The sequence below is a fragment of the Rosa rugosa genome, chromosome 6 (assembly GCF_958449725.1).
Source record: "Rosa rugosa chromosome 6, drRosRugo1.1, whole genome shotgun sequence".
Lineage (NCBI taxonomy): Eukaryota > Viridiplantae > Streptophyta > Magnoliopsida > Rosales > Rosaceae > Rosa > Rosa rugosa.
Window position 1 is genome coordinate 5,901,963 of NC_084825.1, and position 140,886 is coordinate 6,042,848.

The following is a 140,886-nucleotide window of genomic DNA, read 5'->3' on the forward strand; positions in this document are numbered from 1 at the left end:
TAGTTTGAAAGCCCAATACTGCTGCATATATATAGTTCCGTAGCTTTGACAGAGAATCCACCCTTCTTCATCCCCTTTGAAACTGCTAGCATTAGATCACCATTCTCATTACGGAGGACTGCTCCCAATCCCCGCAAACCAAGCTCATTATTTATTGCACCATCTACATTCAGTTTCAGAAAAGGAAAAGAAGGTCACGTCCATCTAACCTGAGCGGTAGGTCTAATAACATGACAGTTATCTAGTTCAGTAATTACCTTCGTATTTTCCGACATTTAACGAGATAGAAAGTAAAAGAGATTTTAGATAAAAGAATATGCCCTCTCACATTTTGATTCACCAAGTGGCAGTGCAGCCCTTACCCAAAGATTCACCCTTTAAACAACACGGTGTCGGTTCACTTGCCTCTTTGAATTTGTATCTGTTCGCTCCTCCTTTCACTCCTCACAGCCGCCGGCCTCTCTCTCTCTCTCTCTCAATCTCTGAAACATGTTGGCGGCAAACCCACCCAAATGCCCCTTCTTTCTCACTCACTCCCTCCCCCTCTCCTCCTCTCCCTCGCCGTCCTTCAAAATCACCTGCTCTGCGGCGGCGGCGGAGGAGAGGAGCGAGATTCGGCTGGGACTGCCCAGCAAAGGCCGCATGGCCGCCGACACTCTCGATCTCCTCAAGGACTGCCAGTTGTCCGTCAAGCACGTCAATCCTCGCCAGTACGTTGCTAAAATCCCTGAGGTGATTCCCTCCCCTCACTCTATCTTCACCATTTTTTTTATTCTTCTTTCTTTTGCATGTAAATTCAATTTTTTTTTTTTTTTTTGGGGATTGGTGCAGCTGTCTAATTTGGAAGTGTGGTTTCAAAGGCCTAAGGACATTGTGAGGAAGTTGCTGTCTGGGGATTTGGACCTTGGCATTGCTGGTCTTGACACCGTCAGTGAATATGGACAGGTATTAACCATGCATTATCTACTTTTCTTTCGATTTATGCTAGTTTTAGTTTTAGGGAGTAGAGTTATATATCTGTGATGAAATTTTAACTGAAGAATTTAGGCAGTGTTTCAATTCTGATGTAGTTAAACCCTCATTTCTTGGTACGTAGCTTGGACCTATTATTGCTTGGAAGGGAAAGTACGGAGGAGTTAAGAGTATATTTGTGCTTTGATTCTGGATTTGTTTATGTTTTATAATGACTTGCAATTATGTTGTCTGTTTTTTTTTTTTTGAAAATCAATTGTTGTTACCTGTGGTTGTTATCCCCAAATTACTGTGATGAAGTACATTAATATTTATGATGTGGTTACTGGAACTCGCCTTCATGTGTTGGAGATCTTTCATTCTGCATGTTTTATCACAAAGACGACGTGTAGTCATGTTGTCCATTTATTTCAAATTTTTAGCTATTTCTTTTGTTTGTTATCTAAAATATCTGTAAAAAAACTGCATCAATATATAGTGCTTATCAGATGGATTTCTTGTCAAAGCAACTCATCTAAATACTCTTTCAGGGGAGTGAAGATCTTATCATTGTTCATGATGCTCTTGGGTATGGGGAGTGCCACTTATCCCTTGCAGTGAGTTTTTTATTTTTCCTTTTTATATTTATTTATTTATTTATTTTTAACATATAGCCAACTCTATCTCACTTGTCTTATACTCATTTTACCATCGGTAGTCTTCATATATGCTTTGTTTTTTCAGATACCAAAATATGGGATTTTTGAGAACATTAATTCACTGAATGAGCTAGCACAAATGCCTCAATGGACTAGAGAGAAACCTCTGCGAGTTGCTACTGGCTTCACCTATGTAAGCAATGTGTTGGAGATTACTTCATTGCATTTTTTTTTCCGCTTTTGTCGTCTGGAACAATTGTCTGTATCTTTCTGGCAATAAGGATTCTATTTCAATTTTAATTTCTCCTTTTCCTTTCATTGCAGTTGGGTCCCAAATTTGTGAAAGAAAATGGACTGGACCATGTGAGTTTTTCCACAGCTGATGGAGCACTTGAGGCAGCTCCTGCGGTAAGAATATGGTTTTGTTGGGATTTGATACCAGGAGCATCATTCTTTGCCCTTCTATGTGGTTGTATTGCTCAGTTAACATGATGCATTTTGCCCGGCATGGAGTTAAGTTGTAGTAATTTTAGTGGTGCTTATTATAATAAAATACTATCTTAATATTCCTTTAGAGAAAAACATAGGCTATCAATTTTTCAATGTCTAGTTTTATTTCTTAGACTATTTTGCTTCAAATAAGTTTGTGTATCAACATAATTGTCTTATTGGAAATTGCACTAGTTCAGAAAGTTAGGGAGGCACCACTAAAATGACTCTGCAGTTTGCTAGTTGATAATGGGAACGGTGTTCAACTTTTTGTATAATGTTTGATGTGGTGCTGTTGGCCATCGCATTTGATGGTAGGGGGTTTACTTTAATCGGTGAAAGTCAAAGATGATTAAATACTATATGTCTCTCTCATATGCAGATGGGGATAGCTGATGCAATTTTGGACCTTGTGAGTAGTGGGATAACACTGAAAGAAAACAATTTGAAAGAGATCGAGGGAGGAGTTGTGTTGCAAAGTCAAGTAAGCTTTCTGGGTTATGGCTTATCTTGCATGTTTTCTTATAGTTCTTAAAATGCTTACTAGAAGGAGCTGGTTCTGCATCCTGCTTTCTTTTCCAATCTTTTCTTATATGGGAATTAAATTATCTATAGGCAGTTCTTGTTGCAAGCAAGAGATCCTTGCTCAAAATGAAGAGTGCACTTGAAACGACACATGAGATTCTGGAAAGATTGGAGGCGCATCTAAAGGCAGAGGGTCAGTATACGGTGCGTATATTATCATTCAAAACTGTATATGTTTGTACCTTAAGGGGTTTGTTGTTTTCTCACTCATTTATCACAGGTGGTTGCAAATATGAGGGGAAATAGTGCACAAGAAGTGGCTGAGCGAGTCCTTAGCCAGCCATCATTAGCTGGTTTGCAGGTGTGGTTGGAATTTTATTTAGCTTTGCTTTACTGATGAACCTTAATTTCAAGTTGCAGTTCCTTGAAAGGAAAAGTTTAAGATGTAGTTTTTTTTTTCAAACGAATAGATTCCAGTTGCAGTATGACAATAGTAACTTGTCTTCTCTTGGTCACGTACTGATCATTTCCCAACAACGTACATCGTTGCTCTGGCAGGGACCCACTATAAGTACAGTGTATTGCAAACGTGATGGGCAAATAAAAGCAGATTACTACGCCATCGTCATATGTGTGCCAAAAAAGGCCCTCTACAAGTCTGTACAACAACTGAGATCGGTGAGCCATGATCTTTCATTTAGTAATTTTCAGTGTTATAGAAGCTGATTTGGCTTCACATCTCAATTTTTGTGAGAGTGCTTGCTCTGCTTTCCCTCACCTTCACATTCAAGCAGCTAAATTCGTGTGGCTTCTATATCTCTGTGTAAGGCATAAAAAATAAATATCATGGGTTGGCAAGTTGACTGTTCAATGTGAGGTGTAGTTTCTTCATCATTATTTGTAAAATATCATAGGAAATATGAACTTTTTTTCTTTCTTTCTGAATTGGTTAGAGCTTCTCTAGTTTGCTTGTTCTCTACACAACTGAATGTGCAAGACCAATTAGAATTTGTCATTTGTTCTTCCAAGGGTCTTAAAGGAGTCTGAATGTGTTTTGTAGTTTAATTAGCAGACATGACGGCTATATAAGCATGAAAGTTTTAAGCATTTAAAATGAAAATTGGTCTGAACTGGTCAATAGTTTTAAATTAGTCAGTGGTTTAACATTCCTGGCATAATTGCTCAAAATTTGAACTGATGGCTGATGCCCTTCCTTGAGGATACACAAGCCTGTCTTTTGAACACTAACATTTTGAAGTTTCTCTGCCTAGCTTTTAGCTGCATGTTCAAATTGTGCATGCCTTACATAGGACTTACCTGATTTTATGATAAAGGCATTTGTTTCCTTCGATGCTGGGGTTTAATTTCCATGCAATAATTTGTGCAGATTGGAGGCAGTGGGGTTCTATATTCCCCTTTGACTTACATTTTTGATGAAGAAACTCCAAGATGGCGTGAACTTCTCTCAAAACTTGGCCTCTAATTGTCTGTGGTGTACGTATGCCCTCGGAGACTTTGTTGCATATTTTGTAGCTATATCAATGCTAAAGATTTTGTTGAGCACATCTTTGATACCTGCAAATGGTTAAAAGTAGAAAGGATGCACTGCATGAAGATTTTATTTGAAAAGTCGGATCTTTGTACTCTACTATATGAGTTGAAACATGACATTGTTGTCAGACTGGTCATGTGAGACATGTTTTGTATGTCGTAAGCAATTTTTCTCTATTCTTCTGTTTGGTTATAATGTTATAGAGCTGAAATCTGCCTGAAGTTTGGTTAAATTGGTTTCATGATGCACGATCTTGTACCGTAGAACAAGAGTTGAAGTTTTGATTGGCAGTAAACCAATCACTTTTAGATTATAATTTTGAAACTAGTTTGATAATCATGAAGCCACTGCGAGAATGTGAGCTCATCTATGATGGGTATCTTGGTGATGGTTCTGAGCATGACTTAGTGTCACATAGCAGTGGTTTTCTGAATGTGTGAAAATCAGAAAAATGAGTGGGTGTCTATTAATCTTAGCAAGAAAGTCCATATTAGCACCTGACTTCTAAGATAGCGACCAGCAACTAGCAATTCAATCCTCCTCTATTGTTTAGTTGACTTTGGACAAAATCGACTGCGTAATAGGCAGCCTCTTAAAGAGCTACAATCCTAAACTAGAAAAGGGATGGTCCTGAACGACAACGTGCGTCGTAAATAGAATATGAACACGAAAAACATAAGCTTTTCTTGACTGGTCTCTTTGTAGCGTTTGACTCTCATCACCTTTCCAAAGCTAGCCGGCTGTCTTTTCAATTTGTTTTTTCTTTTCTTTTCTTGTTTGGTAATATAGGTAATCTAATCTTGTTCATATATAACCATAGCTGATATCTCGATTTCATCCTTACTTGCCCATATAATCATATAATATCATCTTCTAGACCCTTAATCCTAAATGTTCAAACGTGATTATAGTAAAATAAAGGAATAATTAAACTGGTGTTCCCTTTGATGTTATAGTATTCTGCTTCTCAATCACAAAGCAAGATTTTCTAATATTTTATCTGAATATTCTTTTCTTGAGAAAGTATAATTTCACCAAATAGTCTTCACCCATATAAACCTTATCAAATTAATATCCACAAAACTTAAAATTTTCAGTATTGAATTGGATTTTATGAAATTCAACCGCATTTAACAAGAACTAGTCTCAAGTCACATCGCACCTCGCTCATTGAAACTGTAAATTAAAAGGCAATGTTTAGTTAGTTTGAGAATGACATTGGCTTTTACCTTGGAATAATGGTGAACGGTAAGGTGAAAACATCCCATAATAGGAGGATTAGAAGGTGCAAGAGGAAAGTAGAAGTAGTAGACCATATAACATCTGAACAAAAGTAGGGAAGTGCACCTAGTGCAGTTTTGTCCCACCAAGTTACGTGAAGTTTTAATACTCTGAAAGTCGTCGCGTATATGATGTTAGCTCAAATTTAAATTAGTTAAATTCCTTTTTCAAAAATATTAAAAAAGAGGTCATGTTCAAACTCTGTTAGCAGTTGTTGTTGTCTATAAAAGGAGAGAACATGAAGAAATAGAGCCTTAGAGACTCTGACAAAAATATGGCGGCAACTTTGTTTCGGGCGGTGGCGGTCGCCGTAATATTATTGCTGCAGTTTCTGACGGTGGTTCTGTGCAGCTTTCCGGCGACTCTGACTCTTGAGAGAGCTTTTCCGACGAATCACAACGTGCAGCTGAGTCAACTCAGAGCCCGAGACCGAGTCAGGCATGGCAGGATGTTGAGTGGTGTCGTCGAGTTCCCTATCGGAGGCACCTTCAATCCATACTTAGTCGGGTATCATTTCATTTCTATCTTCTTCAAGATATTTCTCTCCTTTTTTGTTTGTTTGTTTGTTTGTGTGATTGCTTTTCTTGCAAGTGTCGCACAAAATTGTAGTTAGGATTTGTGGGCAATAGTTGAGCAGTCCACGTCTTACTTTTGAATAAGTCATTGATCAAAAATCAATATTTTTATACTACTTAAAATATATAAATGATGTATGTTATGAACAACTTTCTAATAATTTAAGCTTTGTTGAATGGCGGCAATTAAACAAACAATGAAAGGTCAAATACCTTTGTGAAATATGTTTTCTTTATTTCTTGGTTTTACGTCTCCTTTGTATATATATATAATATTGCTTTGAAAAACTTCTATGAGTCTTCTAAAACGTTTCTAGTTCTTGTCTGTACCGCAATTCCGCACCTGGTAGATGAGGGCTAGTTGAATGATTTCCTTTCCTTACAGGGGAGAGGTTTTTCTTTCTTGTATAGGCTTGCTTAAAGCGAGCATCCCTTTGAACCTAATGGTTTGCACATTGCTTAGACTCGTTATCCTGGATTTTCTTGCCGGATTTCTTATTTAAGTGTCTGCAGACTCTAGCCTTTTGGTTGTTGATCTAATGATATCAACTTCTATTTTTTTTTTTATATTTTAAATAATATTGCTTTGGAGTAATTATATATTCATATGGAGAGTAATGCTGTAATGCTAAAAGGATCATTTTTTCTTTTTACTGCATAAGCTGATCACAGAGTTGTGTCAGCTAGTGGGTCAATTAGCAAACTGATGATAATAATTGGTATGATAAGTTTACACCGATTGATTGTCATTGCAGAAGTTGATTAGTATTTGCAACTGGGGGATCTGTATTAGTTCAGTATTGGTATTGGCTAATGTCTTTCAGTAATATCAATCATTTTGTTCAATTGTCACGCTTCTCATTTTTGATTTTGCTATATATGTTTTCTTGGAACTCATGATAACTTGATCATACATAGGCTATATTTTACAAGCGTCAAACTGGGAACTCCTGCAACAGAATTTTATGTGCAGATTGATACTGGAAGTGATGCTTTGTGGGTTGGTTGCAATTCCTGTTCCGGTTGCCCCCAATCCTCCGGACTTAAAGTAAACACACATGTTTTTTAATCCCAGATGACTTGGAATTGATATTATGTCCAGCTTCTTTTATGTGATATCACCTGGTTTTCATACAGATTCAGCTCCATACTTTTGATCCTCAGAGCTCACCGACTGCTTCGGTGGTCTCCTGTTCTGATAAAATATGTACACTTGGACTCGATACACAAGATTCTAGCTGTGATTCACAAAATAAGAGGTGTTCTTACACATTCCAATACGGAGATGGAAGTGGGACATCAGGCTATTATGTATCAGACTTATTACATTTTGATACAGCAGCTGGTAATCAGTCTGCGACATCAAACTCTTCAGCCTCCATTGTCTTTGGGTGAGACATATGTATCTTTCGCTACAATTTTTATAGCAGCTCCAACTGCAACAGCAGATCCAGATTTTAATTTGCAACTTTTAAATATACTTCAAGACTAAAATCTACGTAGCTGCTTTGAATATGATACATCTTTCACTACAATTAAGCACAATTGTTTTTAAACACCCTTGAACTGTGTATTATAAAACTGCAGGTGTAGCACGTCAGCAAGCGGGGTGTTGCAGAAAACAGATAGAGCAGTCGATGGGATTTTCGGATTCGGGCAGCAAGAAATGTCTGTCATCTCACAGCTGTCTTCACAGGGAATAGCTCCAAAAGCATTTTCTCATTGCTTTAAAGGAGATGACACTGGCGGGGGTATAATGGTTCTTGGTGAGATCGTGGAACCTAACATTGTTTATACCCCACTTGTCCAAAATCAGTAAGTATAGCTAACACCTTATATTTTAAAATGATCTACTCATGTTGCCAAAATATTATTGTGTGAATTGAATAGAGGGGGTGAATCATATAATCTCTGCTTCTGAAACTTACTAGCATCCCCAAAATTTCAGGCCTCATTATAACTTAAATCTGGAAAGCATTAGTGTTGGTGGTCAAACATTACCAATTGACCAATCAGTCTTTGCAACATCAAGCAACCAAGGAACGATAGTTGATTCTGGGACAACTTTGGCATACCTTGCACAAGATGCCTATGATCCTTTTGTCAATGCAGTAAATTTCTGTCAAAATTATTTCCAGAGTTTAAGTTGATGATTTGGAATTCTAGCACTTCTTGCAATGACCATATTTCTAGTACATTAAGCTCCTTTTAATTTTCGTCACTTTGCAGATTACAAGTGCCGTTTCACAATCTGTGACTCCTGTTTCTTCCCAGGGAGAACAATGTTACATAGTCACCTCCAGGTTCATATTTAATCATTCTATCTCAGATTATCTATCTTTTGAGTGCTGCTATTTCCGCCGAACTGTAATTCTTAATGTATACTTCTTTTCAGCATCACTGATACATTTCCCCAAGTTAGTTTGAACTTCGCCGGTAATGCATCCATGATACTAAGACCTCAGGACTACCTGTTGCAGCAGAATTCTGCAGTGAGTGTCTTGCTTCTTCTTTCAACTGATAAAAACTTGTTTATATGTTTTCATTTGTTCAAAAGTTGTGGTTTGCAACTCCTTTTGTTTGCACAGTTTGCTTCTATGTATTTTTATGGATCTGTTTCCTGACTTTTTTGCATTTTCTATCTCTTCTCTTGTCCTTGTCTTTGGCTACTGGTTTTTGTTGCAAAGTTTGAATCATCTGAATGTGTATCACAGATCTAACTAAATAAAATAAATTAGGATTTCTTCTATACTTGTGCAACATATATAGTTGGGTTTTCAAATCTTGGATCCTGAACTGAAAACAGAGATTGTCATTTTTTATTTGTATTACAGGGTGATGCTCAAGGATGGTGCATTGGCATTCAGAAAAGTGATGGTCAAGATATAACTGTATTGGGAGGTATGGAAAATGATCACAACTTTTGTTCAGTCAAGTTTGTTGAAATACCACACTCTTATTGTTGGCAGCTTAAACTTTTGATGACCAAGACACTTACAAAATTTCTTATGCAGATCCAACTTATTTTTAATGCTTACATTTGTAGTTCAGAAACGATTAAATTGTCCATTGTAGTACTTCTTTATGAAAAGACTTGCATTTTGATCATAGGTTAAAATTTAGGAACTTACATTCTAGGTTTTTATGTGGCATCTTCATCTGCTTATTTATTTATGCTAGTTTTTATTTTATAATTTATATTATTGTTTCCATTCAGATAACATTAATTGTATCATCCTTTTCTGCAGACCTCGTCCTAAAAGACAAGATCATTGTCTATGACTTGGCTAATCAACGTATTGGATGGGTTCAATACAACTGTAAGTTGCGATTATTTGTTTTCTATGCATGAATTTCAATACACAATTCCCCCAAACGTGAAATATACATTCTGGAACTATAAAACATAAGCAAGCAGAAATTGGTTAAGGTTATGGTACTTGTTTTTGAACTTCCATTCATCTAACTTATAAATTGAGTAGGGTGAAGGTTTGTGTATTGCTCATTTTAGATGCTACTATGACAAAATGCTATGCCTTCCCTGGATCTTTCTTTCTGAATTCTAATTGTATGTATATATTTTCATCAGGTTCAATGTCAGTCAGCGTCTCTTCAAATACTAGCACCGGAACTGCATCTGTTAATGGAGGGTCCATAGATGTCAACGATAACAGCAGTAGTTCATTGAGGAATGACCCTTTCAAATTGATACCGATAAGCATGATGTTCGCTTTCCTTGTTCACATATATATCAATCATTGACACTTTGCTATTCCTGTAGCACATATAGTCATTGTGTGGCATGCATGATTTGGATTGGGTTCCTGCACATATATCGCAATAAGCCTCAGATTACTATTTCTTCTTCAATACTTCGATTGTATACGCGAGACCTCACATTAGAACTTTTACAGCAGTTGGCAGTTTGTGCTGCATGCTCACTGTGTAGCAGAGTTGGCCGTTTGATCTGCCTTTTAGGTTAGAATTGTTGTTCTTTCATCAGGTACATAGAATTACAATTTTCATTGGGGTTTATTGCCCACATTGTAAATGACATTCAGAAAGTTATTTGTTTCATATACTGCAGATTCAGATTTGTTAAAGCACATGGTACATTACAGTATACACATAGTTATTTACTTATTTTTGAATGACAAATTCAGAAAATATTTTTTTTTGTTCCTTTTCGTGAAGAATAATCCATCCTCCTATTGGGTTTTTGATCATTTTTTGTATCGGACCAACAGTATTCTTATTCTTTATTTAGATTTTTTTTTTATGAGCATATTAGCTCAGTTTACACCTAATACAAAAGACTAAATAATCAAGCTAGCCGCATCTTATATTATGCAATAGGGTCCTCTAGGTAGAAGCAATTAGTGCTGAAAAATTCCTCTTGCATAACGCATAACAACTCCAATATAGAAAGAAAAACGCGTACATAACACCTGAACAAATGTTCAAAGTACTCTTTCTAGTGCAGTTTGTCAAACATGGTAATGTGAAGACCGGGTGTGAAAGTCATGGGAGCCGAAATGCCGGCAAAGAAAATCAAATTGAAAATAACATAGGGTAACGTCATTCCCATATGACTCGAGAAATGGCGGCAACTTTTGGGGCTTCTGATGGTGACCGCCGTAGTTCTGCCATGTTGCAGTGGTTCTGTGCAGCTTTCCATTGACACTGACTCTGGAGAGAGCTTTTCCATCAACACACAAAGTCCTACTGGATCAGCTCAGACCTTGAGACACTCAGACACGGGTCTTCTAGATCTTTCTTTAGTTAAGTACCTTCCCTGACAACACAAGGAAAGAAATCCTAGCTCAATTTGGAATGTTTTATTCCGAAATCTATGGGGAAACCAGCATGTATTAAATCCCAGATAGTGTTAGTCTATATACTGGTGCACTACTTCTCTAAACCAAAATATGGTGGTCTCCATCGATATATTTTCATTATAATGAGCCTGAATTTGGGACGGTAAGCATACGGTTGATTGCGTCTTAGAGAAGGTGAAGGTGGAAGTTCCAACGATATTGTGTTCTATTTGTTTGGAGAAGATTATGGTTGGTTTTGAAGCAACGGGTATGCCATGCTCACATCTTTATCATGGAGATTGCATTGTGGACTGGTTGCAGAAAAACAGGTTTTGCCCACTGTGTCACTTCGCCAAAACTACTTATCGAGTATATGGAGAAAAATATGGAGAAAAAGAGGAGTTGATTTATAATTCAGTTAGTGAAAGATAGAATATTTATTTTATTATATCAATAACTAAAAATTACAACAACTAGTTTTTTCTAGTTGAACTCATGATCTCTCACTTACCAAAAAAAAAAAAACTTATGTCACTAGATCAAATGGTACTCAGTAATTTATATATTATTTTGGTTTGTTTTCCGTATGTTAATCAAGTTCCTTGTCTTATATCTATCATAGCTTTGGTGATGCAGGTTGTAGTAATTGTACTCTTTTTTTTCTCATTATCGGATTCCACCTACGATAAGAATTTGTGTTGATCCTTGGTCAGAGATGAGCTTCGACTGTCAGTACTGGTTTCATTTCTATGTCTATTGGGTAAGATTTCTAATGACTTGTGAGATCAAGTTAGATACTTGTAAATAGGGGCATAGGGTGTACTAGTATTTAGTCTTCAGATCACCATACAGAGAGAGAGAGAGAGAGAGAGAGAGAGAGAGAGAGTGAGGTTAATGTGGATGTTAAAGATCAACGTTTTCTAGATTAAAAGATTCTCAGATTTTAATGTGGATGCAGGTGTGATTCATATTCAGTCCAGTTGCAAGACATAAGCACATGCAAGGCTTAATTTTGTTGTTTTGCTTCATTCATTCAACAAGGTTTTAGGTAGCAATAGAACTGCATTGCCTTCTGTTCCACTTTTACATTTATGCTTCTGACATGTAGCTGACAAATAGCTGACATTTTCCTCATGTAGCTGACAAATAACTCCAATACCTACCTATATATAAGTTCATAACAAGAAAAGTAATGCTATACTAAATAGTGGGCGGTCCTGAAAGTGACTGAAGAGTGGTACCATGGCAAAGGGGTTGCAAGAGAAAATCTATGGTGTCGGCTGCCATCCGCCTCTCAGTGTGTGGCTCACATCATTGTGAGAGAGCTGCTGTATGCGGGCAGTTGTGTCTACGAGTTTCTCGGGTTGCATTTGCAACAACTCCCTCCCTCAAGCCCTCTATAATAGACTTTCAGTTGCTACCATTTTAAATTAATGGCCAGGTTTAGTATAGCTTCTACCAGCCGTATGGCCCGTTGCTTCTCCTGCTGCTTCAATCTACTTGCAATGGATTCAGGATCAAGCCCTTGTGTAATTTGTACTTCGCTTTGCTCAGCCCGAACCTCTTGTAGCAGTGCATCAACCTCTCTTACAAAGTCTACCCTCAATAGAGCGTCATCTACTTCAAGCGGTGGCCGAAGAGGTCCCTCATGCTGATGGAGAAAAAGGATTATCAAATAAGGAAGTAAACAATAAACAATGTCAGTAAGAATGACAAGAATAATAACAGATAATAATAAAAATTACAGAAATTTGCTGACAACATCATCAATCTGAGAATCGTAAAATTTTATGTGGCTATGATTAGAAACGCTACATGTGAGATTGTTCACTTGCAATCTGAAGTGTAAACTGTTTGTCCATTAGTTTTCTGCCAAAATTTACTAATAAGTAATACCAACTTCAGTATTGTCTCATTCCTTTCCCTTCCCTAGAAAGAATGATATCATGAATTTGACATTTGGACGCCCCATGTAAAGATAGATGGGACTTAATCAACTGATGTTCTTTAGATCTGCTTAAAAAACCAACAAAATGCAACCCCCACCATTTTGATATAGATATAAGAATAACCCAAGAAAATAACCTTTACAAGCTAGGATTTCGTAACGATTCAATACTGAAACCCAAGGGCAGAAATTCAAAGCTGTAGAAAAGTAGTGATCTGAAAACAACTTGATTATAAGCCTGGAATCAGCATAATTACAGCATACCTTATCAATGTCAAATCCTTCTGGAACTAAAATGCTAAATGGATCCTCGCGTGGAAATGCATCGATCATGCGCTTTTTACATTCCTTCTGCCACCCTTCATCATCAAAACCATCATGCATATTTAAAAGATCGTTGAGAAGTCGCATGGCAGGTGAGGCCTCCTGTTTCAAAATCTCAGCCTGAAATGTTGATAAATATTAGAAAGGGTATAAAGGCTAATCTAAACTGATTCTGCAAGATGTTCAGGCTGAAACTAACTATTAAATGTAATCACAACAGCTTAAACTTCCCAACTGCTGGTTCCAAAATTGGTGAAATCATTAAGTCCAAGGTTAGAACTAGGAAGAGAGCAACTCATACCTCAATCCTTCTGTATAGCAAATCAAGACTTCTAATAACATCCTTTTCATCCTGTAAAAATGTCACCAATAGCCAAAATCATTATTCTGGAGAGAAAGAGTACTACCTAATTGATTTCTAATATCAGATTCTTACAGATCTCCAACTATAAGCAAAGATTGCTAGTTTATTGACTTATAACTAGGTTATGAAAGAAGCAAATTCTTTCAAAGCCCTTTCAAATACCTTTGAAAAAGGAAAATATTGAATTTTGTTGACCAAAGTTCTTATATTACATATCATTGCATATTCCTGATACTTAAAAGTATAGAATATAAAGGTTGCTATGACCTGTCTTAACATTAGATTCATTAAGTGGGAAATCTTAAAGCCATCTCACCACCAACTTACATCCCGTCGAGCGAGGTCAAGGCGATTCCATATGACCATCAAAACAAGTTCAGTCAGTTCCCCTTTCTCACCAGCTTCCTCAATTTTCTGCATACATATAATAAACATAAATGAACTCAATCTCACAAGGAACTGAAGGTAGTATGTCCTCATAAAGACTAAGCCACTAGCCAATTACTGCATAATGGATTCCTGATGTTACCTCTTCCACTTCTTCAGCCGCTCTAATAAAGCTGGAAATCAATTTCCGAGCTTTCCGAACATCTTCTTCTGGATAATCCTTCAATCTCATGCCGATCTCACGGTACTCTTCAATCTTTCTCTCCTCCTCTTCGTCTTCCTCTTGACGTCTTCGATGAAACTCCTTAGTTTTCTCCCTTTGTTGCGATTGCCATTCCTGATTCAGAAAAAACTTTACTTCCAGTTCCAGCTTCCAAAAGTAGAATCAATTTCTGTGGATGACAATACACTTACATCATCGTAGTACTCTTTCGGAAGACCTTCTAATAGTGGCTCTTCCTTTTTCATGCTCCTCCTCAAGACTGCCATTACAGGACCCAGAAAGCATACTTCAGGAAAAAACTAAAGAATTCTAAAACCAAGAGATATTGAGTACTAAAAGGTTATAAGGTATATGTACCTGTGCCAGGTGCATATGTGGGTCTTAAAGGCGAGAACCAAAGACTTGGATTGGTTGAAGACGATGGAATAAGTGAAAATGGAAGTGATGTGCTAGTAAGCAGGAACACCCTCGCCTCCATTTCTGTTGTGTTGTATTACTCAGGCTATAGTTTATATGAAAATACACATAAACTTTAGCTACTTATTCGCTTACCATATCTACAAACAAGAAAAGAAGCAAAAGTGTTGTTAAACTAAACACTAGATAATGACAGACACATCACTTAAACTACACGAACTGAAGAAAAGAAACTACTAGTAAACAAGTAATAGACTGACCAACAAACCACATAAGCATCAATGAAGACAGAATCCCCAAACATGTTTGACATCAAAACACAACTTCCATCTAAGTTGGGCTATTGGTTTCAAATTGAAAATCAAGTCCCAGACCAAAAGCAACAGTAAAGCTTGGACCTTTACCATAACAAACAAATCAAGACGCAAACTTAGGAAGTAATTGGAGGAAGCAAGAACAGTACCTTCAATTCTATCAAGTTTCTGAGAGACTGAGAGTCTGAGACCGCTGCTGCTGCTGCTGCTCGCAGGAGAAGAAGCGAAAAGGATAAAAAGGACCTTCTTGAATGTAAATTTCAAACAAGTGGAAGGACAATTTCGGTACTTAAAAAAGTTTCACTAACTCTTCCGCTCCTTGTTTGTTAAACCCTCAAAAGCTCACATCTTTAATCGGTTCTTCTTCTCTTGTTGTTCATCAGCTCAACCTCTCTCAGTCTCTGATCCCATATTATATTGTAAGTATGTGTTTAAATTATTGTTCAATTTTGTTATTTTGGGTTTTGTATTGGGTACAAATTGGGGTTTATTTTAGGGTTTATCTGGGGTTTAGCTGGGGTTTAGCTGGGTTGAATTATTAGTTAACCAAAGTGGAATGTGGGTGTTGTTCAATCTCTGGTTAGTTTGTTTGCTTGATTTTCTGGGTTTAGTGGATTCCTTGTCCATTGCTCTCTACATTTGTTTTTCTGTTAATGAATTCCTTATAGGGTGTTTTTAAATGAAGTATTACATTAAATCTGGGCTGGGGGCAGGGCTGATCTGGGGTGTTACCAAGGGAGTTTAATCTAAGAAGGGCTTCAAGAGGTTAGGTTGTAAAAGAGGAGAATGTTAAGGTTTTGGTTTGAAGGATTGTTTGAATTAGGGTATTCTGGGATGGGTTTCATGTAAAGTTTTGGTCTTGATTTCAGAATGTTTATGATGTTGGAGGTGCTCTTGAAGTCTATATCGTTTCTTCTGAAAAAAAAAAAAAACGAAAAGAAAAAACCTTTCAGCCACAGAGCATTGAGTTTAATTTGACTGTTTCTCCAGCTTCACCTTCTTTACTCCCAAATAGTGAAAGCATCGCAATAGACATAAGTTACATAGTATATGAAGATAGGCTATGTAATTGCTGATTGTGTATTGACAGTTGTTTACTTTGTTCCCCTAACTCTTCTTGGAAAAAAAAAATATATATGTCAATTTTTTAACGGTTCATCAACGTCTTATCTGGTGCAGTGTCAAGCACAGCACACTTAATCAGCCTCTTATCCAATACAATACAATTCAATGAGGTGCAGACTCTGCAGTAATATGTAGAATACCGTCCAACCTACCAAACTAGGACCCTGTGTTTTCTTGGTGGCTATGAAGTTTGTAAGTTTCTTTCTCAATATTTTATATACATAAGCATTAATCTTGTGTGTGTGTGTGTGTGTATTCTAATACGTGTTCCGTTGGATTGCTTTTATTTTGTTTTGATATTCTGTTACTATATCTTTTTTGCAGACATGTTTGAGCAAAGGTGGTGGTTATCATTTCCCACCTTGTCACATACTCGATATATGTGGTTTTAGGATTTTATTGGATTGCCCATTAGACCTTTCAGCTCTCACAATCTTCTCTCCTATTCCTTCTGCTTCAAAAGCTAGTTCTGTAGATAAACCGAATCCCAAATGCTCAAATCGTAGTGGCCCTTTAGATTTGGAAGAACCCTTGGTTCGAAAGAGACAAAAGGTCGAAAGGCCCCTTGATGCCGATGATTTAATATATGCAGAGCCCTGGTACAAAACTGTCAGGAACTTGCACCTATGGAATACCTCTTTTATTGATGTGGTATTGATATCAAGTCCGATGGGTATGCTAGGGTTACCATTTCTTACTCGAATAAAGGGTTTCTCTGCTAAGGTATGGTGTAACATTATAAGACGTAGAGTCATACTCTTTATTTGGTGTATTAGTGAATTAGTTCTTAACTTCAAATTTAGCTTCTTCCAAGGATTTCAATCTGATTTGCTTAGTTTTGCTGTTTTTAAAATGCTCAGATATACGTGACTGAAGCCGCAGCAAGACTTGGACAGCTTATGATGGAGGATCTTGTTTCAATGCACATGGAAATCAGGCAGCTTTTTGGACCTGAAGAGTCATGTATTCCTCAGTGGATGAAGTGGGAAGAGCTTAAGCTTCTACCATCTTCCTTGAGAGATGTAGCTTTAGGCAAAGACGGAGGAGAGCTGGGTAGTTGGATGCCCTTATACAGGTACTTAATGTTGCACCGCATACTTAATCTTGTTTGTTTTATGAGTATTTCTTGGTTGGGTGAGCTGTTGGACATGTTTATGTCCTCATTATGACTTTCTGTTATGGACTTGATATTGTTCATATTCCACTGGTGGTACATTAATTACAATTTCCCACTTCTGAAACAATGGATTTGGCTTAGGACTCATAATCTTAACGAGATTATATTTCTTTTTTCTTTCTATATTCATGCTGTGTTATAATTTTTGCTTCTACCGCTTCCAATTCTGGGGCATGAAGTATAATATAATAAGGGAAAACAAGAGCAATGCACCCCGAACTATTGACCAGATTTTTATTTTGGGGTATGAACAGAAAAACATTAAGACTTCCATATTTTCGTGCCTCTCGAAGTTTTGAAAATATCTAACTGTTTCACCCATCCATCTATAAGAAGTCTGTTAAACTTTAACTTGTGTCATGCACATGATTCTGATTTTTAGCATTGTTTTCCATCTCTTCCCCTGTTTCCCGCGTTTTCATTTCTTCCTTTTCTCTCTTTTTGAATGGATGAACGCACCCTCACAGGCCATTCAATCCTTAAGTTTAAGATTTGGGCCCCAAAATGTAACTCAGTCAATAGTTCAGGTGGCTTTGCTAAAGTTTTCCGTAAAACCAATATAACTTAGATAGGTGTATGGGATAAACAGCTTGGAATTGCTGCTTAAGCTTTTCACTCCAATACTTTTGGTCCTCATTTAATTTCTGAAATTCCTAGATAGCAAGTTTCTCTATTTGAAAATGATAATAAAGAGTACTTCTCAGTGCAGCAGATGTGAAGGATTGCATGCAGAAGGCTCAGAGACTTAAATATGCAGAGGAAACCTGCTACAACAGTACATTGATTATAAAGGCATTCAGTTCGGGTTTGGAAATAGGCGCTTGTAATTGGACAATAAATGGTCCAAAAGGAGGAATTGCATTCATATCTAGTTCCATCTTCGGTTCTGCTCATGCAATGAATTTTGATTATATTGCTCTTCAAGGGAATGATACTGTAATATATTCGGATTTTTCTTCCTTGGATGCTACAGAAGATATTGAGAATGATCACAGTAACTTCGTTCCAACTACACATGCTTTTTCATCTCTCAGGTATGATGGTTTAATTAGTGTGGATCATATTTTTTTACTAATCCTATGATTTTCCCTTTGTTCTTAATTGGAATAAAGATTTTAGTTTTCCTCATGTCATAATCAAAAGCTGAAAATCAGAGCTTTCCACTTTTGGAATTGATGTGTAGAAATGAAGAAAATGATGAACAAGAGTTGGCCAAGTTGGTACTTCATGATGATAATATGGAGGAAAATCAGAAACTAGCTTTTTTGTCCTCCCATGTCATTGATTCTGTAAAAGCTGGGGGTTCGGTCCTTATTCCAGTTGGTCGACTTGGAATTGTTCTGCAGCTGTTAGAACAAATATCAGCTTCACTGGATGTTTCGGATCTGAAGGTAGATAATATATTTTATAAATATTTTTTTTAAAATTGTTTCTATTCAATTGGGCCTGATTGGGGAATGTGGATTTACTTTATTTTAGTTCTTAGTGTTTCCACACCCCTTCTAGACTCCCCAAAAAAATGAGGGACTTAATATAATGCGGCATTTTAAAATTGTCTTTCCTGTTACAGGTTCCTATTTATATTATTTCTTCTGTAGGTGAAGAATTATTGGCTTTCACCAACATTATACCTGAATGGCTATGCAAACAGCGGCAAGAAAAGGTACAAGTATAGGGCTTATTGTTCTTTCTACTTTGTTTGGAGTTTTCATTTTTAATTGCCAACTCGAGGCGTTGCAATCATTCTTTGCATTGGTCCTACAGCTGTTTTCTGGTCAGCCATTGTTTGGACATGTCGAGCTTATAAATGAGGGGAAGCTTCATGTGTTTCCAGCCATCCATTCACCTAAATTATTGTGAGTTCTGTATTTTCGTTTCTCATTTTAAGATATTTCTTCTTGGTGATTAGTGTACTGTTCAGAACCTGCTTATTTACCATCTTAGTTTTAATGGGATTGTGTTTGGTACTTGAGGGCATTGAGTCACTGACAGCACAAAAGTTTTATTGATTTATGTTTGGTCCGAGATGTTTGTATTTCTAAGTCTGGTTGTTTAAATTTGTGTTTTGTACAAAGAAGAAAAAAAAAAAATGAATGAAAAAAGGAGGATATTACTAAAACTGCATGTTTTCTTTTATGAGCCAACTTTGACTTAAAACCTTACCTGTGTTATGGACAAAGATTTCGGAGGAAAAAGGAGTTATGTTCACTCTGTTGTGTTTTCTTTTTCATTTTCATCAATGACCCAAAGATGGAAAGTTAGGGAGAGTAATTATCTTCTATTCTTTTCTTTTCTTCATTGGTACCAGACATGGGAATTTGTCTGCTTCTCACAGCCCAAAGGTTGTTGCTCACTTAGTATGAGATTTGAAACGATTAGAAGGGGACAGAAAAATGGGAGGGAGCAGTATGTTTTATTGTGCCATAGATATTATTTGGAAGTTAATTCATATTGAAAAAAGAAAACGAAAAAGGCGTACTTGTATATTGTGAGAAAGATGCACAATTAAATGGCATTTAGTGGTAATTTTGGGTTTTTAAGCAAGTTGTGTTGGGATTATTTCATCTATGTTCTCCCCAGAAATTGACCCTTGTGACAGAATGAATTGGCAGGAGCCATGCATAGTTTTCTCTCCTCACTGGAGTCTGCGGCTTGGTCCTGCTGTTCATTTCCTGCAGCGCTGGTGTGGGGATCAGAACTCTCTACTCATTCTTGAGGTACTAATATATACTTCCACTGGATTTTGAAGTGCACATGTGCATTTAAAGAGTTCAAAGAAATCGTCAGAAGCATTTCACCTTGTGTCTGTATTTGTAGAATGAATTGGATGTTGAGCTGGCTCTCTTGCCTTTCAAGCCAATGGCAATGAAGGTTCTTCAGTGCTCATTTCTTTCTGGGATAAGGTAGGATGTATCTTCCTTTCTGACACTGAATTCATTTTGCTTGATACATAATAATCTAATGTGACAATCCTTGACAAAACACCACTATAAGCACCAAGCCACATGCTTTAGACGGACACAACTTGGTTCCACTGAAGATTTGCATGTTGTATCGAATTTTCCAACACATTTTTAGAGTTCAAACAAATTGGAAATTCAGTTTTAATATCAACAGATACTTTTTGGTGGCCTTCCAGCTCCAAATTTGTGGTACTTGTGAGAGCTGTTGGCATGTTTGAAAATGGGTACCTTGGCTTTGGTGGTATTTTTCTGTCTTTTTCCAGCCAGAAGGCATATGAGTTGTCATCTTTTTGTTTCCATCTTGAATGTGCTTTTGTATAGAAGTTATCTGGTTTATAACATCTTCTGACTTAGCATACAAGATTACAAGTTAGTAAGCAACTACTTTGAGACTTGCAACTTGTGGTTTCCACTTCAGAACTCTATCGGAACCTTGATCTCCTTTTTGTAGGTTGCAGAAAGTTCAACCATTGCTGAACATATTGCAACCAAAAGTTCTCCTGGTGGTTCCCTTTTCCTTCTCTTGATGAGCTTTTCTTGATTTATAAGATTCGTTTTTTTTTTTTTTTTTGGCAAATGATGTATAAGATTTTGACTATTTAATAAGTCTTCTGTTTTCTTCTCAAATAGTTCCCCAAGGATTTGAAGCTGATTAACTCTTCAAAATCAACTGCATTCTCAATCTTCCAGTACTGCCCTGATGAAACATTATGTATCCCAAGCTTGAAGGACAAGTCGGAACTGGAGATTGCAACAGACTTGGCTTTCCACTTTGATTGGAGAAATTTGAAACAGGGAAATATTAGTATGACAAGGTTGAAGGGAGAGCTTTCCAGACAGCATGGCAAACAACGGTTGATACCTGGATATGTGCAGGAGTCCTCAGAGATCAGACAACTGGTACACTGGGGTTCACCTGATTTGGATAGGCTTATGACAGTGTTGTCAGGCAGGGGCATCAAGGGTACTCTCCGAAAAGCAACTAGAGGTTCTGAATCAGAAAATGTTACTTCTGCAGTACTTGTAAATGATCCTAGCCAAGCACTTATAGAAGTCAAAGAAACTAGCACAGTTATTACTGCTACTTGTGAAAATTTAGCTTCCATAATTTTTGAAGCTATAGGAAGTGTTCTAGATGGCATTTAGATGAAGGGAATTTCTCTTTGTTTCATACAATTCTTTATTAGACTGCACAGCTGACTCTTTTCCCTTCTGTGCATAGTAGACTGTACACAGGAGAGGCATTGGCATACAGCAAAGTTTCTCAGTGGCAATGATAGAAACAGGGACACAAAAATGGCATGGAAACACGAACAGAAATCTATTGTTCAATGGCATTGCCCATGTCTCAAAGATCAATTCATATACAAAACCAATGTATCAAAGCACACCATAAAGGACCAAATATTATCTTCTCATGGAGTAATGGGTGTGCTTTACCAATTATATTCAAAGCATGACAATCTTGGAGAGCTGCCAGACATTCACAAATTCTACTTTTTGTTTTCTTTGGGTCAAATTCACAATTTCTACTAGTATTGCCATTTGGTTTAATGGTTACCAAATCAGTCGAATGTTGTTCGGTACTGACTTGGTTACCAGAATTCTTCTAGTTGAAATGAATTGGTGGGTTCAATATTATGAGATCAACCACGTTTTTAGAGAGAAGTTATGTGACTGATAGTCTAGCTAATTGGGGCCATGTGAATTGATGATTGATGGAGCTTCTGGGTTTAGGACTGTTAATTCTTCTTGATTGTTTGTTGCTTGGGGTTTTCTTCTGCCCTCAATTTACCCAAAAGAAGAAAAAAGAAGCAAAAAATGTATAAAAGCAATTTGAAATTACTTACATATCAGAGGTACTCCAAACTCCAAAGTATAAAGCCAAAGTAAATTCTAGTTTAGGTACTCCAATGTTTTCTTTATGGTAAAATTAAATCAGAGGTCCTAGTTGAATGAAATGGGTGCTTATGGGAACAATGAATCAGAATCTTTGTCCAAGCAGGGTCAGCAGGAAGTTTTTGTACTCTCCTGATGTGTCATCTATAACATCATCTTCGAGGCTGGTTTTGGACAGTTTGGAATACTCCTCTCTGATTTTGATCATGTCAATCTCTGCTCTGCTTACAATGGCTCTATTCAGAGAATCTTCATCCGTCCCAAGCCCAACCACAGAATCTTTGATGACCTGGTAAAGGTTCAAGTAACAATGTGGAACTCATGTCAGATCATTTGCTAACAGTGAGACATCAATTCTCTACATATCTGCTTGGTATTTGCTGGACCAGAAAATGGAATAGGAGACAATATTCTTCCTTACAATGAGGATTTGAACATGATTGAAAAAGGGGAAAATATGCAATGGTCCAGAGGAGATACAAAGCCTATTGGAAGTGAGGTTCAATATTGGAGATCAAAATGGCCAATGATTTTCTCTACTACACTGTCCATTGTTTTATTACCAATAATTCATAAAAAAAATTGATCCACATCGTCCTTTTCCCATCCTTTTCATAGAATCGCGATTCATTTTCAACCAATCCAAATTCCTCAGATGTTAAAACATTGAAAGATGGATTAGATGCATTTCACCAATGCATGCCCTAGGTTGTAAAACAAAAACTATTCTAGGGACTAATGAATCTCAATTATTCTTTACACAGCAAGAAAGAGCAAGCAACATTGTCCCACATTCAAGTTATAGCTGTATTGCACAGCAAAGTAAATTGAAAGGTTACCAAACAAAAGAGAAGGATTGAGGGAGAAAATCAGAAACCAGTAATAGAGTATTCCATCATTTGGATAGACTTAATAAGTATGAGATCAAAATATGCCTATATCTACATAGTATTCCCATTAATCCAACCAAACACCACCTTTATTCTTTAATTGGGGTCTAATAAAGGCCGGCCATTCCAGTTTGAACTTTGAAGCTATGTCAAATTAAGAAAAATTAACAATATAATATGTTGATGCGTTAGGGAATGAAATTACCTGTGCAAAATGTTTCTCGGGTGTATCTATGCAAGTAATTACCAAGGTCAAGAGAGATTCCAGATCACCACTGCCACAACTTTTAATGTTCTGTCAGCAAAACAAAGGGAACGTTTTGTTGTAGTCTTTTTCTCCATATAAAAAAATAATAATTATAAATAAAAGTAAAAACTAAAAAAAGGGAACTTCAGGAAAAATCACAAGTGTTTTTTTACTAGTAAACTGTAGGCTTCAATACCTCGTCAATCGAAGTTCCATAGTTTTGCTTGTAACACTCAAAGGTTTCTCTGAGCTGAAATATATTCCTTGTGCTGAGTATGGAAACAACATGATTGTGATCTAATTGCTTTGCCTTGATCGCTTCATATAGCTTCGATGCCTCTGAACTGGCAATGCCTGAATCCACTACCTGTCTGTCATACCTGTAGGAGCTCACTAAACCCACTAGAAGCTGTGGGCAACCCACATTATGAGTCAGTAGGATGCAACAATATAAACCCGTAAGAGATGAGCAGTGCAAATTCCCAATTTTGTGGTTCCATTGAAAGACACAACTTATCCATGGTAATGAAAAGTGGTCGTAGAGGTATATGTGATTTATGCCAACATGCAAGACAAAAGAGAGAATAGAGATGTATGCATCTATAGTATGATACTGTTTTCCTTTTTTCCCTCTTATTGACTACATTAATACTAATTCAGACAGTCAAGGTTTTACCACTTTTATAATCTACATACTTAGGGACGGTCATTACTATGTTAATGACTTTGGCACTATAGAGCCAAACTAACTCACTGACACACAACGCCCCCAATCTTTTCCATTATTTTCATTACCTAATAGCTTTTGCAAGGATAAGCACTCTTTTCCATTATTTTCATCAACTAATAGCTCTCTTATCCTTGCAAAATGCTCCTCTTTCTACCTCACAAAAGAATCATGACAGTAGGAATCCCATAATGGGAGTTTCTCAGACCACCAAAGAACCACTTTCGGCCATGTTAACTCTAGTAATTGCTAGAGTGCCAACTGCCAAGCAGGAACAGATACCACAGGTTTTAGCGAATGGCATGCAAGTGATTCGTGCATAATTCTAATTTACCAAGTATATGAATCTAATGTTTCCTAGCTAGTCAAATATGCTTTCACCTTTCTGAGGGGGAGGGAAAGAGTGGATGCAATGTCCTCCTCAAGTGAGCATTCAAAGAGTGAACCATAGACCTGCCTCACTGCCATCAAGTGTTGAGGAGATGATGCACATGCTATCTCAACTAGCACTTTCAGGTGTTTTATTCCTTTCTTCTTCTTCATTAGTACATCTCTTGCCACTTTAGCATCCCTTTCAGGAGGATCATATGTCCACAAAATTACTGCATCCTGTTACACATCATTACTTATGTTGTTACGTACGTATAAACAAATGGAAGGGGTAACACTTTTATGCATGTCTGTTTCCATTGAAGACAGTGACTAATGGTTTTCATTTTTGTAAACACCTCATTACCAATACCTTCCTCTTTAAAATTCTAAACATCCCACAGAAGTGTGTTGTTATAAAATATTAAAATTTTGGACCAAAACAAAAGAATTCATGTTAGTGAATCAACAATACCATGCACTCCTTAGGTACTTAATGGCTTCTGAAACATTTCTTTCATTGTTTAAATCAAGGCTACGGATGATAGTGACATGAAGTACGCCATGTAAGAGTCTGTTGCATTAACTGGAACTTTTGGAATGGGAACATGTAGATGTAGACTATAATGTGATTGAACAAAAAACAGGTGATGAAGGATAACAATGATAAATTTTAGAATTTGAACTCTGATTTAATGAGCTACATTGCCTACATCCTTTTTGTACTGACACTGTCGGACAAGTAATTATTCTGTGAGCAATCAACTAGGCTGATGTTGTGACTAAGAGTCCGAACAATTTCAGCAATAGCAGTAGTAAGGTAGAGAATGAAACCTCTCAATGTTTGAATGCGTATTAATATATTAATTTTCGTTGGCTCTTTTACTTTCCAAACAACTTTAAGCAAGTGATTGCAACTGAGAAAACTCACAGAACACACAAATGCTAAGTGAAGTGCACATAGTTAGTTAACTATTTATAATATATATTGATTATCCACTCAAGTGACTCAACAGTAGTTTATGTTTTGGTAGTTTATTCATCAAGTAGAATAATTAGAAAGTTGTAGTATCATAAATAAGTATATAACAGAAGAACAATAACAAAAAACAGGAGATTGAAATATAGCTTGCATTCACATTCTTTAACAAACCCTTTTCTTTGCCAAGTCTTTTATGAACCAGAATAATTAGAAAGTGGGTAGTATCGTACAATAAAGAGGAAAAATAAGAGACAACAACAAGGAATGTGTTTTCCATGCTTATGCAAGACATTTAATATGGCCTTTGAATGAACGACTCAAATGATAAGGTTGACAAATCACATTAAAAGTTGGAATTTTTTTCTTCTGGGCCGTATATGAATTATAAGAAATGGGAAGCGTAAGGGGTTGTAGAAAATTACTCTGAAATCTCCAGAGAGTTCAGATTGGAGAGCATCAATGAGGGACTTATTGTAAAGCTGTTGATAAGTGTCTCTGATTTTTCTCCTTTGGCTTGCATTCCTATGTCCAAGTATCCATATCACAGCCTCCTCGTCCGTTCCAAATCCTATACTCATTAAGAGAAACACTTATAATTAAAAAAAGAAAGGTGATTGATCAAAGAATGGCAGCAGCGAATTCATTGATCACACTAATGATTCATGAACATAATTTCAAGACAGAATGTCAAAACTCAGAGATTATAAGAGATTATCATATGTAAATCAGATCATTTGAAGCATGAACAAATCAAAGCAACCGATTGAAAATCAGAAAGACAATCTGGAAACTCTTAGACCAAACACATTAACAGACATTGCATGAAAAATTCAAGACACATTCTTTTGGATCAGAAGAAGAAGAAGAGAAGGACCTTCAAAGGCTTTATTGAGTCTCTCACAGTCTTCTTCTGGAGAAGGAACAGCTTCTGGTACTCTGAGACTGCTCATTTCGGCAGCTCTTCTCTGAAAATGAACAGCAATGGTGACGATGATGAGTTGCAGAGTGTGGCAATATCAGTTTCTCCCTCCTTAATTGTCACCCTGAAACTTCGCTCCAGTCAAACTCTTGTAATCACTATCTTTTCAAATTTATAAACATACCCCCTCACTTATTCATATTTTTCTTTAAAACCCCTTCTTTTACATTTTTAGTGAGAGAGTAATCAGTGTATTGATATGCACTTGCACAAACAAGAATACACGGCAAGATAATATCTAAGTATATTTTTTGTTATTAAAAAATATCAACAAATGGATTCTGAATCTGTTAGTTTACTTGCATTGCCCGTGCATAGAAAACTTTTTCCTTTTTAAGTTTACCTCTTTTGGCTAGAGAGGTGGGTATTAATGTCTAAATTTTTTTTTTTAACATATTAATGTCTAAATTGAGTTGAGCATGAGTAAACAGAGATTTATATGTTACCTAGAGGGTTTGCTCTGCTAGGGTTGGGAGAGTGCCGCCTCCGGCCTCTCTGTACCTTCCTCCATCATCGATGGAGTGCTGTTCCGGTACCGCTCTCGGTGTCGGTTATCTCGCGCACGGCTCCTGTCGTGCCCACTATCAGGTCGTGGTTCGCATCTCGCCCTGTGACCGTTTCTTCACACCAGATCTTCTCTGACCGAGCCGCCGTTCAAAGGGGAGATGCCATGGCTACGCTGCCATCTCGGATCGGGTCTGCACCGAGAGTCGGGAGTCTTCGACTAACTCGAGCACGACTCAAGTCGCCGACTTGCGGCTTTGGTTTGGTGGCGGTGTGGCTAAGTGAGGGAATCTGCCAGGTTTCGACCTCGTTTCCTGGTGCGCTAGAGCTGCAATTGGAGCGGAGTAGAGATTGTACTCTGGGTGGGATTCGCGTTCCGGTTGGTGGTATTAGTGGCGGAGATCGGCGTCGAGTTGGTGGGGCTGGGATGCTCCTTCTCCTACAAAGGGCGGTGGAGCAGAGATTGAGGCCATGGTCAGGGAAGGGATGGGTGCCAAGAGAGATTTTGGGTGCCCAAAGCAGGTTGTGGATTTGGGCCTTTGCTCTGGTGGACGGCCCAAGTAGGGTTTTGGGTTGGGTCTTCATTATTGGGGCTTTGCAACTGGTGTATGAGCCCATTGCTGTTCGGGTTCGCATTTGGGATCCAGGAGACTTTCTATGGACCCTAAATTGTTATGAACTTTGGATCTGCTTCTTTGGATACTTAGGTAGGAGATTGCTCTCTATTCGGTGTATTTTTTTTGCATGGAGTAGGCAAGGTCGGTCACACTACCGCCGGTTACCTTAATAGAAGGTTACCCTCTATTCGACGTATATCTTTGCGTGGAAGTATGGTCGACCATACTATTGGTACCGTTTTAATTACATAGCTCGGATTATGTCAGGTGCTTCATCAAATGCTTAATTGCATCCCTTAATACCCTTGTTAGGTTTTATTTCAGATGCATTGTTGCGTCTAATATTGTTCTTGTTATTTTATATTTTTATGTAGTTTCTACATCTATAAGTTGTAATTTTTCTTATGATTATTATTAATAAAGTGGTTGACTAATTCTCTCAAAAAAAAAAAAAACAGAGATTTATAATATAATAACTATGTAAGAGAAAAAATTATAGATATTTTTATATGGGACCTGAAAAATTATTGAATGTATGGTTAACTGTGGAAGATAAACAACAAAAAATAACTAGGTTAACTTTATATCAAGTCCTCGGTGTTTGCCGAAATACGAAATATAGCCTCTTATTTATTTGTGGTTTTGACTTACGTACCCACAAACTTCCTTATTTTCTATTGCTCACATAAGGTGTTTTTTTTTTTTTTTTTTTTTTTTTGATAAGAAACTTACAAACAGGTTAAATTATTGCTCACATAAGGTTAAGATGTTAACTCATATGGGCGATTGCATTTGAATTTCGTTACAATCATGAAAGCATCAGTTTTGAGAGCATTAACTTATTTGAATATAAAGCCAAGTAATGAACGTGTTTACCAAAGAAATTGATCGGGATATGCAACGTATTATGAGTCGGTTTCATGACTTCGTCAATAGCCTGATAAAAGGTAATTAAATACCATTTGATTTCGTTTTAAGATATCGAAATTTGGCTTGTCAATCGATTCTCAATTTCTAGTAGTTCAATCAAATAAAATAAATAAATAAATAAAGTTTAAAATGAGATATGTGGTTACATTACATTTTTTAATGTGAGTGCATCTTAACTCTGGCTAAAATAATGCCAATGTACGTACGTGCACCACATCTTTGGCTAAATGATTTCGTTCTCACTCTATTTTTGATTTAAATTGTCATTTTGCACCATTTTCATCAATTCAGTATATTTTTTTATCTCATATAAAGAAGATTTTAATTATTCTCAAACATGAAAGTTTTTAATTAATAGTCTCTCTTGCAAAAGAACCCAAAAATAATTATATACCACTTAATTTTGGCATAACGCGAGCTTCAATTTACAGAGTAAAGTATTGTGTAGGATAGACACGTCTGACTGACCAATCATAAAATTTTAACACTAAAATAATGCTGAGAGTTATCCAAAAACTCTAAAATATTTTTCTTATTTAATATATTAAAATTTTAATTGATTGATTGAACATGCAAATGGACTAAACTAGCAAAGAAGCTATGGACAAACATATAGACAGTATGGAAACACATTTTAAAACTACCACATGTTCCATGCATGATTAGTTTATATATCAATAATAGAACTAATAATATAGGGAAGATATTCCCAGATTGATATTCTCTTGCATTATGACGACCATGTGTCCTACATATACTATAAAATGGTATGCTTCTAGATTAATGAAATTAAGGCATGTGGGTGAGTGAGATTTTGTGCCACACAACTGAGCGATGGAGCTTTTCTTTCTTTCGGGTCACATTTATCACACTACGCAAGTATGGATTTTTCAAATACACTGCCTTTCCATTATTTCCCCCCAGAAATAGAAAACAATATTCCTCCCATCACATGTTCTCTTATTCTTTTTTGTTTTCTTGTATTCACACGTTTAGAGCGAGCTATGCTATCAATCAACTCTTCATGTTAGCTTCTTACTTACTTTGGAGATCGATTAGATGAAGAGAAGTTGGTGATTTTATTCTGTGCAATTACTGGAGTACGTTTGGAGATGCTCATTATACAATGACATGAATTATCTAGATTTATTAACAGTGGTGGACGTGATTCACAATTCCCCTACGGAATTCAACAACATAAAGTTTCATTATGGCATAGTGCATATATAGGTTATCTGAGTAAAACAATAAGAGAAAAATTCAGTCACCGTCCCCAAACTATGCTGTCAAGGCCAATTTGATACCCGAACTCTCAAAATCAATGTGATACCCAAAGATATATTTTGACATCAACGTGATGCTTCCGTCCAAAATTTGTGACCGTTCCGTTAAAAATGATCACGTTGTCATACATGTGACAGATTTTTAAGGGCAAAGTCGTACTTTTACACCAATTTATATATATATATATATATATATATATATATATATATATATATTAAAAAAATGTATGTTTTTCATCTTCAACTTAAACCGAAGAACAAGAACCCCCAAAATTTCAATTCACTCTCTCTCTCTCAAAATTAAACTGAATAAGCCCCAAAATTTCATTCTCAAATCGGAAACCAAAATCAACCATGGCAAGTTCCGTAAGCAGCTTCGAAGATTTCGAATTCTTGCAATTCGAAGACTCCGATCAAGACTCTCTCTAGGAATTCTTCGACCTCTCCGTCGCCGACTCCGACGACAACCTCCCCACCTCAACTCCGACGTTGAACCACCACAAAACTCCGAGCTCATTGGGCCCAACACTTCATTCGACTCCCCAATCGCTTCGCCCATCGCCGACCTGATCCGAGCCCACACCCGCCGTCGTCAGACCCCTCTCGTTCGCCTTCTCGATCTACCTTTCCTGAGCCCTCTCAATTTCAATGACCGCCGTGGCAATGATGATGATGACGTCGGCGATGAGCGACAAGTTTTGGCTGGAGAGGATGAGGAAATTGGGAAGAGGACATTTGCTCAAAGATTGCAAGGAGGTTTCCGGATTGGGCTTTCTCATGTGAAGGTGAGAGATTGAGCTTCAAGCGGTATAATATATTGGTTTTGTGAAAGATTTTTGGAATTTGGTTGATGCTATAAAGAAAAAAGGGTTATGTATGTGAGAGGTTTAATCGTGTTTGTTGTATTTGTTTTGTACAATGTAGCTCATGGATTGTGATGTTCTTGATGACTATAAGCTATTGATTGTTGATTAGTTCTTGTATTGATTTGAACTTTGTTGGTTTTGATACAGAAAAAGAGGGATTTTTGGTGCTTAATTGGGGATTTTGAGATAATGTTGAGGAAGAGGACCAGGTCAACTCAAAAGGATCAAGATCAACACCAAATGGAGCATATGCCAATTTCTAATGCTCGGTCTGAGTCACATTTCCGGTCTGATGTTCTTGGACCGAATCCGAAAAGGAATTTTTTTTTCATTGTCCGTAGTCTGTTTGTGGGGTTGAGTCTTATAGGTTTAACAAATTTTGATTCAGTTAGGAGCCCAACTTCGCCTCTAGATTTTAGGGTGTTTTCGAATCTAGGCAGCCCCTTTAGGTCCCTAAGACCACCTCTTCATGGGCATAAGAGGAGCTAGGGTAGTAGTAAAGTAGGCTTAAGCATCATCGACTCTCCTGATGGGCTGATGATGATGATGATGTCAAGTTTTCTGGGAAAGTTCCCAGATCATCAGAGAAGAAGATGAAGAAGAAGGAAAAAGAATAAGAAAAAAAAAATGAATTAACAAAAGAAAAGGGTACATTGGTCTTTTTCTTTGTTTTTGGTCTTCATGTGCTTGTCACGTCACTTTTTTAATGGAACCGTCACAAATTTTGGACGGAAGCATCACGTTGATGTCAAAATATGTCTTTGGATATCACATTGATACTTTTGAGAGTTCGGGTATCAAATTGGCCTTGGCATCATAGTTTGCGGACGGTGACTGAATTTTTCTCAAAAAATAATAAAACATAACTTCTTTTGATAGCCCATTTATTTCAAACAATAGCCTAGCTATTTTTACAATGTACAATCAAGGACAAATAAATGACTGTATGATCTATAGTCTTTTGATCTCTTGATGTTTATTGTAAACAGGGGTTCAGGCTCTATGTCATCCATTGTGTTTCATTAAATAAAACTTGAGCCTCGCAGCAGTTTTTTTTTTTTTTTTTTTTTTTTTTTTTATAGAAGAAATGACCATATGAATGATATGATCTATAAATTTTCATCAAAAACTTTCTCATTTCAAGTTTTGATACCACATATAGTGTTTTTTCTCGTTGGTCGATATCAGAGTCTTTTTTGTTTTTTGTCAAAGGATATCAGTGTCGGTGACTGGATGCCGTAGCATATAATGATAAGAAGTAACAAAATAATTTCAATCCAGGCTGGCTAGCTACCAAATCGATTAGATGTATTAAGGAGGCTAGGGACAAAGAAGATAAGGCAAAGTGGCAAACCCCCCTGTTCCAACACGTACATGACTCACTGTCAATCAATGTGATATGACCATGAGATATCTTCACCCACATGCAAAATGAAGATGAAGCAATAATTAACTAAGAATTATTCATTTTAGCTTTGTATATATTGAAACACATGTTCCATACGTAGTTTGCATATATGGAAATATATTATCCCTACATATGAATTCTTCACATGCTTTGCAGCATTATGACCTTGTCCTTGAATTCACATCTCTCCCTCTATTTCTTCTTCTCGAGATAATGTCAATTTGTTAGAATTTAAATGAAATGTATGTATCTATCATTCTGAATAAATATTTAAAGCATGATTATTAACTATCAAGTTAGGTAAAAAAAAAACAAAAAAAACACTCACAAACCTTCAAAAAATTACTCGATCAAAATCTAAGTGATAGACTGTGATTTCACCTAAACGCGAAAGGCATTATAAAAGAACATAGAGATAACCATGTCTACTTTCTTCTTCTTGCATCCTTTGGTTTTAAAACCATCAACAATCTTAATAAAATGGATCTAGATATACCTCATTTTTGAAATACATTGTGCACAAGTGCACAACTTATGAGTATTTCTTTGTAGTGCTATAATTTGCACGTGCCATTTTAGGATTTTGTTTATTTATTTATTTTATTGTTTAAAAATGTTTTTGAGTAGAAAGATTGCAGTAAGCCCGTAAATACAGCCTTGAGTTCACAACTTTTACTCTTTTTGTTTTGCTATGCGTTATCACTCGTATAAGTACGTGCATTTATTTTAGTCGTGCTCACAGAGGCCACTCATTATGTGGAATTTTGCTTTTTAAGTAATTAAGTGAACAATTTGTCATTTAAAAGAAAAGCTATGTGATGGTAACGATCGAATTAATAAGAGGAAAAGAGAAACGAAAAATATCTCTTTAATGGGGGTAACATAAATTGTTTGTGGGTGGCGAAAATTAGAAATTGCAGAAAACCTTGGGAATACATAGTAAAACACACCTAGAATATATGGACTCGTTTGCAAGAAACGCTGGATTGAATAAAATTAATTAATACAGGTCAAAATCCATAAATACTGTTCTTTGCCGTTCCGCTGGTGAAGTTACTAATTTACCCCTTAACCTTTGGACTGGAACATATATAATCAGCATGGGGGAGAAGATCTCTCTACACGTTGGCTTGAACAAACAATGGCTCTCACTGATGAGTTGAAGACTCTCAACAACGCTTTCTCAGGTCCCCCATTTCAAATCTTCAATCTTCACCTGTTCATCATCTTCCATCTTCGTTTATTAGCTACTGCCCATTTTGATTCCTTTTCTTGTCTGCAATCTTCTTAATTTGTGAATTTGGTCTAACATTTTATGAATATACATACGTATTTCTCCAGTTTTTATTTGGTCCAATGTTCAAATAAAATTATAGATTTTTTTTACTAGATGATATTGACCTGAAGTTGTATAGGGAAGGAATGTTTTGCTGGGGATGGGTTTCTTTAGAAAATTAGTGGGGAAATTTCTCTATCTACTGATTTGGATTTTAGTCATAACGTAGTTGATGTTGATGAGTAATGAACTAATGCAGGGCTTGGAGTTGATGAGAAGTCATTGATATCAATATTGGGAAACTCGCATCCTGAGGAGAGGAAATCTTTCAGGAAAGGAACTCCCCATCTTTTCAAAGAGGATGAACGCCTCTTTGAGAGATGGAACGATGACCGTGTCAGACTTCTCAAGCATGAATTCATGCGCTTTAAGGTACATTTCTTGTCCCATGTTTCATTTTCATTCACTTATCTTACTTTCGTGACACATTTTTATTTCGATTTTCGTATGCTTACTCAAATTGATGTCAAATGATAACACACACATATTCAAGGTCCTATGATATTAGCCGGTGAATCAGGTTCGTTGATAGAGGCCCGTGAAACATTTCTGATACTCTAGATATATCCTTGATTGATATCCTAATAATCTGAGATGCGACATTGTCGAATGAAATGACCATCCATCTTCAAATTCTATGTGGATTTTGATAGACAGGGTGCTGATGAGTTCCTTCATATGAACTTTTTCAGAATGCTGTGGTGTTATGGGCTATGCATCCATGGGAAAGAGATGCTCGCTTGGTGAAGGAGGCTTTGAAGAAGGGGCCAGAAGTCTATGGTGTCATTGTAGAGATTGCATGCACTAGATCCTCAGAAGAGCTATTAGGAGCTAGAAAGGCCTACCATTCCCTCTTTGACCACTCCATTGAAGAAGATGTTGCCTACCACATTGATGGCCCTGAAAGCAAGGTAATAACCATCTTCCTAATATACTTAGATAGGACAGTGCCTATTTTGCAGTTGTGATTTGCAATGGTACAACTCGAGATTACAGAAATATAGGACCTAGGATAAAACTATAAAATATTTACCAACATCATCTTTCATAGAGATGAGATTTCAAAAACGTAGTGATACTTTTGCTTCTACCAAATATGTAGGGAATTGGATAATGTAATGCTAATAGACTGGACATTTTATCATTTACCTTTGTAGTGTCAGAAACTGTTCTTCCAAACCTATTACAGAAATGGCAATGCTGTTCCTACTCCCCTTTCATTATCATGTTGCATCAAAAGTAATAAAATATTGAAGTTGAAGTGAAGAATGACAAAATCAGTGTGAGAATAGCAGTTTTCATGTAGAAAAACCATTTTCCAACACTTTCCAGTGATTGCAATTGTGTTGTTTGAATTCCTCCAGCAGATATCCATGGCATTGCAAGATGGAAGCCTTGTAGTGCTTCCCTTTCTGAACTCACTTTATATGATATATGACATGAACATGTGAAGGCTTTTAACTAGTGTTTTTCTTTTCCCTGTGGCATTTTGCTTTTACAGCTCTTGGTTGCACTTGTTAGTGCCTATAGGTATGAAGGAGCAAAGGTTAAAGATGACACCGCAAAATCTGAGGCCCAAACACTCTCTCATGCCATTAAGAATGCAGATAAGACAAACCCCATCGAAGATGATGAGGTGATTAGGATACTATCAACAAGGAGCAAGGCCCATCTCCAGGAAGTATATAAACACTACAAGGAGATTTCTGGCCAGAACATCGATGAGGTATGTATTCGAAAGTACAAAATGAACTCGAGTGGCAAAACATTTCAAACTGGCTGAACTTCTAATCTTTAAACAGCCCGGCCCCTTGCATTCATTTAAAGAGATAAATGTTGAGCTTATAGGCATTGATTCCTAATGAGTGCTTTGTTTAGGATCTTGATGCTGCTTTGAGGTTAAAAGAGACGGTGCAATGCCTATGTACTCCTCAGACATATTTCAGCAAGGTAAGGCAAAACTGCAATCAAATTACAGAGAGAGCATTTAAACATTTTCTCTTCTGGCATGTTATGTCATCAGATGTCACATGTTGTCAGCCATTTATTAGGTGGAATCATCTCTGGATGTTTAGTTCAGATATATTTTCGGCTTTCCATGCATAACATGCTGGATTTCTGGCCATTGCGGATGACATTGTTTAATTATTTTCCTCAGGTGCTGGAATTGGCATTGAGGAATGATGTGGATAAGAACACCAAAAAGGGACTGACTAGAGTAATTGTGACCCGAGCTGACACAGATATGAAAGAGATCAAAGAGGATTACAAGAACCAATATGGAGTTTCTCTATCCAATAAAATTGAAGAGACAGCTAATGGGAACTATAAGGATTTCTTGCTTACCCTGGCTGCAAGGACCTAGAATTTGGGATTACTTGAAATGGTATCAAGAGGTTTTACTCTTTTTCATTGTTGGTCATGGATGCCTGCTAGTGTTCTTTTTTTGTATCATTATTACTTGTTTTAGCATCAAGAGAAACTTCAATAAATCAATTCATCAGCGAGTGATTTTACCATTTAATAAAGAGATCCGTCACGACTAAATGTAAATCCCATATAAGCAACATTCTGATAAACTATTTTCCCTCACGACTCCAGTTTCCTTTTTCTGTCGTCTCCCCAAACAAGTTAGGAAAAGGAGCGATACCTTCCTTCCCCCTAAATTGCTTTTATATTTCTGCTAGTGGGCAATACTGCCCCCACCGCCACTAATTTGGACGACTTGCTCTTTCAAACAGAAGCAAGGAGACGACTTACATTCAAAACAGAAGCAAGGAGACGACGCACTTGTTTGTTTGCTACTCTTCCTTTCTCTGTCGTCTTCCCAAGCAACTTAGGAAAGGAGCGACACCTTCCTTCCCCTAAATTACTTTTATATTTCTGCTAGTGGGCAGTAGTACTGCCCCCACCGCCACTTAATTTGGACGACTTACTCTTTCAAACAGAAGCAAGGAGACGACTTACTTTTAAACAAAAGCAAGGAGACGACGCACTTGTTTGTTTGCAACTCTTGCTTGGCTTTCATACTTGCAAGCTCTTCATACTGATCCTCAATTTCCCTAAAGAAACTTTGAACCATGGTAGCGGAGGTCTTCCTCGGTGCATTCCTTGAGTTACTGCTCGACAGGTTAACTCCTCATCACGATTTGCTCAACTTGGCGCGCCTGCATGGCGTCGACAAGAAACTCAAGAAATGGAGTGCAGCGCTGTCTGCAATCGGAGCGGTGCTGCAGGACGCGGAGGACAAGCAACTGACGAGCGAGGCTGTGAAGCTATGGCTGGATGAACTCAAACACTTGGCTTTTGACATGGATGACATCTTGGACACCTTTTCCACCGAGCTGTTGCGGCGCAACGTGATGAATCAGCAACATGCGTGGCTTACAAGTAAGGTACGGGGCCTAATTTCTAGAGCTAAGTTCAATTTCAATATGAATTCGGAGATCGAGGAGATTAGTGATAGGTTGGTAGAGATATCTGAAAGAAAGGACTTGCTTGGGTTGAATTATGTTGTGAATAAATGTAGTCGGGTGTGGCAAAGGCCGCCGAGTTCATGTGTGTTAGATGGGCCTGTGGTTGGTAGGGATGATGATAAAAGGAAGATTGTTGAGGTGTTATTGAGGGATGATCAGCCTGGTAGTGTCAATTTCCATGTGGTTGCCATTGTGGGTATGCCGGGACTTGGGAAGACTACAATTGCAGGTCATATCTTCAATGATGATGCAATGGAACGGTTTAGTCCCAAAGTATGGGTATCTGTGTCTGATAATTTCAATCTTGTGAGAGTGACAAAGGCAATTCTGGAATCAGTTACATCTGCACACTGTGATTTGGAGGAGTTCAATCAAATTCAGGAGAGTCTGAGCAAGGCATTGGCAAGTAAAAGATTTTTGATTGTTTTAGATGATGTCTGGAACACATGTGACTATGATCTATGGGCAAAGCTGCAGTCTGCCTTTCGTGGCGGAGCATTGGGAAGTAAGGTAATTGTGACAACTCGTGACTCACAAGTTGCTAAGATGATGAGATCCATTGAAGTTCATAACTTGGGGTGCATGTCAGATGATGATTGCTGGGAAGTATTTGGGCAACATGCATTCTTGAATGTTGAGAATGGGAGACTACAAAGCTTTGAGTTGTTTCGGGAGAAAGTTGTAGCAAAATGTGGTGGGTTGCCCTTGGCTGCAAGAGTCCTTGGTGGTCTTTTAGGCTGTAAAGAGATAGACGAATGGGAAGAAATATTGAACAGTAAATTATGGAGTCTATGTGATAACAGTGGCATTCTCCCAGTATTAAAATTGAGCTATCACTATCTCTCTTCAAATTTGAAAAGGTGCTTTGCCTATTGCTCAATACTTCCAAATGACTATGAATTTGGGGAGAGGCAGTTGATCCTTCTATGGATGGCAGAGGGTCTCGTTCAGCAGTCACATGAATGTAAACAACTGGAAGATTTAGGGAGTAACTATTTTCGGGAGCTATTGTCCAGGTCATTGTTTCAAAGGTCCAGTAAAAACCATTCACAATTTGTTATGCATGACCTTGTTGGTGATTTGTCACGGTGGGCTGCAGGAGACATGTGTTTCAGATTGGAGGATAAGCTGGATGTTAGATGTTCTTCAAAGGTTCGCCATTCCTCTTACATTCCTGGTCAATTTGATGGTGTTCAAAAATTCAAAGAATTTTTTGAAGTCAGGCATTTGCGGACTTTCTTACCACTTTCAGTTTCAGGTCGATCAAATTATCTAACTCGTAATGTTACTTTTGATCTATTACCAAAGTTGAAGTACTTGAGGGCACTCTCTTTTAATGGCTATCAAATAACTGAGTTACCCAATTCTATTGGTAAGCTGAAGCATCTGCGGTACCTTGATCTTTCTCACACACAGATAACAACTTTGCCAGAATCAACCAGCAATCTGTACAACTTACAGACGTTGATATTAGAAAATTGTGCTTGTTTGAAGGCACTGCCTGCAGACATGAGGAATCTAACTGATCTGCGGCACCTTAACAATTCAGATGTACCTTCATTGGAAGAAATGCCTGTGAAACTAGGTAGATTGACTAATCTTCAAACACTGAGTACTTTTGTGCTGGGCAAAGGTAGCAAGTCAGGAATAAGTGAGATAGGTCCTTTATTGTGTCTCCAAGGGACATTGTGCCTCTCAAGATTGGAGAATGTGACTGATGTTGATGATGCAAGGAGGGCTGACTTGACTAGCAAGGAAGGGATTGATTCATTGCAACTAGAATGGAGAGAATCAGGAGAAAGGGAATCAGATGTTTTTGAAATGTTAAAACCTCATAGGAAGCTCAAAGTGCTCACTGTAAAAGGTTATGGAGGTCTTACATTTTCAACATGGACTGGACACCCTTCATTCTCTTATATGACGCATGTAAAGTTGGAACATTGTAAAAATTGTCGATTCTTGCCTCCACTTGGACAGTTGTCTTCTCTGAAAGAACTTTGTATAAAAGGAATGTCTACAGTGGAAAGCGTGGGTCTTGAGTTTTATGGAGAGAGTAGCCTGCCTTTTCCTGTATTGGAGACCCTGGAGTTCAAGGATATGCAGAAATGGAGGGAGTGGCTTCCTCGGGTGCAAGATCAAGGAATTGAAGTTTTCCCTTGCTTGAAAATGGTTTGTATCTCTGGATGCTGTTGGAATTAAGTGGACTTAACATTATCTAAAAGCATTAAGTAAATAGAACAATTGATCTAGCTAAATAAATAACAAAAAATATGTGATTATAACTCTAATTCCAGTCACCTATCGAGATGTATATCTCTTGATAGGAGTAGGACTCTCATTGTTAATAACCTGATTAACATGAAGTGTTTGTGATAAGTTTAAGTCTCCTAAACTGATAAACATGAAGTAAAACAAGGACTCCTTATGGGATGAGTCCGAGGATAAGTTTTGGCCAATATATAAGGAGGAGAAAGTCCCTATGTTCAACACTGCATTTTGCATACATTCTCAGCCCCATTCTGAAGCATCTGGTGTTGAAACATAGAAGACTTTCTTCCATTGTGCAGCTGCTCGTTCGTGATCTCAGAAGATGTCTGCCTCGATGAATGCTCTTGGACAAGCTGTGACTGCAGGGATTGAAAGTGTCAATCCAGGTGATTACTCCTACCGGGACTAGGAAAGCTTCTGGTGTGCTGCATAATTGTTTTGCTCTTGTGCAGGTTGTGTGTGTTATGTGGTTTGTGATATGATCTTGTGTGCATCATGTATTCTTACAAATGGTATCAGAGCTTAGGAATTTCATAAAACACATATCATGCGTTTTTGTTTGTTTTAGAAAAAACATACTGTGAAAATTATTTTCTGGAAAATAAAATATATTTTCTATGTGTGATAAAGCAGGCCTTAAGTGTAGTTAACCCGGTTTTAGTACTAATCCAATTCATTAAGTAAATAGGCCCAAACCCGAGTCCATAATTAATATATTAGTTAAAGAATATTACCGTTAGAATATAATGGTCACTTTTTCTTTAGGGATCGGATTGAGATAGGGCTCACTGAGATTGAATTCTCAGTTTTGGGGATTCAAGACCCCGTTTAGAATTTTTTGGATCTTCAGAAAAAAAAAAAAAAGGGTTAAAATTGCTGCTTGTATCTTGTTTTTCAATTTTGCTTCCGCTAAACGATTGTTGCAGCGCTGTAGCAGAGGCCAAGGTATGTTTTCTGAGAAATCAGAACTTGCGTTTCAATTTCTGCATTATGGAAAGGGTTGTCATATGGATTACTGTTTAGCATATGGAAAGGGTTGTCATATTGCATATAAATATCATGTGTGGAATGTGGATTAAATCTGCGATTGTTGATAAATGTATGGATGTGATGTTTCTGATGCACAAATATGTCTATGCTTGATATCCTTGATAATCTTGTCTTCAGTTGAATATGATTTTGAAACTAACAAGAATTCAGTACAAATCTCCCAATATGTAATTTTTGGAATCTTGTTATGTTCTCGTATATGCAGAATATAGTTAATAAACTGTGAAAAATTAGGCAAAACACATTATTAACTTTTGATTTGTGAATTTCTGGTTACAGTTTGATCATGTTGCACAAAGCAATCCATCATTTTTCAGAGAAATTCTTAAAGATTAAACAAATTAACACTTGTGTTGCTATTTTTTAAAATTACACTTATATTTTGTTCTTCCAAAGAAGATGTTCACTGTGTAATCTTGATTATGGTACAGCATCATGTATAAACACAAATACCTATATTGATTTTTTGAAACTTTTCTTATCTAAAGGTATGACTGTTTCAACTAATAACTGGTATATGTAGGATATAGCATGATGATTTAGAACCTTAAGAATGTTAAGTTTTATGCCACAAAGGCATTACTTGATATTACTGCAGTTTATGGGGTTATTGTTTGTGATTGTGTTTCTGTGATGTTTGCCTACTTTTGAACCTATGAATGAAACACATAAAATTAAAATACAGTCTTAACACACAGAAAATGAAATACTGCAGTAACTTACACGTTTTTTATTTTTCTTTTGTCTAGGACCTCTTGTTGTGACCTTAGGTCAGGTTGAGATGCTTAATGGGTGGAACTATAAGAAGTGGAGAAATCAGGTGGAATTTTATCTGTCCATGCATCAAAACATGGATCTTTGCCTCATAGAGGATCAGCCTTCTGAACTAGATTCTGAAAGTACCAATGAGGATAGGAGGCATTATAAGGAGTGGTATAGCAGCAACAGGAAAGCCAAAAATGTAATTAGGTGCACTATGTCAGACACAGTAAAAGGGTCTATAGTGGAGCCCGAGTTAGCCATGGACTTTCTGGAAGAAATTGCAGACAAATATAGAGAGAGTGACAAGGCTGAAGCAGCTAGGTTGTCTAGGAAGTTCAATGAACTAAGTTTCTCTGGGAAGGGCAGTGTGAGGGAGCACATTATGCAGCTAATTGACATTAACTCTAGGCTTAGAGACCTAGACATGGGAGTTAAAGATGAACAGGTGGTGCATGTGGCACTTCATTCTCTGCCAAACACCTACAGCAACCTGAGAACTTCATATAATGCTTTAGAGACCAAATGGAACCTGAACAAGCTAATCTCGATCTGTGTGGATGAGGAGGAAAGAATTAAGAGAGAGGGAGTACCAACCACTACAGTTAATCTGGTTGAGAAACCAAAGTGGAAAAAGCAGAATAAACTTAAGCCTAAGAAGACCACCATCACTAAAGTAGCTGGGAAACCTGCAGAAGCTAGAGCTGGAAAAGTCTTTAAATATAAGTGCTATTTCTGTAAAAAGATAGGGCACATGAAGAGGGACTGCAGTGGCCTTAAAGCTTGGATGATCAAGAAGGGTGAGTCATTTCCTAATTCAGTCTTTTCTCTAGAAGTTAATTTTATAAATGTAGATTCACACACTTATTGGTTAGATTCAGGCTCACCTATTCATATTACCACCTCACTGCAGGGTATAACAAAGAGGAGGGCACCAAGGAAAAGTGAGCAGCAGGTCTGTGTGGGAAATGGAACAAGGGTAGCAGTTAAGGCTATTGGAACTCTGAAGATCGATTTAGGATTAGGCAAATTTATTTTTCTGGACAATGTTTATTATATTCCTTCTTTAAAAAGGAATCTTATTTCAGTAGGTCTTTTAGTTAGTATTGGATGCAAACTCATTATTGATTTTAGTGGAATAAAATTATTTCAGGGTTCTGAATACATTGGTTGTGGAATGTTTTCAAATAATTATTTGAGATTGGATTGTTCTGTTATTAAGCAGGAAATTCTATTGATTGAGAACAATGAAAACATGAATGCAGATAACAACATTACAGGTACTAAAAGAACTCTATTCAATAATAAGTCTGCAAAGCTATGGCACAGGAGACTAGGCCATATATCTAAAGAAAGACTTAAAACACTTGAGAAAAATAAGATTTTGCCTGCATTGGATTATACAGACTTGAATGATTGCATTGAATGTTTTAAAGGAAAATTGACTAACTGCAGAAAGAAAAAGGCCTTAAGAAGTCAAAATCTCTTAGAACTCATTCATACAGATATATGTGGTCCATTCAAATATAAAACACTCTGTGGAAATTTTTATTTCATCACATTTATAGACGACTTCTCTAGATACTGCTATATTTACTTGTTGTCAGAAAAATCACAAGCTCTTGATGCATTCAAAATATACAAAACTGAAGTTGAATTGCAACTTGAAAAGAAAATTAAAGTAGTGAGATCTGATAGAGGAGGAGAGTTCTATGGTAGACATACTGAAGCAGGCCAGCAAAAGGGACCTTTTGCACTTTATTTACAAGAAAATGGCATTAAGGCTCAGTATACAACTCCCTACAACCCTCAACAAAATGGAACAGCAGAAAGAAAAAATAGAACCTTGTTAAACATGGTGAGGAGTATGATGTGTACTTCAGGTCTGCCAAAATATTTATGGGGTGAGGCTCTTAAGACTGCAAATTACATTTGCAATAGATCACCTAGTAAATCTGTAGAAAAGACACCTTATGAGCTTTGGTGTGGAAAACAGCCAAGTTTGCATCACTGTCATGTTTGGGGATGCAAAGCTGAGGCTAAAACACCTAATGCCTTAACACAGAAGTTAGATCCAAAAACAGTGAGTTGCTATTTCATAGGATATTGTGAAAAATCCAAGGGATATAAATTTTATTCAGCTCATCATACAACCAGGACTTTTGAAACAAATCAAGCAAAGTTCTTAGATGAAGTGGTCTGTAATACAAGTTTTGAAGATTTATCTTCAGAATTTGAAGAAATTATAGATATGAGACTTTAGAAAATTTTTTACCCTTAATACGTGAAGATGAAATGCAAACTGTTAGTTCAGAAAATGAAGTTGAAAATCAAAATTCAGTAGAACCAGTAGCCTTAGATGATCAAGCACCTGATATGGCTCAAAATATGCAATTAGAAAATGTTAACCCTCAGCTTAGGAGATCCCAGAGAGAAAGAAGACCAGTTTATGGAAAGGATAGTGATTATGCAGTTTACTTGCAAGAAATTGATGTCCTTGCAGAAGACAATGATCCATTGAGTTTTAAACATGCATTAGAAAGCAGTGAAGTTGAAGAATGGCAGAAAGCTATGGAAGCTGAGATTTCATCCATGAGTCAAAACAAAGTATGGGAGCTAGTTAAACCTGATCCAAACCAGAAAGCCATAGGATGCAAATGGGTGTTCAAGACAAAAAGGGATGTTAATGGTAACATAGAGAGGCATAAAGCTAGATTAGTAGCCAAGGGTTTCACACAAAAGGAAGGCATAGACTATACTGAAACTTTTTCTCCTGTATCCACAAAAGATTCATTTAGAATTATAATGGCTTTAGTGGCACATTATAATATGGAATTGCACCAAATGGATGTTAAAACAGCATTTTTAAATGGGGAATTAGATGAAGTCATTTATATGAAGCAGCCTGAGGGTTTTGTGAAATCAGGAAAAGAAAACCATGTATGCAGACTAAAGAAATCCATTTATGGACTTAAACAAGCTTCTAGGCAATGGTATAAGAAGTTTGACTCTGTGATTTCATCATTTGGTTTTACAGAAAATATAGTTGATGAATGTGTGTACATGAAAACAGTTGGAAATAATTTTATTTTTCTCATACTGTATGTGGATGATATTCTTTTGGCTAGCAGCAACATTAAGTTGCTTAAAGACACCAAAACTTTTCTGTCAAATAATTTTGACATGAAAGATTTAGGAGAAGCCTCTTATGTTCTGGGAATTGAAATCAAGAGAGACAGAGCACATGGTTTATTAGGCTTATCTCAACAAAACTACATTTTAAAAGTTTTAAAGAGATTTGGGATGGAAACTTGTGCATCAGGTGAAGCTCCTATGACAAAAGGAGACAAACTGTCAAAGAATAAAAATTCCAAAAATGGGGGGAAGATGTCTAATATGGATAGCAAGCCTTATGCTAGACTAATAGGCAGCCTCATGTATGCACAGGTCTGTACTCGACCTGATTTAGCTTTTGCAGTTGGAATTTTATCTAGATTTCAATCAAACCCTACTCAAGAACATTGGACTGCAGGAAAAAAGGTACTTAGATACTTGCAGAGGACCAAATCTCACATGTTGGTATATAGGCAAGTCAAACAGTTGGAACTAGTTGGCTATACTGACTCAGACTTTGCAGGAAATTATCCAGATTCAAAGAAATCAACATCTGGTTATGTGTTCATGCTTGCAGGAGGGGCTGTGGCATGGAAAACCATGAAACAGTCATTAGTCTCTACCTCCACTATGCAGGCTGAATTCATAGCCATTTATGAAGGAATGTGTGAAGGGTTATGGATTAAAAACTTTTTAATGCAGACCAATGTTTTAAGTTCGATTGTGTCAGATGCACTTAAGATTTACTGTGATAATGAAGCTGCAGTATTTTTTGGCAAGAACAGTAAGAGATCCAACAACTCCAAGCATATTGATTTGAAGTACTATAGTGTGAGAGAGAGAGTGAAGCATGGTGAAGTCACTGTTTTGAATATTGACACAGAATCTCAACTTGCAGATCCATTTACCAAGGCTTTATCAGTTGTGAATTTTAAGAGACATACTGAGAACATGGGAGTATTACCTGATTTGAGAGCTTGAGTTCAGTGGGAGTGTTGAGTCATTTTTTGAATTTTTATTTCTGTGTAGTAATTCCATCACAGGTTTTTTTTGAATTTTCAGATACTTGTATTTTGCATCTGCAATTTATCAATAAAATTGAGGTATTCCAGAAAGAAACTATTTCATTGATAGTTAACTTGTGTGAGGCATTTATTTTAGTTATTTCATTTTGAATATATGTGTGTTATCAAGTGAACTGCTATGCTTGCATAGACTTACAGTTACAGAAGGACAACTACAAGTTCACTGGTGTTTAGAGGTTGTTGTCAAGATTTTGTTTTATCAAAATCATTATGATGGACTGTGAGCAGAATGGCATTACAGGTAGATATACTTGCCATATAGCTCTCTTGTTATCACTTAGAGCTCATGTGAATACAGTAGCTGATGTTAGTGATTTTTAACCAATGTGTTTGTTCCAAACTTAGTTGGTTCTGAATTCTGCATTAGTTTATGTACTTGACCGAGCTGAATGAGATATGAGTTTTTACATGTTTCAAGTGCACACTTCAGTTGTTGTTTGATTCAAGTTATTAGTTGAATTGTTCTGCAAATAGACAATGTTAGTCCAAGTGGGAGAATGTTGGAATTAAGTGGACTTAACATTATCTAAAAGCATTAAGTAAATAGAACAATTGATCTAGCTAAATAAATAACAAGAAATATGTGATTATAACTCTAATTCCAGTCACCTATCGAGATGTATATCTCTTGATAGGAGTAGGACTCTCATTGTTAATAACCTGATTAACATGAAGTGTTTGTGATAAGTTTAAGTCTCCTAAACTGATAAACATGAAGTAAAACAAGGACTCCTTATGGGATGAGTCCGAGGATAAGTTTTGGCCAATATATAAGGAGGAGAAAGTCCCTATGTTCAACACTGCATTTTGCATACATTCTCAGCCCCATTCTGAAGCATCTGGTGTTGAAACATAGAAGACTTTCTTCCATTGTGCAGCTGCTCGTTCGTGATCTCAGAAGATGTCTGCCTCGATGAATGCTCTTGGACAAGCTGTGACTGCAGGGATTGAAAGTGTCAATCCAGGTGATTACTCCTACCGGGACTAGGAAAGCTTCTGGTGTGCTGCATAATTGTTTTGCTCTTGTGCAGGTTGTGTGTGTTATGTGGTTTGTGATATGATCTTGTGTGCATCATGTATTCTTACAGATGCCCCATACTGGAGGGGAGATTACCTGAAAACCTTGATCTATTATCGAAGCTTGCCATTGATGGATGTGGGCAATTGGTGGTTTCAATTACCAGTTATAAACGTCTTCGTGATTTGAAAATTCATGATTGCAAAATGCTGGTACATACAAGTGGGGTTGAATTTGAGTTACTAGAGGCGATGGAGCTTTCATGTATATCAGAGTTTAGACTCCACATGGACGGATTCAAGAGAGACTTCACAAAGCTTAAAAATCTGAGAATTACTAGTTGTAAGGAGCTGACATCTTTATGGAAAAATGAGGATAGATTGCTGCAACGTCCGATTTATAAAGGAAACAGCTCTCACTCTTACTTTGTTCAAGAGTTGAAGTCACTTCAATGTCTTCACATAAATGATTGCTCAAATCTAGTTTCTTTTTCAAAGCTTGGCCTGCCACCTTCTCTTAAAGAAATAATGATTGTGCGGTGCAGTTCTCTTACAAGATGCCAGATACCCCCAAATGTAAGAAGTCTATACATCGATTCCTGCACAAACTTGGAATCATTAGCGGGGGAGGACAAGAAAGGTGAGGATCCTTCATCTTCTTTTTCTCCTTGTTTGATACAAGAGGAGGCATCCTGCCTCGAGTACTTGAGCATAGCGAATTGTCCATCTCTTACAACCTTATCATCCACAGGCCAGCTAGCCAGGGGACTTAAACATCTTATCATATTTTATTGTCACCAGCTAGAATCAATAACCGATAGCTTCCATGCTAACACCTTCCTTGAAGAAATTGATATTAGGATTTGTGGAAATCTTAAATCGTTACCAGAGGGCTTATGCGACCTCACCAATCTTCAAGTCTTTAAGATTTGGGACTGTGAAAGTCTTGTTTCTTTCCCAAGAGGAGGGTTGCCAACAAGAACCTCCAACTTGAAAGAGATCGATGTTTTGATGAATTGTGATAACTTAGAGGCCCTTCCTAAAGACATGCAGAACCTCCACTGTCTTCAGAGTTTGAGGATTTCATACTGTGAAGGTTTCGCTCCATTTCTAGACAAGGGTTTGCCACCCAACCTAACATTCCTTGAGATTCGAAATCTCAACAGTTGTAGGCCACTCCTGGAAGCTCAAGGATTGCACAGACTCACTTCTCTTAGAGCGTTGGATATCAGGGGAAATGATTCACAACTAGTGTCATTTCCACCTGACAAGGAGATGGTGCTCCCCAAATCTCTCATTCTACTTCATATTGAAGGGTTCCCGAATCTGAGGCACCTATCCAGCAAGGGCTTTCAGTTCCTACCCTCTCTTGAATCTCTTCAAGTCATCAGCTGTCCAAAGCTAGCATCCATTCCTGAGGAGGGCCTCCCTCTTTCACTTACACAACTTCATATCTTTTTTTGTCCACTGCTAGTAAAGAACTGCAGACCTGGAAAAGGACAATACTGGCACTCCATAGCTCGCATCCCTTTCATATGGATTAAGGGTGATAAGGGAGCAGACATATTTAGAAGCTGAGAATCCATGCCTCTTAATCTCATACTGCTCTCCAAGCTTCAGTGTATATGTTAGTCGGTGTGCAGGTGTGTGCTCGATTCTATTTTCTTTTTTGTTGTGGTGATTTGATTATACTGAACATTCAGATGCTTTCTGTCCCAGAAAAGATGAGCAAAGTTACATGTTAGAAATGTGCATGCTGTCAATAATGTTTCTTATAATTTGGGTTCTCTTTAGTGAGAAGTCTGTCAACTAATTTATTCTTCATTTCTGTTCTTTGTGAAGAAGACTGTCAGTCCCTTTACTTATTCTTCATCTTTTGTCTGTCATATTGTGGTCTAGATAAGATCATATCCAAAATCTGTGTCCAAATTAAGAACGTATATATCCTCTTATTTTGATTCAGCCTGAAAAGTAGTAGGATGCTCTTCTTTCTTGATGTGAATGTTGTAGTGTAATGTACCTAGTCAATACCATATATATTATGTATTAGAAATGATATATTGCTAAGTAATTATTCAAACATAGGAGTTCAACTAACATTTGATGGTTACGGGCTTTCTCACCAATTAAACTATCTCATAGAGACAAATCCAGGGTAGATTCTTGGGTTGGCTTGGGGATTTTAGGTGAAACTGAGAGAGAATTATTCAGAAAGTCAGAAGACCAATCTATAGTATATGTTGGTGTGAAGTGTGTATTTGTTCTGTGCTAGTTTGGTATCGATGGTCTTAGATTGGATAGGTACTCAATTAGGTAGTTGGTGGATGCTTGAGTTAATTAAGAAAAGGCATTTCACTACGAGATTTCTTATATAGTGAATGGCATTCATGTCAAAACAGGTTATTTGTAAAGAGGATATGACTCTGTGGTCATATATATACCCGCTATGGCGCTATCTAATCTCAGCCCTTCTTTTGATATAGTCAGTGCCCAATTTTCTTTCTTGTGTGACCTGGTTAAGCTATAGTGACGAAAGTAGCAGTTGGCTCTTGTTTGTAATCTCTATAGTCTCTTTGGGTTCTTATATTCATGTAATTATATATTCTTCTAGTTTCAGTGTTAGACAAATTATGTGTTATGTGGGCACGAGAGAATATATAGAATTGTAAGTAGTGCTGATAATATTCAGAAAAGGAACTCCAGAGAAGTGTTGGAAATTCGTTATATATCCAGATATTTTTTTCCATGGTCACCAATTGATTGACCACATCTCCTCTCTCTTTTTTTTTTTTTGAAGGGATCTCCTCTCTTTTTAGAGTTGCATATTCATAATTAACTTTCTGGCCGAATTTAAAAAAATTCTTAGTTATTTGTAATTCCTTTGGCAGGTTTCAGAACCATACTAAATTGTGGAGCATGTTGGCTTGAACAATGGTGTACTGTCAATAGGCTCGCATTCTTTGGCATTGACAGATGAGTTCCCAAGTCTCAAGAGCTGAGTTGATGCTAAGGATAGGGTGGCTGCTGCTAAGCTATTAACCTCTATCTTGGATCCATGAAGCAGTACAGAAAAAAGACAAGAATTTTGAACAGCAACAAGGAGCTAGAGACAGAATGGTCCTCTTAATAGTTGCCATTTGCTGTGCTTGGATTCAAATTTTCTTTAGGGAAGTAAGCAATTATATGGAATTCAATCCTAGTTTTCACAAGATCGATAAAGAGGAAAATTGACTGCAAATGTTCAAATGTTTCTGTAGGCAAGTAAGCAATTTTATGATTCACATTTTCAGCTGAAAGTATGTAATTTTGTTGAACATTCAGCAGATAATTTTATACAATCACTTCTCCTAAATAATTTACTTTTTATTTATTTTCATCTTCTTTTACCTTTTTGGAGTTATAAGGGTTCTTAGATTTGATTGGAAATTCGCATATCATGTTTGTGTTTGCATATTTTGTGTCCAAGTGTTCTGCTGATATGCTCCAAAGGAGTACTAGGCCATTTCACCTATCATGTTTGTGTTTATTTCCGTCCCTGTTGAATGTGATGAATTATTTTTGGTATGCATTGGGGAAGAAATCACAGTAGAAAAGAATACTTCAATTCAGGGTTAATTCGATAATTCTATTCATCCCACAATGAGGGTATATATATAAGTACAAAGGAGTAGTCTAACTCTAATAGGAAACAATCTTTCCATAATTACAGGATATCCTAATTAAATAAAATCCTAATTACATTCAGATTTACAGCGATTCTACACTCCCCCTCAAGTTGGTGCATAGATGTCTATCATGCCCAACTTGTCAACTGAGCTGTCAAATACCTTCCTGGACACTCCTTTAGTAAGAACATCAGCTAATTGCTCCTCTGAGTTTACAAATGGAAAGCGAATAACCTTTCTGTCAAGATTTTCTTTAATAAAATGACGGTCAACCTCCACATGCTTTGTTCTATCATGCTGAACTGGATTATGTGCAATCTCAATGGCAGCTGTATTATCACAATGCAAATCCATAGGCTTTTTAAGCTTGTAACCTAGGTCTTTCAAGACATTACGAATCCACAACATTTCACAGACTCCGTGTGCCATACCTCGGAACTCAGCTTCTGCACTTGATCTGGCAACAACTTTCTGCTTTTTGCTACGCCAGGTGACAAGGTTCCCTCCAACAAAAGTGAAGTACCCAGATGTAGAACGTCTGTCAGTTTTATCACCAGCCCAATCTGCATCTGTGTACCCAATAACTTCCAATTCATCTTTTTTCTGAAACAGTAACCCTTTACCTGGCGCCATCTTCAAGTACTTCAAAATACGAAAGACTGCATCCATATGCTCTTCACTAGGACAATGCATAAATTGACTAACAACACTCACAGCATAAGCAATATCAGGTCTAGTATGTGAAAGATAAATCAACCTTCCTACAAGACGTTGATACCTCCCTTTGTCAGTTGGAACTTGATCAGGATAAATAGCAAGTCTGTGATTCATCTCAATGGGTGTCTCCATTGGTCTGCAGTCCAGCATCCCTGTTTCAGCAAGTAAATCAAGGACATACTTCCTTTGTGAAAGCAAAATCCCCTTCTTAGACCTTGCAACTTCAATACCCAGAAAATACTTCAGTTGTCCCAGATCCTTCATTTCAAACTCCTTTGACAGATACTTTTGCAATTCATTCATCTCTTTCGGATCATCGCCTGTAACAATCATGTCATCAACATACACAATAAGAGCTGTAATCTTACCATTCTTGCGTTTGATAAACAAGGTATGGTCAGAATTGCTCTGTCTGTACCCAAAGGCTTTCATGGACTTTGAAAATCTTCCAAACCAAGCTCTTGGAGACTGCTTCAGGCCATACAAAGACTTCTTCAATTTACACACCTTGCCAACATCACTTGGGTAATTCTTAACACCTGGGGGCATATCCATGTACACTTCTTCCTCCAAATTCCCATTAAGAAACGCATTCTTCACATCAAACTGGTGCAAGGGCCAATCTTTGTTTGCTGCAAGTGAGATTAGAATCCGGACAGTATTAATCTTTGCCACAGGTGCAAAAGTCTCCTCATAATCAATCCCATAGCGTTGTGTATATCCTTTGGCAACCAACCTCGCCTTGTATCTATTAATAGTTCCATCTGCATTAAGCTTCACAGTAAATACCCAACGACACCCTACAGTCTTCTTTCCAACCGGCATAGGTACTAGCTCCCATGTTGCATTCTTTTGAAGAGCTTCCAATTCTTCATTCATCGCCTTTGTCCATTTTGGATCCGTCAATGCATCCTGCACGTTACTAGGAATAGATACAGTAGATAATTGATCAACAACAAGTGCATGTGACCCAGAAATCCTATGGTTAGACATAAAATTAGCTATAGGGTATTTAGCTTTGGCTTTGATATCTGGTTCATATTGTTTCTTAGGAATTCCCTTGGTAACCCTTTGTGATTTCCTAGGTTCGACACTTTCTAACCCAGAAGACTCATTAAAGTTTAGGGGTACCTGAGGTGGATCATTCTGACTGGGATCTTCAGTTGGTGGGGCAGAAGGGGGAATATCTTGTGTGTGAGCTTCGGATACGTCTTGATTTTGTTTCAAACTATCCAGAAAAGTCGTCTCTTCTGTCTCGGAATTCACAACGCTCTGTTCGGCAGTTTCAGCAGTTGCATTCTCTGTTTCGGAATTCACAACACTCTGTTCGGCAGTCGCATTCTTTGTTTCGGAATTCACAACACTCCGTTCGGCAGTCGCATTTTCTGTTTCGGAATTTACAACACTCTGTTCAGCAGTCGAATTTTCTGTTTCGGAATTTACAACACTCTGTTCGGCAGTTGCATTTTCTGTTTCGGAATTTCTACCTTCAAATCGTTCCTCCAAATCTTCCAAGTCTTCAAAGACATCAAAATCAATAATAGAACAAGGATTCCCTTCATAACCTCTCTCCCCCTGAAGGGAAGACTGAGAAGCTCCCCCTGAGTAATATGGCTCAGATTCACGGAATGAGACATCAAGAGATATATGTATAGTGCCAGTAAGAGGATCATAACATCGATAACCCTTCTGGAAGTCAGCATAACCAACAAATATACACTTACGGGCACGGGGATCAAGCTTGCTACGTTGAGGCTTGGGAATATGAACATAAGTTGTGCACCCAAACACCCGGGGCTCCAAATTAGGCATAGAAGGGATGGTCAAAAGTGTATGAAGCTTCTGATGAGGATTCTGAAACTCAATCACCCGTGAAGGAGTACGGTTGATAAGATATGCTGCTGATTTCACTGCTTCGCCCCAATAGGACCGAGGTACATTCATGCCAAACAAGGAAGCACGAACAACTTCCATCAATTGCCTGTTCTTCCGTTCTGCTAAACCATTCTGTTGAGGAGTATAAGAATTGGAGGTTTGATGACGAATTCCATGTGACCGGCAAAACTCAATCATAGGGCCATTCACAAACTCTCCACCATTGTCAGACTGAAACACTCTGATGGATTGTTGATACTGAGTTGCCACCATTTTGTGAAATTCGGTAAACATTCCAAATACATCACTCTTATTCTTCAGTAATGACACCCATGTCATGCGAGTGCAATCATCAATAAACGTTACAAAATACCGAGCTCCAGAAAGAGAAGGAATTTTCGCAGGACCCCAGACATCGGAGTGAATCTTCATAAAAGGAACAGGACTTTTATTAAGACTTGGTGAATATGAAATACGGTGACTCTTGGCCAGTTCACAGATGTCACAGTGGAAATCCAATTCACTAACAACTGAAAACAATTGAGGTTGCAGCTTCTTAAGATAACGAAAGGATAGATGACCTAAACGGCGATGCCATAACCATACAGCTTCCTTCGCATTCTCTACCCTGTTGATCTGATTAGCTTGTCCCAAAAGATGCTTCTGTTTCTTTCCAGTCTCTGTCAGATCCAGATAGTATAATTTCCCCCTTCTAACACCATAACCAAGAATCCGTCGAGTCAGAATATCCTGAAACACACAGAAAGACGGATAGAAGGTCACAATACATGCAAGAGCTAAAATAACTTGACCAACAGACAGGAGATTATAAGCTAGTGATGGAACAACTAAGACAGATTCAAGGGTTAAGGTATCAGATAAAGCAATAGAACCTTCTTCGGTGACCGGAGTTGGAGTACCATCAGCAGTAGAGACAAAGTCTTGAGGGGAACGTCTAAGGTTTTGCACAAGACTTGGGTCATTGGTCATATGGTCAGATGCACCTGTATCAATTATCCATGTACTATTAAATGTAACATTACCCTTCATACCTGACTGCGCTACATTAGCGGAGGCATTGTCTAGGTAAACTTCCTCTGTAGTAGCAACAGCGGCCTTGCCCAGATTCTTTCGCGGTTTCTTGGTGAAGTCCCACCAATCAGGGTAACCAATCACTTCATAGCACCGCTCCTTGCTATGACCTAATTCCCCACAAATAATGCACCTTTTGTTTGCATATGGATTTGGTTTACCCAGAAGACGGCGTTAAGAAGGTCCTGAGAAGCCTGGAGGAGGACCCTGTTTGCGTTGAGCCGTAACAGAAAATTCGGTAGTCACCGAATGCCCAATAGCCTGTTTCTCTGATTGCATCATTGAGGAATTCATGATTTTAGCAGGTTTGGATTTTCAAGATGGATATGAATGTTTTGGAAAAGAATTTTTTTTTTCTTTTCTTTTTTTCGAAAAAAGGTAGGGTGATGGTGGTTTGAAATTCAGGATGGTTTGATTTCAATGGTGGTGGTACGCAGCGGTTTGTGGTGTTCTTCAGGATTCAGGATTCAAAGGATGCAGCGCAAGTTCAAAGGATTGAACCTGCTCTGATACCAAGTAGAAAAGAATACTTCAATTTAGGGTTAATTCGATAATTCTATTCATCCCACAATGAGGGTATATATATAAGTACAAAGGAGTAGTCTAACTCTAATAGGAAACAATCTTTCCATAATTACAGGATATCCTAATTAAATAAAATCCTAATTACATACAGATTTACAGCGATTCTACAATCACAACAATAAAACTTGGTAAATTGCACTCTAAATTTCTTTTTTAGACACTTTTTATATAAAAACTCCCAACTCCAGGAACATTGATACAGATAGTCACACTGCAAAAAACTCAAAGCAAAGAAACTATTGACATGATATAGAATATGGATACGGCTCCTCTAAAGTGAGGAGCCATCTCATCAAACACCAATAGAAAACAGCAGCATCATTCACAGCTCACTAGCTTGATTCGAATTTGATCAGAGAAGGATCTCAGTCCTTCTTTCCCAACAGAGTAAGGAGGAAGGTCTTGTAGTCCCCTGAAGTGTCTTGGGCCACAGCCTGTTCAAGAGGAACACTGTTCTTCTTGTAGTAAACCTCCATGATGTCGTTCAAGTCCTTCTCTGCCCTCGTAACAATCACACGAGTGAGGGCATCCTCATTGGTCCCTGTCCCTATGATCGCCTTGCGAAGTACCTTTACACAGAATACCAGGGGCAATATATTAGTTTGAGAGGGAATTGTTTCTAGAAAAGAGAGAATAACACTTGAAATTTTGGTTACCTTCTCAAAGCACTTCTTGTGGTCATTGAGGCATCGAACGGCAGTATGCAATGCCTTCTGGAAATCATTAGCCCCATCCTCCAAGAAATTCTGAGAGGGAAAAAAAAAAAAAAAACAGATTGAACATTAAAGCACAAAAAAAAAAAAAAAAACACTTCAGCTATTGTTAATTAGCAATCAATTACTTTCAGAACACATTCGAAACAAGTATTCTTAGCCCCCACATCATGCTGTTCTTATCTTACCTTGCTGATAGAGTTGCCATGGTCATCTCTGTATTTGTTGAATGTTGCCATGAACTGTGTCTTGCTTCGTGTACTCAGGATTCTAATAATTTCTTCATGATTAAAACACTCGTCTTTGATAGCATCCTGAAGAATATTAGCTTCTGAATTTGCCAACTTTACATTAATCTCGTTACCATCACAGCGGTAAGCAGTCACCAAAGCAACCAAAAGCTGCAACATTCACCATAAGCCAGAAGCACCATTAGCACTTCTACTTGTCTAGTTTAACAGGCAGTCAAAGTTGCCAACCGACTGTTATTCGAAGGTGAAGTAAAGAATTACAGTGTGACAGCATAACATGTCAAATTGTCCAACAGCATGTACCTTGCGGATATCACCATTGGTATGTTGAGCTAGATCTTCTTCCAAAGAGCACTTGTAACGAAGCTGGTAAGCTTTTGTTACAGCCAGAAGCTCTTCAGGACACCGAACACTGAAGATTTCGATGATGACATTGTAGTTGCACTCGGGTTTCTTGATGGCCAGATTAGCCAAAACAGCATCACAATCAGCTGGATCCAATGTCCAACGGTACACCGCTCTCTATACATGTCATCCCATGCCAAAATGTTCTTTAGTGTCATATAAACTTATGACATAAGAAGATTGGAATATGATATTTCTTTTGCAGTAATCTCATGATATGCAGTAACATGTTGTTTAGTAATGATACCTCAAAATCACCAGAGAGCTCAGACTCAAGGCGCTTGATAATATCTTCTTGATAAAGTTGCTCATAAACGACCCTGATTTCTTTTCTTTGAGTTGCATTTCTATGACCCAGTAAGCAGATGATGGCCTTCTCATCAGTCCCCCATCCTATGTAAGAGTACCCAACAAAACATAAATTCATGCAGATATATGAATTATGAAAGAAAGTCGGTGAGCTGTGACGCATTGAGAAAACTTGGCAGTGATTTCCAAGAGCAGCAAGTTTGAAGACGTAGCGCCAACTGGTTCAAATTATTGAACCTAGGCATAGGATATTGATATGCAATGTCAGGATCCTTCACAAGTGACAGATGAATGAAGATAAAAGTTAGATATTTCCTCAGCATAATATAGAATTTTGCATGGATAAAATACAGAGTTCAACACCAAGTGAACAAGTTAGAGCATACTTACCCCCAAAATTGAAGCTAAAATTGACAAATATTTGACGTTCACAATTTCTGCAAAGAGCTTATGTATACGATCAGCAAAATATAGGTTCTCTCCCGCATGCAGACCTTTGAATTTAAGCTTAACTGTGCTTAGCGATTTTACATTCTTCAAAGAATAGCTTGCCAAAAGGTACTTGACATTGAACTTTTCAAGGTTTGGAGCATTAGAATTAACAAAAATTTTGTACTCATACCCTCCATCCCTAGCATAAGGGTCATCCTCTGGAACAGCACAGAATCTCATCTGTAGTCTTTTGAGTTTAGGAGCAGGGATATATAGTTAAGTTCAAAACTTCATCATCTCTAAGTCTTCCGAGATTTCCATGTATAATTAAACCTTCATGCAAGTGCAGAGAAACAACACGAAAACAGTTTTGCCACTGAGTCGACAGCAACAGGATAATATACCTGAACATCAAGGTACTTGAGACTTGGAAAACAACTTGAGTTTGGAGGGATAGCAATAACATGATCTGTTAGTATCAGCTTCAAAACTACCAGTGTCTTGCAAATGAAAATGCTTGTAGGCAACTTAAGACACCTTGTGTAGGAATTTGAGGGTGTGGTATAAAGATCAAGTTCAAGTTCTACAACATTACGCCTAATGGAAGTGCAAACCCAAGCATCAATACGATCAAAATAATCTTCGATTCCAAGGCAGATAAGACGGAATTTATGAATGTTTGAGAAGTACTCGATCAACAAACCTGGCTTGACGCACATGTTCATCTGAGTCATATTTCGGTGAAGATACATATACCTCTAGATTCGGAACATAAGTCCACACATTGTTCCATCTATGAGATAATAGGCAGGGTCTTTACAGCATCTCTTGTTTCAAGGAATGAAATAATGTGGAAAAGAATTGCATCTGGCAATCCACTGATCCTATCTTCAATACATGCTTTAAAAAGCTTCAAGTTTGAACCCATGCAGGATGTGATGCCCTATTTTGGAAACAGATAATGTGTTACAGTTCAAAACCCAAATAAAACATGAAGCTTTAGTGACTTCGAAACAAGCCTACATAAATCTATGCCTCTATGACACTCATGAATCTGGATTCTGGAAACAGAATTCTTTTTATATATATTTGGGTCAGTTCTTATTGAAATGAATATATAGCATCTGGGGTTCCACTGAACAGCAAGTATTATAAGATTTCCGTCGTCTTTTCATTTTGTTTTGCTAGGTTTTCTTAGTATCCAAACAGAGGATATAGACAGGTAAAAACTGAAAACATAGGACATGCCAAAGATTAAAACTTTAACAGATTTCAGAGCAAAGTTCAAAGATTTAACAAATCTCAGAAGAGCAAAGAAGTTACCTGTATTGCTCTTGTTTAGTGGGCCACTTCAGTTATACCTTTTTCGGTTGATGGGGAGAGTTACTGTGACTCTGTGAGAGGCTGAGTGCAAAGACAAAACATATGACAATGAATTACCCACTCTTCTATTTTACCTTAATAATTTTGGGCCTAATATCAAGTTACCCCTCTAAATTGAGAATTTATCACCACGCCCTTCAACAATAAAAAGTCTTAAATTAGTTCTTCATGTATCGAAATGGACCAATTTAGTCCAATTGTAGTCCCTTCGCCAAACTATCACAGAAGATAGAATTGCGGGTATACAACTATAGATGTCTTGGATTATCGAGTGTATTCAATTCAACAGTAAAGTGAGTATTTTTGATTACTTAGTTACGATTATTTCAATAAATTATTTATCCCATGATCAATTAGTATCACGATATTGTGTAACTTGAATTATCATATTATAATTTTTTTTTAAATATGGTACAATGTTTGACACAATTTATACTTAGTGGGTACAAAGTTTAATTAGTTCTTCACGGTGATGTATTTAAATCAACGTGCGCCAAAGTGAGTATTTGTGATTAGGCATCCCATATCCCATGACTTTGCAATTAGGAAGGACTTTGTGTAACTTGGAGTACCAAATTGTATTGTTTTTGAACAACATGGTGCAATGTAAGAAATAATGTAGACTTAGAGGATACAAAAGTATAGTTTGTCCTTCCATGAACATTGATAAATAGCAGACAGTGAATCAACATTGAAGTTGGAAATTATTCTATGCACACGAAGTTTATATTCTTCTCAAAAAAAAAAATTAATAATAATAAAATAAAAAAATAAAATAAAACACACGCGCGCGTATTGGTGATCATACTTCAACAAATCATACCCCAGATTCCACGACTTTGCAAGGTTAAAGGACTTTCCGTAACTGGGAAGATCAAATTGTAAACTCTGTTAACAACATTGTGCAATGCAAAGTATAAACTATAAAGCATGGAAAAAACTAACCCTCTACAAAGACTTCATTTATATTCTACCTTCCAATCTAAAATGACTTCCAGCTTTAAGCGTATCCAGCCTAAATTCTATGGTATCACTCATTAGCCAGATTCATTGTTTAATTTGTTTAGAGGAGAATCATGTTGATGAAGCTAGAGTTAACATAGGTGTCGATGAACTGATTACTTTAGAATTTGTAGGTTCACATTGATGATGAAATGATTTGCTGGTACTTTGAAAATCAAGCATGATTCTCTGATTAATGAAGTTTAATTAATCAAAGTGAGTACAGCAAGAAACCATTACTTTAGTTACTTCAAAAGCATGTGGGAATAAAATTTTCGTGCTTAATTCAGAGATTAAGTCTAACATGCCAAACTCTGGCTATTATAGGCAAGCATTTTTCAATATTTTAAAGCTAGACAGCTTGTATACCCTGCTAGATAAGGAAGCTTGGCTTCTGATCTGCAATTGTAGACCGTTTGATATCTCTAATAAGAACTGAAAAGGGGAACAATGCTTCTGCCTTTTGAACTGTAACTTACCTGCCAATGCAAGAACCAATTTAGTTTAAACGAAAATGGAACTTAGAGCATATATACCATCTGCATTCTTTAGATTATATAGTAGCTGGGCTACTCCTTTTTGCATATATAATTTCTTATAGGTCATATCCACTAATGATCTTTAATGGTGAAAGCGAAATTGATGATCTTTTTCCACTGAAGAAAGCTCATACAGTATCACACCAATTTGACTGTTCCTATATATTTAAGCAAGTTTTAGATTATGAAGGCTAACTTTTGTAGTGTCAAAATCATAGATAGCATCTATAGTATAATTTTTTGTGAAATCTACGCTAGTGCAAATTAAAGTTAAAATTTTACAACTTAACTACTGTTACACTGTCAATTTTACAGCATCACAGTTCATATTTTGGTTGACCATCATTGGCACAATGTGGAAGGTGAAAATGGAAAAATTGAATTTTGGTGCAATACCATTGTTCCAAGACCTATTTGTAGTAGACAAACAAAATTACTAATAATATCTTGAAGGTGAAGAGAGTGCAAGGAAAGAGCCAAGAATTGCATAATGAACTTTGATTAAGGCTGTTTAGGCCAATTTCAAAAGCAGAGGACCATAGGAAATATGCTTTTCTTTTCTCTGGTCTCCAATGTATCTTTTTACTAATAATACTCTTCTATTCATCCCCCCACACCACATGTGATCACAACCACTCATTACTTCCTTAGAAGTCTGAATCCTCCAGATTCTTGGCCTCCCTCTATAAATACATAACACAGCCTCCTTGCCACTATAAACCAAAGAGAGAGTATACAACATTCTTCAATAGCTCTTCATTCTTAAGCATTTGATTATCGTTTTGAAGAATCATGGGAGGAAACAACAGACACAAGAAATCTTCTTTCTCATTCTTCAGCTTCTTCAAGTCTCGGAGGCCTCGCCGAGGAGAAGAGATAGAGGATTCATATTTGAGTGCAACAAGGGTGTGGCCTAGTGTGGAGGATAGAGGTCGATGGGTAGCTGAGCCTGGAATTGACAACAAAGCTGCTGATTTCATTGGCAGAATCCACAAGAACATGGTCTCGGAATCGGATTGCAAAACCTTAACTGTAAACCCAGCAGCAGGAAAGGACTAGAAGAAAATAGTCTACATTTTTTATCTGTATTCTTATTCAAAATGTTGTATCTAGTTTAAGAAGCACTATAAATAAAATAATTGTTTCCTGTTCAGATGAAGATTTTGTTATTCTCTTATGTACAGATCATTGACAAGCAATATATATGCTTCAGCTCTGTTCAAATGGTTGTTAAGTTTCATAAAGAAGTAAATTATTAGCTATACTTTAAGATACTTTTCATGGCATCATTCTTCATGTTAGCTGTAGTACTATATCGTTATTATAAACATCAAGAAGATAGCTGAAGTAAATGGTCTTCATTGCTCCAATAAGATTTTGGTTGAATATAAGTGAAATGAAACAGAAGTGCAGAAGCCTCACGATATTAAGGAGTAACCAGAATAACGGCAATGAGAAGATTGATGTACAATTTGGCAACTTAGATACAGAGTTGAGTTACATCATCTAATCTATCCCCATTTCTGCAACTAAGATCATTGTTTTAGGAGTTCTGGTTTTCGTTTAATTGATTTGGAATCTGCAACAAACTCATGACGCAATGACAGTGTGGCTTCAAATGATTAGAATACAACAGCGGCTTGGTTTTTAGCTTGTCGATCAGATTTCCAGTTGCAAACATAGACAAACTTTAAGAACATACTGGCTTGGTTTTTAGCTTGTCGATCAGATTTCCAGTTGCAAACATAGACAAACTTTAAAAACCTTCAATGGATCAGATCAGATGTCCTTGGCATGTACTTCATGTTAAACAGCAACAAGCGTGGCCCATGGTTGATCATTGTATCGATACTGTCCCAACTTAACCACCTATTAGGTGTTGGGTTTAATTACAAAAGGCTTCGGTACAATTGGGTGTGCTCCACCCACTTATAAGTTATATTTTATTTGTCACTTTTTCAATGTGAGATATTTTCTCTCCAACATGCCCCCTCACGTGCAACCTAGCTCTAGGTCTGCACATAAAATTAATTAACAATCCAATTTCCACATTAGAAATTGGGACACAAGTCTCATATTGGATACTTGGTCAATATAACAATCCAAGGCCCACATTAGACACTTGGTAATAATCCAATCGGAATATTCTGATTGCAATATCAGGAACCCAAATTTGGGCTCATGGCAATTGGAGAGAGACCTATTTTGATACCAAGTCAAATATTGAGATGAAAAAAGAGAAAATATTTGTGAGTGAGAATACTTCTATATTATTCACAATTGTGTAAGGGATATATATACAAAACCCTATTGTACTATACTACACATTAGTACGATCTAGTATAGGAAACTAATTAATTCCTATAAGGAAACTACTGAATACACATATTCTCCAAATGACTCACGTCGCGTCAACTAATAATGACTGACATGTCAACATAATGACTCACACATCAACACTTCACTTAGTTTTGAACGGAATAATAAAGCAAGTAATTCCTTGGTCTTCTTTGTTCAATTAAGTTATTCAGTTTCTTTTCTAGCAAGATTCCAGTTGAAATGAAAGCCAAAGTACTTTGGCTGCCTATACTTTGTGAATCTGCCACAGTTCCACGAATAGGGGTTGTGGTTACTTCTGCCCAAATTATTGTACATGGGTACATGCTTTTGTTCTCAATCTTTTCTTTAGGGGTCTACGGCACCAACTATTCACCTTCTCTCTTTCTTTTTAGCCTTCTACTTTAACATAGCTCTTTTTAAGCCTATGCATATAACATGCAAATGTTGGATGAGTTCCCACTTTAATTACAAGCACTAAGTACAGCTAGCTACCAGACATAAAAATTAAATCAATGATGGAGAACAATATCAGAGCGGATTCAAAGTAATAGGAGACCTATAATTAAATCTCAACCAGAAAGAATGCGTGTTATACCATAAAATCATCTCTAACTAGAATCAACCAATCAAACAACTTGAACAACTTGTATGTCTTAGTCTTATGTGACCCCTAGTGATTACACTTTTGGAATCTCATTAAGCGCTGAATTAAGACTTGTTCTTGTCATCTTGTGTCTCCTTCTATTAATTTCGGAGTGCTTAAAGCGAATCATTCTGTCTTTGACAATATTCTTCACTAATTTTTAAAGGCATGATAGCTAGTATGAAAGATGCTTGCTAATCTAAACCTCACTTATTGTTATAATTTCTTCAATAACCAAATTACGCGTTACTTAAGATCTCATATCAAATATCATGAACATTGTACTGATGTTCGTTCATTCTTTGTTAGTACGAAATGTACGAGCTTTTGCAGAATTTGGGGATTATTCTTGTCTTCCACTTTGTCTTTTTTTTTTTTTTTTTTCCATCAGAGCTTCTCCTCCCTTAACGTTGATATTTGAGACATAAAAAAGCAAAAATGAGACAAGTGACCTTCTAAAGTAAATACCAGCATGAATTTGATGGTGATCGAAATGAGTTCTGTATGCCTTTTTTTAGCTGTATTGAACTGTGGCCTTCTAAATCAGTAAAAGAGTTTCACTTTTCTAAGATCTTATGAGTACTTCTGATGGTTCATGTGGTTTGGACAATTTTGGATTGCTTAAAATTAACCCCTCACAAGGTCCTACGAAAAAAAGTTCATTCAAATTCAAGATCTAATAAATCAACTATATAATTCAAAATGCTTCTGCTTCAAATTAACGAGTTTGAAGAAACATTTTGATCTTTACACATGCAAAACGAATTCTAAAGAATAATTAATCACAGATTCTTACTGTTGAAATTGCTCTTAATATCTTCAAGTGGAAAAAATCTCACTTGCCATTTAGTTTCTTGTAGCACTAACACGTACATTCTGTGGTCATGAGACGATACAGTAAGTAGTGATACTTAGAGAATCTTTTCTCTTCTATTCCCGTAGAATATATGTTTTTACTGCCTATATTAGTTTTAGTTTTTGAGAAATCAATCGCAGGATCTTTGAGTCTGAAAATTAATGGAATCTTCAAAACCTATTAATTTGACTTGGACCAAACCTCTGAGGTAGGCTTTTGAATTTGTACTGTCAACATTAATTACTTAATTGCTAGGTAAGACCAATTTTACACCTTTCTTTACATGAGGTGACAGATTTATGCTTGGTCCAAGGTACTGTAATTGAGTTTGATCCATAAGATTCAGAGGTGAACGTACTGCATCTGTCAAAAGTGAGGTTTGATCAATATATTAGTTGTTAAACTTGCTTAGAGGAGAATCATGTTGAACGCATAATATGGAGGTGGAAAATTCCTCTTTTGGATTGACTTCACTCAGAACAGGTTATGTAAACTTTGTAGAAACAGAATCACTCACGAAACCTGGTCAGTTTTTTTTTTTTTCATTTAAGCTGCTTAGCTAATTTTCTTTTCCATGCTGGATCAGAATGAACTCTTTATAAGTTATGGCAAGATTCTTGGCAGGAAAAATTAAAAAAAAAAGACCGCCAACCCTGCGGGTTTAGTCTGTTACAACCCATGAAGCTAACGTGTTCTTACTTCTTAGTGTGTTGGCCCCTTAATAACCCGCCCTGTTTTATTTTTTATTTTGAGAAGAAACGTCAACTTTATTCAATAAAAACGGGTCAATTACATTCACTAATGATAATCTCCTCAAGTATGGGAGGTGTAGAATAAAAAAAGACATTATAAGGTCTATTTTTTTTTGAAGAATATCATGTCGATATATTAATACTCAGGCCAGAAAGGACCATTACATATCCTCCCTCTACCATCTATGGGTAGATAAAGAGTTTGTGGTAAACCACAGCGATACATAGATTAGATCCGATCATTTGACGGTACCCATGCTCACTTATTCAAGAAAGCCTATAAACTATGTTACCAAAGACAAGTAAATAGGCAAAGTAAATAAAAACTAAATGAGACCCAGCCCTTGAGGGCTGACCCACTCCTCATGAGGCCCAAGATAAGGCCCAAAGACCTCATCCCAGTCCCAACAGAAGTAAGCAAGCCCAAAAGGCCCAGCCACTATTGGCGCCGCGCAATCATGACCCAGCCGCCCCATGCCACGGACGGCACCGCCACCTGCCACTGCGAAGACCACCATATGGAAAAGCTTCAAGGGCACCCACAGGGTCAGTTGCACCCTTAGGACTCCCCAGCCCAAGCCATTGAACGTAGAATTTGGTCGGAACCAGATTGACGAAAAAGGCTGGAAGAGGAATCTGATCAGCAAAACCAGCAACTCCATCCACCAGATCAGGAGCCAGCCACCACTTTGTCCCACCGCAACCAAGAGCCTCGCTCCTTCTGCGGAAATCAGCCAAGCTCTACAGGAAGGTAGACGCAGTCCGATTACAGATCTCCTCCGATCCCTAGCCATTCTGCAAGCGCAGCCAAGCAATCTGCAGCCCCATCGTTCTCGCAATGAGGACTGAAACAATCTGCCGCTTGGCACGATCGCTGAGACACAGAGGTGAATGGAGGAGACGGAGGTCCCCTGTGAAGCCACCCTAATGAGGTGCCGCTAAAGCTTGGAGAGAAAAAGCTCTCAACTTTCATATCCTTACCCTCCCTTGTTCTTGGAGACCAAAGATTGACATCGACTGTGCGGTGCATTATCCTTCCATCAGCAAAAGAAGAGATGGCGCCGTTAGAATGGTTGATTTGCGATAACAATCGCCTTGGAAATCCTAGCCAGCGGCGGCTAGGGTTTAGAGAGCCTAGTACTTGTGCCATTGTTACATTATAAGGTCTATTGTTTAGAGCCCAATGAAGAAAATAACCAATGGCAATAACCAATCTACGAGGAAAATAGCTTCTGCTAATTAAAAAGCTTCTACCACAAAGATCAAATATCCAATAAAATGCAAGGTCATCCAAAAGAAGCCAAATTAATCAGCAGCAAGGAAGGTCATAAACCATGATCCTCTTGTAATGCTCCAGCGTAAAATGAGAATGGTCATCTACAACACTTGGAAAGGGTAAGGTGTAAACAACAACTACATAATAGTTGGGAATGATCATATAAACACTACTAGAAATCTGTTCATTTACATCACGTCATTTAAATCGGTCAGACTTGCACACGATGTAAAAAAGTAAGTTAATATCGTTTTAGAAAAATACCGATTTAAATGTATACCATTAACATCGATTCTTAAAATGACCGGTGTTAAAAGTTTTGTTTGAAAATTTATGGAAACCTAGTTTTGCAAAAAGCGCTAAGTCTTTTAAGTAAAATGAAGAAGCGGGGACTAAAACTCAAAGGGAGCTTCTATTCATACCTCCAAAATTAGCATTTGGACCTCTTTCTTTTTTCAAGTGATAGTTGAATTTGTCAACTCATGTCAAATTACCAATAAAGACACAAAAGAGAAAGAAAAAAAAATTAAATAAAGTCTTTTCCCTTTTAGAGGTATAAAATCAACAAATGTCATCCTCATGCCATTTTTTCCCTTTTGTTTTTGTTATGGTCTTCATCCTTACCAAGCAGCGGAGAAATCAACAGACCAGTTCCTTATTTTGCAGTTCCTCAAGTCAATTTCGGATATGCAATATTCTCTAACCAAAACACCAATAAACCACTTTCTCTTAAAATCATACTCATCATTGAAGCATACTGTTCCCATCGAGCAAATATATGAAACGAGGGAATCTTAGGATGTTGAAGAAATGAACTGCTCTTGGCCTCTAAATATGCATATGCCTACAAAATACAACAATAAGAAAAGAGGGGGGCTATCAATTGAAAGTTTATTTTTATTTTTTTTTAGCTTAGTTGTATCAAGAGTAAAATAATATTGTGAAATGTTCAAAAATTGATGGAGGTCTAACTACCGATTTTGGAGGTATATGAATAGAACACTCTAAAAAAAAAGTTTTTATTGATATTATTGGATGATGGGTATTATGGGAAAATTAGGGAGGTGTAGATAGCATATTAATTATTTGTAAAAGTAAGTTTGAGGTCTATTAAGTGGGGAGGTCTAAATACCAATTTTGGAGGTATGAATAGAATCTCCCAAACTCAAAACTTTCACACTTAGAAAAAAAAATTGGCGCCCGACCCCAAAACTGAAACACAAACCCTAAGCTCAGTGTCGACCTCCATTCTCAACCCAGACTCGAGCTCCTCCTCCTCCTCCTCACCATCACAATCCTCCCTCCTCCATTCTCAGGCGGAATCTGAAGCGCCGAGATCCCGACCTCGATCTAAAATTGAAGTAACAGCTCTGAATCTTGAGCCCGGCCTCGATCTGAGATTGGCAGAGTTGAAGAAATTAAAGAGGAATGGTTCTTTCCTCTCAAGCCCCACCGCAGTCGGGGTTGGAGCCCTAAACTCGAACACAGCAACCCAGCTGCACTCAACTGCGCCGTTTCTGACTCTCCGTCTCCTGTCTCCCGTCTCCGAGTCTCCCATCTCCGAGCTCCAGGTATCTCTCTCTCCCAGTCTCCCTCTCCGTCTTCTTCTACTCCTCTTCCTCTTCTTCTTCTCTTCTTATCTTCTTCTTCTTAATCTGATTGAATCATGAATCACCCATTTGAAATTGAAATTGAATTCCTCAAAGTAATGAAATTGTATGTATGAATGTATCCTGATAATCTGAATATGTTGGTCTGGCCCAGATTGGAGCTACTTTCATGGCCAGGCGGCCAGCAGAATCTAGATGACTAGATCGGGAAAATCGATCCCATTGATCTGCTATGATGCTTCTTTGCTTCGGTCAATCTCGACCAAACGATTACCTCAATGAAAATTGAAATCGTAAGTTATTTCTTTTTCTAGAATTCTAGTTCTTTTGGTTTCTTCAGTTTTGACATCCATCCGGATCTTTTAAAACCTCCCGCGAAAGGCTATTTCACTCTTTTGTTTTTGGATCATAGCGTTATCATTCATCTACCCATAAAAGGTAATCGTTAGTGACTTACTCTTGCTTCTTGCACTGGTGTTCGAATGATTGATTACTGATTTGTTGTTGTTTTGTTGTTCGCCCAGCAGAAAGAAAGAGACGAGACGAAACAAAGAGAGAGAAGAGAGAACGGGGAAGAAGGAAAAGAAGGAGAAGAAGGTTTAGGGTCTTGATTCATCTACCCATAAAAGGTTAGATCTTTCTGAGCCGATTTGTCTCTTAATTTCTGGGTTTGGATGATTGGGTGAAAACTAATTTATAATCTACTGACAGGATAATTGATTGATTGATTGTCCTATTTGCACCGACTTCGGCGTTTACACCGACTTCAACTTTGTCATCAAGATCGATCTTGATCAAAATTTGGTAAGGTTTTGAATTATTTTATTTTGTATTTTTTGTTTTAGTTCGATTTTTGATAAAGTTTGCATCTTTTGTTTGAGGTGAAGGACAACTAGATAGCTATTAGTTCGGTTCTCAGATTATAGGTTGTGAGGGACATGATTGCAGTTTTGTGATTGGCTTTTACCCTTTTGTTCTTTCTTCTCTAATCTGCTACTTGCCCATCTTTCTTGCTTTCGTTAATGTTCATAACAATCATAAAGAGGCTTGCTTTGTCATTTCTATGTAACTTTGATTGCTGTTTTGTTTGGCCATTTGAGTTATTTCAGAGAACACTTCTTATGGTTTGTTTTATATATGAAAATATGTACATATGTATATATATATACATGCACACGTGATGAGTGAAATTTCACTGTCAGGTTTTACTTTTAAACTTCTCATACAACAGTTCCTGTTTGGCATATGAATAATCTCTTTACTATTAATTGTTGAAATGAGATTAATATAAAAAGTAAAAGAAAGGGCCAAACACTGATTTGTCATGTGTTTTCTATGAATTTGTTTTGTCGAACTAAGAATGTACTTGTATGAATTAGCAAGTAGGCTTTTTGTTACAGATGGCTGAATTTAAAGGGAGTATTTCAATGGTATGAATTTAGTATCATGTGATTCTAGAATAAGACTTTATTAACTAAAGATATGCATTGGTGTTTGAATAGCTTTATTCAGAATCTTAGGTGGCAGAATCTGCTTTTTGTAAAAAAAATTATTTATTATTATTTTTTTTTTGTTCTTCTTCTTCTCCTCTGATACCATAAGTAGTGGGATATCGGGTTTGTTAAACAAGACTCAATTAGATTGTGTTGTTTTGTATTACAGTTGACAGGAAGATGGGGCGGATAGTGAATAGGATATTTGTTTTGCACTGAATTGATTGTTATGGAATTTCAACAAAGCTTTGAAGTAACAGTATAGTTAGTTGGTTAAAGGTTTTGTGGTTGTGTTTTGTATTGCTTTATAGGTTTGTTGGAAATAAGATACTAATTTAACTCTTTTTTTGTTTTAGTATCTTTTTTAGCCAAATAATAGTTGCATTATACAATCCCAACTACACTATTTCCTATAGCATCTAAATGGAACAAAAATGTATTATGATTACCTAACAATAAGAATACTAAGTGATAGTATCTTGATGTGTTTTTTTAAGCTTTTGCTTTTGGTTAGACTAACTTTCTGTTTAAGTTAGTTTTTGCAGCTTTATGGTTAATTTTCAAATTTCATTGCTTTTTTGTTTAGGTTTTCTAAGTTCTATGCAAAGAAATGTGTGCATTATTCTTCTGCCGCTGTTCCTGTGTACGTTGTTTGGCATTATCTCAGTCTCTTATTCCTATTCAGGTATGTGCTGGATATAGAACTGATATGGAAGATGAGCCTACTAGTTAAGCTTAGGCATTTGGGATCATTCCATGAAAGTAAATGCAGCTTTACATGAAGAACATGGCTTACATTGCTTCCATATTGGTCTGAAAGTCAATATATAATCTATTAGGGTAGTGTTTACAATGTTAGTTATCTTACAGTATGGAGAGAACAATTAAACATAGTAATGATATTGAGACTTCAAATGTGAAGCAAATAAAAAATAGAAGAAAGTATAGACAGAAATGTATTTTTGACTAAATATGTTTGCTTCTGTAATGCTTTATTATGGTAGCCGTTTCTGTCCTGTATCTAGGACTACTTGAACAGTTGAACCTAATCTTGACATAGTCAATTTGAATTTGTCGAGCCTTTTATATTAATTACTTTAGGCATTTCTTTTTCTGGCAAAGTTCTATTATGGTTGTGATATGTTTCATTTTGTAGATCTGCACTGGGGTCATTTAGATCTCAGATTCTTTATGCTACTGTATCTATCATCATCACATCCTCTAATTTGGATGTGTTCATTCTTTTCTGCTCACTATCTTCTCTAATTTGGATTTTTATGATTGGCTTTTGCTGCAGTTTTTGTTGGATCTTTTGGACTGCTTGCTTTTGGTGCAAAGAGTTTTCTGATCGGTGGGTTACATTTTGATAAACGGTGTCAGATCTATGCATTTGTTTTTATGCAGCTCAAAGAGAGAAGATAAGTGAAGCTAATCAAGGTATGCTTTGGATCTACATATGTGATTAATCTGGAGGTTGCTTGGGCTCCATTTTGTTTAAGGAAAAGAGACTTTGTGTGGGACACTAATTTTATACTTTTTGTTCTTTTGGAAAGTCTCTTTTGATATTGAAATGTTGACGTGTTGTTGTGGAGGAACCAAAAGATATCAGCTAGTGTTTTAACTGCTGCATTTCAACTTCTTCAAAAGATGGTGCGACTTTCAACTTCTTTTTTTTTGGTTCTGCATTTCATTTGCATCATGACACATTGCACCCAAGAAATTTACTTGTCATTCTTTTAGACGTCTGTTTATCTTGGAGTTGGCTGCTACCCAGTTGTATTTAATCTTGACAAACTTATTTGCTTTGCAGGCTCCAAACAAGGACGGCAACTGCAGTGTCAGAAAATGTCATAGTTCTGAGTTTTAAATCGAGGGTGAGTCACCCGATTGATTCTTTTAGTTTCTTTGCACTGGTTGTGCTTTTCTTTTCTTTTTTCTTTTTTTGAATTGGTACTCTGTCAACTCCCCCGGAAACATTTAGTTCACAAAATGCTTTTGATTTGTTTGTGAACGTAACCATACAAAGTACCAAAAGCTGGGGTTAACTGAACTCTTTTGTGCAGGTTTAAAGCAGAACAGCAGCTATAGTGTCAAAGCTCCAGAGTTTAAACTCAAGAGTGAGGCCTTGGCATTTGTACAGAGTTTTTTTCTTTGCTTCTAGATCTGCTTCTTTTCAAAAAATTTATCTTCTTTTACTTTCGAATGTTTTCAGGTCATTACTGGATACTTACTAGCAGGATCTGCCATTGGACCCAGAGGCTTGAATTTTGTCAGTGAAATAGTTCAAGAGGCTTGTCTTTATTCCTATTTTGCTTGATTGATTCTTTCTTTGCGCTTCCCCTATTTTGCCATTCAGTATAGGTGGATCTATAATTTTCTTGTCATTAATTTATGTGTGTTTACATTTGGTAAAGTCCAGTTATATTAGTATTAAGATTCACTGCCTTTTTAGTACATTTTAAGCTCAGTCATGTCGGTATTTCTTTTTGTTGAGTTTAGTAATACCAGAAATCACTGTCATTAGGTTTATGTTGCACTGTGAAACTGACTTTGTCATTCTCTTGCAGGGCCTTGGATTACAAGTTGTGAAATATTTGGCTGCCTGATAAGGTGATCTAGTCACATTGGTCTGGTTACCGCTGTTAACTTCACTTCATGTGAACCTTTAGCTTAATACATATTTCTCTTGCACTTGACTACCAAGATGAATTTTGAGCAAGGCTACTTTTTGCTTTGAAGCAAAGTTTGGTGTAGAAATTTTGTAGATTGTTGCTCATATGTTTCTAGGCTATCCTTTGTAGGTTTTGGGGTTTTCTTTTGTGACATATGTTCAATCATGAATTTGGAAAGAAAATTAATGGAAAGCCCCAATTTTTGGATGATTATGAAATGCATTTCTTTTTCCAGCAGCAGCTAGATGCAAACTTAGCTCATCACGCTTGTCAAAATGAAGTGAAGTATATAAAAGCATAACAAAACAGTAATGCCAAGGAAAATTAAACGAAGTCACTTGAGAGATTAGAAATCAGTATCAAAATGCAAATCGATGTCTTATGATTATTAATGTATCGAGTTGTGTCCGCAGAACCGATGTACTCAAAACCAGTGCACATCGATTTTACAAAACAAAAGCGATGTCTACAATGAAACAACACATCGGTTCTAGAAAAAGCAAGCGATGTACATAAAACCATTGAACATCGTTTTGCTTAAATGAAAACGATGTGCGGTGTTAAATGAAACATCAGTCCTTAAAAAAAAAACCGATGACGCCTAAAGATACAGACATCGTTCCTAAGAAAATAATGTGCCAAGCTACATGTAAAAATGGCCAAGAACAAACAATACTCATGGGAACTGATGTCTACAAGTGTACTGGACATCGCTTCTGGAATAGAAATCGATGCAAATGTTCACGTAGGTATTGTTCGACATATACTTTATTAAGCATAAAATGTGAAAATATGAAGAATTAGACATACCTAACATACAAAAATATGATGATTATAACGATTATACATCGATTTGTTTTTTAGAATCGATGTTGGTTGTTGTCTGGGACATCGGTTAAAAACGCGCTTATACTGATGTCTATATCTTTCTCTACACCCACTAAGACATCGGTCGAAAATTAGTTTAACATCGGTTCTGGGCCGATGTCTATGAACAAAATTCTAGTAGTGAAAACATTTGGAAAGGGTAAGGTGTCATCTAAACTCTCCACAACAACTACATAATAGTTTGTTAACAGAAAACTATCAAAGCAGCCACTCAAACAAACCGATGTGAAGAAAAGTTTAAAAACATCGAGCATGTGAAAAAGGGTTTGGAAGAGTGGATGGATATAATGCTAGTTGGCGAGGCACGTGTCAAAGTTGAGATACAATTGAACGTGTATGAGCGAAAGCTTGGTAAGTTCAGAAGTGAGATGGCCGAATCTACTAGAAAAATTCAATCACCCGATTAGTTAATATTTTGCTTAACTTCTAGTACTTTTAAATGCAATTACCAAATGTCTATATGATTTTGATTTATTAAGCTGTATTCATTTTATGTTTTTAGTGTTTCGGTGGGAAAAATATGGGACACAAACACCGGATTTGATGAACTTTGCTACTCGGGTCTTTTCCCTTACTTGTAATGCATTTGGGTGTGGAGGGAATTGGAGCACTTTTGAAATGGTAAGTTTTCTATAACTTTAAGTTGAATTGTTAATAGTTAATAGTTGATAGCTTATTGAATTAATTGTTGCATTTGTATGTTGAATGTTGATCGTAGATTGATACCAAAAAGAGGATAGACGTGAGCACAAGAGGTTGATGCTTTAATCTATGTGAAATATAATATTGCTCTAAGAAATAGGACTTTGAAAAGGAACGCCACAATGATCGTTCCTATTATAGTGGAAGAAATTGAATTGGATGATGAATGGATAACAAAGATAGAGGATCAGGTTCTTCCCGCTGATCCTCACTGGTTTGAGGACAAAGTGGAAGATTTTTTTTAATAATTAAAATGATTAAATACTTGTTACTCCTCAAACTTTTCCCTGAAAAACAGTTTAGTCCCTCGCTTTTCAAATTAAACTGGATAGTCCTTATTCTTTATAATTCTCACACAACAGGTCCAAAACAGGTCTAAAATGACTATTCTACCCCCAATATCCTTTTTTTATTTTCTTCTCTCTCTTTTTCTAATTTTTCTCTTTTTGTTTTAAATCTTTTTTTTCTGGTTCTCTCTCTCTCCAAGCTCGTATCCGACCTCGAGTTTATCCACTCGATCCACCGCACTCACTACCACTCTGCAACGCTTAGTGGGCCCCCTCCACCCCTCATGGAAGCTCCGCCGCCAAAATTCCATCTCCACCTCCGTCGTTGTCCCGACTAAGCTCAGCCACCTCTCCTCCTCCTTATCCTCCACCAATAAGCCTCGTGTCCTCTACTTGCGGCCCACACTTGCTCCGCCGCCTCTGGCTCAAGTGCACCCCTGCCTCTCCTTCATCACCCATTGCCTCCTCCCCTTTCTCTCCCATTTAATTCCCGGTCCCCGATTTAATGGCCTCCGACTGCGCCCCCGACGACTCCTACTGTCCCTCCCCGGCCCAAAACCCGACTCCGACTCCGACTCTTCCCCCGGCCTAGCTCCTCAACCTCTCCTTCAACCAGGACCACAGCTGCTTCGCCGCCGACACCGACCTCGGCTTCCGCATTTACAACTGCGACCCCTTCCGCGAGATCTTCCGCCTCGACTTTGGCCCACGCGGCGTCGTCGGATTGGTCCAGATGCTCTTCCGCTGCAACATCCTCACCATCATCGGCGGCCGCCCCGACCCCCTCTACTCCCCCAACAAGGTCATGATCTGGGATGACCACCAGTCCCGCTGCATCGGCGATCTCTCCTTCCACTCCGAGATGGGAAATTATAGAGAATAGTGAGGAGGACAAGATCGATCTGTGGAGAGGGAGAGAGAGAAAAGCAGAAAAAGAAAATAAAAAAAGAGAGAAAAATTAGAAAAAGAGAGGAAAAAATAAAAAAAGGATCTTAGGGGTAGAATAGTCATTTAGACCTGTTTTGGACCTGTTGTGTGAGAATTAGAAAGAATAAGGACTATCCAGTTTAATTTGAAAGATGAGGGACTAAACTGTTTTTCAGGGAAAAGTTTGAGGAGTAACAAATATTTAATCCTAATTAAAATAAGGGATGAGGCGATATAAGCTCCTCGGAAGTAGACGATTTAGGGAGCAAGTCTCACCCTCAAACCCGAAGGTGAAGGGTCTACCACACTCTGGGAGCCCACCGCCCGTCCCTTTATTTTTTATAAACGATGAGGCGGTAAGTAATATGCCAATTAATAAATATTAAAGTACCCTAATTGATAGAGAGCCTACTCCTCGTGAGCCTTATCCTCCTCGTAAGCCTAGTCCTCCCGGTAAGCTTACTCCTTCTCTTGATGAGCCTATTGTTTTATACAAAAACAAATCCAGTTAAGCAACAACTTCAAATAAGTTTTAAAGAAAAGTCTATGTTCAATTAATTGTGTAACTTTATTATCAAATAATTTCTCAACTCTATCTTTATTGTCCATCACATTTTTTTATAGGTAAAAGAAAGGCTCCAAAGAGATCAATGCTTCTAGACGACATTGTGGATGATGATAACAGAACTAATCCATACGATGATACAAATTCCCTATTCAAGAATGATGGTGATGATAGTGATGGTGATCTTCTAGTTGATGAGGATAATGATTTCCAAGCATGAAGTATATTTCAATAATTGTTCTTGTTCTTTGGTCTTTCAACTTTAAGTCTTTGATTTTTTATTTTATGTTTAGCAATTTTGTTGAATCCTATGGTTCTAGACTTCTAGTATGTACTTTACTTATTATAAATGAATGACAATTAATATTTTTTTTTTTTTTTGAAATAAGAGCCGGTTCGGCTGCCCTCAAGTCTTGATTAATGAAACTGCAGAATACATGGGGGGGGGGGGGGGGGGGGACATAGTGCCTATACCCCAGATTACAATACGCATCAAGAGAACTTCCTGAGATAATAACAAGAGTCTCAACTAAAACAATGTATTCTAACAAGCACCGACTAGCGAAGAGTGCTCTACTGGCTACTCCATTCGCTTTACAATTGTGGTGACATACCGGAAAGATAACTCTATTACGAAGAAGCATCATTACCAATATCACAGCTTTCTCACTATGTTGCCACTGGAATATAAATCCGGCGACACTTATTTTCATCCTGCCACTAGGAGGCTGCGACCATTTGACAAAGTAAGGAACTCGCTGCCTTCCTACAGCAGACACATTACTGCCACTAGGAGGTTGCGACCATTTGCCAATACAATGAACTTGCCGTCTACCTAGAGCAGACAAGGCACATAGAGTGCACAAACCTGAACCAAACCCACGTACTCCTACCTAAAATTGGTAGGGACTTATTGAAAACAAAGAACAACTTAATACTAACAAAGTGAGAACTGACAAGGAAATAAACAGCCCTGATTGACCCATAGCCCTAGCCCAAGAACATGGTCTAAACAGCAACAGCCCAAATACCCTCAGCCCATCCTCTAGGTGCTGCAGGAACATAGCAGACGCTCACCACCAACCACGCAGCGGCACCGCCACCGCCGTTGCCCCTTGTTGCCACCACCGATCAGTCACCCCAGCGTACACATGTAAACCTCCCAGAAGGCCGACCCGATCCAGATCGAATCTGGAATTCCCTCCAGCCCCAGCCGCCCATACCTCCGCCTGTGCACCATGAAAGCAGCTTTCCGATGGCACCGTAAACCCATTACCGGAGCAACCATTAGACGCCTCCTTCCTCACATCAGACCACCCAATCGGACCCAGAAGATAACCTGGAAGTCCAATTGGCCAACCCGCCTCATCCCCCTCAGATCCCCATGCCGCCCTTTCTCTGAACTCGGGCTCGTACTCCCCGTAAGCACCTGCACTGCCGGTCAACCCAGCCAACCACCACAACCTCCTAGTAACCAAATCATTTCGGATCTGGATTACAACATGCCAGCCACAACCCGTTTCAACCACGTCTCCGTCCAAGTCTAGAGGTCTCACCAAGTCCCACAGTCTGACAGACGTACCCGTCCGACGACGACGTCTCAAGGACGTGCCGCCGGACGAGGAAGGAAACAAATGCAGAACTCACTCGTGCACGGCACTCACTCTCTAGCATTAATAATTTTTTTTGTTACTCTTAATGTTCTACATATATAACTAATAATTACATAAATATAATTCAATTAATGTAAGTGTTACATCTTATGCCTCAAAGCGAACATCTTACTAAGGCTCTCCTGAAAACGCCTCAGCCTTTTAAAACATTGGTGCAGATGTGCAAGAGATTCTACGAATTGCTCAAAAGTTATGAATTTGAAAATATCGCATGCTTACTACAATATATCGCTTATTAATCTGTTGTATCTGCATGAATGTTGAAATTCTTGGACTTAAGCAACTTACAGGAATAGATATTTGATTGTTTGAGGCTTTTGGGGCCATATATGAGATATGATAGGGAAAGAGTAACCTCTGCATATATAATTATCCAGATTTATTAATCCATCACCCGATATTTTCAATTTTCCCCATTACAGTAATTATTCTTTTGGGTCAATAAAAGCAAGTGGTTGTTGACAGCCACTTGAGAGAGGTTTCCATCCAGTATTTGATGCAATCTTACCTAACATTGGTGAATTAAGTGGTCGATCTTCCCATCTGGTGAAGAAGAGTTGAATATATCACGAAAAGTATTCCACATAATAGGACCATATGAAGCAAGAGCAGTGAGGAGCCTTTGATCTTCTTCTTTATTTCAGACTCCTTTCTCTATAAGTAGGTAAACCATCGTGTCCCTTCTCTCTTTGCACAAGTCTTTGTTTCTTCCCACTATTAAGGGCACATGTAAGAACAACGTCATTTAAGTTCTCTCCCCAATAATATTAAGAACGGCACCATTTAAGTTTTCTCCCACATCTTATAGTAATATATCTAACCGGCAGTCATAGTTTTTGCTGCATCCTTATTAATAATGTAATTGATGTTTGATAGAACATATGAGAGAGAGAGAACGAAGAGAATAGAGGAACACTAGAGATTCTCTCGAATATGTTTGCGATTGTTTAATACAACCCTAGCTAGATTTATGAAATCCCTTTACAACCCTATACTATATAATTTTATCACAAAGTCCACATTGTTATTTAATTTCTAAAACACACACAAATCTAAATGCCAGGCCAAGGACACCTCATATTATTGGCCTAGGAGCAGAAGGAGGCCTTGGAGGAGAAGGAGGACAAGAGAAGTATTTCCTAAATGCCTGCAACACAGCCTAAATCAAATAAAGAATAAAGAAATTAGCATCAAAACAATGAACGAATCAAAAAAATAAAAATTCAAACAAAAAGAAATTGTATGAAAAAATCAGGGACTAAAAATTTTAACACGAGGTAATGCATTGAGCTTCAGTTATTCATTGCTTCATAACTCATTTCCCTTCTTCAACCTGGCAATCAGACTCGTAGGTAGCTTCTATAAATAACTGGGATATGCGAGACATATTTACAAACAATATGAAGCTCCTAATAATACACGAATGGACGCAACCTCCTAGTGGCAGGATGGAATTGAGTGTCGCCGGATTTATTTCTGTGCGGCAACATAGTGGGAAAGCTGTGCTTTTTGTAATTATGCTTCTTCGTGATAGAGTTATCTTTCCAGTATGTCACCGCTATGTCAAAGCAAATAGAGTAGCTGTTTGTGCACTCTTTGCTAATTGGTGCTTGTTAGAATACATAGATTTTGTGGAGAGTCTTGGTATTATTTCAGGATATTAAGGAAAGGAATTAGAGCTGATACTCTAGGATATGATTGAATAGCTGTAAAGATATGTTTAGTTAGTTTCTGATACTTTACTATAGTTATCCCTACTTTCACGTAGGAGAGATTAGCATAGAGTTGTATATGAACTTGTAACCTACTCTGATTCAATTACAATATTGGAAACATATTCATCTCCAAATTCTTTATGGTATCAGAGCATCAACGCTTCTGAGGACCTAGAAACCCTATCAACCCAACAAACACACTTACAACCTTTACCTCATGGCCAGAGACGAAGAGAAGGCTGTCATTCAAAAGCCTCTCGATCAACAGACCTCCAAGAATGCTGCACCATGGGAGAATTCCAACCATCCGCTATTTCTCCACCACTCATACCAGCCAGGCGCCATGCTTGTTGCGCAGGCCTTGGTGGAAGACAACTATACTACATGGGAACAATCGATGCTTATGGCACTAACAATCAAGAATAAGAAGGGCTTCATCGATGGGACTCTGACGAAACCAACTCATAATCCTTCCGAGCAATTGCAGTGGGAGAGATGCAATACTTTAGTAAAAACGTGGCTACTGGGAGCCATGTCGAAAGACATCTCCAACAGTGTGCTACACTGTAAAGATGCACGAAGCATGCGGCTGGAGTTGAAGGAGAGGTTTTCACAGGTAAACACAGTTGCGTTATTTCAAGTTAAGAGCGCTATACATTGTTGTGAGCAAGGAGGTACATTGGTGACTTCATTCTTCACCAAACTGAAGGCATTATGGGATGAGAAGGACTCTCTTTGTTCTTTCCCTCCTTGTAGCTGTGACGCCGCTCCAGAAGTCAAGTCTTTCATCGAAGCTCAGAAGACAATGAAGTTTTTGATGGGACTGAATGAAGGATTCGCACAAATCAGGAGCAATATCATCAGTCTTGATCCACTACCAACACTGAACAAGGCATATGCCATGGTGCTTCGTCAAGAGAAACAAGTGGAAGCAACTGCAGGCAAGAGTAGATCGATGACAGAAGCTTCTGCTTTTGCGGTCAAGAGGCCAGAGAAGTTTGAGAAACAAGAGAAGGGTGCTCAATCCTTTTATCGTGATTCACAGTTCATGGGAGGAGAGAATAAGTATTGTGAGAAGTGTAATATGACAAATCATTACACAAGGAATTGTAGGGCACATCTCAAGTGCACCTACTGTGACGACAATGGTCACACCTACAACTATTGCAGAAGAAGGAAGAGAATAATGGGAGAAGGATCAAGCTCTTCAAAGGCCAACCATGTTGGTACCATGGGTGAAGGACAAGAGTATGCAGTGAACTTTCCACTCTCCAAAACAGAGTGCGATCAGATGATGGGGTTGCTGAACCGTATACAAGCAGCAGGGAACAAGGTGAAAGATGGAAATCAATTGCTAGAGATGCTGCATACCAACAAACCATCCACGACCAACTTTGTGGGTAACGTACCAAACCTTGAAGAAATTCCAGGTAAAATTTGTGCACTTTATTGTGAAAAAAAGGATGTAGTATGGATTTTGGATAGCGGGGCTAGCGACCACATTGTATGCAGTGCAACCTTTCTTTCTTCTTGTTATCCTGTGCACAATAGGACTGTGAGATTACCAGATGGAAAGAGACTTCCAGTGTCTCACATTGGGACAGTGACTTTTTCATCTGATTTCATCCTTCATAATGTTCTATGTGTTCCCACATTCTACCTGAACCTCATTTCGATCAGCAAACTTGCTTTGGATTCTTTTTACATTACCATATTTCTTAAGCATGTTTGTTTCATTCAGGACCTGCGTTCGGGGAGGATGATTGGGACGGGAGCTGAGAGTGAGGGACTATACTACCTCAACATGCCTAAGGAAGGAACATGCAATGCGGTGCGAAGCAAAACCGATGATTTATGCCATTGGAGGCTAGGGCACCCATCAAGCAAAGTGTCTCCATTTTTTCCTTTCTTGCACAATAAGTCATGTGACACAAGCCATTGTTCTATTTGTCATTTGGCCAAACAAACTCGAAAGCCATTTTCCTTTAGTACTTCTTTGAGTAATCGTTGTTTTGAATTGATCCATGTTGAAATATGGGGAGGTTACCATGTTCCATCCATTTCAGGAGCACAATATTTTCTTACTATCGTAGATGATTTTTCTCGTTTCACTTGGATTTATCTCAATAAGTCCGAAGCACGAAACCTTATCATGCAGTTCATCATACTTGTTGAAAATCAATTTGATTGTAGGGTTAAGACAGTCCATAGTGACAATGGCCCTGAGTTCAAGTGTTCTCAATTTTATTCTTCAAAAGGTATCTTGCATCAAACTAGCTGCATCAATACGCCTCAACAGAATGGCGTAGCTGAGCGCAAGCATAGACATTTGCTAAATATGGCTCGTGCACTCTTGTTTCAATCTCACTTGACAAAACCTTTTTGGGGTGATGCAATACTTTCCGCTGCATATTTGATCAACAGAACACCAACACCTTTTTTGCAAAACAAAACACCTTTTGAAATGCTCTTCAACAAAGTTCCAAACTACTCCCATTTACAAGTTTTTGGATGTAAATGTTTTGTTTCAACTCATCCCTTACGCCCTACAAAGTTGGATCCTCGTTCTTCGGAGTGTGTGTTCTTAGGCTATCCAAATGGACAAAAGGGCTACAAGGTATATCGTTTACATGATGAAAAGATTTTGGTCTCTAGAGACGTCGTATTCTTTGAAACTGAATTTCCTTTTCAAAATAGGGTTTGTTTGAGTTCTAACTCCACACCACCACAAAACACGTTATTTTCTATCCCAACTCTATCTTCCCATATCGAAGATGATCCTGTGAGTGCACCAAATCTCTCTGACTCTCCCATATCTTCTACTCCGTCACCAAATCTCTCGGATTCTACCACATCTCCTAATTCCGACTCATCAGCTGTCGAGATATTGCCCTCCTCAACTACACCACCACCAAATCCAGACATTCATTCTCCAGATACCATTCCTATTCCAGCCTCTACTTCCCAATCTTTGCTACGACGCTCCACACGTGCAACAAAGCCTCCTGCCGCATTGCAAGACTTCCACGTTAAGACGGCCCTGCCTTCACGCTCTGCGTCTCCATCTTCCACGAGCCTTGCAGTGTCAGGTACGCCATACCCTATCTCTGAGGTTCTTTCATATGACAGACTATCTCCCAAACATAGAGTATTCACTGTCAATCTCTTTCTCACACGAGAACCTAAGTCCTTCTCTCAAGTCATTCTTGATCCTAAGTGGCGTGTCGCCATGAATGAAGAAATCCAAGCTTTGCAGAACAACAAGACATGGAGCATTGTTCCTTTACCTCCCCACAAACAACCTATTGGCTGCAAGTGGGTTTATAAGGTGAAATATAAACCAGATGGAACTGTCGAGTGTTACAAAGCTCGCTTGGTGGAAAAGGGATATAGTCAAGTTGCCGGAGTTGATTACGGTGAGGCATTTGCACCTGTAGCAAAACTCACTACTGTGCGTGTTTTGTTAAGCCTTGCAGCATTGAAAGGGTGGCACCTTCACCAACTTGATGTTAACAACGCTTTTTTGAATGGCGACCTCACTGAAGATGTGTACATGAAGCTACCTCCTAGTTTTGGAGGTAAGGGGAGACTCAGCGTGTTTGTAAGCTCCATAAATCGTTGTATGGCCTCAAGCAAGCTTCGAGGCAGTGGTTTTTGAAACTCTCCAGTGCATTACAAGCCGGTGGTTTCACTCAATCTTGGTCAGATTATTCTATGTTTATTCGAAAGTTTCAAGACAAGATCACAGTGCTACTTGTATATGTAGATGATGTAATTGTTGCAGGGAATAATCTACAAGACATAGCAGCTACAAAGCAGTTTTTAGCAGCACGTTTCAAGCTCAAGGACATGGGAGCACTGCATTATTTCCTTGGGATTGAAGTGGCACATTCACGGCAAGGTATAGTACTTTCACAGCGCAAATATGCACTGGAGGTGCTTGAAGATGCCGGATTCTTGGGTGCCAAGCCATCCAAATATCCTATTGATCAGAACTTGGTCTTAACTAAAGATGATGGAGTTTTGTTACAAGATGCCTCTCAGTATCGAAGACTCATTGGTAGGCTTATTTACCTAATGATTACAAGGCCTGACTTGGTTTATGCAGTACACATTTTGAGTCAATACATGGACAAGCCTCGACAACCACACCTTGAAGCTGCTTATAGAGTTTTGAGGTATGTTAAGCACACACCAGGTCAGGGAATTTTACTACCTTCTCATGGACGCATAGAGCTTACAGCATACTGTGATGCTGATTGGGCAAGATGTAGAGACACTAGATGCTCTACAACTGGATACTGTCTGTTTCTAGGAAAGGCACCGATTTCTTGGAAGAGTAAGAAGCAATGAACAGTCTCTAGATCGAGTGCAGAGGCAGAGTATAGAGCGATGGCTACTACTTGTTGTGAGATCACCTGGATATTGGCATTGTTGCGTGATTTACATGTTGATCACAGAGAAGCAGTTAAGCTCTTTTGCAACAATAAGGCAGCAATCCACATCACGTCAAACCCTGTTTTTCACGAGAGGACAAAGCACATTGACATTGATTATCATGTTGTGCGTGAGAAGGTTCAAAGAGGGCTTGTGAAGACCATTCATGTTCGGACTAATGATCAGACAACAGATTTGTTCATGAAGCCTCTTGGTTTGAAGCAGCTTACAGCTCTATTAGGCAAGTTGGGTGTTCTTAACATACACATCAACTTGAGGGGGAGTATTAAGGAAAGGAATCAGAGCTGATACTCTAGGATATGATTGAATAGCTGTAAAGATATGTTTAGTTAGTTTCTGATACTTTACTATAGTTATCCCTACTTTCACGTAGGAGAGATTAGCATAGAGTTGTATATAAACTTGTAACCTACTCTGATTCAATTACAATATTGGAAACATATTCATCTCCAAATTCTTTACAGGATGTTCTCTTTATGCTCATTGTATTTCTGGGGTTCAGGCTCCACGTCCCCCCTTTGTATTATGCAATTTCATTAATCAAGGCTTGAGGGCAGCCGCACCAGCCCTATTTCAAAAAAAAAAAAAAATACTCGACAATATATGAACAATAATAACACTAGATGAATGAGGGAATTACATTATTTTGCCCAAAAGCAATATTAGAAAGGAAATCTCGACAATGAATTTATAATACATCGAATGATGTGTGCATGGCTCATTATTAGGGTACTATATATGTAGCATACACTTAATTTTTACACCATTGAATAATAAATGTGAAATGGAAATGAGATGGTTTGATACTTTATGAAGAATATATACCTTATTAGCAATAATAGATGATATATGAAAATATATTTTTGCACTAAACTATTGAACACATATTCAAATTAAAAAAATGTAATCTCATTTTTGCTTTTATCTCTAAAAATTGGGTGGTTCTATTCATACCTCCACATTTCATATATGGACCTCCTCAAATGTTTGTAAATATTTATTTTCCATTTTGTCCTTCTAGAAAATATGAAAAAATAGAAATAAAAATTTACACCACAAGTTCCACAACCGTTTTCTATTTTCTGCTCAATTCATTCCTCTCTCTCTCCTTTTTCTCTCCTACTCGTAGATCACGTAATTTTCTTCATGGCATTTGTAAAGTGGATATGATGTACAAGCAAAGCCAGCAAGGTGTTGCCTCTAAAAATCACCTCGGCTAGAAAGCCGAGAGATCAAGGAACAAATGTCCTTCTTGGTGAGTAGATTGCGGGGCGTGCCAGCACACGGCCAGAAGGCCAAGTGTGCAATTGTAGTTGTAGTAGATGTAGTTCTGACTTATCAAGCAATTGTTGGCCGAGGAAGGAACTGATTCTCGGCCGATAGTTCGCTGCCTTTGGATCAAGGACTTGATGGCTGAAGGTCGGGTGAATTGGGTGTGGTTGTGAGAGTGTGAGTGAATATGAATTGTCTGGTCACAGGGCTTAAATCAATTGGATCCAAATAATAACAAGTAACTGTAAAGGTGAACTCGTAACGAATGAAATCTTCAAGATTGATAGCTACTATGCGACTACGAACAGTAAATAACATGGTCAAACAAATAAAGCATAAAGACAATAAGGAGCAAATAAAAGATAATAACAACGAAACTGAAATATGGAATGGCTGAAAATTATTAACTACTGTTTGAAAGAAAACAAAGAGAACAATTCAAAATCGATACTAGGCTACAAGGAAATTAAAGCAATTGAAATTGTAACTAGCAGAGCAAATAAACTAGGGAAACAGACGGAACTTCTACCTAAGCAAAAGGTAACACGAAAATAAGAAAAGCTTGATGGCTTGAGTTTCTGGAGTTGTGTGTTATGTCTTTTGTCGATACTTTATTTATATTGGCTGCTCTTGTGACTTGAACTTATCTCTTGGCTCTTTGAAGTTGAGTGGAATTCGGCCTCCTTCTGGCTCAGTGACTCTATCTTGCTTTGGCTTCAATACTTATCGTCGGCTGACTTGACGCTGGACTCTATCTGGATCGGCTCTGATGTGTTCATCAACGGCTGCAATTAATCTTGAAGTAGACTACCTTGGATTGAACTCTCTTCATCGGCTAACGAACTTCAATTTGATTGAACTACTAACTACATCGGCTATTATCTTTCTAAGTTGAGTTCGAGTTGGAAACTGACTAGAGGGATTTGAACAATCGGCCGATGATATTTTAGACAATAAGTCTCTTTTTAAATTGACGACTACGGGCCGGCCGATAACCAATGGCCTAACTTTCGAAACTTCCCATTGGCCTTAGTTTTTATGTGACTTGTCTTGGACCAAAATGAATTGTCCAATTATTCATTGGCCAATATTTCTATCTATCGGCCCCCAATTACCTTTTGAGCGGCTCATTGTAATTAGAAATCAATCTAACTATGCACATTAGCTATGTCTGAGTGGACATGCAAATATGGGTACAAACATTGCCCCCCCAAGTTTCTTAAGCATCGGTGAATGTCGCCGAGTGGTTGAGAAATTTGAGTCAACTTGGCCCCCTAATCGACTTCCGAAAACTCATGTAAATATGTCCCACATGACCTCCCTGATGGCTAGAATGTATTTTCTTGGTCGAATGATATTTCGGAAAATCGACTAAATTGGCCTAAGCAAGTAACTGAACAAAATGATATTCGAAGTGAGCGGTTTGTGAGTAAGCCAATAAACAAGTTTGAGTAGGACAACAAGTGAATATGCCTCATGGTGGCCAACAACTCAATGGATGCATGTAAGCCAATAAACATTAATCAAATCGGCCAACAGAAGAATGAAGAGGCAAATCGGCTAATGAAGGCCAACAAATAACTTACTCGAGTTTAGTCGATTGATAGAATTGGAGTTGGCCAACAAGAGAGAGTGGCTCATGGAAGCCAACAAGTGAAAAATGCTAAATATCAGCCAACAAACAAAACATATCACTGGAAAGCCAATTTGTAGCTCATGTTGGCCAACACATGAAAAACCTTAAGTTGGCCAGGAATTGAGTGGCTAGTGGGAGCCAACACATGAAAAATTTCAAGGAAGCCAACAAAACTATTTTAGGTAAGCCAACAAATGAAAAAGTTCAACTTGGCCAACAATTTTCAAGTTGGCCAAAGTAAGGAGGAGTAAGCCAACACATGAAAAATCTCAGGTTGGCCAATGAGTAAGAAAATCCAAGTTAGCCAACAAAAGAGAGTAAGCCATCAAGGGAATCAATTTTCAAGTTGGCCAAAGTGAGGAAGTGTAAGCCAACAAGCAATCTATTTTGAGTAAGCCAACACATGAAAAAGTTCAAGTTGGCCAATAATTTTCAAGTTGGCCAAAGTAAGGAGGAGTAAGCCAACACATGAAAAACCTTAGGTTGGCCAATGAGCCCAAGTGAGGAAGAGTAAGCCAACAAGGGAGTTCACATTTTTAAGTTGGCCAACATGCATGAGGAAATTCAAGTCAGCCAACTTAAAAGAAAGGGAGCCAACACAAAAAGAAAGTTAGCAGCCAACACAAAATGAAAAGTTGGCAGCCAACACAAAATGAAAGTTGGCAGCCAACACAAAAAGAAAGTGACAGCCAACTCAAAAATGAAAGTTGGCAGCCAACACAAAATGAAAGTTGGCAGCCAACACAAAATGAAAAGTTGGCAGCCAACACAAAAAGAAAGTGACAGCCAACTCAAAAATGAAAGTTGGCAGCCAACACAAAATGAAAGTTGGCAGCCAACACAAAATGAAAAGTTGGCAGCCAACACAAAAAGAAAGTGACAGCCAACTCAAAAATGAAAGTTGGCAGCCAACACAAAATGAAAAGTTGGCAGCCAACTACCCGTTTCTCTCTTTGATCCTTTTTTTTTTTTTTTTTGAACGACAATATCTTGGCTCATATGCATGTAATATGCCTTTGCCCCCCCCAAGTTTCTTGGTTTTCGGCGAATAGCGCCGAATAACGAGAAACTTGATGTACACTGAGAAACATGATGTGCTAACCAATGATGCTCTATAACTTGTAAGATTGGGTCGGCCAAGCGATGGCTGCGAAATGGACTAGAGAAGACAATTATGAAGGCAAACAAAAAAGTATTACCAAACGCGCATTTGCAACTTGAGAATGACCCTCAGGACACTGGTTGAACCTTGGGAGCTCTGAAAGCTTTATTAGCCGAGTAATGATGATTGATGTATGTGGCTCTTTGTCGGCCATTGGCCAATTTTTTTGTAAACAACTGAAACTTATGGGCCGATGAAAAACTAATTAAGTATTTGCTTGCCGGTAAAGTATCATAAACATTGTTGTGTCATGTATAGATAATATCTTGTATCAGTAAGTACAAATAAAGCATAATGGTCAAGCAAACAAACTGATAAAAATAAAATTCTTTTTGGCTTAATTGCATCGGCCAAAATCAAGATGGCCAAAACATATATACACTATAAGCTGGTGGCCGACCTTTGGTCACACCAGTACTCAGTAGCTCGAGCTTCCCACATTATGGGATAATACCTTTGATCCGTTTTGGTCTACGGGATCTTGAGTTTCAGCTTCAGTACCTTCTAATTTGGCCAGGGCTGGGCCGATATCTTCCAACTGCAGTTCTTCTTCCTGTTGTTCTGTAATATATTCCATCAAGCTGATGGCCGAGTTAGACCTGGTAGTCCTGTCGGCCCAATAGGCCAGCAAACGTCCTAAAATAGATCGGACTGCGGCCTTTCTTTCTAGAGACCTTGGGTCTCTAGACATTGATATTGTCCTTGAAGAGGTAAACCAGGGTTGGACGCTCTGCATCTTGCAAAACATCCTCACTCCCTAGGTTGACAATTTTCTGGGCCGTAACTTGAGTAGGTCGGCCCTTTCTATCTCGTCCACTGAAAGTGAAATAACCAATATCATCCTCGTAAAACCTTGCTTCCACTACATTGGTGGATGCCTGAAATGGGTTATTGTCTGCTGGAATGACCTCAATTTTGTCTCCATGCCAGAAGATCAAAACTTGATGCAGGGAAGAAGGTATACACAAGTTCTGGTGAATCCAATCGCGGCTAAGCAATGCATTGTAATGAGCAGATGAATCGACCACGAAGAAAGCCGTCATGTTTGTCTTTTCCCCCACGGTGACATCGAGTGGGAGGATACCTCTTGGCCTACTCTTACCTCCAGAGAAGTTGCTCACTGTAATGTCTGAAGGGAGCAAATCAGATTCAGTTCTTCGTAATTTCTTCATGACGGCTGTAGGTAACACATTAACTGCTGCACCATTGTCCACCAAAACTTTCGTTATTGGATATCTCTCTATGTAAGCCGTAATGTATAACGACTTCAAATGTTGAGCCATTTTGGCCGTTGGTTTTGTGAGTACCACACGGCCGTCTTCATCCTTCAACTGGGCATCGACTTCATCAATCTCAAATCGAGGTTGTTGATCGGCAACAAAGTCGCCGATCAGTTCATTTGACTGATCTGGTTGAGCTTTGAGTTCTGAAGGTAGGACATAAACCATGTTGATGTCCATTGTATTACCTTCTCCTTTTCCAAAGGCCTCGTCCTTGTAAAATGGGGATAAGTTTTCTATGTCAAAAGCTGTGTCATCTCCTATGTCGTAGTCGATTCCAGTTTCATTTTCATAGTCACCTTGTTCCTCCTCTTCCCCATAATCGACTTCCTCATCACCTTCGTCTCCAAAATCGTCTTGCTTGCCATTGTTCGTGGCAGCACCTTCTACCATTTCCTCATAATCGACTTCCTCATCACCTTCGTCTCCAAAATCGTCTTGCTTGCCATTGTTCGTGGCAGCACCTTCTACCATTTCCTTATCCTTCAAATGCTGATTGAGACTGGCTTGCTCTTTCTTTAATTCTTCAATGGCCCTAGTTGTCAGCTTGGTGGATGCCTTTTCTGTCTCAGCTTGCCATTCAATTGCACGAGCCCGTAGGTATTTGGACAAATTGTCCAATAATTTGCTCTCGGCGGACGTGAATCCATATATCTCAGCAGCCGGATGTTGTTTATGGTAAGTACGAAGGTAAGCGAGGTCAGAATCAGAAATAGGCAAATTGTCAGTGTTGGCTTCCAGCTTACAGTTCTCCATCATTGCCTGATAACTGATCTTTAAGCCGATGCTAGAATCCTCAGTGATGAGGTAAGACTCAGAAGACAGATCCGTTTCCAACATTTTCATCATCGCGCTTTCCTCCTCAGTTAGGCCATAAGTGGCCAATGCTGAATACATCCTATGATATTTCTTCATCATTCCCAAATCTTGATTTGTGAATGGCGGGTCTTGTCCTCTTAGTACTCTTATGGTGGGGATTTTCCCATTTGGCGTTTTATCCTTAGCCGCCTTCTGAATTTCCTTCTGTTGTTCGATATCCTTAGCTTTGGCCTCGGCCTTCGCTTGCTCTTCAGTTGCGAAGTCTTTCTTTTCTAAATAATCGTCAAGCTCCCTTGCAAGCTGGACCTCTTCTGGCGTTATGCCATAGGTTTCCTCAGCCGAGTGACTTCTATGAAAACATCTAAGGAAATGAAAGTCGGCTTCTGAGACTGGAATTTGAGCGACGATATCCTTCTTTTGGATTCCTTTGCGGTGTGCTTGATACAAGGCTTTCAAACCAAGAGTAATGAATCGGCTATGGAAACCCTGCCGAATCAGAGCATGATCTGCATCAGAATTTGCTATTATTGTATTAAGAATATAATCTTGACTCCTTGGGAGCCCATAGATTGCAAGGGCTGAATGTTTCTGGTGGAACTTTCTCATTGTTTCTAATTCAGCCAACTTAAATGGAGGGTTGAGATGTTTGAAGACCTTAACCCCTCCTTCAGTAAACCGCAGATGGGGTAGCTTTGGGAAGCTAAGGACATTTTCAAAATGGTCGCCGATGGTCTCAAGTTCCATAGGTTCTCCTGAATCCTTATGAAAGTCCTCTCTTATTATAGGGGCTTTTCTGTTATCTGCTTCAGTTGAGCGTTTGACTTCCTGCCCTTCTGACCCTTGCTGCCTTGCGGCCGCCACTTCCCTTTGCATGCGTCTCTTTTAAGTTTTTGTCAAAGGGGAAAATGGCTGATCTCTGGCCGCTCGGCCATACCACCTATTGTCATGAGTAACTGGTGGCCGATATGTCCTATAAGGTCTACGGCCTCTATTTCTAGCAAAGTAATCTTGGTCATAAAATCGGTCATCTTGATCAAAACCTGATCGCCGTCGGCCAGTGAAACCGTCCGCAAAATTTCCCTCAAGATCATCATCCTCAAAGGTCAATCTCCTCATCACCGAAAGTCGTCCGCTCTCGGCGTTTTCAGATTCCTTTATCCTCTTGAATACACTTTGGGAAGTTTGTTGTCCCTGATAACATCCCTTGGGACTGTGAGGGCCAAAGAGCTTAAGTACTTCATTATCGGCCAAATTGGCCGTGGGAGTCCCCAATTTATTGCCAGCATGTTTCCCTCCTGTGTCTCCTTTCTTTCTTTCTTCACCATTAGTTGGAGCTTTTAACTCAGGCTTCACCTGTTGATCAGTAGCTAACTCTTGGTTCTTGATTTACAGAAGGTTATTAAGGGTTACCTCACAGTTGCAACGACTGCACAGAATCACAGCACTGGCCGGCGGTGCTTTTGGAGTAGATGATGTTGAGGCCTTCAAAGCCGGTGGCATTGTCATATCGTATGCATCCTCATCCTGACTATCATAAACTGGCTCCCTCCTCTGATCACGAAACATATACCTCCTACGGGCCCTAGGATCAGACAAGTTCATATTAGGCCAATTCCTCCTGTGACCTCTTGGGAAGTTGACGTACACCATGTTGACTGGAAAAGGGTCGGTATCGACAAGCTGAGCTGGTTTGCTCGTCTCTGGAAACTTCAACTTTCCTTTTTCGATGAGATCCTGCAAAGCATCACGGTAAACCACACAATTGTTAGTAGAATGCTTCCATGAATTGTGAAATTTACAGTAAGACTTATTTCTAATTTCATCGGCCTTAGGTATAACATGGCCGTTTGGCAATTTAATTACTTTCTCAGCAAGAAGTTGATCAAAAATTAAGTCAGCCTTTGTGATATCAAAAGTGTAAGTGCGGGTAGGTGTCAATCTTAAAGGTGTGCCATCTTTGGTATGGTAGGTTATCGGCTGAGGTTTATCCTTGATTGGGTTTGTTGGCTTTGCAAGAGCTTTACAAACCACTGGCTTGTTTATAAACAATTCGGCAGCATTGATATCGGCCGAATCTTCTTCCTCGACCCTCAATCCTTCAAGATTGGCCTCCATAGCATGAACAATAGGATTCTTATAATAAGTTCCCTTTGAGGCTGATCTAGCTTGTGTTTCTTCTCTGATGATTGCCTCGTATCTAGCCACGCTAGTGGTTAATTCAAAGATGTCCCTAATATCAACTCCTTCATATTTCTTGCGCAACTCGTAATTTAGACCTTGTTGAGCTATCCGGACAAACTCTAGCTCCCCCAAATTAACTCTGCACTTGTTTCTTGCGGCCTTAAATCTGTCTAAGAAATCTTGGGCTGATTCATGTGCTTCCTGATACATCTTTGCCAAATCGGCAATTGTGACTTCTGGTTCAGCTCGATAGAATTGCTCATGGAAAGCTCTTTCCATGTCGGCCCAGTTTTGAATAGAATTTGGTGCCAAGTTAACGAACCACGCATGTGCAGGGCCAGTCAATGAGTTTTCAAACCACTTCAGTTTCAAGTCATCATCTCTTGAGTGTTCGGCACACCGTGCTGTGAACCGAGAAATATGTGCTATAGTTGATTGGTAATCATCTCCACTGAAGAGAGGAAAGTCAGGAAATTTGAATCCCCTCGGATAATCTCTGTTTTCAACCCTTTCCGGATATGGTTTAGTGTATCTCGGCCTGGCCGTTCTCCTAGGAGCCGGCCCTACAGTTTCTTCACAGATTCTCCTAATTTCTTCGACTGTCAACCCATTCCTAGGTGGATTTTGTCCTCCTAAACCGTTGTTGTTATTCAGCGGCTGTTGCACATAATTGTTAGCCATGCCAAACTGAGGTTGAGCTTGAAACGGCTGCCCACCAATAGGAAACTGAGCCTGTGGCTGTGGAATATAAGCATGAGCTTGCTGCCATGGAGGTTGAAGTGCTTGGTTGAGTTGGCCTTGTTGATTTTGTATCAACAAGGTTTGCAAAGTGTTCTGACTATTCACCATAGCCGCCATTGTTTGGTTTAGTTGCTCAAGAGACGTTTGCAATCCTCCGATTGATCGGTTAGTATTCTCTCCCAAAACAGTAGCTAACTGATCTACCAACGTTCTATTGTTGATTTCTCCTCGGGCAGCGAGTTCATTCGTCTGCAACTTAAAAACCTCATTCAATGCTTTATACATATATTCGGCTGACACTCCGGCCGGTTCGAAATAATCAGCTTCAACGGTATCTCTGACTCTTCCGTCTCGTGTTGCATATATCATAGCGCCAGGAGTGGTCGCGCTATTTGAGGCACCCTGAAAAGCATTAAGTGGTGAGCCTCTAGACGAACTGTCAGTAGATTGTCTGGCCAAAGCTGCTTCAGCGGCCGCTCGTCTCATGTCTTCTTCCCTTGCAACGGCATCGGCTGCCGCTGCTTGTGTAGCCTCCTGCCTTGCGGCTAATTCGGCTGCTGCAGTCTTTGCTGCTTCTTGAGCTCTACGTTCATCGGCTGATTGCTCTGCCGATGAAGAATCTGAAGTCCTATTCCCACTTGACTCAAGTGACATTCTGATTGGAGTAAGATCGAGCTTCGGCCGTGATGGACAAAAAGTTGAATTATGTCCAGACTCTCCACACCGAAGACACTTCTTTCCCCTGTTTACACTGTACGGGTTGTCTTGTTTTTGTTGACTAACCTCCTTCCCTTGCATTCAACCTTACTAAGAAAATAGTAATCTTGAGTCCCACTGGGCGTGCCAAAAGATGTTGCCTCTAAAAATCACCTCGGCTAGAAAGCCGAGAGATCAAGGAACAAATGTCCTTCTTGGTGAGTAGATTGCGGGGCGTGCCAGCACACGGCCAGAAGGCCAAGTGTGCAATTGTAGTTGTAGTAGATGTAGTTCTGACTTATCAAGCAATTGTTGGCCGAGGAAGGAACTGATTCTCGGCCGATAGTTCGCTGCCTTTGGATCAAGGACTTGATGGCTGAAGGTCGGGTGAATTGGGTGTGGTTGTGAGAGTGTGAGTGAATATGAATTGTCTGGTCACAGGGCTTAAATCAATTGGATCCAAATAATAACAAGTAACTGTAAAGGTGAACTCGTAACGAATGAAATCTTCAAGATTGATAGCTACTATGCGACTACGAACAGTAAATAACATGGTCAAACAAATAAAGCATAAAGACAATAAGGAGCAAATAAAAGATAATAACAACGAAACTGAAATATGGAATGGCTGAAAATTATTAACTACTGTTTGAAAGAAAACAAAGAGAACAATTCAAAATCGATACTAGGCTACAAGGAAATTAAAGCAATTGAAATTGTAACTAGCAGAGCAAATAAACTAGGGAAACAGACGGAACTTCTACCTAAGCAAAAGGTAACACGAAAATAAGAAAAGCTTGATGGCTTGAGTTTCTGGAGTTGTGTGTTATGTCTTTTGTCGATACTTTATTTATATTGGCTGCTCTTGTGACTTGAACTTATCTCTTGGCTCTTTGAAGTTGAGTGGAATTCGGCCTCCTTCTGGCTCAGTGACTCTATCTTGCTTTGGCTTCAATACTTATCGTCGGCTGACTTGACGCTGGACTCTATCTGGATCGGCTCTGATGTGTTCATCAACGGCTGCAATTAATCTTGAAGTAGACTACCTTGGATTGAACTCTCTTCATCGGCTAACGAACTTCAATTTGATTGAACTACTAACTACATCGGCTATTATCTTTCTAAGTTAAGTTCGAGTTGGAAACTGACTAGAGGGATTTGAACAATCGGCCGATGATATTTTAGACAATAAGTCTCTTTTTAAATTGACGACTACGGGCCGGCCGATAACCAATGGCCTAACTTTCGAAACTTCCCATTGGCCTTAGTTTTTATGTGATTTGTCTTGGACCAAAATGAATTGTCCAATTATTCATTGGCCAATATTTCTATCTATCGGCCCCCAATTACCTTTTGAGCGGCTCATTGTAATTAGAAATCAATCCAACTATGCACATTAGCTATGTCTGAGTGGACATGCAAATGTGGGTACAAACACAAGGGTAAAATTTACAGTGAGTTGGAGACTGCGACTCCGGTGCCGACTTTGGTTATGGAAACTAAACATTGGTTTGCAGTTCCTTAGAACAATGATGATTCAAATTCGTATTTGAATCTAATCATTGTGAATATGGGGTTATTTTAGATGAATCATTAATCTTCAAACCAATGTTGAAATTTGACAGAACCAATATAGAAATTGAAAGCCCTCATTTTTATTCCAATTTGGATAAGTATTAAATTCAATCAAAGAATATAATATCCATAGTCATCTTTAGCAAACGCTATATTGATTTCAAAAGATCTCTTCGATATGTACAAGATAGTACTGCAAAATCCAATCACCCAATTCTACTAGAGTAGTCACCAAGCTATTTCACATCCAAACAAGATGAAGAATGTGTACAAGTGAAACAACAGAGACAACGAGAAAGAGAGAAGAAATACAAAATCAGAAAGAGTGGGATGCGAAGATGTAAGATAACATTGGATTATAATATTTTTTTTTTTTTGTCGTTCTCTTTCAGTTTTCTATAGGGACAAAATGGAAAATAATTTTTTAAAAAAACTAAAGAGGTCCATATAACAAATGTGGAGGTCATAATAGAAGCACTCTTAAATTTTTTTTTTTTTTTACAATCGTTTTTAAAAATATTACTGAATTGACCCTATTTTCTACAGTAACCAGGTGCATGGTAGGTAGTTTCCACATGATTAGGATAATCAATCAAATCATATGCCTTGTCATTAGGGTGGACTATATCAAGCAAAATATTGTATCGATCTAATATTAGTAACATATTCAAATCGTCATAGCTAGCTATATGCGTGAATCTATGAATTCCACAAAATCCCCTGGTAATTTGACCATACTGTTGCCTTCAAATGCTATAACAGCAAAAAGTTATTCATCCTTTGAAATAGAATATGTTGGATTTTAAGGCACCCCTTAACTAGGAGTACTAACTGTTTCAGTTAAGTACCCTTAACAATGTTCAAGAGCGCATACTAACGCAAAGTACACAATCAAGGATACAGTATTGATTTAATTGTGGATAAACATCAAATTTGATTAGTTGACTTTTTCAGTCTATCCAGACATAACTTGTTTCTTGGTTGTTGATTTTTCACATATTCTCAGCAGTTTTGCAAAGTAGGTGTACTAATATCGAAAGAGTAAGCAAACATTTATTCAAAGAAAAAGAAATAAGCACATATTATTCAAACATTATCATGAAGTACATAAAGATAACAATAACAATGTAGTGCATAAATTAAGTTGAAGAAAGAAAAACACACAACCTGTGGTTCAGAGAAAGACATGCACGAAAACTAGAAGAAGAACACTTAGAAAGATATTGCAGAACTTAGAGACACCATAACTAAAATTTTCAAGGAAAATTAAAGCTGCCAGCAGGAGGAGGATTCGACCACATAGTACTGTGGTTCTGATCCGCGAAGGGAAGCATCATATCCTCACCGGTAAACCCCATATGCTCATGATTATCTGGATGTGGCAGTGGTGGTTGTTGCGGCGCATTCATCATATCCATGAACCAGTGATTTTGCTGCTTCTGAGCTGCCATATGCATCATTTGGAGCTGCATTGCCTCCATGTTATGCATGTGATCAAAAGCTTGCCTGTCAAGGGCTGCATGCTGCATGCTGCTGCCCTCTTCACCACTCTTCATTGCCATGTTGCTGCCACTGTCCTCTCTATTACTCTTCATCGCCACCATTCTATGATCTGCTACAGCAGATGACACCCCCTGTGCTCCTTGCAGTACTTGGTTCTGGCTCTTCACAACCTCCTCCTTAATGTTCTTCATCCTGAGATGTAACTCCTTCAAGTGCTGGTCAATGACCCAGCCAAGATCAGTTAGGTCTGACAGTGTCAAGCCCTGGAGAGGCTTTCCAGTTAGGCTTTGGAACATCACACGAGCCATCTCCTTTTCTCGGTTGTCTTTCTTTTGCTTCTTGAGTTGTTCCTGAGCCTTGTTGATTCTTTGCCTCAAGAAACTCTCTTGATTCACCATCTTCTTGCTTTGCTCCATTTCAGGCATGGTCTTGAACTGCGCAAGCACACGTTGGACTCCTAAGGGAGAAGGCCAAATTTCAGGCTGGGAGTCATAGGGGCTGTAGATAATAGCACAAGCATCAATGTCACAAAGGGTGGTGAGTTCGCTCACCTTTTTCATAAGACCCTTCTTCCTTTTCTTATATGTTGCTTTTCGAGCACTATCATTAGTAATGTAGGCAAGTTTCACCTTCTTTCTAGTCATGGCTAGAAAGAAAAGATGAAAATGTTGCAAACTGGGAAGAAGGGAATGAAGAAATGGCCTTTCTGGTTTGCTCTTGCCCTGAAGAGACTCTGCTCTATTTAAAGCAGACATGGGGCTACCTAATTAATGCTGCTTGAAATGCTATGGATTTTCTGATGTTTTTCAATTGGATGCAAAATTTAATGTCGGCCAATTGTGATGCATGAATGAGAGACCAAATCCATTTTGATTCTGTCTGAGAATTGAGCATATACATGCCAACCTATTACAATGTGTTTGAGCATGAAATAAAGGAGGGGTCTAATAGTAATGAATCCAGATTTGTTGTCCTAATAATTGTGTGTGAGAAATGAGGATTTCATATGAATGGTAATGAAAGCGAGTTAATGCAAAATCTGGGGCTGGGATTCTTAGCAAAAGAGAAGGTTGACAAGTTGTAGACATACATGCATTTCAAGCTGACTATTGATATTGGTTTTATATGGAAAGTTATCTGTTGATTTTCATTTGTTCATACAATAAAACATTGATTTTCTATATCTCATTCAATCATTAGAGGGGAGTTATGTTCCTATCTTTTGAATATCACTTATAAGGTAAGTTTTTAGGGATTCAAATATTTCTTAACTCATATGATTTCGTTAGTTTTCCGTTACATGTTCTATATATATTTTGTTGAGCGATGTCATAACGATCAATACTCAATGTCAAAGATTTGTATTCCTAAACCCTAATAATACTCATTGCATTGGGGAGCAGATAAACGGGCAAAGATCTTCTACATCATAGTTTATCCGTTAATGTTTCGGTTGGTTTTTGTTTGACTATGATTGCGAAATACACACTAGCATTATATCAAATGACGAAAGTTGCTTGTAGGCTTATAACATACTAGCATTATATCAAATCGGGTTGGACTCATGTTTCAAACCCACCCAAAACCCGGTAACCCGCTAAACCTTCACAACTAGAGCAGCAAACATCCCCTGTTCCAAACTCACAATTGCAGTTGCCAGAGTGAGGTGGTATAATCTTAAGTTTACAATTAGGGTTTTCAGAGGTGAAGGGAATCACAATACTGGGAAAAGACCCAACCTTTTTGTGTCTTCAGGTAAGTAGCTTGGTTTTGGCGATGAGCTGCATTTGAAATTCCTCATTTTGGTGCAAATTTTACATACATTGCCACCCAATTGACTGTGAATTCAGCAATGGAAGATTGCCAATGTCGAAAATCCACGGAACGAAACAGAGCTTAGTGTCATTGACTGATACCCATTAACGTTCACTGCTCTGAATTGCAGGAGAAGAGGATGAAAGTCAAGATCTTGCGTATCCTTCTCACTGTTTTGTTCTGTTCATCTATTTCAGTTCTACTATTTTCTTCCCATTTCTTAACAATCTTGTTTTGCATTTAGTCATAGTAGCATGACTTTCTGCTTGGTGGTATTGGATTAGTATGAATTGGGTTTTTCAAGAATAACTATAGTTGATAGGCTTCAAAGTTGTACTTCCTGAGCTGTTGTCTAAGTTGAAGACTCGAAATAGAACACCCTGTATTTATGTTCTTGAAGGCAATCAAGACCTGAGCTTGAAATGAAAATTGTTAGCCTAACATGTTAGTCATGAGTGTCTAGGATATTTCTTTCTGTGTTTCGTTGGGTTTCAGTATTCTGGTAATAATATGAAAGTCCTGTATGCTCTAGTATGATGGCAATCAAGACTGGAGCTTGCAATGAGAGTAGTACTCTTATAGGATATTCATGAGTGTGTCTAGCATATAATTGTCTAACTTTTATTTTGTTTGAGTAGTTTGATAATAACATGGAAATCCTCGTATGCTCTAGTTTGACATGTTTGCTAGTTATCTAGCCTAAACTTGAAGTATCTTTGTTGTGATTTGTGAAATGTCAATGCTGCAAGCATTTTTTAGAAAGAGTTTTTCTTGACCCGCTCTCCTCTTTGTGACTTCTGCTGGGAATTTAAACAGAGTACAGTCTCTTTATCCCTTTCCCATCTCTTATCTTCATTTATAAATTTTGGATATGATCAATTGCTCTAGTGTATACCTAACATTGATGTGCCCTTTGGTGAGATGTGATATATTCATTTGCTTTGAGTTTAATTCTTATGTTTTCTTTTTTACCTGTAGGTGGCATGATGTTGCTGCATGGACATGGGATGCTCAGGACGAAACATGTGGCATTTGTAGGATGGCATTTGATGGTTGTTGTCCTGATTGTAAGCTCCCTGGGGATGATTGCCCACTAAGTAAGTCACAGACATTATAATTTTTATCATTTCTGTTAATTCATCGGATGAGTTCGTATAGTTTCAAACTTTGCTATTTCAGAAGTGGCTCGAATGTTGTCTGTATACACATATGGTCATGCCTTCTTTCAAGCATAATTAATATGAGATCTGTGGTGCTTGCAGTGATCTGTGCTAAAATTTCTCATTGTGTTATGGTATATTGTATACAATTGATTATTAATTTTCAAGCATCAAGATTTGGGTTTTCTTTCTTTTCTCCTACTAAATACCTAAAATATGATTCAGATACCTGACATAGTTTATGCCGACGTGTTATAAAATCACAACTACCATGATATGTTTCCAACAAACTGTGATATCCTATATTTTGGGGACTGGAAGAGTAGATTTATGATAAAAATAAAAAATAAAAAATAAAGAATAAAGGCCAACTAAATTGCTTATTACTCAAGCAGTTTGCCTTTTTTTTTTTTTCCCCTCCTTTTTTGGTGGTTTAACTTTTATTCTGTGTTGAACCTAAAGAGTGAGGCATTTGAGGGATTCTAGATCTAAGATTCAATAGCAACTTCTAGTTTAAATAGTACAGGACAAATGCCAGTAGGTAGCTTAATACGTTTATATGATAGACTCTAAACTGTACTCTAATGTAGGACAAAAAAGGGGAGAGTGAGGGTGGTTATGCTTAGAAAGTTAAATAATTTAAAAATAGGGTAGTTTTAGAAGAAAGATAAGGCCTATAGCTGCTCTAGTTTCAAAGAACATGGGTAATAGAGGAAGATGGTGGAGAGGAGATACCAAGGCATCCAGCCTTCAATAACACTCAATTTTTGTTCATTCCAATCTGATTTGGCTTACGAGAGACAGGCTTATTTATAAGCTTCGGTTACATCTGCCTTAGACTCCTAAAATACCAAAATACTTTAGTAGTGGCATCATATATACCTATTTGCTTGACTGGTTTATGTTTTAGATGCTAGATGTCTGATTATGTTTGTTTATTGCAACATTTGTGTTTCTCATCAACTTTAGTCCAAGGTTGAAGGCTTTCAACTAGGTTTCCTAAGCTAGTAATGCTTTATGAGCGAGTTTTCTGGTGCTGAAGGCTCCAAAAGCATGCTTCATCTCAAACTCAAAATCCCTGCATGTGAAATTAGACATCAGAAACCGCATGAAATGATAACAACATAAGATCCTATGTTAACCCCCGCCTGATTGTACGCCTTCATCACCTGACTTCCTTAGGTCAAACTATGGCTTTCTTACTGAATGATCTCAAATGGTTTGAGTATTTGAACAATCTGAAAAGCAATGCCTTTCCTCATGTTCAGTTCAGTAGTAATATGCACTACCTTCTTTTTGTTTATCCTATTTTGTAATTATAACTGAGAGCTACTAAACATTCTGGGAGGTAGTGTTCATCACCTGACTTCCTTGGGTCAAATTGACAAGCTCTCCTACTGAAAGGTTGTAATTCGTCTGAGTATTCAAAAATTTGAAAAGACCTCATTTTCAGTTCAGTTGCAATACACTGTACCTACTTTTAGATATTCCCACTTTGTGCTCGCATAACTTTTAGTACTATGTTGTGGTCAGAATTGCTACTAGACCGTGACATTTTTCTTTCTGATCTGTTTTCCCATATTTTTAAGTTTATCTTGTTCATTACTGTTACAACTTAATATTTGCATGCATTAGGTCTTCATTGCATCGGGTTTGGTAAATTTACAGACTCCTGAGGCACATTGCCTCATGTGCCGTAGGACATTGTGCTTACCCTACAACTTAAATAGACTCTTTATAGCACTAGACTTAAATAAATACTCTAAATAAAACTCAACTTTAAGTCTTAGAATGATTCTTGATTTAGTTGTTTACTGTCTTTTAATGACTTGGATTCTTAGACTACCACAGAGAGAGGCTTTGGACCCAAAACGTGTAAGCTTTGGAGCTGGACCAATGAGTTTAATCTTTGGCTTCCAAAGAGCGTACCTCTTTTCTAACCAAGATGTGGCTAATGCATCACTTCTCCCCTGCGAAAGGAACTTGACTCGGTCGAGTATGGAGCTAGACCAATTACAGAGTTATCAGTTTCACTTTGTTTAAGAGAAAGTGCATGCTGTCTACTTGAGCTTTGTAGGTGGCTAAACTTTAGCACGCAGGTGCTTAAAATTATACTCCCATATGTCAAGGAATATGAATTGTTATACCGCAATAGGATAGATCACCAAAAAGGATATGGCAGACTTTCATAGGCAGCACATCAAATTTCAGTATCAACGAATCCCGCAATTGAATATGTCACCAAAAAAAGTTCATTGGAGAGATTTGTATTTTTAACCCATCTCACCTTGTATAGGTTTCGATATGGCTTGAGAGGCAATTCACTCTAGGTGGCATCCTGTTGCTTCATGGACTTGGATGCACGGGATGAAACATGTGGGATTTGTAGGATGTCATCTGATGGTTGGTTTGGATGATTCCCCACCAAGAGACTTGATGGATTTGAAGCCTTTGTGTAATCTTTTGTCATTTATGTTGATTCATGGGATGAGTGGACTATAAACTGGGCTGTGAGAAGTGACTAGATTTTGTCTTACCTGTTTCAAACTTGACTAGTATGATTTCTACGGGCCTTGTTACTCATTCATTTAATGGCATAAGTTAATTGCAATGGTGTGTCTGCAATTGCTGAATAATATATGGCTTATGCAGTGTATTATTAATTTACAAGCACCATCATTTGGATCTTCTCTGACTTTGTCCTATAAACTACCTAAATATGAAATTACCTGTCAATGAGGGGTTCGTAGGAACTGCTTGGCCCGTTGTTTTGCTACCATGTGGATCTGGTGATCTGGGGTTTGAGCCCTCACAGAGGCCAAATAGTTATTTGCTAGAGTTTGCTGCCTCCTAAAGATTGTAGGGTTCAGGGTTGCCAACGCCTTATGAAATCATGACCAAAATGGCCAACCAATTTGTTTATTGTGCAAGATTTTACCTTGTTTTCTTTAATATTATTGGGTGCTGAACCTGAAGACTTATTAATGGATTCTAGAATTGTATAGAAACTTAACATTTCACCGTAAGATCCAATACTATTCCATTTTTATATGAGAAAGGAGAATAGATAGGTTAACAGTTAATATGAAACCTCTGCAGTATCTGTGGTGACACTTATTAGATTAGGGGACCATTAGATAACTGAAAAGTCTACATGGTAGTCTAGACACTCAATATGATTATCTTCATTTGTTGATGTCTGTTTTTCTGGTCAACATTACTTCAACTTAAGGTTTCATTGTGGTTATATAAGCTAGTATCTGTGTGTAGATAGTGTCCTTTTGTTGCTGATGCTCTACCTAGACATCCAATCTGGTAATTGTCATTTATTGATGTTTGTATTTCTGGTTAACATTTGACCTTTACTTCAAACTAAGGTTGATTATTCTGCTTTTTGTACAATTTTTAAAGCTAGTGTCTGCATGTAGGTTGTATGCTTTTATTACTGAAGGCTTCAGAGCATTCTATGCTTCAAAACTGACAGTCATTGCATGAGAAATTAGACATCTGCTAGTGCAAGACGCAATAACGCAAAAGATACTAGGTCATCCATTTAATTGGCAAAGCTTTTCTACCTAATGACTTCTCATAGCCTAATGATGCAAGGATGATGATTCACATGACGAGTGTAACTTTTATCTTTTAATGACCATTTGTGAGAGCGTGGAGACAAGAGATAAGGACCATAAGGTTAATAAAGGTTATGGGTAGGGGAGGAGACTTCATAGTAATATTCTGATTATAGAAAAATTTGAGGAGACGGAATCTTTTCTCCTGCTTGGTGCGTGTCTTTTTTTTCCCCCTTTGAATTAGCAGATCTTTTTGTTAGTAATTGTGATCAATTGGTTTTAATAAAAGTACACCTTTTTCAAAAAACAAAACAAAAAAGTTAAAAACCAAGTCTTTTCTTCATTTTGAGTTCGGTTTTAATATGCAGTTACTATCTTTTGATTTTTCTATTTTCTTTTTCGGAATGCAAGCGTCATCAGTCATGGCTAATAGATTCTGACATTGCCCATTTTGCCTTGTAGTCTGATATGCGTGTGTTCTACTAAGTCTTCTCTGCTTTGTTCATTATTGGTGAAACTTTATGTTGATCTGTCATTAACTATTATTTATCTTGCAGTTTGGGGTGCATGCAACCATGCATTTCATCTTCATTGCATCCTAAAATGGGTAAATTCACAGACTTCTCAAGCACATTGCCCCATGTGCCGGAGGGAGTGGCAGTTCAAAGGATGAGAGAAAAATTGGGATCCCTTTTAAGGAATTCCTGCCCCCTTTTCTCTCTGTCATAATGTGCAGGGATTGCCGGTGCAGACTTGCAAATGTTCGGTTGTATATTAAACTGAGGCAACATACATTTTTTGTATCTGGTTATCTATGCTGAGGCAACTCCTCGTTTCAGTTATCAATCATTTGATGTATTCCCTCCAAGTCGCTGAGGCAACTCCTCGAGGTTTCAGTTATCAGTCATTTGATGTATTCCCTCCAAGGTGGACTATAAATGACTATAAGTGATCCTTTTTTTCTTCTTCTGGGGTTTGTGTGGTATCAGAACCCATATGTCTAGAAGGTTATTATAAAGTTTGCATACGGTTAAGGGCTTTCTTTTGGATTAAGACCGTTATTCTTTAATTTGCTAACTTAGATCATACACTACTTTTACCTTTATAGATGTAGCTCTTTCTTGAGCCTCTCATGGTACCAGCTCTGTTACTACTTTAAAAATTTTCCTTTGTTCCAATATCAGGGACAGTTGGAAATGAAACTTGGAAAACGGAGTATAAAGGAAAGGTAGGATAATGCCAAAACCCTAACCGGCGTGATGCCGTTGCATGATGTTTCATTTTTCACTGAATTCTTATGATTGCTTCATCCGTCAAGAACATATCAAGTAGGCCACAAATTTTTCAGTTGAGTTGCATATCGGCCTATAAATTGTGCTGTTTGAGAAGTGAGGAGTTGACTCTTTCATTTATCGGCATCAATTGATAGCAACGCTCTGTGATTGTATACTATCTTATGCAATATGCAGTTCATTGCTAATCTTCAAGTATCAGCATTTGGATGTCCTTTCTTGATTCTCTCATATGAACTATACTAAAATATGCATGATTCACGTAACTAAAATTGGATTATTTTGCCGACGCCTCATGATATCATGTTGTATATGATTTGTAATGCGCAGCTGCCGACAAACTAATAAATCCTATATTCTTGTGACTAGAACAGTAGGTCGTATATCATGTAGAAAGCCAAGTAGCCAACCATTGAACCATCAGTTTGTATCTGACCATTTATTTTGTGTATATATAACTTGAAGAAGGCACCGTTAATTTGTTGCATTCTATCCAAGTTTTATAGAATATACCTTCTATTAATATAGAAACCTCTCCATTTTTTGGTTATTTGGTCTCGATGTTTCGAGTGATGATCATCTTCAAATTGGTAACATAATCTGTACGTGTTGCTCGTGATCTTATCTTCTCCTGGGTTAATACTTGTTTATGTCAATGTGGAATTACATACAAAAGTAAGTTAGGGCTTTATTGTAACTTAGTCGATACGCAACCACCTTGATTAGACACCATCTGTGCTTCTGTGCCCTTATTCTTTGTGTTTCGTTCCCACATCAAGGACTGGTTGATCATGTCATCTTTGAAATATTCGTTACAAAATTGTAGATTCGAGTGAATATCACAAACGGTCACTCAACTTTTACCTGTTCAACACTTTGGTCACTTACTTTAGTCACTTCATTAATTTTTTTCATTGAAAAAAATTTATTTGCCACAATATCAATGATATTTTCGACCAACCAATTGTGAAAAATTAAGAAATCTAAATTGGAATGAATGGGAGAAGTGATTAAAGTGAGACAAAATGCTCATTCGGTGACTTAAGTGATTGACAGAGTAATAGTTGAGTAACTGAAGTGATATATTTGAAAGTTGAGTGACCAAAGTGTCGAATGAGTCATAGTTGAGTGACAATTTGTGAAATTCTCCTTAGAAACAAAACAAAGTAAAAGTATTAAGAAATTAAAGGCAAGAAACATATGAAAGTCATAAACCGTTTTGATTATCAATAATATATAAAAGCGAGGATCTAGTCAGTTCATACTAAAAGAAAGGTAGTTAAAAAAACCAGGTATTAATTTTCACAAGGGAGACATTTCCTTTTCACGATATGGTCCAGTACAGTTTTAAGGCCAAATTTGCTTACAGCCTTTATAGCATCTCTAAACCCTTGGCCATAAATTTCGTCTTCTCTGTATTCCATAGAACTCGATATAAAGTCTTTCAGTTTTCTTGTATACTGAACTTGCTTATTGGCCTTGTACAAGGAGTGAATACCACTGTCAGACGACTCAGACCAAAAAAAACAGAGTGAACACCACCGGAACGAAACCACTCCATCCAAATCAACATACCATGGACCTAATTAGGAAACTGATCAGACATAACCCAAATTAACTAGGATTGAGAACGTAATCAACTTGGAATTCCAAACTAGGAAATATAATATTTGAATATTTTGCCACATTTTTTCAGTACTCCTTGCTTATTACGAAGGCATATAATTGTTGTCAGTGTCGACATTTGCTCATAAATGTATCCATATGATTTGTGTTGTCTGTAACTGAATGCCGACGTCTCATAATTACTACCATGTTGCACATGGTTTTGTATTGTAATGAGAGCAACCTGATATCTTTCCCCAGCTAACTGTCAAACCCTAGATATACTACTTGTGACTGGAACAGTAGGTCTATCATCAAGAAAAAGCCAGCCAATTACTGTTCGTACGTATTTGCAGGAATCTATCCATTCATGGATAATAGATTCAAAATTCCAAAGAACTTCTGTTTATTTATAAGATTGATCGAAAGTTTTCTATTATATAACCTCGCTGCTCGGTTTCATACCTTCATAATCTGAGCTTAATTTGCTGACCAAATTAGGTTGATCAGATTGACAAGCTATATTCAAATGAATTGACAAGCTATATGCAAATTACTTCGATGGTTTTCGTATACTCGCTCAAATTGATGTCAAATGATTACACACACATACTCAAGGTCCTATGTTATTAGCCTGTGAATCAGGTTCGTTGATAGAGGCCCGTGAAACATGTCTGGTACGGTACCAAAGTTGATGTAATAACCTCGTTAGAGGAATTGTACGAAACTCGTCGGAGGAATAATACGAACCTCGATAGAGGAATAATACCATCTCGTGAAAGAATCAAAGACAAACATTTCACCCTTCCTTTAGTTTTCTCACCCCTCCCTTTAGCTGTAACGGTCCTCCTCTTGTCGGAGAGCCTGAAAAGATGAAGAATAGTGAGAATGGAATCAGATAATTTCATTGATAGTGAGAACAAGTATTTGTACAGAGAGACTCTTACAAGTATGGAAATAGCTGAATCTAGGATAACTAGCTACAAGTCAGCAATTACATATAAGAAGGCTAATGTTAAGCTAATGTACAGCTATATGCAGATCTTCATGTCTCAGTACGGAATTTATGGAGGATTGATTTCCTAACACTCCCCCTCAAGTTGGAGAGTGGATATCCTGCACTCCCAACTTGCGAATCATAGGAACAAAGATTTCCTTCCCCAAAGGCTTGGTTAATACGTCAGCTAGCTGATGTGCAGAACTGATGAATTTGGTAGAAACAGATCCATCTTGAACCTTGTCTCTAATATAATGACAATCCATCTCGATGTGCCTAGTTCTCTCATGAAAAACTGGGTTGGCTGCAATGTGTAAAGCGGCCTTGTTGTCACAATATAGCGAAGCAGATTCATGATGTGTAAGCCCCAAGTCCTCTAATAAATAACGAAGCCATGTTAATTCACAGCAAGCCCCTGTCATTGCACGGTATTCGGCCTCAGCAGATGAAAGTGAAACCGTTTTCTGTCTCTTTGATCTCCAAGATATCAATGAAGGTCCAAGAAAGATACAATAACCCGTAGTTGACCTCCTAGTGAGTGGGCAACCTGCCCAATCCGAATCACAATAAGCTCTCAACCTAAAGTCACTGTTTGATGAGAAGAAGAGACCTTGTCCAGGTGCACCCTTCAAATAACGAACGACCCGAAGGGCTGCTTCCATATGAAGTTTTCTGGGTTGGTGCATAAACCTACTCAAGACATGTACAGGATATGTGATATCGGGCCTCGAAACAGTCAAATATATCAACCTCCCAACTAATCTTCTATACCTGCCCGGATCCCTGAGCAAATCGCTCTTGTCTGACAACTTCAAACCTTTCTCCATAGGAGTATCAACGGGAGCTGCGCCCAACAGCCCCGCATCTTTGATAATCTCTAATGCGTACTTACGCTGAGATATAAAAATCCCATTTCTAGAAGAAGAAATTTCAATTCCCAGAAAATATTTTAATTCACCAAGATCTTTAAGACGGAAACTGCTATGTAAAAACTTCTTAATCTCAGCAATACTGGTGAGATCATTACCAGTAATCAGTATATCATCCACATAGATTAAGAGGGCAGTAAATGACTTGCCTTGTTTCTTAGTGAACAGGGAGTAGTCAGCTCGCGATTGCACAAAACCAGCTGAACGAATAGCGTCTGAAAATTTAGAGAACCACTGCCGGGAAGCCTGCTTTAAGCCATACAATGACTTATGTAATCGGCAGACTAAGTGCTCCTCCCCCTGTCGCCGAAGCCCGGGCGGTGGAGACATATAAATCTCTTCAGCAAGGTCGCCATGGAGGAAAGCATTGTTGACGTCTAACTGGTGAAGCGTCCATCCACGTGCAGCAGCCAAGGCAAGGAGGCAACGAACCGAAATTATCTTAGCAGTAGGGGAGAAAGTGTCATGATAGTCAACACCCTCCAATTGGGTAAAACCCTTGGCCACCAACCGTGCTTTGTACCTCTCAATGGAACCATCGGACTTGTGTTTAACCTTGTATACCCAACGGCAGCCAATGGGTGTCTTGCCTGGGGGAAGAGAGGTGAGAGTCCAGGTACCGTTAGCCTGCAGGGCGTCTAATTTGGATTGCATCGCATCCCGCCATTCGGGAAGAGCAACAGCCTCGGAATAGGAGCTGGGTTCTGTCACGGCACTGATTTGAGCAACAAAGGTGCAATAGGCAGGCAAATATCTGTGATAGGAAACATAGTTGACCAGGGGATAGCGAGTACCTTTTGACGGACCTGGCAGGAAGGAAGGCGATTGGGGGGAACAAACGTTGGAGCAGACATAGTCATGAAGCTTGGCCGGCGGACCGGTCTGGCGGCTGGAGCGACGGAGGGGGATGGAATCAGGAGCAGGGTTGGGGTCGATGGGAGGGTCGGGTTCGACGGGGAAAAGATCTGTGGGTAGTGGGGTCGGCGGTGATGGCGAAGATGAATCTGGGGCCGGAGATGGAGCTGGAGAAGGGGCCGATTCTACAGGAACAGAGGATGAGGGCGGAGCGACCAAATGCGCAGGAACAGATGAAGCAGGCGGTGGTGTTGGAGAAAGAGAAGGTGTGGGAGCCACCGGCGCCGGTGGTTTAGGTCGACGGGAATAAGTGCGAAGGGTGGTGGGAGGAGGGGACGGCGAGGAAGAAGAAGAAGACGGGGCTGCAGTGGGTGGAGACGCGTGAAAAACAAAGTCAAGGAGAGAGGATGTGGAATGGGTTGGTAATGGAATTGGGCCTGGGTCGTGGGCCAATGGTGAAGGAATGGAGTTGGGCTGAATTGAAGCATATGGAAAAACATTCTCATGAAATTTGACATCCCGGCTAGTAAAGACCTTTTTGGTTGATAAGTCGAATAATTTGAAGGCTTTTTGACCAACAGGGTAACCAATGAACATTGAAGGTATGGCACGATGATCAAATTTGTGAGAAGGGTGAACATTGGTGGCATAGGCTAAGCACCCAAAAACCCGGAGATGAGATAGAGATGGCAGTTTTGAATAAAGTAGTTCGAACGGAGTTTTGAAAGAAAGAGTTGGTGAAGGTAACCGATTGATGATGTGGACAGCGGTGAGAACACACTCTCCCCAAAATTGGGTAGGAAGATGGGCCTGAAATTTGAGAGCACGGGCCACTTGGAGAATATGCCGATGTTTGCGTTCCACAACCCCATTTTGTTGAGGTGTGTAAACACAAGAATGTTGAAAAACAACCCCATTATCTTGAAAAAAAGAACGAAGTGAGATAAATTCACCACCATTGTCACTTCGAAAAGTTTTAATGCGAGAGTCAAATTGAGTGAGAGTGTATGTAAAGAAGCGTTTGAGAAGTGGTTGTGCTTCATCTTTGTGTCGCATTAAAAAAACCTAAGTGAAACGTGTAAAGTCATCAACAATAGTGAGGAAATAAAAAGCACCAGAAAGGGAAGGGTGTCGATAACGACCCCAAATGTCACAATGAATAATCTCAAAAGGTCGTGTAGAAGAAATAGAACTAGTACTGAATGGTAAACGACTTTGCTTAGCCAGAGGGCATATGTGGCAAGCATTATTAGGCTGAATGGAAATATTCAAAAAGTTCTTGGCAATGAAATTTAAACATGAGGATGATATATGGCCTAAGCGATTATGCCAGAGATCAGTGGATGAGATAGTGAGGTTGCAGGCTGGTCGGTTGGTGGAAGGAGTGGTCATAGATTTCTCCGTCGCTAGTGCCACCAAATAGTATAGCCCGTCACGTTGTTCACCCAAACCAATCGTCCTCTTCGTAACCAGATCCTGCAAAATACACCAATAAGGGAAGAATGTTACTGAACAATTCAGACCTCTTGTCAGACGACTAACTGACATTAAATCAACTTTGAATCGTGGCACAGATAATACATCATGTAGATAATATACGGTATTCAAAGGCAAAGACCCTTTTGCAACAATATTCATTTTATCACCACTAGGTAACAACACGGGTGGTAACGAGCTGCTTTTCTTCTGATGCAATAAATGAGATGATGAAGTGATATGATCCGTCGCCCCGCTATCAATAATCCAATTACGGGAAGCGACTTTAGACAAACCTGGCTTTGTAACCGCATTTGCTTTGGAGCTAGACCCCTCATTTTGTTTGTTAAGGATGGACAAAAACTGCTTGAATTGGGCTTCTGATAATGAAACAACTGGGCCTCCTTCATCCTTGTCTAATGCCTCAGATACCTGATTTGCCGATGGAACACCTCTTGAATTAGAGTTATGCTTAGCCTTAGGATGACCCGGTGGGTATCCAATTAATTGATAGCATGTTTGAACCCAATGACCTGCATCTCCACAATAAGAACATTGAGGCCGACCTCTCCCCGAACCACGACGCCGATCACCGTCAAAACGGCGGCCTTCTTGCGCTCTATCTGGGCGAAAATTTGGGCGAGAGTCTTGCTGCCAGTTTGGACGATAGTCAGGCTGCCAGTTTGGACGATCTGATCTCTCGAGTCGTCCTCCTCTAGCTGGGTTCGGATTAGGCTTGCTGTTCCTAACTGCCATAGCCGCACCAGAGCTTGAATCGGTTGAGGGATGAGAGTCACTAATAAGTCGCTGCTTCTCTTCTTGAGTGACGGCAGCGTATGCTTGACGAACGGTTGGAAGAGGATTCATAAGAAGGATTTGCCCGCGTGTTGCACTGTAAGTCTCATTCAAACCCATTAAGAATTGCATCAATTTTTGTTGATCTGCCTGTGCTCCACATGTTGCGTCTGAATACATGGCCAATTCATCCCATAAGCCCTTCAATTTTGTGTAGTAGGTAGAGACAGAGAGTTGTTCTTGTCGTAGGCTAGCAATTTCTCGCTGAATCTCAAAGATGCGAGGTGCATTGCATTGAGAGAATCGCTCACGAAGGTCTTCCCAAACCTCATGAGCAGTAGGATAACAGATGACACTATCCGCAATTTCTGAATTGACAGTATTAACAATCCAAGAGTGAACCATGTCGTTACACCGTGACCAAGTTGCATACCCTTCTGGATCCACTTCTTCTGAAGGAGCCTTGATTGAGCCGTTGACAAATCCGAGCTTGTTCTTGGAGTTTAAGGCCAAAGTCATAGCCCTTTTCCAACCAGAATAATTATCTCCATTCAAGGGTTTGGAGACTAGGACCAATCCCGGATGATCCGAGTGATGAGTGAAATATGGGTTTGAGATGTCAGATTTTGAAGTATCTGATGCGGTTGCTGACTTGGATGGACTAGAACCGTCAACTGACTTGGCGGTCTGAATGTCATCGATGGCCATGATAGCTGACGAATTAAGGGGATGCTACACGAGAGATTATGATGTAGCTAAGAGTCAGGATCTTGTTCCTGCTCTGATACCATGAAAAGATGAAGAATAGTGAGAATGGAATCAGATAATTTCATTGATAGTGAGAACAAGTATTTGTACAGAGAGACTCTTACAAGTATGGAAATAGCTGAATCTAGGATAACTAGCTACAAGTCAGCAATTACATATAAGAAGGCTAATGTTAAGCTAATGTACAGCTATATGCAGATCTTCATGTCTCAGTACGGAATTTATGGAGGATTGATTTCCTAACAGAGCCATCATTCTGTTTCTTTTTTTCGTTTCTCTATCGACCTCTCTCTCTCACTCTCTCTCGTCCGAAAGATACCGAAACAAAGCAAAAATTTCTCCAAGCTATCTTTTCCTCCACAGGCCATCATTCAATGCCGGACAACCTCCAGTGGCATCATCTCAACCTTGCGAAGCTACCTGCAGCGGTTTTGGGTCACGGCACAGTCGGAAACGGCGGCGAAGAGACCGGGTACGTCCAGCCCCGATTTCTTTCCAATTGTGATAACTCGAGCTACAGGCCATCAATCCTCACCAAACTTCATCCTCGAGCTCGCCTCAACTTCCTGAAGCTCCCAGAAGCAGCCTCACACGGCGGCGTGGCCCGAAGCAGTGGCTGCAAGTCAAACCCAATCAAGAACGAAACCGGAGCTATCGATCCAAATATCTTGAGCTACAGGACGTCGTTTTGAGTGATTCTTGAACCAGTGAGCTCGCCTTGAAGTTCTGAACAACTCTTCAGAAGGGATCGAAGCGAGTAGTGGAAGTTTTTACGTCGAACGGGAGCTCGCCGGATTCTGCAAATTTTCCGGCCACCGACGCTTTCGATCAAGATATCTCGAGCTGTAGAGCTTCGTTTTGAGTGATTCTTGAACCAGTGAGTTCGTCTTTAAGTTCTGAACAAGTCTCCTGAAGGAATCGAAGCGAAAGGAGGACATTTTTACGTTGATCGGAGCTTCGCCGGTTTCTGCAAATTCTCGCCGGTTTCTGGAAAAATTCCGGCCACCTCGACTGTTTTAGGTAATTTCAACCACTTCCGGTCATTTTCAGCTTACATGGTAGTTATGAAAGTTGTTAAGCATGATGAGAGGAAGAAGAGCAGCCCGGCCCCGACACCATTGGTGGTGGTCGGCGGCGGCTCTGCCACTAACTCCGGCGGCCCTTTCCGGCCACCTCCGGGGATCAAAAATATGGTTTCTGTACATTTTCAGATTCTATATTTCAATACGATCATTTTGATATATTATACGCAATTTTTGGATATCGTATGATTAAGTTATGAATTTTTAAGTTTAGATCGATTTCGATCGTTAGATTTGTGATCTGTGAAGTTAGGACCGTCAGATGGACTTGTAGTTTTGATATGATGATCTTATGACTGTCCCAGTGGCTTTGTGTGGTCATGGGCGAAGATCCGACCGTTGGATCTTCGTATAAATGCAAAACAGTGATTAGGGAGGCGATTCGTGAGAATCCGTCCGTCGGATTTTCGTATAAATTTGTGAAGATGTTAGTAAGGACGATTCAGGAAGATCCGACCGTTGGATCTTCGTGATGATTTTTGGGGGGTGATCCTAAAGGCGATCCGTGAGGATCCGACCGTTGGATCATCATTTAATTTTGATCCGACCGTTGGATTGTCGTTTGAGTATGTTTTTTTGAGCTATTGGCTAAGTTAAGGTCATGTGTGATTAGGTGATTGACGGTCTCCCTTGGGTGAACGATTTCGGTGTGTATTGTGTTGAATTGAAGACGCAGCGGGAATATCGAGGTGAGTAAATCGCACATGGTTCATTCACGAACCGAAATTCGGTGATTTTATTTAATTGAGAAATTGTGGAAATTGTTTTATGAAAATAAATATTTGTTTTTAATTATATGGACTTGATCGACTACGGTCCATAGGTAAGTAAAATGTATTTAAACTATAAAAATGAATTTCTAGATTTTATTGCATGTGAACTATAGTTGGTATTAGTGGTCACTCTTGTGTGGGTGACTACGTATATATATATTTACGTGGAATATATATTGGATGGTGTAATTTACTGAGTTATATTTTGAGCATTACCCTTTGGAATATGTGATTTATCTTAGATGTTGTGTTGTCTATGATAATGGGTAATTGAGTAAAGTGCGATAGTTGAGTCGTTGAGATGAATTAAATGAGGAGTCGAGTGAATTGAGAAAAGCAGTCATTCGTAAGGTGAACCTTGGCCCAGGTGACACTTTATGATACAGTTAGAGCTCTAGTCTGTCTGCCATCATACTGCTTGGGGGATAAACGAGTTATCATATGCCCTTGGGTATGACATGACATACTGAATGGGGTGATTAATATAATTAATCATAAGCCTGTAAGTATGATATACTGAATGGGGTGATTAATCTAATTAATCATAAGCCTGTAAGTATAATATACTGCATGGGATGATTTATATAAATAAATCATAAGCCTGTGAGTATATATTGAGTAAACAGTTGTTTGTTTTTGAGTAGTCATGTTGAGATGTGAGTTGATTGATGCTTGAAGTGACGTTGTACACTTCAATTATTATGCAAAGAAAATACTTGAGTTAAATTTATGCTTGAGTTGATTTGGTTACTTTAAATCGTGCAATCCTTTCATTTACTCATACGAGCTGTCAAAAGCTTACCGGGTTTGTGTTGTTGCAATCCCGGTACACTATTCAAATTGTGTAGCGGGTAATCCTACAGGTCAGGAGAATCAGGACGGTGATCGTGCGGGTTAGAGTATTTGTTATAGTTTTACAGCATTTGTAATAGTGAGGTGAGTTAAGCTCATTGAGCCTTACAATTTGATTTGGTGAGAGTGTGTTGTAATAATTAACTTGAGGATTTGATTTATTGTAATATTGAGAGGTGTGAAGTGTGGTTGTTTGTGAGAAAAAAATTCAGGACGTTAATTGTAATTGTTATTATTCATGTTTCGGATTTGAATTGATTATTCAAAATTCGGGGCGTGACAGTTTGGTATCAGAGCGTAAGGTACATATTTGGTGATAATCAATACTTCCCGAGTGATGGCCCGTCTGCAGCGGATCCCCATCATATACTCTTCGGTATTGGTATAATCATTGGGTATGTCTTAGTATGGGGTCTAGACAGCGTGTATGTCCGTAGGACGGTAGAGTTGCCTTCTAAGTTCGTATTAGAATAAGTTTAGTTTCCGCGAGTTGTGATCTTCGAGGAATGGAAACCTCCGGATTTAACTCTGATGAGTCAGTGAGGATTGTTTATGGAAATGAGTTTCCTTTTGTATGTAGAAGTGTTTGGTTGAAGGCATGGTGTGGACCTATGCTCGTATCTGATGTGGATACGAGTATTAATTGATAGTAATTTTGCCTTCTTAAGTTGGACATACAGATGCATTTGAATAGATTCTAGACTCATGTGGAGTTGTGAGTAGTGTTGCGGTTAGGGAAGAAATTATTGTGGTTAATTCTTCCATGTGCTTGTAAGTTGTTGAGCAGAGTTTGAGGTGCGAGAACGGAGTTTGATCTCGTGTTTGAGTGATTGAGACGAACGACTATATATTTGAGTTCTCTCCGAGTACCTAAAATCTTAAGGGCTATTTGAAGTGGGACTAGTGGTAGTTTTAGTATTTCTAAATTTAAATCGAGATCCGAGGAACATGTTTTGTATACGTGGTTGATGTTGCGAGCATCATTTTGATTGATATTTTGCGTTTCACAAAGACAACTGGATTGGAAATTCTCCGTTTGGACACCTTGATCTGTTGACCTGACTATGACTTGTGGACATAGTTTTATTTAAGTGAAGGAAATTGATTTTGTGAACTAGTTTTCTTAAGTTTTGGATCGTAGTATGGAGTTGGACTGAAGTGAATTTGAGGTTGTTTGTGTTTTAAGTTTAAGTAGGCAGGACACTTAAAGTTTTGAAATGGAGTTTGATCTTGGTCGGTAAATAATGGGGAGATTTAGAGTCAACTCTCTGTAAATGTTATTAGATGAGGGTGTGTTTCTGTGGTGATGGATTTTAGGAGAAATGGTTAAGTGCAATTTTGGGTATTGATTGTAGTGACATTGTTGGGTATCCATAGTGGTTCAAGTGAATTACTATGCGATATGGAGTTTGATTCGGTTTCTAAATCGTAAATTCATAGGGTATGAATTGTGGTAAGTTTAATGGAGCAATTAATAGAGGAAATGGTTGAGATTTTATAAGATTTGTAAGAGTAACTCTAAAGACGTGGGTTTTTCCTAGCTAACTCAGGATGTGTTTAGCTTTATAAATCCCTAATCCTATCGATGAAATTGTTTGTGTTTGGTTTGACTCAGAGGATACTAGCTAGACCTCGATGCGACTTAATTGATTGTTGGATTCTTTTTGAGTGATTGTTTTTATTGCATCATTATGAAAGATGTGTGCAGTAGAGTTGTTTATGGTTTTGAAAATAGTATTGGGTGACCAAGGTTCGATCCTTGGTGTTGTTGTTGGTTAAACAAAAAGAAAAGAAAACATGCACACCATCTTATTGATTTAATATTACAAAAAGGAAATTGGAACTACGCTATACTAAGCCTAATCAGTAGCTCCGGATGGGTTGAGGCTGAGCTCAAGAGAAACTGGAGATCCACGGTTGTAACCGCCTGCGCCACCGAAATAGTAATCATATGCGCTACCTTCCTCGGAAGTAGTCTTCGGGTTACCATAGACGTCCTCGCCATGCACGGGGAACAGAGGAAGAGTTTCAAACTCCTGGCGAACTCCTCCTCGTTGTTCCATGGAAGATTGTCCTCCTGTTGTGCCAAAAGAGTTGTACTGGTATTAGTATTGAAGGGTGAGGAAGATTATGAAACAAAATTTAAATCAAGAAATCCTTCATTACCAGTAGAATCGGTGGAACCAAAGTTGAGATTAATGGATCTACCATCATCAGTAGAACCAGTGGACCCAAAATTGATGTCAATGGATCCACCAGCTGGCCCAAAATTGATGTCGATGGATCCACCAGCACCAGTAGAACCAGTGGACCCAAAATTGAGATCAATGGATCCACCAGTACCAGGAGAACTAGTTCCCATGGGCACTTGAGCAGCCTGATTACACCTCTTCATCTGCTTCTCTCGAGCCCTGACGTTCTGGAACCAAAAGTAAATGTTCTTGCCCTCAACCTGTCCATACTGTTGCAGCTGGAGACAGATCTCGTGAATATGCTCTGTAGTTGGGGTCTTAACTCCCTTGTCGTAGTAAAGATCCTTGAGGATTCTTATTTGATCTGGAGTAGGAATCCACCTGGTACGGCTTCGCCAGAAATCCGTGTTGGCACTACTCCCGGCTGCTTGGTTGTTTCCTACATCCTCGATTTGTTGCTGGGTTTGTAGCTCCATTAGTTGCAGAGTTCGTGGTTCCATGGTGATGAGTTGAGAGGAAGTGTAAATTGAAGAACGAAGTTGTTGAGTGTTTGTGGGAGATTGACCTTAGAAGGATTAAGGTTGATGAAGGGGTGTTGGAGATCTGAAAGTTCAGAGAAAAGAAGAGATTGAATCTACCAGATGGAAGAGAAGATCGGGAGGAGAAGGATTGAAATTGATGAAGAAAGGATTTGAGTTTCGAGAGGAAGGCTGAAGAGTTTGAGAGAGAATGGCTGGGGAAAATTTCTTTTCTTTGGTGTGAACAGTTTTTCTCCAGAATGCACCTATTTATAGAACAAGGTGAGCAGATCTCCACCGTTGGATGGGCGATCTCTGAGATTCAATCTACGCGTTGGATTAAAGTCACCCGAAAACACGGAAAAGCTGTTGGCGCGTGGAGAGCGTGTAAGGGGACCGAGCGAATCTCGAGACGCTGTGGCAGACAGCTTTCGCCGAAAGTGATCTGCTTTCCTTAAATCACGGAAGAGACGTGTCGTGGCACGTGGAGTGTACCGACAGTTTGTTTTTATTCTATCGCTTATGATAGAATAAATAAAAGGAGTTGCATGGATAGTAACGAGAGCAGCTGGTGCTCTAGTGGTTGAAGAGCAAAGCTCTTGTACAAGAGGTCAGAGGTTCGACCCTTGCCTCTCGTTTATTTTTATTATGTTCGCTTATGACATAATAAGTATAACATTTGTACACGTTATATTAAGCACAGCTTGTGCTCCAGTGGTTGGGGACAAAGGTTTCGTACAGCAGGTTGAGGTTTCGAACCTTGCCTCCCCCGTTATTTTATTTATGTCGCTTATAACATAATAAATATAACACGTGAGCATATATTAATGAAGGCAGCTCTTGCTTCAGTGGTTGGAAGCAAAACCTTCGTGTTCGAGGTCGGGAGTTCGAACCTTACCTCCTACAAATATTTTTGGATTTCGTATATGCTTGATATACGGACGCATATACGGTATGTACGGTATACATACGTATATACGGTTTGTACGGTATGCATACATATATACGGTTTGTACGGTATACATATGTATATACGGTCTATACGGTATGCATACATATATACGGTATACCTACGGTATGTACAATTTCATACCGTAGTCGAGCTGAAAGTTGGTGGGCCGATTGGTAGGCCCAAATAGTAAGCCCAATTGTTCGGCCCGATTGGTAGGCCCAAATAGTAAGCCCAATTGTTCGGCCCGATTGGTAGGCCCAAATAGTAAGCCCAATTGTTCGGCCCGATTGGTAGGCCCAAATAGTAAGCCCAATTGTTCGGCCCGATTGGTAGGCCCAAATAGTAAGCCCAATTGTTCGGCCCGATTGGTAGGCCCAAATAGTAAGCCCAATTGTTCGACCCGATTGGTAGGCCCAAATAGTAAGCCCAATTGTTCGGCCCGAATGGTAGGCCCAAATGTTAAACCCAATTTGGTTCGGGCCGGTTCGAAATGTGGATGGTTCGGTTTCTTCAGCCCAATTGGCCAGCCCTAATGCTTAGCCCAAGGAATGAGCAAGCCCAAGCCATCATCACTGTTGAGTGAACGTGTGCTAGTGGACCCTCCCAAGTCCATAAGGAATAAGAAGACGTTGTGGAGGTGTTTAAAAAAATTTGGTTTTAAAGAAGCAATATTATGTGATGATCTATGAGATGATCTATGTGAAGATCTATGTGATGATCTATGTGATGATCCACGTAATGATTTTGTGTAATTGATGTGGAATGATGTTGAGCAGTTGTTTTGTGAATTTACATCGTGATGAAAGGATTTAGTGGCCATAGGAATGTATTTTTATACAAAGGGCTGTGGCTTTGTAGATTACTACAGTTTTGGGAAAGATGGAGATTCGATGGTTAGGTTAACCGTAATCGAGAGCAATTAACTTGTGCTTGAATTTCGGGACGAAATTCCTTTAAGGGGGGTAGATTGTAATAACCTCGTTAGAGGAATTGTACGAAACTCGTCGGAGGAATAATACGAACCTCGATAGAGGAATAATACCATCTCGTGAAAGAATCAAAGACAAACATTTCACCCTTCCTTTAGTTTTCTCACCCCTCCCTTTAGTTGTAACGGTCCTCCTCTTGTCGGAGAGCCATCATTCTGTTTCTTTTTTTCGTTTCTCTATCGACCTCTCTCTCTCACTCTCTCTCGTCCGAAAGATACCGAAACAAAGCAAAAATTTCTCCAAGCTCTCTTTTCCTCCACAGGCCATCATTCAATGCCGGACAACCTCCAGTGGCATCATCTCAACCTTGCGAAGCTACCTGCAGCGGTTTTGGGTCACGGCACAGTCGGAAACGGCGGCGAAGAGACCGGGTACGTCCAGCCCCGATTTCTTTCCAATTGTGATAACTCGAGCTACAGGCCATCAATCCTCACCAAACTTCATCCTCGAGCTCGCCTCAACTTCCTGAAGCTCCCAGAAGCAGCCTCACACGGCGGCGTGGCCCGAAGCAGTGGCTGCAAGTCAAACCCAATCAAGAACGAAACCGGAGCTATCGATCCAAATATATTGAGCTACAGGACGTCGTTTTGAGTGATTCTTGAACCAGTGAGCTCGCCTTGAAGTTCTGAACAACTCTTCAGAAGGGATCGAAGCGAGTAGTGGAAGTTTTTACGTCGAACGGGAGCTCGCCGGATTCTGCAAATTTTCCGGCCACCGACGCTTTCGATCAAGATATCTCGAGCTGTAGAGCTTCGTTTTGAGTGATTCTTGAACCAGTGAGTTCGTCTTTAAGTTCTGAACAAGTCTCCTGAAGGAATCGAAGCGAAAGGAGGACATTTTTACGTTGATCGGAGCTTCGCCGGTTTCTGCAAATTCTCGCCGGTTTCTGGAAAAATTCCGGCCACCTCGACTGTTTTAGGTAATTTCAACCACTTCCGGTCATTTTCAGCTTACATGGTAGTTATGAAAGTTGTTAAGCATGATGAGAGGAAGAAGAGCAGCCCGGCCCCGACACCATTGGTGGTGGTCGGCGGCGGCTCTGCCACTAACTCCGGCGGCCCTTTCCGGCCACCTCCGGGGATCAAAAATATGGTTTCTGTACATTTTCAGATTCTATATTTCAATACGATCATTTTGATATATTATACGCAATTTTTGGATATCGTATGATTAAGTTATGAATTTTTAAGTTTAGATCGATTTCGATCGTTAGATTTGTGATCTGTGAAGTTAGGACCGTCAGATGGACTTGTAGTTTTGATATGATGATCTTATGACTGTCCCAGTGGCTTTGTGTGGTCATGGGCGAAGATCCGACCGTTGGATCTTCGTATAAATGCAAAACAGTGATTAGGGAGGCGATTCGTGAGAATCCGTCCGTCGGATTTTCGTATAAATTTGTGAAGATGTTAGTAAGGACGATTCAGGAAGATCCGACCGTTGGATCTTCGTGATGATTTTTGGGGGGTGATCCTAAAGGCGATCCGTGAGGATCCGACCGTTGGATCATCATTTAATTTTGATCCGACCGTTGGATTGTCGTTTGAGTATGTTTTTTTGAGCTATTGGCTAAGTTAAGGTCATGTGTGATTAGGTGATTGACGGTCTCCCTTGGGTGAACGATTTCGGTGTGTATTGTGTTGAATTGAAGACGCAGCGGGAATATCGAGGTGAGTAAATCGCACATGGTTCATTCACGAACCGAAATTCGGTGATTTTATTTAATTGAGAAATTGTGGAAATTGTTTTATGAAAATAAATATTTGTTTTTAATTATATGGACTTGATCGACTACGGTCCATAGGTAAGTAAAATGTATTTAAACTATAAAAATGAATTTCTAGATTTTATTGCATGTGAACTATAGTTGGTATTAGTGGTCACTCTTGTGTGGGTGACTACGTATATATATATTTACGTGGAATATATATTGGATGGTGTAATTTACTGAGTTATATTTTGAGCATTACCCTTTGGAATATGTGATTTATCTTAGATGTTGTGTTGTCTATGATAATGGGTAATTGAGTAAAGTGCGATAGTTGAGTCGTTGAGATGAATTAAATGAGGAGTCGAGTGAATTGAGAAAAGCAGTCATTCGTAAGGTGAACCTTGGCCCAGGTGACACTTTACGATACAGTTAGAGCTCTAGTCTGTCTGCCATCATACTGCTTGGGGGATAAACGAGTTATCATATGCCCTTGGGTATGACATGACATACTGAATGGGGTGATTAATATAATTAATCATAAGCCTGTAAGTATGATATACTGAATGGGGTGATTAATCTAATTAATCATAAGCCTGTAAGTATAATATACTGCATGGGATGATTTATATAAATAAATCATAAGCCTGTGAGTATATATTGAGTAAACAGTTGTTTGTTTTTGAGTAGTCATGTTGAGATGTGAGTTGATTGATGCTTGAAGTGACGTTGTACACTTCAATTATTATGCAAAGAAAATACTTGAGTTAAATTTATGCTTGAGTTGATTTGGTTACTTTAAATCGTGCAATCCTTTCATTTACTCATACGAGCTGTCAAAAGCTTACCGGGTTTGTGTTGTTGCAATCCCGGTACACTATTCAAATTGTGTAGCGGGTAATCCTACAGGTCAGGAGAATCAGGACGGTGATCGTGCGGGTTAGAGTATTTGTTATAGTTTTACAGCATTTGTAATAGTGAGGTGAGTTAAGCTCATTGAGCCTTACAATTTGATTTGGTGAGAGTGTGTTGTAATAATTAACTTGAGGATTTGATTTATTGTAATATTGAGAGGTGTGAAGTGTGGTTGTTTGTGAGAAAAAAATTCAGGACGTTAATTGTAATTGTTATTATTCATGTTTCGGATTTGAATTAATTATTCAAAATTCGGGGCGTGACAGTTGAAATTAGGATTTAAGGTCCCTAATTGAGTGAAATTAGGATTTAGGGTCCCTAATTTTGTATATATATTGAATGCCAACCATTCAACCACCAGCATGCATTTAGTCAGAATGTAAAAATTAGATGGAAAACTCATCTGACATGTTAAAAATTGAAGCAACATACCTCAGATGTTTTGGAAATTGGATACTGCAGTTTGATCAGAACCTATTATTAATTGTTCATGACGTGCATTCCAAACATATAAACTAGCAAGGGGAAAAACCATTTAGTTTAGGAAAGTAATTAAATAGAAGCAGAAATGTCAAGAAGGGGAATGTCATCTATATATAAGAACACACACACACACATATTGTTAATTAGTTAATAAGGAAGGAAACCATGATATAAGAAAGATGAGGTCTCCATCAGAAACAGAAGCTTAGGCACGTGGAATCAGTGACCAAGTCTCTTTGAGACTCGTGTATTTTATGCACAACACACGCTATTTGCACTTCCCCCTTGACACCCAAATTGTTTAAAACTTTAAACTAATTAACCACCTCATTGCCTACCTTGCTTGATCCATTACCAGGATACAATCGGATGTTGTTGACTATGCATAAATTCTTGTAGATCCAATTATACTCATTTTATTCGAACATCTGTATGGATTATCTTTCACACAGATACTAGTGGATTTTTAAAAATCTGTATGAGTTTCCTCTTTACTAATAGTGCATGCTTTGACTGCATTTATGGTTTAAGATTAAGTTTATGGAAAAATTTAATTTCTGTGCAAAATTCTCAACCAGCAGAAAATGCAAGACAAGTATGTAATCAATTTAGGTCTTGCGGACTACGGTTTAAATGGAGAGATTTTTCAAACTGTGTTGTTTTTATCGTATAGAACCATGCGAGCCATTTATGCCAACTCTGCAAATCCGTTTTATAAACAAATAGTTAAGCCACATAGATCAATGGAAACAACAGACACAAGCACACACACGCTGGGGAAGTTGGCAAGTCATTTTCGTAACCATCTTATTGTAATGAAAATTTTGATTGTTGTAAGACCACAGGTTTTTAGAAGTAATTTAAGTGTGTGGACTGCATCAGCTTTGAATAACTTAATGATGCTGAGGTGAACGATGAAAATGACGGCTGTTTAGATATATATGAATGTCATGATCTATAAAATTTCTAAGCAATTTAGTCCCAGCAATTCAATTCAATTCAGCAAACTAATCAATCTCAAATCTCATCATGTTGGCTTTATCTCCTCCTCTGTTTTCAACAATTGGATGGCCCTTGGAGGATTATCCCATAAGTCATGACCACAACAACTATTTCTCAGCAGAATCATCGTTTCTTCATTTTCCTACAACTCAGCAGCCACAGTTTGATCAGCTTGATCACTCTACGCCATCCACCGCAATCAGCGGTGAGTCCAATATTTCTTCAATGGCTAAGAAGCTTAACCACAATGCCAGTGAGCGTGACCGCCGCAAGAAGATCAACAACTTGTACTCATCACTACGTTCACTCGTTCCTGCAGATCATGCGGTATGATTAGATTCCTTTCCTATACCCTCAAATTAACTAGTGTTTCTAAAACATGTAAAAAATAAGCCAAAAGGTATGGTTTTAGAGCATTACATACACACAGTTTGTTCGTATCATTTTTGTAGTAACTTGGTAAGTATTGAATCCTACTTACACTCCACAAATATTTTTTCTAATACAGAAAAAATTAAGCATTCCAGCCACAGTTTCGCGGGTGCTGAAATACATTCCAGAGCTCCAGCAGCAAGTGGAGGGACTAATTCAAAAAAGGGACGAGCTTTTGTCGAAAATTTCTCAGCAAGAAAATGTAGTACTATTACAAGAGGAAAAGCAAGTAAAAAGCACAGCTCGGGGGAGTCGGAGCTCATTATCTGCTGTTTCAACAACTCGTCTTAGTGATAGTGAAGTTACCATTCAAATATCCATCATTAAGTCCTCCCACAATTTCATATCTCGGATCTTGCAAAGTTTGGAGGAGGATGGGCTTGAATTACTGAATGCTTCTTCCTTTGAGTCCTCTGGAGGGAGAATCTTCTATAATTTACATCTCCAGGTACTTTTTTTCTCCCGGTACTCTCATTCATTTGTTTATACAAAGTTACAAACTAATAAGTAACTGATCATTTACGTTTTAATATATACATTTTCTACAGGTAGATATGTTCTGTAGGTTGGAATGCGAGAATTTAAGAGAGAAACTCATGTCCTTCTGTGCATGAGAAAAAGTAATTCCAGGGGATTTTCTAATGAATTAATGTGTTACCACCTACCACATTGGTGCTTCGTCTATCCATATTGAAGTGAAACAAGCACTTATCCAGAGAATATCAACCATTAAACATGGCATGAATTCATGGAGAGAATTTATGACCAATTAAGCTATACTAAGAAGAAGAGGATGAAGTTTAGTAGTAAGTCGAGTTGGGAAGTAATGTTTTTGTGTATCATATAAAATGGCACAATGTAGATAAATGCAATTAACTAGTCTTTCCTCTTTCAAACATTATAACCCTAATGATTCATGAAAATAATGAAGTTAAAAAAAACCAGACAAACATCATAACCCTAAAATCTGTTCCTTGGGTGACAAATTAAATCCTAATGGGAAAGAAAAACAGAACAAAGTTCAAAATTTGAACAAGCTAGATACACTGATTCTTGGAAAGTCTTGTGAATCTCACAAAAGAAAAGGCTAGGAAGATTGTGTCCAGGATCTGGTAATCTAAGCGCTAATTTGATATGAAACTCTATGAGACGACAAAAATGGACACTGACTTCATGATCAAAGAGGATGTAATCTAACTTTTGTCAGTGACTGAGAGAAATGGCAATGCTAGCTATTCCTACTCCCCGGTCTTGCATTATCATTTTGCATTGAAAATAATAAAATACTGATTTTGAAGTGAAGAATGACAAACTCAGTGTGAGAATAGCAGTGTTGTCATGTGAAAAAAACAATTTTCCAGCCATTGCAATCGTGTTATTTGAATTCCTCCGGCAGATATCTGTGGGAGTGCAAATTAAAAGGGAAGCGTTGTGGCGCTTCCCTTTCCGAACTCGTTTTATATGATATATGACATTGACATGGACATGATTGTTAAACAAAAAAAAAAAAAAGATTCCGACATGTGTATCTACGGAATGGTAGCTTCAAAGTTGCTTTTACTGCTATATCCGCGAAATTTTTTTTTTATACACGGTGGTGCAAGTCAATCTACATACAACAAATATGCAATTTCAACCATGCATATGTGGGATCAGTTATTTATCACTCAAAATCGTCCAATCTCAGTGGTATGTGAAGTCAAACGCCGTGTACTGAAGACCTTCCACTATCTTCAGAGTTATTCTACGTATTGCTTGACGTAAAACAGATAGTGGATTTGTTTATGTCTTTTGCTGAATCTTTTTCATGGCTCGATTGATACTTTGATAAGCCAATGATTTTATTCCGTGGTTCAAAATACAGTTAATTAACCAACATGAAACTGCACAAAGAGTTAAGAAACTCTACAACGTTACAAAGAACTTCAGGACACTCAAAAGAATCGACATGATATGCCTAATTGATTGGAATTGAGAAAATTTTGTCCCTATTGTTATAAACATATGATTTACGGGGAGATAAAGAAATGGATCAAACCGGTCACTCGTGTGTCAGTCTTCCGTTCCAAGGAAGGTCAAAAATGACTAGTAAGGGAAAATCCTTAGGGTCATTTTTCGGTCGCATTTCCACATCTCGACCGTTCAGTTTTTAGGTACTAATGTATAGATCATCTCCACAAAATTTCAACCAAATTGATGGTCGTTCAGGCATTGATAACTGCCTTAAAGCTAGTACGGTTTAGGTTGGACAGATTCAGTTCGTCCACTGGTTTAAGTGAGTTAGATACCTTAAAGATCATCAATTTGGGTGAAATTTTGCATAGATGATCTATACATTAGTAACTAAAAACTGAATGGACGAGATGTGAATATGAGACCAAAAAGTGACCCTAAACCCTAATCTCGCTCTGAAATTTCAAAGCGAGGCCTCGCTCTGGATAAAATCTTTATATATATATATTGTTAATTAGTTTGCTAATTGGTTGATAAGCTTTGGAAGGAAACCATGAATTAATGTAATGAAATAAAAGAGATGAGGTCTCCATCAGAAACAGAGCTTAGGCACGTGGAATCAGTGATCAAGTCTCTCCCAAACTCGTGTATTTTATGCACGACACACGCTATCTGCACTTCCACCCCCTTGGCACCCAAATTGTCATTGCCTGCCTTGCTTGATCCATTACCATGATACATTAATCGGAATGTTGTTGCCCATTCACTTTACAATTATTTATTTAAATTCTTGTCATTTCATTCGCATATCTGTACGAATTGTTTTTCACACAGACATTCGCCGCCTGTTTAGCTAGTAGTTGCATGCTTTGACTGGGTTTAGGGTTTAAGATTTAATTTCTGCGCAAAATTCTCAGCCAACAGAAAATGCATGACAAGCACTTAATCAATTTAGGTCTTGCGGACTATGGTTTAAATGGAGTCTGGAGAGGTTGTTCAAATGATCATATAAAACCACGCGAGCCATTTTTGCCAACTCGATCTGCAAAACCGTTTTATAAACAATAGTAATTAAGCCACATAGATCTATGGAAACAACAGACACGAGCACACACACGCTGGGGAAGTTGGCAAGTCATTTTCGTAACCATCTCATTGTAATGAAAATTTTGATTGTTTTAAGACCAACAGGTTTTTACTACTAGTATAAGTGTATGGACTCCATCAGCTTTGAATAACTTAATGATACTGAGGTGAACCATGAAAATGACGGCTATTTGTATACATATGACTGCCATGATCTACTAAATTTATATAGCAAATCAGTCCCAGCAATTCAATTCAATTCAGCAAACTAATCAATCTCAAATCTCATCATGTTGGCTTTATCTCCTCCTCTGTTTTCAACAATTGGATGGCCCTTGGAGGATCATCCCATAAGTCATGACCACAACAACTATTTCTCAGCAGAATCATCGCTTCCTCATTTTCCTACAACTCTGCAGCCACAGTTTGATCAGCTTGATCACTCTACGCCATCCACTGCAATCAGCGGCGAGTCCAACATTTCTTCAGTGGATAAGAAGCTTAACCACAATGCTAGTGAGCGTGACCGCCGCAAGAAGATCAACAACTTGTACTCATCACTACGTTCACTGGTTCCCGCAGATCACGCGGTATGAATAGATTTCTTTCCTATACCCTCAAATTAATTAACTAGTGTTTCTTAAACATGTTAAAAAGAAGCCTAAAGGTATGGTTTTAGAGCATTACATACACACAGTTTAATTTGGTCGTATCATTTTTCTAGTAACTTGGTAAGTATTGAATCCTGCTAACACTTCACAAATATTTTTTCTAATACAGAAAAGATTAAGCATTCCAGCCACAGTTTCGCGAGTGCTGAAATACATTCCAGAGCTCCAGCAGCAAGTGGAGGGACTAATTCAAAAAAGAGACGAGCTTTTATCGAAAATTTCTATGCAAGAAAATGTAATTTTGAAAGAGGAAAAGAAAGTAAAAAGCACAGCTCGGAGGAATCGGAGCTCATTATCAGCTGTTTCAACAACTCGTCTTAGTGATAGTGAAGTTGCAATTCAAATATCCACAATTAAGTCCTCCCACAATTTCGTCTCTCGGATTTTGCATAGTCTGGAGGAGGATGGGCTTGAAATACTAAATGCTTCTTCCTTTGAGTCCTCTGGAGGGAGGGTCTTCTATAATTTACATTTCCAGGTAATTTTTTTTTCCCCGAACTCTCATTCGTTTGTTTATACAAACAAACTAGAAGTAGTGGATCGTTTACGTTTTCAAATTTGCATTTTCTACAGGTAGATATGTTCTATAGGTTGGAATGCGAGAATTTAAGCGAGAGGCTCATGTCCTTCTATGCATGAGAAAAACTGAAAAATTAATTCCAGAGGACTTTCTAATAAATTAATGTGTTACTACTTACCACATTGGTGCTTCGTCTATCCACATATTGAAGTGAAGCAAGCACTTACGCAGAGAACACCGACCATTAAACATGCCATGAATACATGGAGATCGAGATTGCGCTATTAAGCTATATTAGGAAAAAGAGGATGAAGTTTAGTAGTAAGTCGAGTTTGGAAATAATGTGTTTGTGTATCATGTAAAGTGGCGCATGTTAATTCTATATGATGCATCAACCAACACATCAAACACAAGATCATATCATACAACACATACACAATATGAATTAAACCAGCTGCACAACATCCACACATAAACTGCAGAATAGCTTTCCTAATGGAACTAGTACTCCACCTGCATCATTGGCGCTCTGGATCCCTGCAGAAACAACTTGACCAAGGTTAGACATCTTGAGCAACGGGAAACGAGAATGAATAGTAGCAAAACTAGAGCAGAAAGCCTTCTGTATGTCAACACCAAAAGCTTCAGAATGGGGCTGAACAAAATGCTTGACAACGGTGATGAATACAGGGACTTCGCTCCCTATTTATATTGGCCAATAAACCCGAGCTAGACTCATCCCATAAGGAGTCCAATACTTGCTTCATGTTTATCTTGATAGGAGACTTAGAATCTATCACAAATACTTAATGTAATTCAGGTTGATTACAAATGAGTTCCCTACTTCTACTAGGAGATATACACCCACGTAGATAACTGGAATTAGAGTTATATTCATGTACTTCTTGTTATTTACATAGGATTAAATCAACTGGTTTTATCTCAATGTGATTTAGATAATGTTAAGTCCACATATTCTAACATTCTCCCACTTGGACTAACATTGTCTGTACACAACACAACTGAACCAATAATCCCATATAGACAACAAACTGAAGTGTGCACTGAAATACACAAAAACTCATAGCTCATTCAGCTTGGTCAATTTGCAGAAAATAATGCAGAACCTCAAACCAATTTTGATTAAATAACCAGACTGATTAAAGATCACTAACATCAAATACTGCAATCACATAAGCTCAAAGTGATAATAAGAGCAAAATTTGGATAAGTATATCTACCTGCAAAATCCAATGCTCACAGTCCAACAGAATGATTTTGACAATTCAAAATCTTGACAGCAAAAACTAAAACACTAGTGAACTGGTATTTGCTTAACTGAAAACTGAAACTGAACCTGCAAAATTCTTCAATGCAGAAAAGTTCACTTGATAACACACATTTATATTTTAAAGTTCAAAAACTGTAATTTGCAAGACTTCAGAAATTAAAATAATGCTAAAACAAAAGAACACATATATGAAATACCTTATTTTATTCAAAAAATGCAGTATCAAAGATTACAAGCAAAAACTAAAATCGATAATGACTGAACCAAGAATCCTATTACAAAATAAATTCTAAAAATTAAAATTTGGCTCCCACTGAACTCAAGCCTCCAAACCAGATAGAATTCCCATGTTCTTGGTATGCTTCTGAAAACTTGTAACTGATAATGCTTTAGTAAAAGGATCTGCAAGTTGTGATTCAGTGTCAATATTCAAAACATTTATCTCACCATGTTTCACTCTTTCTTTAACACTATAGAATTTTAAGTCTGTGTTTAGAGTTGTTGGACCTTTTACTGTTTTTACCAAAAAATACTGCAGCCTCATTATCACAAAATATTTTCAATGCATCTGAACCAATTGAACTTAATACTTTAGTATGCAATAGAAAATTTTTGATCCACAAGCCTTCACAGACTCCTTCATAAATGGCTATGAACTCAGCCTGCATAGTGGAGGTTGAAATCAATGACTGTTTCATGGTTTTCCATGCAACAGCCCCTCCTGCAAGCATGAAGACATAACCTGATGTGGACTTTTTAGAATCCGGATAATGGCCTGCAAAATCTGAATCAGTATAGCCAACAAGTTCAAGCTTCTTAACTTTTCTGTAAACCAACATGTGAGATTTTGTTTTCTGCAGATATCTAAGTACTTTCTTTCCTGCAACCCAGTGCTCATGACTAGGATTAGACTGAAACCTAGATAGAATTCCAACTGCAAATGATAAATCAGGTCTAGTGCAGACCTGTGCATGCATTAGGCTACCAATTAACCTAGCATAAGGCTTGCTTTCCATATCAGACATCTTCTCCCCATTTTTAGAATTTTTGTTTTTAGACAGTTTGTCACCTTTGGTCATAGGAGCATCACCTGATGCACAAGACTCCATTCCAAATCTCTTTAACACTTTTGTGATGTAATTGTGTTGAGATAAGCCTAATAAGCCTTGTGCCCTGTCTCTCTTAATCTCAATTCCTAAAACATAGGATGCCTCACCCAAATCTTTCATGTCGAAGTTTTTAGACAGAAAAGCTTTGGTATCTTTAAGCAATTTTATGTCAGTGCTAGCTAAAAGAATATCATCTACATACAGTATAAGAAGAATAAAATTTTTCCCAACTGTCTTAATGTACACACATTCATCTACAATATTTTCTGAAAAGCCAAAAGATGAAATCACTGAATCAAACTTCTTATACCATTGTCTAGAAGCCTGCTTAAGTCCATAAATTGATCTTTTCAGTTTGCATACATGATCTTCTTTTCCTATTTTCACAAAACCTTCAGGTTGTTTCATATATATGACCTCATCTAACTCTCCATTCAAAAAGGCTGTTTTCACATCCATTTGATGCAGCTCCATATTATAATGAGCTACTAGAGCCATTATAATCCTAAATGAATCTTTAGTTGAAACTGGAGAGAATGTTTCTGTATAGTCTATGCCTTCCTTTTGTGTAAAACCCTTAGCTACTAGCCTGGCTTTATGCCTTTCTATATTACCATTTGCATCTCTCTTTGTCTTAAACACCCACTTGCAGCCTATTGGTTTTTGGTTTAGGTTTGGTCTGACTAGTTCCCATACTGAATTTTGCTTCATTGACTCGATCTCAGCCTTCATGGCCTTCTGCCATTCTTCAACTTCATGGCTCTCAATAGCTTGCTTGAAACTTGAAGGATCATTATCTTCACCTAGGATATCAGTTTCTTGCAGGTACACTACAAAATCACTATCTTCCCCATATACTGGTCTTCTCTCTCTCTGAGATCTCCTAGGCTGAGGTGGAATTTGTTCTTCTGCAGGGTTATTTTCTAAATGGATATCATTCATAGGTTCATCTGCATGAGGTTCTAAGGCTACTGGTTCTTCTAAAACTTGATTTTGGCTTTGAGTTTCTGTATCTGCATTATCTGCATTATTTGACTGAATTAAAGGCAAGATATTCTGTAAATTTTTGTTTTCAGTAATTTCTTCTAACTCTAAAGACAAGTCTTCAAAATTAGTATTACTGCAACCTTCATCCAAAAATTTTGCTTGATGAGTTTCAAAAGTTCTGGTAAAATTTTGAGCTGCATAGAACCTATAGCCTTTAGATTTCTCACAGTAGCCAATAAAATGGCAACTGACTGTTTTGGATTCAAGCTTCTGTGTTTGTGCATTTGGCAACTTTGCCTCGGCTTTGCATCCCCACACATGGCAGTGATGCAAGCTAGGTTGCCTTCCACACCACAACTCAAAAGGTGTCTTGTCTACTGATTTACTAGGTGATCTATTGCAAATATAATTTGCAGTCTTAAGAGCTTCACCCCATAAAAATATAGGTAGACCTGTAGTGCACATCATACTTCTCACCATGTTTAACAAGGTCCTATTTTTTCTTTCTGCTACTCCATTTTGGGTAGGATTATAGGGAGTTGTGTAGTGAGCCTTAATGCCATTTTCCTGTAAATAAAGTGCAAAAGGACCCTTTTGCTGGCCTGCTTCAGTGTGTTTACCATAGAACTCTCCTCCCCTATCAGATCTCACTAACTTTATTTTCTTTTCTAGCTGCAATTCAACTTCAGTTTTTGTTGAAATGAAAAAAATACATACCCAATTACATTAAGTTTCGTCCACTGAAAGAAAATAAGAGTGCTTTAATTTATGTGCTTCAGTGTGTTTACCATAGAACTCTCCTCCCCTATCAGATCTCACTAACTTTATTTTCTTTTCTAGCTGCAATTCAACTTCAGTTTTTGTTGAAATGAAAAAAATACATACCCAATTACATTAAGTTTCGTCCACTGAAAGAAAATAAGAGTGCTTTAATTTATGTAATATTAAAAGCCTTTTATTTCAAGAAAAATAGCGGACGAGTTTGACAGCTAGTGAAGCTTTAAACAAAAGAAACAATTAAGCTGCTGACTTCTAGCTTGTTTCAAAGTCTAGACAAGCAATTGAAAAAGAAGCTGCAGTCTTCACGTCAAAAGAAAAAGGAGATAAAATGTCCAACTAGTTCACTTCAAGTTGAACTCTAAAACCCTCTGTGTTGTATACAAGCCAAACTCATCTCGGGTGCAATATACAAGCACCACATGAAAAGAAAAAGGGGGAGGACGCAACAGAGTACAGAGCGTGGAAAAACAAGAAGGAGAAAGCAGCAAAGCAGCTTGGAAGACAAAAGGTGCCGACCTCATTCCATCGCTCTCCACCACCTTTTCTTTTCTGTTGCAGGCCTTCCTCACAACGGCACCTTCGGGTGTCAATGATGACCATGCCGGGCAGCGTCCCGATGAAACCATGCCGGGCAGCGTCCCGATGAACCATGCCGGGCAGCGTCCCGATGAACCATGCCGGGCAGCGTCCCGATGAACATGCCGGGCAGCGTCCCGATGAACATGTCAGAGCAGCGTCTCTGGTGCAGGCCTTGTGCTCTCCAATCACAGCAGCTGGCCTTCCCATACTGTAACAGTGACAAGTTTTGCCGCTTTCTCAAATCCTGGCAGCAGAGTCTGTAGCAGTTTCAAACTCATAAAGGAAATCAAAGCTACGGGAGCTACAGGCTTCACTGAATCTTCTGTCAAACAACAACAAAACCATAAATTCATTCCTTGACAACCACCACAGCCAAAAGCCTGCCCCAAGTCCATACTTTATTTCCAAAAGCACCAATTCAAAAGAAAAGCATAATCGGTGCAAAGAAACTAAGAGAAGTAAACAAAGAAGCTCACCCTCAAAATAAAGCTTCGAGACTTTGAAGCTATTGTGACTACAATCACCTGTCCTACCTGAACCTGCACAACAAACAAATTTGTTAAAATTGAATACAAGCTTTGAAGCATTCAATTAAGAACAAATTTGGTGCACAGGTCTTTATGTTGCAGAAGGCCAAAATAATCAGAGGCGGTCTGAGGCTTTTAACACCAAAAGATGACGAGCATGTGTTCTTGGGGCGATGTGTCAAGGTGCAAACAAGTATAAACAGAAGAAGCAAAGTAGAATGAGGTGGAATAGCAAAACAAAGTTCAAAACTTGATTATGGTGAATTACTACACTTGGATGATGGAATGCAGTAGCGTCAAGACCATTTGTCCTTTGGAAAAATCAAATTCAACTATTCAAAGGCTGTAGCAAGTGTTCAACCAATATTGCTGCAAGAAATCGAAGCGGTGCTGATATAAAAAAAAGCTAAAGAACAAAAGTCTCTGGCGGTGACATCCTTGTGTAAAGATGAAGCTTTAACCCAAGTCTTGGTCAATGTCAACAAAGCAATTCCAGACACTCACAAATGCACAAAGCAATATAAAAAATAAAACGAAAGTTTTGGCAATATTGCAGGCCCTGTGAGAAAGCTTAATTAAGCTGAGAACAAAACAAAATGCTTAATTAACAATTGCACAAGTTACAAGCTTGATGAGGTGTTGCCAGAGGAAAAAATGAAGAAAGGTCTGGCATTGATTTTATAATCAAGTTTGAAGAGTCAATGAGAGCTTGGCGGTGGCTCCAGTTTTGTTTCAATTAAATGAAATCAATGAAAACAAGACAATTGCAAAAGTTGACAAAGTACAAAACAATATAAAAGGAAAAAAGAAGGATGGTGGTTCTGATGGTGCCACAGACCAAAGCATAGCCTAATTAAACTATAAAAGATAAAGGTTTAATTAGCATGTCCAACTCTTGTACTGGGATTGTGAGCAAAACAAAGAAGGTCAATGTTCATCAATTCAAGTCAGTTGGGTTTGGCCTTACCCACAATGTGTCAATCTTCGAATTGGATGGCTCCGCGATGCACAGAGCTCCACTCTTTCCAAAATTGCTGTAAAATGCTATGGAAGAAAATTGGATGTCAGCATCTAGCCTTCTGAATTATAGAGCTAAAAGCGAAGGCAGGGAGAGAGGTTTACCTGGTTCTTCACAGAGAAAAGCAACTGGCCTAGTTTCAAGCTTCGGGTACTCAGAGACTTTCCGTTGGAGACCCATGCATGTGTTGGCCTCTCCAAGTTGATTTCGGACTTTGAGTCCATCTCTAATTCGACCTGGTAATGGTACAAACCCAAGCTCTCATTCTTCCTGGTTTGGGGATAAGACGAAGCACGGGGATAGAAAAGAAGAATTGAAAAAATATTAAATTGCAGCTGGGTGTCCTTATCAGATTTGGGCCTCCAATAAGGCTGGGCCTTTGAGATGTCTTTGAGGGTTGTCTGTCCTGATGCCAAAAATAAAAGTTTATGCATGTCTCTGGATTCTAAAATCGAGCCTCGGAGTTCACTCGGTATATCAAAAGTTCCCGCATTAAAGGTGGGGTCAAGAGAGCTTCATGAATCGAGGAATATGATTCGCGAGGATACAAAAGAAGCCCATTTCAAAATTTGGGCCCGTTGGAAGAATTCGACAAAGCACGATGCTATGGGTTTCATTTCCAAATACCCAGGCTTTGGTTTCGTAAAAAATGCTCCGGAACCTAAAAAATATTCTTTTGGTACAAAACCAAGAAATTATGAACTACAATGGTTTGATCCCTTCACAGGGTATGTAGGCAATCTAGCGACCCACTAGATGCAACCACAAATTCAAATCGAATCCCTGACTCCACCAGTCAAATTCACCCAAACACCAGAAAAATCAAATCATTCCCAAATTACCCAAATGCAAATTCAAGGGCTCTAAACCCTCAAAAATATCTCAAACACAAATCCAAAAATAAATGGGTCATCTACCCATTTAAATCCCAAATGCTGGAACTACATGTGGTTTGATCCCGCAAGGGTATGTAGGCAATCTGGAATCAAATAATCTAGATGCAACCGCGTCCTAAACATTATTCCTATTCCAAAAATCCAAGCCTTCCAATGGGTCATTCACTCATTGGAACTCTTGAACTACGAGTGGCTTGATCCCTTCCCGGGTACGTAGGCAACCCGTTCCAAAATTCGGGTGCAGCCGCAAAAACAAACAACCACACACTGGTTTCTTTATAAATGGAATCAAAGGGTGTTCCCTTGTAACAAGGGATTGTAATTAAGAGACACATTTTGTCTTGAATGGGTCGAACCCGAAATAATTAAAACTCTATTCTGTTAATGAATACGAGTGAAATTACGTTGGGTGACATTTTCACTTTGTGCAATTTTTGCCCAACAGTTTTATAAATTTTGAATGCATCTAGAGCTTGTGATTTTTCTGATAGTAAATAGATATAACAGTACCTAGAAAAATCGTCTATAAATGTGATGAAGTAAAAATTTCCACAGATAGTTTTGTGTTTAAATGGACCACATATGTCTGTATGTATTAGTTCTAATAGGTTTTGACTTCTTAAGGCCTTTTTCTTTCTGAAGTTTGTCAATTTCCCTTTAAAACACTCAATGCAGTCATTCAAATCTGTATAATCCAATGCAGGTAAAATTTTATTTTTCTCGAGTGTTTTTAGTCTTTCTTTGGATATATGGCCTAATCTTCTATGCCATATATTTGCAGACTTATTATTGAACAATGTTCTTTTTGTACCTGTGACAGTGTTATTCTTAATAGTGTTTTGATTATTTTCAATCAACATAATCTCCTGTTGAGCAACAGAACAATTTAATTTCAAATAATCATGCATAAACACACCACAGCCAAGATAATTTGAATCCTGAAACAACTTTATTCCACTGAAATCAATAATGAGTTTGCAACCAATCTTAACTAGAAGACCTACTGAAATCAAATTCCTTTTCAAGGAAGGAATATAATAAACACTATCTAGAAAAAGAAAATTTCCTAAGCCTAAATCAATCTTCAGAGTCCCAATGGCCTTAACTGCTACTCTCGAACCATTCCCCACACAGACTTGGACCTCACTATTCTTTGGTGTCCTCCTGTTTGTTAAACCCTGCAAGGAATTTGTAATGTGTATAGGTGAGCCTGAGTCTAACCAGTAAGAGTGAGATGCTATATTAACAAAATTAACTTCTAGAGAAAAGACAGAATTAGGAAAAGACTCACCCTTCTTTATCATCCAAGCCTTGAAACCACTGCAGTCTCTCTTCATGTGCCCTATTTTCTTGCAAAAATAGCACTTAAACTTAAAAGGTTTCTCAGCTTTATGTTCTGCAGGTTTTCCAGGTACTTTAGTGGTGGTAGTCTTCTTGGCCTTAAGTTTGTTCTGTTTCTTCCACTTAGGCTTCTCAACTAGGTTGACTGCAGTAGCTGGTCTGCCTTCCTTCCTGATTCTCTCTTCCTCTACTACACAGATAGAAATTAACTTGTTTAAGTCCCAGTTAGACTCTTGGGCATGGTAGGAGGTTCTCAGGTTACTGTAGGTGTTAGGCAATGACTGAAGTGCCACATGCACAACCTGAGAGTCTTTAACTCCCATGTCTAAATCCCTTAGTCTCGAGTTGAGGTCAATCAGCTCCATAATGTGCTCCCTCACACTTCCTTTTCCTGAAAACTCCAGCTCATTAAATCTTTTGGATAGCCTAGCAGCCTCAGCTTTGTCACTCTCCTGATATTTATCTCCTATGGCTTCTAGGAAATCCATGGCAAGGTCTGGCTCAATGATTGAACCCCTAACAGTGTCAGACATGGAGGTTCTTATCACATTTTTAGCTTTCCTGTTGGAGCTATACCACTCCTTATAATATTTTCTATCTTCTTCTGTGCTCTCAGTATCTAGCTCTAATGGCTGTTCCTCAATCAAGCAAAGATCCATGTTTTGATGCATAGACAGATAAAATTCAACTTGGTTTCTCCACTTCTTATAATTCCATCCATTAAGCAACTGAATTTGGCCTATAGTGACCACATTTAGACCTAAAAGCACAGAAAAATAAAGAAAATAAGATTTCTGCAATAAAACTTTTATCTGTGTGTTAATCTTTAAAACAAAATCATGTATTTGAATAACACAACCAAAATAAAGCAAAAGACATAAAATTCAAGAGCAGTCTTGAGCTTTAAAATTAGGCAGATACATTATTAGTTTTCCATAAAACCCCATAACTGAATTAATATCAAGTAACACCTTTGTGGCATAAAACTCAACATTCTAAAGTTCTAAATCACCATACTGTATTTTACAAAAATCAGTCATTCCTTGAATCAGTCAAGATCTTTGGACAAGAAAAGCTTCAAGGTATCTAAATAGATAGTTGTGATTACATATGATGCTGTTCTGCATTCAAAATTACACAGTGAACAACTTCTTTGGAAGACAAAATATAAGTGCAATTTTAAATGCAGTAACACAAGTTTCAGTTTTGTTAATACTCAAAATTTTGAAAAACGACAGTGAAGATTTGCTTTGTGCAAAATAATCAATATAATTTTCCAAGAATCACAAAACTAGAATTAATAATCATATGCTCAGTTTCTGTATGAACTTATTAATTTATGCTATGATAATAACAATACTGCAGATTTTAATGTTGGGAGATCTATTTCTAGTTGTTAGCTAAAAACCATAGCATACTTAAAACAAACAATACTCAATCAAAATCATCAAATCACAGTAACCATACAATTTCCCAAAACCAAAACTTCATATCACACGATTACAGTAAGGCATTCAACCATATATGCAGAATTCCTTCAATATGCATGATCAAGCATTCCAAATATGATTATGACAACCCTTTCCATATGCTAAACAGTAATCCATATGACAACCCTTTCCATATGCAGAAATTGAAATACAAGTTCTGGGATTCCCTATGAACATACCTTGGCCTCTGCTACAGCGCTGCAACAATTATTTTATAGCGGAAGCAAAAAGAAAACAAGCAACAATTTCAACCCTTCCATATGATCCAATCAATTCTAAAGAGGGGTCTTGAATCCCATAACTGAGAATTCATCTCAGTAAGCCCTATCTTAACCCGATCCCTAAAGCAAAAGTGACCATTATGTTCTAACGGTAATATTCTTTAAATATGTAAATTTTGGACTCGGGTTTTGGGCCTGTTTAATGAGTTGGATTAGTACTAAAACCGGGTTAAAACCACTTAAGGCCTGCTTTAGTCTAAATAGAAAATATATTTTATTTTCCAGAAAATAATTTTCATAGTATGGTTTTCTGAATCAAAACAAAACGCATGATATGTGTTTTATGAAATTCCTAAGCTCTGATACCAATTGTTAATTCTATATGATGCATCAACCAACACATCAAACACAAGATCATATCATACAACACATACACAATATGAATTAAACCAGCTGCACAACATCCACACATAAACTGCAGAATAGCTTTCCTAATGGAACTAGTACTCCACCTGCATCATTGGCGCTCTGGATCCCTGCAGAAACAACTTGACCAAGGTTAGACATCTTGAGCAACTGGAAACGAGAATGAATAGTAGCAGAACTAGAGCAGAAAGCCTTCTGTATGTCAACACCAAAAGCTTCAGAATGGGGCTGAACAAAATGCTTGACAACGGTGATGAATACAGGGACTTCGCTCCCTATTTATATTGGCCAATAAACCCGAGCTAGACTCATCCCATAAGGAGTCCAATACTTGCTTCATGTTTATCTTGATAGGAGACTTAGAATCTATCACAAATACTTAATGTAATTCAGGTTGATTACAAATGAGTTCCCTACTTCTACTAGGAGATATACACCCACGTAGATAACTGGAATTAGAGTTATATTCATGTACTTCTTGTTATTTACATAGGATTAAATCAACTAGTTTTATCTCAATGTGATTTAGATAATGTTAAGTCCACATATTCTAACAGCGCAATGTAGATAAAGGCAATTAATTAGTCTTTCCTCTTTCAGACGTTATAACCCTAATAATTCATGAAAATAATGGAGTTAAAAAACCAGACAAACATCATAACCCTAAAATCTATTTCTTTCGTGACAAATTAAAGGCTAATGGGAAAGAAAAACTAGACAAAGTTCAAAATTGAACAATTCTCGGAAAGTCTTGTGGATCTCACAAAAGAAGAGGCTAGGAAGATTGTGTCCAGGATCTGGTAATCTAAGCGCTTCTTACATGATTGCTAGCCTCAAGTTAGAGTGGTTATTACATACCCTTCCGCTGCTATCTACAGACAAAACAAGAGAATGTGGCAGTACCTACAGTGGTACATAGAGATAGGTCCGCTCATTGAACATCCAATGCTCCGGCCGCTATTACAGAATAGCTTGAACCCTCCTTCAGTACTACTCCAGAATATTCGTTAGTACCACATATGTTAAAAGTAGACGTAGTTTGTTGGATCGAGCCGCCGAGATCCCAAATATGAAACCCTAGAGAACTAGAGTTCATCAGTTTAGACTGCAAAAGAACCCAAGTCCAGAAAATGGTCCGAGCTATTTTGGACACCCAAAACCCATTAGATTTGGGCCACCAAGTGTTGGGCCTCCAAACTGATTTGGGCACACCGTCTCCAGCATCTTTTCCGATCACCGCCAAAACCGCCGCCGCATATCTCACGCTGGGCACGTCCCCTCTAGTCGTTGAGATCCTAGGCCGGAGCAGCTGTCCCGCATCCACATCGCCAGTATCGGCCCTAAGGTCGCTGCCACGCCCGTCGCTCCACCCTTAGATCAACATGCAACCTGAAGCAAAGAATCCATGGCTGCTAACCTCCAAGTCCAAGTAGAACCATAAATCAGAGCCCCATAACATCCCTGACATTCCTTCTGATCGCCTCCTTTATCCACCGACCAGGTTGTCTAAACTCTTGATCCAGTCGCGAAAAAAACCACATAAACCTGGATCCCATAGATCCTGACTCACACCGGCACGCCTAGGACTACCTTTCCGCCATCGCAACCAACTCAAAACCTCAGTTGATAAGCAGGACAAGAGGCCGGCAACGGTGAAACCTTTCTCCTCCTCAGGTGTATGCGAGACAGTTGAAGGAAAATTCGAGAATAGCGGCAACTCTGTTTGAAAACGCGTCAGACATCGACGTTGGCTTGTTGCAAGAAGGCAGCGAAAGGCAGAGAGGGATGAAAACTTATCGCAAGCTTAATATACAAGACTGGAAACTGATATTACTCTGAAGTTAGGATTAAACACTCTTGCAATCCTATCAGACCAGTGGCCAAACAAACAAGCATTCCCGAGGATAGCCAGACAAAGGAATCACCCTTAACTAGGTCAGATGTCAAGATTGGAACTTTGCTGCACCCTGCTCACAAGCATGATTGTGCTACAATCCCCATACAAGAGATAAAACTTCACGTACTACATAATGCCTCATGATCTCTCATGATTTGTACTAGAGTTTCAATCATCATACACCTGTATAACATAGCTTTAAAAACCATTGTAAAAATGAACACATAGATATACAAAGTTTTTTTTTTTTTTTTAATAGAGGATTAGGCGATATTATATTAGTTCCTCTATGACAGCCGATTTGGAGTGACTAGCACCCACCCACAATCTCAAAAGAAAGGGGACCATCGCAATCGGCAACCTAGCTCCCGTCCCTCTAATAAAAGTTTTCCATCAAAACTCGATCTTATTTTCCTACAGTTCAATATGAACTCTAGCTTTTCAATTCTATCAACTGGTACATATTTCGAACAGGTACATCCCAGCGCAATCAGAAAAGAATTTAAACTAACTGATCAATTTGTTCAAGTAACTGGTTGAATCAGCATCTTTCCAACATTTACGGTCAAGAGAGAAATCCCAGCTACGTACACTTGGTTGTCCTCTCTGCGTAAGTCTCTCTGACTCTGATCAATCTCCACATTCATTTGCAGAAACTATCTCGGACTCCGATCCATCACCGCCTTAGATTGCAGAAACCCTCTCTTGGTTCCTCTATTGATGCAAATTCCATTCTTGATTCTGAACTTACAAACGGTGATCGATCGTAAATGGCATATGATGGAATGATGGATTGAGATGAGGGAGGACGAAGATAAAGAGAGTAAGCGTGAGTCTTTGGTTGACTGCAGAGGCTCTGTGGCCAAAGAGACTTGATTTGGTAATGGGTAACCATACTAAACTGTGGAGCATGCATGTTGACTTGAACAATGGTGTACTGTCAATAGGCTCGCATTCTTTGACATTGACAGGTGAGTTCCCAAGCAGTCTTAAGAGTTGGGCTGATACTAAGGATGGGGTGGTTCCTAACAAGCTATTAAACCCCAGCTTGGATCCATCAAGCAGTACAGATAAAAGACAAGAATTTTGAACAGCAACAAGGAGCTACAAATAGAATGGACGTCCCTTCCTAATAGTTGCCATTTGCGGTGCATGGATTTATATTTTGTTTAAGAAAGTAAGTTCAATTGTATGGAATTCATTCCCCGTTTTGACAAGATCGATAGAGAGGAAAATTCAACCCAAATGTTCAAATGTTTCTGTAGGCAAGTTTAGCAATTCTATGATTAACGTTTTGAGCTGAAAGTATGTAATTTTGTTGAACATTCACCAGATAATTCTTAGTTTGTACAATCAGTGCTCCTAAATAATGATTGCTTTGTTGTAAAACTATAGTAAAAGAATTTGAGAGAGAGAGTTTAGACATAGAGAATAGAATGTCTGTATTATTCATCTCACCATGAGGGGCCTTATATCGGACTACATGGTGTACACAAAAGAGTAATGCTTAATTACAATTCAATCACTCCTACAATTACAATCTATCAATCACCAATCTATAGGGATAGGCACCTATTACTCAACATCTATTTACATGATTATCCACAAATATTTACAACACTCCCCCTTGGATATTCCATGTCAATAGTGTTGCATAGGCTGTGCGCTTCTAAGTTGCCTCATCAAAAACCTTGCAAAGTAATAAAAACCATGTGGGAAAAAACAACCCTGGTCGAAGGAGAAAAAGAGCACAACGCGCATGAGTGTGGAGTAGTCGTATCACAACTTCAGAGATAGCTGAAGTCTTCTATCAGCATCATAAGTAGGTAGTATGTCTATGAGAGGGATGCATTAGAGTTGCTACACCAAACCCTTGCCCGGTAAACCCAGTGGGAGAAACCCGTGGTTGAAGGAAAAAGATGAGCAAATGCTTATATGTCGAATCAAAGCATCTTCAGGATGTACTATAATTGGGGTTACCATGCTAAAGATGTGCCTCATTAAAACCTTGCCAGGTAACAAAACCCAGTAGGAAAAAATAACCCTAGACGAAGGACAAAAAGAGTATGTACACGATGGTCAAGTGGGTAGGCTTCAAGATACTCCCCCTGAAAATTACATGTTAGGTAATTCAGATAGTTTACGTAGACCAATATCTTGAACATGCTTCTGGAATGTAGACTTTGGTAGTGACTTGGTGAAGAGGTCTGCATGATTGTCTTCAGATCAAATCTGATTAACTTCAATCTTCTTATGCTCATGTTGTTGCTGATTGAAGGAGAACTTCGGTGCAATATATTTGGTGTTGTCCCCTTTGATGAAACTCGTCTTTATCTACTCTATGTAAG

General features: G+C 38.4%; 13 protein-coding genes and 3 long non-coding RNA genes across 19 annotated transcripts; 11 read left to right on the forward strand and 5 right to left on the reverse strand.

Annotated features, from left to right (window-relative positions):
* Positions 1–374: 374 nt before the first annotated feature.
* Positions 375–4,352, forward strand: LOC133718347 (ATP phosphoribosyltransferase 1, chloroplastic-like). Its single transcript, XM_062145175.1, has 10 exons — positions 375–732; positions 832–945; positions 1,503–1,568; positions 1,696–1,803; positions 1,935–2,018; positions 2,482–2,583; positions 2,715–2,828; positions 2,905–2,985; positions 3,183–3,302; positions 4,012–4,352. The coding sequence occupies exons 1-10, from the start codon at positions 490–492 to the stop codon at positions 4,105–4,107; spliced, it is 1,128 nt and encodes a 375-aa protein (XP_062001159.1). The 5' UTR covers positions 375–489; the 3' UTR covers positions 4,108–4,352.
* A 1,206-nt stretch (positions 4,353–5,558) lies between these two features.
* On the forward strand, positions 5,559–10,116 carry LOC133717607 (aspartic proteinase 36-like). Its single transcript, XM_062144320.1, has 10 exons — positions 5,559–5,964; positions 6,951–7,080; positions 7,170–7,423; positions 7,620–7,847; positions 7,981–8,143; positions 8,262–8,335; positions 8,428–8,524; positions 8,867–8,933; positions 9,281–9,352; positions 9,622–10,116. Exons 1-10 carry the CDS (start codon positions 5,732–5,734, stop codon positions 9,792–9,794), a joined length of 1,491 nt encoding a protein of 496 aa, XP_062000304.1. The 5' UTR covers positions 5,559–5,731; the 3' UTR covers positions 9,795–10,116.
* Positions 10,117–11,847: 1,731 nt separating this feature from the next.
* LOC133715403 (protein PALE CRESS, chloroplastic) lies at positions 11,848–15,110 on the reverse strand. 2 transcript variants are annotated; one of them, XM_062141888.1, is made up of 8 exons: positions 14,976–15,110; positions 14,453–14,652; positions 14,287–14,354; positions 14,015–14,209; positions 13,813–13,899; positions 13,423–13,473; positions 13,062–13,223; positions 11,848–12,500 (listed from the first exon to the last, which is right to left on the reverse strand). In XM_062141888.1, exons 2-8 carry the CDS (start codon positions 14,571–14,573, stop codon positions 12,267–12,269), a joined length of 918 nt encoding a protein of 305 aa, XP_061997872.1. In that variant the 5' UTR covers positions 14,574–14,652; positions 14,976–15,110; the 3' UTR covers positions 11,848–12,266. The 2 variants fall into 2 exon arrangements, with proteins under 2 accessions (XP_061997872.1, XP_061997871.1); XM_062141887.1 differs by having other exon boundaries at positions 13,062–13,241.
* Positions 14,997–21,588, forward strand: LOC133715402 (uncharacterized). The gene is made up of 13 exons (XM_062141886.1): positions 14,997–15,111; positions 15,210–15,245; positions 16,006–16,143; positions 16,276–16,674; positions 16,812–17,026; positions 17,833–18,162; positions 18,312–18,519; positions 18,699–18,791; positions 18,893–18,984; positions 19,728–19,845; positions 19,946–20,031; positions 20,543–20,594; positions 20,722–21,588. Exons 3-13 carry the CDS (start codon positions 16,135–16,137, stop codon positions 21,235–21,237), a joined length of 2,118 nt encoding a protein of 705 aa, XP_061997870.1. The 5' UTR covers positions 14,997–15,111; positions 15,210–15,245; positions 16,006–16,134; the 3' UTR covers positions 21,238–21,588.
* Positions 21,589–21,913: 325 nt separating this feature from the next.
* On the reverse strand, positions 21,914–26,249 carry LOC133717098 (annexin D3). Its single transcript, XM_062143749.1, has 6 exons — positions 26,080–26,249; positions 25,628–25,773; positions 24,236–24,463; positions 23,324–23,536; positions 23,086–23,175; positions 21,914–22,279 (listed from the first exon to the last, which is right to left on the reverse strand). Exons 1-6 carry the CDS (start codon positions 26,153–26,155, stop codon positions 22,076–22,078), a joined length of 957 nt encoding a protein of 318 aa, XP_061999733.1. The 5' UTR covers positions 26,156–26,249; the 3' UTR covers positions 21,914–22,075.
* A 6,669-nt stretch (positions 26,250–32,918) lies between these two features.
* On the forward strand, positions 32,919–35,647 carry LOC133717125 (annexin D4). The gene is made up of 6 exons (XM_062143780.1): positions 32,919–32,979; positions 33,328–33,500; positions 33,821–34,039; positions 34,630–34,854; positions 35,007–35,078; positions 35,287–35,647. The coding sequence occupies exons 1-6, from the start codon at positions 32,934–32,936 to the stop codon at positions 35,491–35,493; spliced, it is 942 nt and encodes a 313-aa protein (XP_061999764.1). The 5' UTR covers positions 32,919–32,933; the 3' UTR covers positions 35,494–35,647.
* Positions 35,648–36,100: 453 nt separating this feature from the next.
* Positions 36,101–41,932, forward strand: LOC133713699 (putative disease resistance RPP13-like protein 1). The gene is made up of 3 exons (XM_062139733.1): positions 36,101–39,258; positions 40,672–41,481; positions 41,595–41,932. Exon 1 carries the CDS (start codon positions 36,209–36,211, stop codon positions 38,801–38,803), a length of 2,595 nt encoding a protein of 864 aa, XP_061995717.1. The 5' UTR covers positions 36,101–36,208; the 3' UTR covers positions 38,804–39,258; positions 40,672–41,481; positions 41,595–41,932.
* A 4,022-nt stretch (positions 41,933–45,954) lies between these two features.
* On the forward strand, positions 45,955–49,267 carry LOC133716121 (putative disease resistance protein At3g14460). Its single transcript, XM_062142857.1, has 2 exons — positions 45,955–47,540; positions 48,786–49,267. The coding sequence occupies exon 1, from the start codon at positions 45,955–45,957 to the stop codon at positions 47,473–47,475; it is 1,521 nt and encodes a 506-aa protein (XP_061998841.1). The 3' UTR covers positions 47,476–47,540; positions 48,786–49,267.
* A 4,718-nt stretch (positions 49,268–53,985) lies between these two features.
* Positions 53,986–56,824, reverse strand: LOC133718457 (annexin-like protein RJ4). Its single transcript, XM_062145307.1, has 6 exons — positions 55,900–56,824; positions 55,448–55,781; positions 55,099–55,317; positions 54,733–54,945; positions 54,488–54,577; positions 53,986–54,400 (listed from the first exon to the last, which is right to left on the reverse strand). Exons 2-6 carry the CDS (start codon positions 55,670–55,672, stop codon positions 54,197–54,199), a joined length of 951 nt encoding a protein of 316 aa, XP_062001291.1. The 5' UTR covers positions 55,673–55,781; positions 55,900–56,824; the 3' UTR covers positions 53,986–54,196.
* A 9,463-nt stretch (positions 56,825–66,287) lies between these two features.
* On the forward strand, positions 66,288–69,471 carry LOC133718598 (uncharacterized). Of its 2 annotated transcripts, none has more exons than XR_009850393.1 (5): positions 66,288–66,635; positions 66,867–66,971; positions 67,054–67,146; positions 68,422–68,520; positions 69,133–69,471. It is a non-coding gene; the product is annotated as an uncharacterized LOC133718598 (long non-coding RNA). The 2 variants fall into 2 exon arrangements; XR_009850394.1 differs by having other exon boundaries at positions 66,870–66,971.
* Positions 69,472–69,665: 194 nt separating this feature from the next.
* On the forward strand, positions 69,666–70,438 carry LOC133713974 (uncharacterized). Of its 2 annotated transcripts, XR_009848374.1 has the most exons (4): positions 69,666–69,709; positions 69,899–69,952; positions 70,048–70,104; positions 70,403–70,438. It is a non-coding gene; the product is annotated as an uncharacterized LOC133713974 (long non-coding RNA). The 2 variants fall into 2 exon arrangements; XR_009848373.1 differs by lacking the exon at positions 70,403–70,438 and having other exon boundaries at positions 70,048–70,176.
* A 23,698-nt stretch (positions 70,439–94,136) lies between these two features.
* Positions 94,137–96,074, reverse strand: LOC133717844 (agamous-like MADS-box protein AGL80). Its single transcript, XM_062144591.1, has one exon. The coding sequence runs from the start codon at positions 95,340–95,342 to the stop codon at positions 94,341–94,343; it is 1,002 nt and encodes a 333-aa protein (XP_062000575.1). The 5' UTR covers positions 95,343–96,074; the 3' UTR covers positions 94,137–94,340.
* A 20,790-nt stretch (positions 96,075–116,864) lies between these two features.
* On the forward strand, positions 116,865–120,022 carry LOC133713931 (uncharacterized). The gene is made up of 3 exons (XR_009848334.1): positions 116,865–118,125; positions 118,801–118,876; positions 119,809–120,022. It is a non-coding gene; the product is annotated as an uncharacterized LOC133713931 (long non-coding RNA).
* A 1,256-nt stretch (positions 120,023–121,278) lies between these two features.
* Positions 121,279–122,628, forward strand: LOC133713930 (transcription factor ORG2-like). Its single transcript, XM_062139954.1, has 3 exons — positions 121,279–121,641; positions 121,823–122,194; positions 122,295–122,628. Exons 1-3 carry the CDS (start codon positions 121,342–121,344, stop codon positions 122,358–122,360), a joined length of 738 nt encoding a protein of 245 aa, XP_061995938.1. The 5' UTR covers positions 121,279–121,341; the 3' UTR covers positions 122,361–122,628.
* Positions 122,629–124,786: 2,158 nt separating this feature from the next.
* LOC133717115 (transcription factor ORG2-like) lies at positions 124,787–126,916 on the forward strand. Its single transcript, XM_062143763.1, has 3 exons — positions 124,787–125,375; positions 125,566–125,934; positions 126,030–126,916. The coding sequence occupies exons 1-3, from the start codon at positions 125,076–125,078 to the stop codon at positions 126,093–126,095; spliced, it is 735 nt and encodes a 244-aa protein (XP_061999747.1). The 5' UTR covers positions 124,787–125,075; the 3' UTR covers positions 126,096–126,916.
* A 7,317-nt stretch (positions 126,917–134,233) lies between these two features.
* LOC133714851 (uncharacterized) lies at positions 134,234–134,893 on the reverse strand. The gene is made up of 2 exons (XM_062141113.1): positions 134,455–134,893; positions 134,234–134,341 (listed from the first exon to the last, which is right to left on the reverse strand). Exons 1-2 carry the CDS (start codon positions 134,867–134,869, stop codon positions 134,310–134,312), a joined length of 447 nt encoding a protein of 148 aa, XP_061997097.1. The 5' UTR covers positions 134,870–134,893; the 3' UTR covers positions 134,234–134,309.
* Positions 134,894–140,886: the final 5,993 nt, after the last annotated feature.

Excerpts from the sequence above, each read along its gene's own strand:
- LOC133718347 (XM_062145175.1), top strand. The coding sequence starts at position 490 with ATGTTGGCGGCAAACCCACCCAAATGCCCCTTCTTTCTCACTCACTCC. Across the intron at positions 1,804-1,934 it reads TTGCTACTGGCTTCACCTAT|TTGGGTCCCAAATTTGTGAA; the intron begins GTAAGCAATGTG and ends CTTTCATTGCAG. Across the intron at positions 2,019-2,481 it reads CACTTGAGGCAGCTCCTGCG|ATGGGGATAGCTGATGCAAT; the intron begins GTAAGAATATGG and ends TCTCATATGCAG.
- LOC133717607 (XM_062144320.1), top strand. The coding sequence starts at position 5,732 with ATGGCGGCAACTTTGTTTCGGGCGGTGGCGGTCGCCGTAATATTATTG. Across the intron at positions 8,144-8,261 it reads ATGATCCTTTTGTCAATGCA|ATTACAAGTGCCGTTTCACA; the intron begins GTAAATTTCTGT and ends GTCACTTTGCAG. Across the intron at positions 8,934-9,280 it reads AGATATAACTGTATTGGGAG|ACCTCGTCCTAAAAGACAAG; the intron begins GTATGGAAAATG and ends CCTTTTCTGCAG.
- LOC133715403 (XM_062141887.1), bottom strand. The coding sequence starts at position 14,573 with ATGGAGGCGAGGGTGTTCCTGCTTACTAGCACATCACTTCCATTTTCA. Across the intron at positions 14,210-14,286 it reads CGAAAGAGTACTACGATGAT|GAATGGCAATCGCAACAAAG; the intron begins GTAAGTGTATTG and ends TTTCTGAATCAG. Across the intron at positions 13,242-13,422 it reads TGCTATACAGAAGGATTGAG|GCTGAGATTTTGAAACAGGA; the intron begins GTATGAGTTGCT and ends TCAACATTTCAG.
- LOC133715402 (XM_062141886.1), top strand. Across the intron at positions 18,985-19,727 it reads ATCCATTCACCTAAATTATT|AATGAATTGGCAGGAGCCAT; the intron begins GTGAGTTCTGTA and ends CCCTTGTGACAG. Across the intron at positions 20,032-20,542 it reads TCATTTCTTTCTGGGATAAG|GTTGCAGAAAGTTCAACCAT; the intron begins GTAGGATGTATC and ends TCCTTTTTGTAG.
- LOC133717098 (XM_062143749.1), bottom strand. The coding sequence starts at position 26,155 with ATGAGCAGTCTCAGAGTACCAGAAGCTGTTCCTTCTCCAGAAGAAGAC. Across the intron at positions 23,537-24,235 it reads TTTCCCTCCCCCTCAGAAAG|CTTCTAGTGGGTTTAGTGAG; the intron begins GTGAAAGCATAT and ends GGTTGCCCACAG. Across the intron at positions 22,280-23,085 it reads CCGAGAAACATTTTGCACAG|GTCATCAAAGATTCTGTGGT; the intron begins GTAATTTCATTC and ends AACCTTTACCAG.
- LOC133717125 (XM_062143780.1), top strand. The coding sequence starts at position 32,934 with ATGGCTCTCACTGATGAGTTGAAGACTCTCAACAACGCTTTCTCAG. Across the intron at positions 32,980-33,327 it reads TCTCAACAACGCTTTCTCAG|GGCTTGGAGTTGATGAGAAG; the intron begins GTCCCCCATTTC and ends GAACTAATGCAG. Across the intron at positions 34,855-35,006 it reads CTGGCCAGAACATCGATGAG|GATCTTGATGCTGCTTTGAG; the intron begins GTATGTATTCGA and ends TGCTTTGTTTAG.
- LOC133713699 (XM_062139733.1), top strand. The coding sequence starts at position 36,209 with ATGGTAGCGGAGGTCTTCCTCGGTGCATTCCTTGAGTTACTGCTCGAC.
- LOC133716121 (XM_062142857.1), top strand. The coding sequence starts at position 45,955 with ATGTATTCTTACAGATGCCCCATACTGGAGGGGAGATTACCTGAAAAC.
- LOC133718457 (XM_062145307.1), bottom strand. The coding sequence starts at position 55,672 with ATGCGTCACAGCTCACCGACTTTCTTTCATAATTCATATATCTGCATG. Across the intron at positions 54,946-55,098 it reads CCAATGGTGATATCCGCAAG|CTTTTGGTTGCTTTGGTGAC; the intron begins GTACATGCTGTT and ends TGAATGTTGCAG. Across the intron at positions 54,578-54,732 it reads ATGGCAACTCTATCAGCAAG|AATTTCTTGGAGGATGGGGC; the intron begins GTAAGATAAGAA and ends TTTCCCTCTCAG.
- LOC133717844 (XM_062144591.1), bottom strand. The coding sequence starts at position 95,342 with ATGTCTGCTTTAAATAGAGCAGAGTCTCTTCAGGGCAAGAGCAAACCA.
- LOC133713930 (XM_062139954.1), top strand. The coding sequence starts at position 121,342 with ATGTTGGCTTTATCTCCTCCTCTGTTTTCAACAATTGGATGGCCCTTG. Across the intron at positions 121,642-121,822 it reads TCGTTCCTGCAGATCATGCG|AAAAAATTAAGCATTCCAGC; the intron begins GTATGATTAGAT and ends TTTCTAATACAG. Across the intron at positions 122,195-122,294 it reads TCTATAATTTACATCTCCAG|GTAGATATGTTCTGTAGGTT; the intron begins GTACTTTTTTTC and ends CATTTTCTACAG.
- LOC133717115 (XM_062143763.1), top strand. The coding sequence starts at position 125,076 with ATGTTGGCTTTATCTCCTCCTCTGTTTTCAACAATTGGATGGCCCTTG. Across the intron at positions 125,376-125,565 it reads TGGTTCCCGCAGATCACGCG|AAAAGATTAAGCATTCCAGC; the intron begins GTATGAATAGAT and ends TTTCTAATACAG. Across the intron at positions 125,935-126,029 it reads TCTATAATTTACATTTCCAG|GTAGATATGTTCTATAGGTT; the intron begins GTAATTTTTTTT and ends CATTTTCTACAG.
- LOC133714851 (XM_062141113.1), bottom strand. The coding sequence starts at position 134,869 with ATGGAGCTGATTGACCTCAACTCGAGACTAAGGGATTTAGACATGGGA. Across the intron at positions 134,342-134,454 it reads GGCTTGGATGATAAAGAAGG|GGTTTAACAAACAGGAGGAC; the intron begins GTGAGTCTTTTC and ends AATTCCTTGCAG.